This window comes from Theropithecus gelada, chromosome 19 (genome assembly GCF_003255815.1).
Source record: "Theropithecus gelada isolate Dixy chromosome 19, Tgel_1.0, whole genome shotgun sequence".
In the NCBI taxonomy this organism is placed as follows: domain Eukaryota; kingdom Metazoa; phylum Chordata; class Mammalia; order Primates; family Cercopithecidae; genus Theropithecus; species Theropithecus gelada.
The window spans coordinates 44,308,763-44,446,426 of NC_037687.1; the positions used below are offsets into that span (position 1 = coordinate 44,308,763).

Genomic DNA, 137,664 nt, shown 5'->3' on the forward strand with positions numbered 1-137,664 from the left:
AGGCACGGTGGCTCATGCCTGTAATCCCAGCACTTTGAGAGGCCGAGGCGGGTGGATCACTTGAGACCAGGAGTTCGAGACCAGCCTGGCCAACATGGTGAAACCCCATCTCTACTAAAAATACAGAAATTAGCCGGGCATGGTGGCGGGTGCCTGTAATTCCAGCTGCTCGGGAGGCTGAGACACAAGAATCGCTTGAATCCAAGAGACAGAGGTTGCAGTGAGCAACCAAAAAAACAATTCTATCTATCAGTCATCTATCATTTATCATTTATGTATCCATCTATTTGTCTAACATCTATTATCTATTTTTTTTTTTTTTTTGAGACAGTCTCACTCTGTCACCTAGGCTGGAGTGCAGTGGCACAATCTTGGCTCACTGCAACTTCCATCTCCCAGGTTCAAGTGATTCTCCTGCCTCGGCCTCCCAAGTAGCTGGGATTACAGGTGCGCACCACCATGCTCAGCTAATTTTTGTATTTTTAGTAGAGACAGGGTTTCACCGTGTTGGCCAGGCTGGTCTCAAACTCCTGACATCAGGTGATCCATCCGCCTCGGCCTTCCAGAGTGCTAGGATTACAAATGTGAGCCATGGTGCCTGGCCCAGTCCTCCTTCTAATGAACACCAAACAAATAAAAAGGAGACACAGTGTCGGGTTGGAGTAAGAGGTGTAGATACAGTGGGGTAAAGGAACAGAACACAGTAGGATGCAGTATTACAGAGTGGACTCTCTGAAGAGGTGACATTTGAGCTGAGACCTGAAGGAGGTGAGAAAGCCAGTGCAGACATCTAAGGAAGGGGGCCCAGGCAGAAGGAGCTGTAAGTGCTAAGGTCCTGAAGCAGGAATGACCTTGGTCTGTGCAAAGTGCAGCAGTGAGGCCAGTGCCCCTGGAAACCTAGTAGCGATGGAGGCAGGACAGGTGACCAGGGCCAGATCTTGCAGGAAGGAGTGCAGAGTTTATTCTGAGTGGGAAGGGAAGGCTTTGGAGGGTTGTAAGCAGAGGGGGTGACACAAGCTGTCTAACACGGCTCAGAGCTGACGGGTGCCCAGTGAGCGGGCAGATTCACTGCAAAGACAGTGTGCGGCCCCACACCACCTCCTCTTTGGAGGTTTCTTCTAGCAGGCTGGGGATGACCAGCCATGTGGGTGCGGGGAGGAGCTCCGGCTGCCCAGCAGCTTTGAGTTTCCCAGGTGACCTGCCCCAGCGGAGAAGGACATTGCCAGCGCAGTTATCTTATCAGGTGCACTCTCACCTGCTCCTGGAGACATGCCCACCCCTTAACATACCAAGGTCCCCACCATTCCACTGGCCCAGCCCCTCACTGCTACCCATGGAGGTCCCTACCTGAGGGATGAGGAGGGAGTCCCCAGGCTTCCTGGCATCTGTCACCAAACACCAAGCTCAAGTCAAGACCCTCGGACACATCCTTTCCCCATGTTGCACCTTGGTTTCCCCATCTGGGGTAGGGACAGGGAATGCTTGAGAGCTGTAAAGCCTCTAGCTGGATATGTGAGTCCCTCTGAGCCTCAGTTTCCCCCTCTGCACAACAGGAATGATAGTGCCGCCTGCACAGGGGTTTTTTGCAAAGACCCGTGAGGTCACACGTGCAGAACATGGCATGTGTACGGTGCTGCTGTGGTGAAGTTCGGGTTTTTCCATTGATGGTGCCATACAAGAGCCAGGCTCTGGGGTCAGGCCTGGGCTGGAACCCTGTCCCTATTTCTTAGATGTTGAAATCTTCTGCAAAGTCCCTGGTGGGGGCTAAGAAGAGAACATCGCTTTACAGGGCTGCTATTAGATGCTAAGGAAACCATTCGAGTGACACACAGAGCATACCCAGCCCACAGTGAATAGTCTGAGTTCAGTAAACGTTCAGCCACCATAGAGAGTGTTGTAAGCACCGCAGGGTGTGGTGGCTTCTGCCTGTAATTCCAGCACTTTGGGAGGCTAAGGCGGGTGGTTCATCTGAGGTCAGGAGTTTGAGACCAGCCTGGCCAACATGGTGAAACCTTGTCTCTACTAAAAGTACAAAAATTAGCCAGGTGTGGTGGTGCGTGCCTGTAATCCCAGCTACTCAGGAGGCTGAGGCAGGAGAATCGCTCGAACCCAGGAGGCAGAGGTTGCAGTGAGCCGAGATTGCGCCATTGCACTCCAGCCTGGGTGACAGAGCGAGACTCAATCTCAAAAAAAAAAAAAGAAGTGTGGGAGTACCCTCCTCTTCCATGCTTCTTCAGGCATGTGCTATTTAGACTGAAAGAGGACACTCTGCAGCCAGCCGATCTGGTTCTCACTCCATTATATCCTAGCCTGTGACGGAGCCATATGAGAGTGACTCAACCCCTCCATGCCTCAGTTTCCCCATCTGTAAGGGGTCTTGTCGCCTCAAAGGGTTATTGGAAGGTTAAATAAGTTAGCACACGGAAGCCCTCAGCACAATGCCCATAGGAGCAAACCTTGTGTTTGCTCTTCTTGTTGCTGAGGTTGTTCCCAGGGGCTCCCTGATCTCAGGGCAGGTTGACATGGGGGGATCTGGGCAGGGGGAGCAGCCCAGGAGGGAATGCCTGAGGCACCCAGGCCTAGAGGTCACCCCAAGGAGCCCTGTAATCAGCTGTGGTCGGGCGGTTCTGCTCCACCCCCCCGCCCTCCCCGGGTATATCAGGACTGGTCCGGGCCCAGGCTCTGTCGGGTGGGAGCACAGGCACCAGGCACCATGGGGAAGGCCGTGAGTGGGGCCCAGGGGTCCGGGGTGTGGTGGGGACAGGGGTTGCAGTGGAATCTGAGGCCTCCCTCCCTCCATGCCATCCATCCCCAGGAGAACTACGAGCTCTACTCGGTGGAGCTGGGTCCTGGCCCTGGCGGGGACATGGCTGCCAAGATGAGCAAGAAGAAGAAGGCGGGCGGCGGGGGTGGCAAGAGGAAGGAGAAGCTGGAGAACATGAAGAAGGAGATGGAGATTGTGAGCTCTGGCTGGGGAGGGGCGGGAGCTGGAGGGTGGGCTGGTAATCAGGCAAGTGGGTGGGGAGGGGGCCAGGAGAGCCCAGAACAAGCATCCTGCCCCACCCCACCACACAGAATGACCACCAGCTGTCAGTGGCGGAGCTGGAACAGAAATACCAGACCAGTGCCACCAAGGTGAGCTGGAGACTGGGAGGGTACAGAGAGGGGAGGGGGAGAGAGGGAGGGAGAGGGAGATGGAAGGAGGGAGATGGAGAGAGAGAGAGAGAGAGGGAGATGGAAAGAGGGAGAGAGGGAAAGGGAGAGATGAAGAGACGAAGATATGGAGAGATGGAGAGAGGGAGCGGGGAGAGGGAGAGGGAAAGAGAGAGATGGAGAGAGGGAGGGAGAGAGGGAGAGGGAGAGAGAGGGAGAGGCAAAGGGAGAGATGGAGAGAGGAAGATATGGAGAGAGGGAGAGAGGGAAGGAGGGAGGGAGGGAAGGAAGGAGGGAAGGAGATGGAGAGGGGAGAAAGAGGGAGAGAGGGAGAGAAGGAAAGAGACAGGGAGGGAGATGGAGAGAGGGAGAGAGAGGGAGAGGGAGAGAAGGGAGAAAGCATTAGAGAGAAAGGGTTAGACACAGAGATGGAGAGAGGAATAGATGAAAAGAGATAGCAACACAGAAAAGGCAGAGACAAATACGGAGAGAGCAGCAGGAGAGAGACACACAGAAAGGTGAGTGAGGAGAGACAGACAAAGGGAGAGATGAAGGAGGGAGGGAGAGACGGGGTGGGGGCAGGAATCAAGAGACAAAGAGATGAGAAGGAGCAGGACAGACCGAGCTGGGGAAGTGAAACCGAGGCAGGGGGCTTCCTTCAGGGTGTGCATGTGGAGGAAAGTCCCCAGCACTGCCTCGCCCTACCCCTCTGTCCCAGGGCCTGTCTGCGAGCCTGGCTGCCGAGCTGCTGCTGCGGGACGGGCCCAACGCGCTGCGGCCACCACGGGGCACCCCAGAGTATGTCAAGTTCGCAAGGCAGCTGGCTGGGGGCCTGCAGTGCCTCATGTGGGTGGCTGCCGCCATCTGCCTCATCGCCTTTGCCATCCAGGCCAGTGAGGGGGACCTCACCACCGACGACAATGTGAGTCATGTTGCGGGGGCAGGCTCGGGACATGGGGACCTGGGAATGCAGTACACTGAGAATGGGACTTGGGACAAGAGGGGCAGAGGAGGATGGGGATAGAGGAACACGAAAGGCAGTCTCAAGACAGGGGTCACGGCAGGTGGAGGACATTGGGATATGGATGGGGCAGACCTAAGGACACAGGGACACTGGGGTGAATCTCGGGTATGGGGACATAGGTGGGGGCATAAAGAGTATGGCAATGCAATACGTAAGAGATGGGACTTGGAGGCCGGGCGCATGGTTCACGCCTGTAATCCCAGCACTTTGGGAGGCTGAGGCAGGCAGATCACCTGAGGTCAGGAGTTTGAGACCAGCCTGGCCAACATGGCAAAACCCCGTCTCTACTAAAATTACAAAAATTAGTCGGGCATGGTGGAGGGCACCTGTAATCCCAGTTACTCGGGAGGCTGAGGCAGGATAATCATTTTTTTTTTTTTTTGAGACGGAGTCTTGCTCTGTCACCCAGGCTGGAGTACAGTGACCGGATCTCAGCTGACTGCAAGCTCCGCCTCCTGGGTTCCCACCATTCTCCTGCTTCAGCCTCCCGAGTAGCTGGGACTACAGGCGCCCACCACCTCACTCGGCTACTTTTTTGTATTTTTTAGTAGAGACGGGGTTTCACCGTGTTAGCCAGGATGGTCTCGATCTCCTGACCTCGTGATCCGCCCGTCTCGGCCTCCCAAAGTGCTGGGATTACAGGCTAGAGCCACCACTCCCGGCCTTGGAGAATCATTTGAACCCGGGAGGTGGAGGTTGCAGTGAGCCGAGACCGTGCCACTGCCACTCCAGCCTGGGTGACAGAGTGAGACTACATCTTAAAAAAAAAAAAACAGAGATGGGACTTGGAAGCAGAGGACATGCAGTGCAGACACAGGACAGACTGGGGCATGCAGAACAGGAGACCCTGGGACTCAGACATGGGACACCATGGCAGGGATACAAGCCTCAGGACACAGCACATGGAGAAACACAAAACATGAGACATAGAAGCACAGAGACAGAGAGAAAATGGAGGTGCAAGGCAAGGGACATTGGACATATGGCAGAGATCAGGGCAAGGGACATGGGGACTCAGGGACATGTGACATTGGACAGAGGCTCGAAAAGTCATGGCTGTGGGACACAGGATGGGCACTTGGAGATACGCAGACATGGGAGACACGGGACACAGTGACTGGGGAGCTGGAACACGGGGGCCATGGCCACGGAGGACACAAACCATGACATACAAGGTCTGCAGCACATGCAGGGATGGGGATGTGAGGATGCAGGGACAAGGGGGCCCAGAGGACACAAAGGTGGCAGCAGATTATGGAAAACCCAGGATGTGAAACTGGAGACACGGGGAATACAGGCCATGGGGACAGGAGGAGACATGGGACAGTGGACATGGGGAATGCAAGGCTTGGGGACACAGGAGAAGGGAATGTGTCAGACCAAGGCACACAGCGATATGGGGCACAAGTCACAGATATGGGGACACGGAAGATTGAGGATTCAGGGCCAGAGGATATGAAATATACACAGGAACCCAAGACACTGAGAAGACAGGGCAGGCCGAGTGTGGGGTATGAGGGACGTAGGAAGGGGGCTAAAGGCTACAGGGAATGGTGCATGAGCTTCCTAGTAGGCGGGGAAAAGCATGGGGAAAACCAAGAACACCAGAGCCCCAGGGAGCAGGCGGGTGGCCTCAGGTAGGCAGCTTCCAGCCCCTCTGAATAACCCCAGCCCTGTCCCTGTCCCCAGCTGTACCTGGCAATCGCTCTCATTGCTGTGGTTGTCGTCACCGGCTGCTTTGGCTACTACCAGGAATTCAAGAGCACCAATATCATCGCCAGCTTTAAGAACCTTGTGCCACAGGTGGGTTCCCCAGCACCCAGCCACTCCAGATCCCAGAGACTCCAGACTGCTCGGGTAGCCTCCTCCCATCAGGCTCAACCTGCCCCTCATCCGTGGCTTCCATCTTTCCCCATGGGTCCCAGTTCTCTCCATCCTCTACCTCCCCATGTGCAGCAGCTCCCACCCCCTCAAAGTCCACCTCAACTTTGGCATCCCTGCCCCACAGCAAGCCACTGTCATCCGCGATGGAGACAAGTTCCAGATCAACGCTGACCAGCTGGTGGTGGGCGACCTGGTGGAGATGAAAGGCGGGGACAGAGTGCCCGCCGACATCCGCATCCTGGCGGCCCAGGGCTGCAAGGTGGACAACTCCTCACTGACGGGGGAGTCCGAGCCGCAGACCCGCTCACCCGAGTGCACGCACGAGAGCCCCTTGGAGACCCGCAACATCGCCTTCTTCTCCACCATGTGCCTTGAGGGTCTGTCTATTGGGCCTGCCTGCCCAGTAACTGCTGCCTCCACCGGTCCCTCTCCTGCTACCTTCTAGGACAGGGGGCTTCTGCCTCCCTGTCTTTCCCCCGCATGACTGCCACCTCCCCGGGGCACACTGCTTCTCTGTCTCCCACTGTCGCTCCCTTCTCCCCAGGTCACATCCTCCACTGGTGGTGACTGACTGTCCGTCAGCTCACACGGCAGTGCACACCCCACTGCTGCCCCCTATGCCTGAGTCACTCCTTGGCCCCCCTGCAGGCACCGCGCAGGGCCTGGTGGTGAACACAGGCGACCGCACCATCATTGGGCGTATCGCGTCGCTCGCGTCGGGGGTGGAAAACGAGAAGACGCCCATCGCTATCGAGATCGAGCATTTTGTGGACATCATTGCGGGCCTGGCCATTCTCTTCGGTGCTACGTTTTTTATCGTGGCCATGTGCATTGGCTACACCTTCCTGCGGGCCATGGTCTTCTTCATGGCCATCGTGGTGGCCTATGTGCCTGAGGGGCTGCTGGCCACTGTCACAGTGAGTGCGGGCAGGTGGGAATGCAGGGAGCTGAGGGGCCTACCCAACCATCTGTTCTTTCCTCCACACTTCCCCCATCACCTCCCTGCCTGTCCATCTGTTCACTCAGCTCCCATCCACTCTCCCACCTTCCCATCATCCACTCATTCAGCAAGTGCATCCTGATGCAAGCCTGCCACACATGGAGGGTACAGAGACGATGAGGCCAGGTCCTTAACTGGAAGAGGCTGAGGTCCTGTGCAGGCAGCCAGCATGTCACAGGACCTTCCACAGTCAGCACCCAGCCCCAGACCAGCCCCCGGGAAGGGGCGGGGAAGGTTCTTCTTCTCATTTTGATTGTGTGAAGAGAATTTTCAGAACCTCAGCTGGGACAGCTCAGAGAGGGGCCTGGCTACTGTATCTGGGCAGACTGGGGAAGGAGTCCCAAACAAAGCACAGGCTCAACAAAAGCTGGGGCCAAGAAACAAACACCTGGTTTTTGCAGAAGCACGTTGCACACGCAATCCCGCGGCTGGGGTAAAGCCTTCTAGGTTCTGTGAGGTGGGGAAGAGGACTGGAAGCAAGGGTGGATCCCCAGCCTGCGGTGCTCACCCCTTCCCCAGGTCTGCCTGTCCCTGACAGCCAAGCGCCTGGCCAGTAAGAACTGCGTGGTCAAGAACCTGGAGGCGGTGGAGACATTGGGCTCCACCTCAGTGATCTGCTCAGACAAGACAGGGACTCTCACTCAGAACCGCATGACTGTGTCCCATCTGTGGTTTGACAACCACATCCACACAGCTGACACCACAGAAGACCAGTCAGGTGTGGGGCAGGGAGGGCACAGGCGCCAGGGCAGGATCTGGTGGATGGTGGAGACCTGAAGGGGGCTAGGGAGGTAGTGAGGGCTTTGTACGAAGGCAGGGCGGCTCGGCTCCAGGTCTCAAAGGAGACTCGCTACTGGGTCTAGAGGGAAGGGTCATCCTGGGGTTGGGTCCCTCAGGGTTGGGTGGAACCCAATCCCACCCAGGTCTGGGGAGGGGGCCCGCGACATGAGCCTAGGAGGAGGGGGCTCTGTTCTGGTCCGGGAGAGCCGCCATGCGGGACCCAGCCTGGACGCCTGGTCTGCAGGGCAGACGTTTGACCAGTCCTCGGAGACGTGGCGGGCGCTGTGCCGGGTGCTCACCCTGTGCAACCGCGCTGCCTTCAAGTCCGGCCAGGATGCAGTGCCCGTGCCCAAGGTGAGAGCCAGGGGGCCTCCAGGGAATCCCGGGAGGCAAGTGTAGCCGGCTTCGCCCCTGACACCGGTGCCCGCTTCCAGCGCATCGTGATCGGAGACGCGTCGGAGACGGCGCTGCTCAAGTTCTCGGAGCTGACGCTGGGCAACGCCATGGGCTACCGCGACCGCTTCCCAAAAGTCTGCGAGATCCCCTTCAACTCCACCAACAAGTTCCAGGTGCGCAGCCGGCCCCGCCCACGGCCTGGTCGCGCATCTCGGGCCCCGCCCCAGGCCACACCCACATCAGGCGGGCCACGCGGGGCTTCGCTCCCAGTTTCCTCTCTCCGCAGCCAAACCCCACCCCATCTCCCGCTCTGCCTATGGCCCCGCCCACCAGAGGCAAGGTCCCTCTCACCACCCAGCCCCGCCCACAGCTTCTCCTCGGCTGGACTCTCCATGAGGAGCACCTCGCTCTCTAAATCCCGCCCCCAGCCCGCAACTCCGCACCCTAATTCTGTTCATTCCCTGCGCCCAGGACCCCAAATATGCGCCTAGCCCCCTCTTAAAGCTCACCTTCTACCAAGGACCTCTCTACACAAGGCCCCCATCTTTCACCTTTACCCTTCCCCGCAGCTCTCAGACCCCGCACCAAGCTCTCGGCCCCGCCCCTCTCCTCAGCCCCGCCCTGTTCCTCCGCCCATATCCCCGCCCCTCCCCGCCCACAGCTGTCCATCCATACGCTGGAGGACCCGCGGGACCCGCGACACTTGCTGGTGATGAAGGGCGCCCCCGAGCGCGTGCTGGAGCGCTGCAGCTCCATCCTTATCAAGGGCCAGGAACTGCCGCTGGACGAGCAGTGGCGCGAGGCCTTCCAGACCGCCTACCTCAGCCTGGGAGGCCTGGGCGAACGCGTGCTCGGTGAGATCCCTGGGCAGGGGAGGAGACTGTAGGTGGGAGGAGGAGCTAGCACAGACCCTGCCCACCCCGCCAGGCCGAGCCCTGACCGTCTGCATCCCTGGCTGCTGGCTGATCTGTCCCAGTCCACAGCCTCACCCTTGACTTTCCTTGTACCAGTCCTGACCCCTGTCTGTCCTCACTTTCTACCTTGACCCCAGTCCTCACCTGGACTTTTCATCCTTATCCTGACCTCTGATCTCTCCCAATTTTTGTCCTGACGCCTTAAACTTCCCTGCCTCTACCCTAGAAAACAGATCTGTGGTCCAGTTCTGGGCCTTTTACTTGCTGTGTGACCTCTGGCAAGAAATGTCCCCTCTCTGAGCCTCAGTTTCCTCATCTGTAAGATGAGAATGGGCCTCAAGGGTGGTTGTGAGGGTAGATTCAGATAATGTGAGTGAAGGGGTTAGCACAGGGTCAGGCATTCATAGATGTTTGGTGCAAGGGGCCTGGTTATTTTACTCATTTCCTGGCCCTGCTAAGGAAGGGTCTGCCCAGGGCTCCTCCCTGACTTCCCTGTTTCCGGCCAGGCTTTTGCCAGCTCTACCTGAATGAGAAGGACTACCCGCCCGGCTATGCCTTCGATGTGGAGGACATGAACTTTCCATCTAGCGGCCTCTGCTTTGCGGGACTTGTATCCATGATTGACCCACCCCGGGCCACCGTCCCTGATGCTGTGCTCAAGTGTCGCACGGCAGGCATCCGGGTATGCCACTGTGGGGAGGAACAAATGGGGTGAGGACAGAAGATGGCAGCAGGATTTGGGTTGAAGAACCCCATGACAAACCTACCTGAAACTGGCTTGAGCAAAAATGCACTGGTTTATGATACTGAAAAATTCTGGGGAATTAAGCTTCAAGTATAGCTGGATCCAGGAGCTCAGGGTCATTAGGAATTTTCCTTTCTCCATGTCTCAGCTCTGCTCTTCACTCTGCTGGCTTTATTTGCAAGCACTCCCTCCACTTGGGGACACACACACCCCTGCTCAAGCAGCTCGAACTTAACTCCCACCTGTTTAGCCACCCCATAAAAAGAGAGTGCCTCTTTTTCAGTAGCACCAGATGGGGTCACTCATTCATCCCTGAGCCAGTCACTGTGGCTGGGGGATGGAAGACCTTGATTGGCCAGATCTGGGCTTTCTTGCCCAGTCTTAGCCAGGGACTTCACTGCAACCGATGGTCTAGGGGAGAGGAGTGGTTCCCCAAACACAAAACAAGGGTGGGAAACCCAAGGCCAGGCAGGCAGTGCCCAAGCCCTTCCTATGTCTCTAAGGCCCTGTTAGATCAGGGCCTTGTTACCTTTCTAAGCTCGTTCCTTAGCCCTCTTTGCTTGTTCACTCCTCTGCGGTTATGCTGTCCTCCCTGCTGTCCTCCGACAGTTTGGGCCTGTCCTCACCTCAGGGCCTTTGCACCTGCTGTTCCCTCTCCCGGGAGCACTCTTCCCCCAGCTTTCCATGTGGCCAACTCTCTCGCCTCTTACAGGTCTCTGCTCAGATGTCACCTTCTCAATAAGCCCTTCCCTGGGTACACTTAAAATCGAGTCACCATTTTCTCCACCAAGCTTAATATGTTTTTCCCACCTTGTAACATACTATATAATTCATTTTCTGTCACCCGCACTAGAATGTCAGCTCCTCAAGGACGGGGATTTTTGTCTCTTTTGTCTCTGCTATATCCCAGACATGTAGCAGGTGGTCACGCTTGGTCAAGTAAATGAACACGTGTATCAGCAGATGTCTCCCAGGGAGGACGGGGGATTGGGCTGATCTGAAGGGGTCAGGGATCCGCTGGTTCCACCTACAGGTGATCATGGTGACGGGTGACCACCCTATCACCGCCAAGGCCATTGCAGCCAGTGTGGGCATCATCTCGGAAGGCAGTGAGACGGTGGAGGACATCGCTGCCCGCCTCCGTGTGCCCGTGGACCAGGTTAATCGCAAGTAAGCCCCCCCCCAGACCTCTCGGGGTTCTCCCCACATCTGGCACAGACTAAGGGCCCAGTGAGGTCTTCCCATCTCCTCCCTAGGGACGCCCGTGCCTGTGTGATCAATGGCATGCAGCTGAAGGACATGGACCCATCGGAGCTGGTCGAAGCCCTGCGCACCCACCCCGAGATGGTGTTTGCGCGCACCAGCCCCCAGCAGAAGCTGGTGATCGTGGAGAGCTGCCAGCGGCTGGTGAGCCCTGCTGATGAGGGCGGGCAGGCGGGCAGAGGGGCGGGGCTGGTCCTGGGCCGGCCTCTCACTGACCACCCGCCCACCCGCCTGCACCCGCTGCCTGCAGGGTGCGATTGTGGCCGTCACAGGGGATGGTGTGAATGACTCCCCAGCTCTGAAGAAGGCAGACATCGGAGTAGCCATGGGCATCGCTGGCTCGGATGCTGCCAAAAATGCAGCTGACATGATCCTGCTGGATGACAACTTCGCCTCCATTGTGACAGGCGTGGAGCAGGGTCCGGGCCAGGCCAGGGAGGGGGTAGGCGGTGTGGGCACAGGAGGGAGAGGGCTGTGAGGAGGCTGAGGTGCCTGCCCGACCCCACAGGTCGACTGATCTTTGACAACCTGAAGAAGTCTATTGCCTACACGTTGACCAAGAACATCCCGGAGCTGACGCCCTACCTCATCTACATCACCGTCAGCGTGCCCCTGCCCCTCGGGTGCATCACCATCCTCTTCATCGAACTCTGCACTGACATTGTGAGTCCATAGCCCAGGGTACCCATCCACAGGGTGCCCAGAGACACTTGCCCACAGATGGACAGGAGGGACAGAGACCACCACAGACACTCTTGGGCACAGAGTGACAGACAAGACCTGTGTGTGCAATGACAGCCAGTGCAGGACACACGGGTGGCAGGCAGGTGGACAGACCTAAATGGACAGACCTACAGCCATGCATACACAGGCGGACATTCAGGTAGGCCCGGGCCGACATGCACACACGGGGACTCAGATACAGATACGCAGACAGAGATGGAAACAGAACAGGTATCTAGCCTAACCTGATCACAGACACGTGCCCCTAAACAGACATGGACAAATAAATGCCCTCAGATAGACCCCATGGCAGACAGACGGAAAAGAGCCACAGATACAGTCATGAATGCAGACAGAGGTATGGCTGGGTTGACAGGTATTTATTTGGTAACATTTACATAGTGCTTTTTCTGGGCCAGACACACAATCATTTCCTTAATATTGTACTCCTAACCACGCTATGAGATGAGTTTTGTTACTATCACCCCTACTTTACTGATGAGCTCATCGAGGCATAGACAAGTAGAGTGGCTTGTCCTAGGTCACTGGGCAAATAAGTGGCCTGGCTGTGCCTTGAGTCCGGGCAGTCACAGGTCCCACGGCCTGTGATCGCGGTCAGTATGCTCTGCTGCCACTCTAGGCACAAGCAGATAAGGGGGCACAGTGACACTAAGAGACTGAAGATACACAGAGATAGGGAGTAACGTAGAAACGCACAAAAGCAGAGACAGTCACAAGAGAATTACACCGGAGACAGGGACGGAGAAACAGAGTGAGGAACAGAAAAAGAGAGAGAGGGAGACAGAGGGAGAAGATAAAAGCAGATGTTCTTATGAAGATGGACACCAGGATGCCAACACCCAGGGGTCAGTGGGGCCCAGGCTGTCCAGGCTGGTATGGCTGTGCCATCCCTGCAGGTCCTGCCTGCTAACCTCAGTCCTGTTCCTGCCCACAAGTGGGGGAAGGGGGACCCGGAGTGGAGGGCACAGGGGCCCAGCCAAACCCTCAGTCCTAGTTCCTTCCACTCCTGGCCAGTTCCCATCTGTGTCCCTGGCGTATGAAAAAGCCGAGAGTGACATCATGCACCTGCGTCCACGCAACCCAAAGCGCGACAGATTGGTCAACGAGCCTCTGGCTGCCTACTCCTACTTCCAGATTGGTGGGTGCCCATGGGCCAGGGAGCCTGGAGGTGGGGGGCTCTGCGCTGGGCTGCTCGCCTGCCCCAGGCTCTGCCTTGGGCTCTGGCTGGTTCTGGACCTCGGTGTCTGCATTTGGTCCTGGGTCTCCATTGTCCTCCATGTCTCTGTCTGTGACGATCTCTCTGGTTCCACTGTGTCCCTGCTCTGTCTCTGACCTTGCTCTCCATGACCCTGTCATTGCCTATTTCTGTCTTTTTGGGTCCTGGATGTGTCTTTTTCTGTCTGTCCCTGCTTCTGTCTCTCTCTGCCTCTGTGTCTCTTTCTGTTTCTGCGTCCCTGTCTCTGTGTCCTTGACCTTCTTTGTGTATCTGTGTCCCTGTCTCTTCATGTCCTTGTCTCTCTTCCTGTGTCTGTGTGTCCTTGACCTTTGTGTATCTGTGTCCCTGTCTCTCCATGTCCCTCTCTTCCCATGTCCCTGTCTCTGTGTCCATCTCTGTCTCCCTGTGTCCCCTTGCCTCTCTCCAGGTGCCATTCAGTCCTTTGCTGGCTTCACTGACTACTTCACGGCCATGGCCCAGGAGGGCTGGTTCCCACTGCTGTGCGTGGGGCTGCGGGCGCAGTGGGAGGACCACCACCTACAAGATCTGCAGGACAGCTACGGCCAGGAGTGGGTGAGCCTCGCCCCATCCCTCCCATCCCTGGGCTCCCTCCTTCCCAGGGCCACTTGCCTTATGTGCAGCCCACTTGTTCCTCCACATGTGACTGAGTTCAGCCACAGTATCCTGGACACCCAGACTCCCTGCCAGTTCTGGGGGCCAGGACCTTTCCCACCATCTCCAGCTGCAAACTCCTGCTTCTGATGATGGCAACTGCAGATGGGTGTCTCTGCCCTGACACTAATGCATCATCTCAGATGTGGAACCAGGCCTCTAGTCTGCTATTTTCCCTACAGCATCACTTCACAGGGTATTTGCACATGTGGCCCATTTTAATGAAGGTGTGGAGCACAGTGAGGCTAGATTTGGCCAGCAGATGTGTTTAGTTCAGCTGTAGAGTTCCATACAGATGAGGATATTTCCCTTAAACATTTTCTGTCATGGTTAAGATAGACATTGAAGCCAGACCGCTTGGACTCATGGTCTGGTACTGCTCCTCACAAGCTGTGTAACCCTGGGCAGGTTGCTTTGCCTCGCTGTGCCTGTTTTTTCACCTGCAAAGTGGAGAGAATACCAAAGTCTACCTCAGTGGTTTTCAGTTTGTTCCCAGACCAGCAGCATCAGCATCACCTGGGAACCTGTTTGAAACGCAAATTCTCAGGCTCTATCCCAGCCCTCTGGGAGCCCTTGCGGGGATTCTCATGCATGTTCAAGTTCCAGCACCACTGATCTACCTCCTAGGGTTACCCAGAGGATTAAATGAGCTAATGCACGTGCAACACTGGAGCAGTCGGGGATCCCCACAGTTAGCTGGTATTAGAAGGAGCTGTGTTGCCAGGCATGGTGGCGCATGCTTGTAATTCCAGCTACTTGGGAGGCTAAGGCAGGAGAATCTCCTGAACCTGGGATTTGGAGGTTGCAGTGAGCTAAGATCGCACCAGTGCACTCCAGCCTGGGTGATACAGCGAGACTCCATCTCAGGAAAAAAAAAAAAAAAAAAAAAAGAAGTAGCTGTGTTGAAGAAATGGGCTGCATAGTGGCTGCCCCCTTTAAATGGGGCACGTGCCCTCTGTTCCCCAAAGGCCTGCGGTGCCTGCCTCACCTATGTTTGCCATCCGCCTGGCCCCTGGAGTCACTGGACTTTGCAGATCCCATCTGAGGATTTCAATTCCCCTTTCCCAGGCCCTTTCTTTTGGGTGCCTCCCCACTTCCACTATGAAAGCAGTCGGCCCAGCCTACTGTTTTCCCGGGCACTGTCATCTAAGCTCTGCTAGGCTGAGGTTTCTGGGCCCCAGTCTGGGGTCCTGCATACCTGACAGACTCTGCCTCTCGCCTTCCCCCCACCTCCCACCCTCTGATGCAAGGCAGAGAGAGCATTTAGGGGTTCACGGCCCTGGGACCCTATGCCCGGTGGGCTGCAGAGGCTCTCCGCCGGGACTCAGGCTGGACTCAGGCTGTTTCCGTTTGCCCCTGGCCTGCAGACATTCGGGCAGCGCCTGTACCAGCAGTACACCTGCTATACCGTGTTCTTCATCAGCATCGAGGTGTGCCAGATCGCCGATGTCCTCATCCGCAAGACGCGCCGCCTCTCTGCCTTCCAGCAAGGCTTCTTCAGGTGTCCCTGGCGGGCCCCATTCCTGCCCTCCAACCCCTGGTCCCAACTCCCATCAGATCCTGACTGTGGTTTAGAACAGCCGGCAAATGCTAGCGGGTGCCGGTGCCAGACGCTGACATGCCAAAAAACTTTTCTAACTGATCAACAGCTCCTCCCAATGGCCCCCTCATTTCACTAAAGGGGTGGTGCTGAGAGGCCCTGGCCACTCCAGTATTCAGTGTGTAGAACACCTCCCTGCTGCTGCTGACATCTGACCTACTTTGACCCACAGTATCCTGATTGGCATCACGTCCCCAATTCCTAATGGCCTGTCCTATCCTGCCCATCCCCAGGAATAAGATCCTGGTGATCGCCATCGTGTTCCAGGTCTGCATCGGCTGCTTCCTGTGCTACTGCCCCGGCATGCCCAACATCTTCAACTTCATGCCCATTCGGTGAGAGGCTGTGAGGGGCCAGGAGAGGGAGGGGGCTGTGGGGCACAGGCCTGGGATGGCCTTCACCTTGCCATGTGCCTTCAGGTTCCAGTGGTGGCTGGTCCCCCTGCCCTATGGCATCCTCATCTTCGTCTATGATGAGATCCGGAAGCTTGGAGTTCGCTGTTGCCCAGGGAGTGAGTGTGGAGACTGAGGGCCTGGGGGCGGGTGACTGAAACGTTTTCGAGCAGCTGCACCCACCTCTGATCCTCAACACTTGGCCTCCAAGCCCTTGACCCTCCATAGCAACCAGCACCAACCTCCGACCTCTCAGCCCCTGGCCCTGCCTAAGTGGCACCCCCAGCACTGAGTCTCCTTTCTCCCTCTCTCTCCCAGGCTGGTGGGACCAGGAACTCTACTATTAGAGGGACGGCTGCCTTCAAGCATCCCTGCAACTGCCACAGCAGGTGGGGGCAGGGCTCGTGGGAGCCTCTGGACAGCCACCAAGTCATCTGAGCAACCAAGAGTCCCAGCCCCACCAGTATCTGCTTCTGCAGCCCATGGCACCCCACATTTGGAGGGACCTGCCCACTCCCCTCCCCCATCCCCAAGTTTGCACCTCCCGGAGCAGCAGCACCTGGGCAGTCCTCTGAGCTGGCCTTGGGAAAGCCCCCACCTGCGGTGGCGGTGGGGCTCTGACAGGGAGTACAGCTGGCCGCTCCTGCAGGGTGTTTCTGTCCTCAGGACTCCAGTCCAGGCAGGAGGGCTGCCCGGGGGCCCTTCGTTAAAGACATGATTGTGTCCTGGGCGATGGTAATAAAACCAGCTCACGCTGACTGTGCTGTATCCGGTGCCAGGCACTGTCCTCAGCGTCTCTCATTAGTACTTGTGATCTTCCACAGTCCTACACATGGGGGCTGTTTATTCAGGGCTATACCTTCAGTGCCTAGGACACAGCCTGGCACACAGTAGGTGCTCAATAAACCTGCCTTGGGGGAAATGATTCCTATTTCTTTGCCCAGGGTCATGGCATCTAAAGGCAAGCTGGGCCGTGACCACAGGCACCCCCCATCACCTCTGGGCTTTCTCTGTTCTTAGCACCCTTCTCCCTCCTGGGGGCTCCCATACACAAGGGGGCCCAAGTCATTTCCACATCAAGCATCCCCCACCCCCCACCAGTGTCTCCTCTCTGAGTCTACCTGCTTACTCCTCTGTCCCAGAAATGGCCAGTTCCTGAACAACTCCTGGAGGTCCCCTCCTCACACCCCTCACCTGAAAGGTTAACCCCATCCCCCCACCTCCCACCTCTGCTGCTCCTTTCCCAGCCCCTCTGTTCACTTCTCTTCCTCTTTCTTATGTAGCTTTCTCTGGCTAGGTCCTGGGCTTCTCCTTCCTTGTGACCACAGCCCCCCAGACCCGCGTGGCTTCAGTTGTTTCTGCCGTGAGGTCCACATCTGTCCCCAGCTTCCCCCAGTGTCGGAGGTGACCTACACTGGCCTCTTCATCATCCTCCATACCCCCCATACCTGTACCCATGCACTGACCCAATCTGATAGTCCCACTGTCTCATCAGTGTGGTCCCTTCTCCCTTGGAAACGTAGTAAACCCTCGGGCTTACAGGCCCCAAACTCCAGTTATCCTGGAACTCTTTACTCCTCCCTTACCTGTTACCACCCCACGGCGCCCCCTGCCGGTAAATAAATACACACAGCCCACTGATCACCAACACCTCCGCTTGGCTTCCAGTCACTACCCTAACCCCACCAGCCCCGCTCTCGTCCAGCCCTGGCCTCCTGGCCTCAGCCTTCCCACTCCAGACAACAGCCATGCAGAGCTTCCTAAAGCCAAATCTGACCCTGTCCTTCCTCTGCCTAGAGCTCTCCATGGTTCCCAAAGCCTTCTGTGATCTGACCCCTGCCAGCTTCTGTAGTCTCACAAGCCTCCTTGAACTCATTCCAAGCAGTTATGTTCCCTTAGGAAAAACAGGCCTCCTCTCTGACCTCAAGACCATTACCTCTGCCTTGCCCCAGTCACTCATTCTTTAGGTCTCAGCTCACATGTCCTCTGCTCAGGGGAGCCCGCACTGCTTCCACGGCAGGCCAGGCGGCTCCTCTGGATCCCCACAACCCGGTGTTTTCCCATCATAACCCTGATCACCTGCAGCCTGGCTCCCCACAGTCCAACCGCCCAGGCTTCACCGTCTTCTGCCAACTCAGCCCTAACCACTCCAGTCTCTCTCCCTGAACCCCATGTAAGCTGGGATTATTCCAGCTGGTAATTTCTGCAACCTACACTTATCTCAATGTATGTGAAGAGCTATGTGGGGCATGGAAGTGTGGGAGAAAGTGACCTTGTCACAAGTCCACCCAGATAGACTGCCCCATCTACTTCGTTTCCACATCAAAGTCAAAGCGATCAATCACTCCCAGCTCCCAAGAGACCCGTGGACCCTGTCTTTACTCCAAACAATGAGAAAGAGTGGGCCTAGATGGCGGCTGCCCTGTCTGAGGGCAAATGCTCCCTCCGGAAACACTGAGACAGTCATAGCGAGCTTTCCTAGGCCTAACCTTAAAAAAAAAATCATGGGCCGGGCACGGTGGCTCATGCCTATAACCCCAGCACTTTGGGAGGCCGAGGCGGACAGATCACAAGGTCAGGAGATCGAGACCATCCTGGCTAACACGGTGAAACCCCGTCTCTACTAAAAAATACGCCTAGCCAGGCGAGGTAGCGGGCGCCGGTAGTCCTAGCTACTCGGGAGGCTGAGGCAGGAGAATGGTGTGAACCCGGGAGGCTGAGCTTGCAGTGAGCCGAGATCGCGCCACTGCACTCTAGCCCTGGCAACAGAGCAAGACTCCGTCTCAAAAAAAAAAAAAAAAAAAAAGAAAAAGAAAAAGAAAAAAATCATATGGAACCTCAACAGCCTGGAGGAAGAGGAGGGGCAACTGCCCTAACCTACTCCCTGGGGCACCCCACTGGGAACATCAGGGCTGGGGAACATCTTCCTGAGTGGGGAAGGTGTGCATCAAAGTGGAGCTTAAGGCCGGGCGCGGTGGCTCAAGCCTGTAATCCCAGCACTTTGGGAGGCCGAGACGGGCGAATCACAAGGTCAGGAGATCGAGACCATCCTGGCTAACCCGGTGAAACCCCGTCTCTACTAAAAAGTACAAAAAACCAGCCGGGCGAGGTGGCGGGCGCCTGTAGTCCCAGCTACTCGGGAGGCTGAGGCAGGAGAATGGCGTAAACCCGGGAGGCGGAGCTTGTAGTGAGCTGAGATCTGGCCACTGCACTCCAACCTGGGCAACAGAGCGAGACTCCGTCTCAAAAAAAAAAAAAAAAAAAAAAAAAAAAAAAAAAAAAAAAAAAAAAACAAAGTGGAGCTTAAACATGACATTCAAAACTTCTGACACATCCCCGTCAGAGAGAGGCGGGGAGCTGGCTTCAGTGGACCAAGGAAGGCTGAGGATGGAGGGGGGCATCCAGGACAATGTCAAAGCTGGGGGCCCCACTGCTTTGCTCCTTGGCTGCAGCTGCCTCTCCACTCCACCCTGAGAAGGCTCAGGCTGGGATCTGATCTGAGGGCCATAGAACTGAGGAGCTCACAGTCACAACTCTTCCCCCAGCCTCATGCTGACCCCATGGCTTGAACGATGTTAAGAATCTGGCTGGGCAAATTATTCTAGGGAGCAGTTTCAGAAGAGCTGGTTTTGCTGGTTGGATAAAACCAAAGGGCGAGCAATTGGACTGTCCGCTGTGTAACAAGGGGTTGCAAGTGGTTGCAAACGGGAGGATGACCCGGTTAGATAGGTTTCAGATAGATCCCCTGGCTGCCATACAGAGGATGGATTGGAGGGGGACACTGGGGCCAGGAGCCTCAGAGGTAACCAGCCCAGGAAGGACCTGTGTGGGGAGGCCCAGGTTGAGGCTGTGAGGAGAGGAAGAGCCCCCAAGGGCCTTCTCTTGGATTCTAGCTCCCCTCTATCACCTGTTCCCTGAGGGCCCTGGCCTCTGCCATTGCTCAAAGATCATCCAAACATTGTCTACTCCTGACAAACTAGGAGCCTGAGGAACAGGACATGGGACAAGCCAGTGACTGGCTAGCTTCCAGCTTGTCTACCTGGCTCCTGAGCCAGAACCAGGGCCTCTGGGACCCAGGTGGGCACGGTATTGGGAGACAGTTCCCAAGAGAGAGAGAAATGGAGGCAGCAGCAACTTTTCAAATACTGTTTACTTCACTAAAACCTGAAGCGAGGCAGGGAAAGGGTACATCAGTATCTGAGACACCAAGCCTAGGAGTGCACATTGACAACGGCGACGTACAGGGCCAAGGTGCTGAGGGCCAGCAGCCCCGTTACCACTGCTCGGGCCAGTAGGGCTGTCCAGCTGCCCAGTGAGCAGAGGTGGACGAAGGTCCTGCAGGAAAATGTCACCATGAGGGAGGGAGACTAGATAACCCACCCCACTTTGGACCCAGCCCTAAACCCCACCCCGCTCACTCCATAACGAAGGCCTTGTAGACACTGAGGAACATCAGTAGGAGGACAGCCGGCCGGAAGGTGTGGTACAGATCATAGCGTGTTATCATCCAGACCTGAGCAGATGCGACGATGTAATGGACCTGGAGGGAGGCGGAAAGTCGGGGCCAGGCCTCGATAGGAGTATGGCCGCCAGCAGAAATGTGTGTGTGGGAGAGCAGGACTGCCTACCAGACTGATGTTGGAGTCTATGCTCATCTGGATGTACTTCCAGTCAAACTCAATGCCCCGGGCTCCGACCCATAGGGGAATGCAGCTGAGGAAGGCAAAGGATGGGATTCTCCAGTACCCAGACACCTTCAGTACCAGGCTGTGAGCCCCTGCCCTCCAGCACCCCCGTGGAACCCAGGTGTCCCTTCTCAGGTGTCTGGGTTCCAGGCTGCTGCACGCACCGGGACATAATAAGCTCGGCGGTGGCCCAGCCCAGGGCAGCAACCATGATCTTGTACTCCCCCTTGCCGGCATTCCGGGACATGACAAGGTTTAGACCTATCAGGTCTGCCACATCCACGCTGGCCTTCATGAACTCCTGCGGGTCAGGTTGAGGCTTAAGTAAGCACAGGGGACAGGGAGCCCCACTCCTGCACGCCCTGCCCTTCCCTGGCCCCTCTCACCCCAATGAAGTCATAGATGCCGCCTTCCCAGGTGGGAAAAAAAGTGGCCAAGAACAGCATCTAAGAAGAGAAAGCAGAAAGAGGTCACTTCAAGGTGAGGGGATCAAGATAAACCACGTGTGATTTGTGGGAAGTTCGTGGGTATGAGGAGGGCAGGACAGGTTCTGGGGACCCATCTGGAAGAGGAACCACCAGATGGTGGCAAGATTACAGGAATGGGGGAGATAGAGGATAGGTCCCCGGGTCCCCGAGGGGGCTGGAAGTTGGAGTTCTGGGTGATCATAGGGCATCTGAGTCAGGTTTGAAGGTGCTGCTCCTTGGGCAGTGTTAACAGCATGTAGAGAATCAGTGATCACTCTTAATCGCACCAAAAAAAAACCACCTCTTAGCCAACCACACTACTGACGTTTTCTTAGTTTTACTAAGTGCGACGCAAAAGTTGCTTTTAGGCCTCTTCTCAGGTCGTGCCCTCTTTAAAGTCTATCCTTTCTAGGTATCCTGACGCCTCCCTACGCTGAGTCCCGAGGGCGGTCCCACCGTGGCGGGGGATACGCAACGGGGGCGGGTCCCTGGGTCTGCAGAGCCTGGGGGCCAGAACACGTGGATTCCGGCGGCCCTTACCTTGCAGAGTTGGACAAAGAGGTAGGTGACTCCAGCCTGGACGCATTTCCAGAAGGCGTTGTACTCGGACCTGGAGAAGCGGGAGGTGAGGCTCGGCCCGGGCCCCGCGCCCTCTCCGCCCCGCGCCCTTCCCGTACTCACAGGCCGCTGCACTTGTAGGTGATGAAGTAGGGGAAGTAGGCGAGAGCGAAGCAGTTCCCGAAGTGAAACAGGGTCATGACGCCGGCCGCCCGGTCCCGCCCGCGCGGGGATCGCGAGGCGGCGTCTCAGGCAGCGGGTCTCCGGCTCCGCCGGTACTTTCGCCACGGCCAGGGCCTGGCGCCCACCTGACTGGCGGGGGCCCGCGCGCGACCTTCTGGGATCGGTAGTCTCGGCGCGGGGCGTCGCGCCCAGTGACGTCAGAGCGCCCGTGGCCAGGCCCGGTTGCCAGCGCTCCCGGCCCAGCGCTGTGGGGAGTGACCTCCGGCCATGCGGGACCTCTCCCGCTGCCATCGCTGTCCCCGTCTCCCGAAGTGGAACCCGGCTTGACGTCAAGCGCGACCCCTCGCCTGTGGGCGCAGGCGATCGAGTAAGGGTGGGGCGGGCCTCAAACCCGGATCAGAACCCGCCGTGACCGGCGCAGAAATACGGGACGCAGCTGTGAGCACTGTTTTTTATTTCACCATGGACCCAGCGGCGTGGGGCGTCCGCCCGGGGTGCCCTTCCTCCCCCGGGCAGCCAGATGCAGGAACGGGAGGCACATGTACCGGCCCTGGCCCCTGGGAAGGAAAGAAGGGACCTTTCCGTTTCACTTGTCTCGGCTGAACATGTAGCGGAGGAGGTCGACCACCCGGTGACTGTAGCCATATTCGTTGTCGTACCTGTGGAGGAGGGATTGGCAGGCTCAAGGGGGTTCCTTCCGACCACCCCTTAGTTCCCCTACAAGTCTCCAGCTCCTTTCCCCTTACCATGAAATGAGCTTCACGAAATTGTCATTGAGCGCAATGCCGGCCTTAGCATCGAAGATGGACGAGTGGCTATCACCGACGAAGTCCGTAGAGACGACCTGGGCGTCAGAATTTCAAAGATAAGTGTGTCCGGCAAAGCAAGGACCTCCAGGAGCTGACAGTGCTCTTAGCTCTATCGCCCATCCATGCATTCATCTATTTTTGATGTAGCCCTACTGTGTTCAGTCTCTGGGACAGGGACCAAGGCACTCTACTGGGGTCTGACAAAGGGCACAGGTCACAAACACCCTCATGCTGTACCAGTACATCCCTTTCCTAGGAATAATGCAAGCATTTGAAATGGGCCAGTATGGAGGGCCTCTCTGAGGGGTGGCCATGAGCCTGGGTCTAGATGACTAGGAAGATCTCACTGGCTCTGGCCCTCAACACAGTGTCTGAGGTGGAAGGAGCTGCAGGAACGGAGAACCTGAGGGTTTTAGCCCTAGTGTCAGGAAAGGCCACAGGAGTGTTTTCACTCCTGAAAATGGGTGATGCAGTGTGATTCCATTAAAACAAAAGATCCTGGCGACTGTGGGAAAGTGGACCTGCAGGAGTTAATGCAGGGAGACAGCACCAAGGTAGACGTACGGGGTCCACCATGACCATGGCATCCACTCCTCACAGAGAAGGCACCTGGCCATGGCCTGGCCCTGAACAAGTATTGAAAAAAATGAGAACTGTTGTCTTTTGTTCACTAAGCATGTATTGGTCACCTGCTGTCTGCCAGGTTGGAGCCAGAAAAGTGAAAACACAGCCCCTAAATCACTGTTTTCTTGGAATGCACACACCATTGGGGTCAACAGTGACTGACAAGAAATTTCAGGTGAGGAATAGGGCCACAGAAAGAACATCTTTTGAGGGGGTGCCTTGCTGAAGAGGGAGGTTGAAGTAGAGACTTGGAGGAAGTAAGGACAGACTGTGGTCATCTGGGGGGGGCAAGCATTCCAGACCAAAGGAACAGCAAGTGCAAAGGCCCTGAGGCAGGGAGATCTCCCTTCCCGCCCTGCAGTTTCTGTCTTGACACATTGAGAGCAGCTCCCTGGCAAGTGGAAATCATGTCCCTCCCCAGAGGGCTCCTCCCAGGGTCTCCTCTCCTCAGCCCCTACCTCATCCTCGGTGTAGGCAAGGATGCCAGCCATGGGCCCCTTGGCTGCTGCTTTTATAGCCTCCTTGATGGCTGAGTAGGGGGCAGGCTGGGCGAGACGGCAGGTCAGGTCCACAACAGACACATCCGGGGTTGGTACCCGGAATGCCATCCCTGTCAGCTTCCTGGAGAATCCCCCATGAAGAACAGGAGTCGGAACTTAGGGACGTTGCCCTCCAATCCCCCTTGCCCTGTGGCCGGGCCAGGCTCCTGCTTTCCCCTTAAGGACTGAGGGCCAGTCCAGTCCTCCCGGGGTATGCCCCCACCCTGGTTGCAGCTTCTTGTCCTCATACCCTTTGAGCTCTGGGATGACTTTGGTCACGGCTTTCGCAGCCCCAGTGGAGGCTGGGATGATGTTCTGGTGGGCACCCCGCCCATCTCTCCAGGCCTTCTTTGATGGCCCATCCACTGTCTTCTGGGTGGCCGTGTAGGAATGGACCGTGGTCTTGGGGAAGAGAAGGACCAAGATGAGGCCTTCATGGTCCTAAGCTCCCATACCTCTTTTTTTCCAGGACTAGGGTAGTGGCCTAGGTGTGGAGGCTGGTGGGGCCACCACCACAGACCACAGGAGGGGACGTGTGCAGGCCAGGGTCCAGCCTTGACTGAGGGTTGTACAGTGTTTTAAAAGACTTCCGCACTGGTGGGCCTCTCCTCCCGAAACCAATCTCTCCCTCTTAACTCCATATAGTAAGCAAGGCCTGGGAAGAAAAGGTTGGGGTTTCCCTGCCATCCTGCCCCAGCCCCTCATCGTCAACTCACCATCAACCCTTCCACGATCCCAAATCGCTCGTGGATGACCTTGGCAAGGGGGGCCAAGCAGTTGGTGGTGCAGGACGCGTTGCTGCAACAGCCAAGGTGTGCACGGGCACTGTGAGGTGAGTTGCAGAGCCACCCCTCCACCCTTACCCCTCTTGGGGTATGCATGCAGACTTGGTTTTGTGAAACGTCAGGATGAGGGTGAGAGGGATCTGTGCAGACGCCGTCAGACTGAAGGAGGCACCAAGATGCAGCTGGGGAGGCTCCCCAAGCTTCTCCTCCAGAAGTCATGCGTGTTTAGCAGATAGTTTCGGGAAGGAGAAGTAGAAGCCGAGTGACCAGGAATCCAGTGGAGCTGAGAGTGGGGAGGATGAGTCTACCCTCCCTTCCACACATTGCAGGATGTCGCTGCCCCCCTTACCTCACAATGTTCATGGAGCCAGGGTTATAGTTGTTTTCATTCACACCCATGACGAACGTTGGTGCGTCCGGCGAGGGCGCGGAGATGACCACACGTTGAGCACCTGCTGAGATGTGGTTCTGGGGAGGAAGCGCGGGTGTCAGGTGCTTCTGGTGCCATCATCCCCCCAGCTGGCCCTGGACACCTCTCCCCGGCTTACCGAAGCTGCCTCTATGGAGAGGTACACGCCTGTGGACTCCACCACGTAGGGGCTCCCGACATCCCTCCAGGGGATCTGTTTGGGCTCCTTGCTGTGGGATAGTGGCAGGGCTGAGTCAGTCTCCCCTGCTTGAGCCCCACCTTCATAGTCCACGGCCTTCACCATTTGAAAGGTTGAGCAGATGCCGGCCACCTGCAACTACCTGCGTCCCCCACCGACATACCTACTTGCTCCAGATGAGCTCCACCCCGCTGGCCTGGCTTTTCACCACTGCCCCACTTCGGACCAGCTTCCCTTTGTTGATTGCACCACCTCTGCTATGCCTGGGTACAGGCGGTGACCTCCCCAACTCAGCCCTCAACCTCCTCAGAGGCGCCAACCCTGACTGCTGGCAGCCAGCTCAGACCCTTTCTCCGTATGCTGCCCGGGATGTGGACTCTGTGACTGTGAGGCCTGCCCGGCTGCTTTCTGGTCCCCAACCCCGACAACCTCGCCACGAACCCTCCTAGATCCTCAGTTCCTGCAATAGGAAGCTGGCTGCCAAGGGCCAGGAGAGTCCCTGAAAACAGACACTGCATTAAAGAGAAAGCTCCTGGAGGACGCCTGAAGCCTGAGGCAGCCTTGGGGCAGCAGTGGCTCATGGTTTACATTAGAAAGGTAAGTGGGGGGAGGTTTCTGGTTTCCTGTTTTATAAATTTACGTTTTTACTTGGTATTTTGACAAACGTTTGTATTTGAAACACATTAAACATATAGTATTGCCGTTATCTACTTGGCTTTAGCAAACAAGCATTAAGTGAATAAACTGTATTCCACTTTCTTCCTTCCCAGGTTTATCGCGAGTAACCGAGCGCTTTCCTTCTGTGATTCTCGGTCGTGTGGGTCTGTTTCTTTTGCCCTTGAGCCTGCTCCCCTCAATGGGGGGTTCAATCAATGTTTGTGGGGTTTGTTTGTTTGTTTTGAGACAGGGTCTTCTTCTGTCGCCCAGGCTGGAGTGCAGTGGTGCAATCAGAGCTCACTGCTGCCTTGATCTTCCTGGCTCAAGCCATCCTCCTGCCTTGGCCTCCCGAGCAGCTTGGGACTACAGGCGCACACCACCATGCCCAGCTAAATTTTAATTTTTTTTGTAGAGATGGGCTCTCACTTTTGTTTCCCAGGGTGCTTTAGAACCCCTGGGCTCAAGTGATCCTTGGCCTCCCACAGTGCTGGGATTACAAGTGTAAGCCACCGTGCCTGGCCTCATGGGTTTTCTTTATTTGTTTGTTTTGTTTTGTTTCGTTTTGTTTTTGAGACAGAGTCTCACTCTGTCACCCAGGCTGGAGTGCAGTGGCACGATCTTGGCTCACTACAGCCTCCACCTTCCAGGTTCAAGCAATTCTCCTGCCTCCGCCTCCTGAGTAGCTGGGGTTACAGGCACCTGCCACCACACCTGGCTAGTTTTTTGTTGTTTTTTGTATTTTTAATGGTCACGGGTTTTGCTGTGTTTGCCAGGCTGGTCTCAAACTCCTGACCTGAAGTGATCCGCCCACCTCAGCCTCCCAAAATGCTGGGATGACAGGCATGAGCCGCTGCACCTGGCCTCATGTTTTTTTTTTTTTTTAAGTCAGCCATTTTATACGTGTTTACTGAACACCTGTCCGGTGCCCATATTCTAAGTGCCTTACCTGTATTAAACTCACGTAACCTTCACAACCCAATGAGGAAGTGCTACCACTGTCATTTTTTGCATTTTTTTACCGCTGTCGGGGCGGAGGGGAGGGGAGTGAGAGGGAGAGCCTGCTGGAGTGCAGGTGGCTGGCCCCAGCTCAGGTCTGCACTCCTGTTTCCACTGCCTGAATGAATGGATGAATCGGCCGCCAGGCAAGGCCCCAGGCAAGGCCATAGTACATGGTTATCCTCTTCCTGTCTCCTGCTCTGTCAGTCTGCCTTCCATCATCTGGCCCAACTAGCTCTTCTCAGCTACCCCCCTTTCCTGCCTTCCAAATTAGGGACACTTCTGATTCCTCTGCAGCAATTGCTGACTTGGCCTGAGGCAAGGAATGTGCCCCAGAAGACCCCAGGCCCTCCCCAAGGCTGCCATGGGCCCCAGCCTCCTGCCCACTGGCTGTTTTGAGGATTCCATTTGTTTATTCAAAGGAAGTTCTGAATGTCTACCAGGGCCTGTACCTGCTAATGCCAGAGCAACTGTGGTGGCACCAGTTGACAGAGCCCTCCCTGCAAGGCCATGGCCTTGTGGGAAGTGCCTGTTTAAGTGTCCACAAACATGTGTTCACTCCACTCGTGCTCCCAGCTACCGCTGTGGTGGGTTCCCCATCACATCGGGGAACTGAGGCTCAGGCGAGTTTGGTCCCTTGCCCAAGGTCACCCAGCCAGCTAGCGGCAGCGCAGGGCAGAGTGCAGGCACACAGCTTGGCTTGTGCAGCCCAACAGTGCAGGGGTGGAGAGGGGGCTGGAGGGGTGGGGAACCGCATTGCATTGCATGAGTGACCAGAGAAGGCACCACCCGGGTTGGGGCCGTGGATGGAGGGGGCAGCTAGGTGGGGAAGGGGGATGACTCCAAGTGGCAGGAATGGTGGTGGCCACGTTGGAGTCTGCGTGATAACTACGGTGCTGGAGTTGTTTCTGCTGTCTTGATTTCAAACTTGGATTAAGCAGCTTTCTTCCGTTTTCACTGACTCTCCAGTCTCTGCCCCCGACCCGCAAACTTCCTGCACCCATCCCTGCTTCTTTATCACTCACCCTACCCCCAGTAACTACAAGCAGAAGGGCTGAGATTAGATCTGTGGGGAGGGGCGCTGGGAAGGCTGCAGACCCTGCCTGGGCCCAGACAGGGTTCACTAGTGTGCCTGTGTGTATGTGCATGTGTGCGTGCCTGTAGGTGTGTGTGTGTAAAAGCCCCAGGCAGCCACAGAGCCAGGTGTGGCTAATAGTTTACATTAGAAAGGTGAATGTCAGCCAAAAATAAAATTCTAAGCTCCCCCAACTAACCGAATGCAGCCCTTCTCTCGGCCCAGGGCATTCTAGAGTAAACCTGAAACACTGGTTCAGGCCATGATGGGAATGGATGTTCGGATGTTCGCACAAGCCTCATTATACCTTCTTCCCTTTAGAATTCAGGCACAGTTGACCAACAGTGGTCAGTGGGAGCTGAATAGGTGTGGGGTTGAAGGAGAATCAAGAGTTGAGTTCTGGACATATTGATATGCCCACGAGAAAACATACCAATGTGTGTTAAAGCAAAATGTGATGGCTCGTGCCTGTAATCCCAGCACTCTGGGAGGCCAAGGTGGGAGGATTGCTTGGGGCCAGGAGTTTGAGACTAGCCTGGGCCAAATGGCAAGACCTCGTCTCTACAGAAAATTTGCCAGGTATGGTGGCTTGTGTCAGCTACTCAGGAGGCCGAGGTGGGAAGATCACTTGAGCCCGGGAGGTCAAGGCTGCGGTGAGCTATGATTACACCACTGCATTCCATACTGGGCAAGAGAGTGATACCTCGTCCCTAAAAAAAATAAAAATAAAAAGCATTCTTGAGTACAGTGAAACATCTTTTTAGATTAGTGCTTCTTAACCATTTTAGGGGTGAAGGACCTATCTGAGACTTCCCCTCTTCAAATTAGTACCTAGAGGCATGCACATGCAATTTTGGGGGTGGTTTCAGAGCCCCATGTGAGAGGCTGGAATCCCATTTTAGCCACCTCCACCTCCCCTGTCTCACTATGTCACAGCCGTGCATCAGACAGATGCTCTCCTTACCACTGGTAGACAGAGATCTCATGGTTGTCCACGACCAGCTGTCCGTTCCTGAATTCCACACTTCCCTTGTATCGGCCGTGGGTGGAGTCATACTTAAACATGTACACCTGTGGGCGATGGAATGGCTCCCAGTCTTGGGGTGGCAAGGCGAGGATCCCTAGAGAGTCCCCTCTTTGGTGAAGGCCTCACATTGCAGCTGAGAGCCTTCCATATGGCTTCCCTGAGCCCCCTTCCCACCCTAGTCCCACCCTGCTGCTCCTGCCCCCTGCCAGCTACTGACCATGTATTCCGGGTCAATGAATGGATCATTCACAGCTACCACCTTAACACCCTTCTCCATGCAGGCGCGCAGGACCAGGCGACCGATGCGTCCAAATCTGGCGGAGGACAGACAGAGGAAGGGATGGGAGAGGGGGTAATGGAGAGGAGGCTGGTCGGGAATCCTTAATCCAGGGGAAGAAAGCAACCACCTCTGTGCCAGCCATGGTCATCTCTTGCTAAGATGACCTCACCAGCCCCTTCACTGCTTTTTCAGCTCCCTCTCCCAATCCATTCCCTAACCCCTATTTTTTTTTTTTTTTGGGGGGGGGACGGAGTTTAGCTCTTTTGCCCAGGCTGGAGTGCAGTGGTGCTACCTGGGCTTATTGCAACCTCTGCCTCCTGGGTTCAAGTGATTCTCCTACCTCAGCCTCCCAAATAGCTGGGACTACAGGCACATACCACCACACCTGGCTAATTTTTATATTTTTTATAGAGACGGGATTTCGCCATGTTGGCCAGGCTGGTCTCGAACTCCTGACCTAAAGTTGATAGACCCGCCTTAGCCTCCCAAAGTACTGGGATTACAGGCCTGAGCTACCGTGCCTGGCTCCTAACCCCTATTCTTAACCTTGTAGCTGGATGGATCTTTTATTTTTTCATTAAACAATTAAAAATATTTTTTTTTTGTAGAAACAGGGTCTCGCTATGTTGCCCACACTGGCCTCAAACACCTGGTCTCAAACTCCTGGTCTCAAAGGATTCTCCTGCCTTGGCCTTCCAAAGTGCTGGGTTTACAGGTGTGAGCCTGGATGGATCTTTTAAAGCTTCAAGACAGATTACGTCTCTTGGCATGAAAACATCCACGACTGTCCATTAGTAAAACAAGATCCACATTCCTCACTGTGGTGTAGCAGCTGCCCTGCTGGGCTTCCCACCGGCCTCCCTCCTTTTTCCTTTGCTTGGTGGACACCAGCCACTGTGACTTCCTGGCTGTCCCTGAACGCACGGAACTTGCCTATGCCCCAGAATCATTGCTTGTCCCGCTGCGTGGAAGACTCCTTCCCTGGCAAGGTGCCCTGAGAGCTGGCTGCGCCTCATCACTCTGATCCAACTCCAATGACACCTTCTCCCTGAGGCCTTCCCTGATCACTGGCAAAGGCTGCCCTCTCCAGCCTTACTTTTCCACTGGGTTCTGCGCTGTTCCCAGCACACTCTACTGAACAATGTCGTTTCTTTATTTGATTACTGTCTTCCCCACCAGAATGTGGGCTGGGCGTGGGGCCCTGTCTGCCTTACTCTGGGCTATTTCTCCAGGGTTGTCGGAATGAAAGCATTGATGGGGGGCAATGTGGAGGTGCCTCCAGTTAGCAGCCAGAGGAAGGGCTGGGCTCTAAGGCTTCAGACTGATCAGGGGCTGGAGTAGACTCACCCATTGATGCCCACAGTCAGCTCCCGGGGCGCAGGCCCCATCTTAGGAGGAGGAGTAGCAGGGCGAGGAGGCGGCGATGGTGGCGGCGGCGGCTTTATTTCCTCCCTGACTGGTATAGGCTCTGGTTGTGGCTGGGGCTCTATTTCAACCTTGGGCTCAGGTGGAGGCGGTGGTCTGGTCACTATGCGGGGAAAGGGAGGGAAAATGGGTTGCGCGACCACCAAAGTGAAAGAGAACAAACTGTCTTCGCTGCCCAGAATCTGTTGCTGGTTCCTGGCCCCTAGTGACCAACTATTTAGCCCAGTGTTTCCCAAACCCACTTTCTCTACAGAATAAACTTGTTTAAAATATCAACCCCAAGGGCTCTTTCCTGAGATTCTAATTCACTGGGTATGTACTTTCATTTTCTTTTTTTTTTTTTTCCTGAGACGGAGTGTTGCTCTGTCACCCAGGCTGGAGTGCAGTGGCCTGATCTCGGCTCACTGCAACCTCCGCCTCCTGGCTTCAGGCGATTCTCCTGCCTCAGCCTCCCGAGTAGCTGGGATTATAGGCACCTGCCATGGCGCCTGGCTAATTTTTGTATTTTTAGTAGAGGTGGCGTTTCACCATGTTGGCCAGGCTGGTCTCGAACTCCTGACCTTAGGTGATCCACCCACCTCGGCCTCCCAACGTGCTAGGATTACAGGTGTGAACCACCGCACCCGGCCTGGGTATGTACTTTCAACATAGATCGCTTGGGGTGACATTCTGTGTGCCTCAGTTTCCTCCTCTGTAAGGTAAGATAATAGTACTTTTCTTAGACGGTTGTTGTGAGGATTAAATGAGGTAATACATGGAGTGCTTATGACCAAGCCCAGGAAACGTTTGACATGCATTAGTATTTTGGAGATTGTTCCCCGAACTTGTCCAATAATTGATTTAGCCCAGTGGTCCCCAAACTGTTCCAATGATAGGAATCATCAGAGTGGCCAGGCGTGGTGGCTCACGCCTGTAATCCTGGCACTTTGGGAGGCCAAGGTGGGTGGATCACTTGAGGTCAGGAGTTCAAGACCAGCCTGACCAACGTGGAGAAACCCATTCTCTACTAAAAATACTGTAATCCCAGCTCCTAGCGGGGCTGAGGCAAGAGAATCTCTTGAACCTGGGAGGCAGAGGTTGCAGTGAGCCGAGATTGTGCCACTGCACACTAGCCTGGGCGACAGAGTGAGACTCTGTCTCAAAAAAAAAAAAAAAAAAATATCACCTGAGGAGGGCTCTTCCTAGAAAAATTGGACTCCGTAGGTCTGTATGGAGGCCCAGAAATCCTGTTTTTAATAAGCACTCCAGGCCAGGAGCAGTGGCTCACACCTGTAATCCCAGCACTTTGGGAGGCCGAGGTGGGTGGATCACCTGAGATCAGGAGTTCGAGACCAGCCTGAACAACATGGAGAAACCCTGTCTCTTCTAAAAATACAAAAAAAATTAGCCAGGTGTGGTGGCACATGCCTGTAATCCCAGCTACTCAGGAGGCTGAGGCAGGAGAATCGCTTGAACCCGGGAGTAGGAGGTTGCGGTGAGCCGAGATTGCACCATTGCACTCCATCCTGGGCAACAAGAGTGAAACTCTGTCTCACACACACAAATAAATAAATAAAATAAGCACTCCAGGCATTTCTTATCCCCAGGCAAGCTTAGAGAGTGCCGTGTATCATACTCTGTGAAGCCCATGGAAGCTCGCATTGGCTCCCACCTCTCCACATACACTCCCACTCCCAGACTGCACTTACAAACACCTGCGCCTGGAGGTAGCAGCCACCTGAGCTACAGAGGAGGGCTTGAGAAGAGGGGAGAAGTGGAGACTCAGGGGTCCTGGTGGCAGAGAGTTTCAAGCTGGTAAGTCAAGCCTGGCTCAGTCCACACAGACCTGCTCCTCTGTGGACTTGAGCAAGTTAATGAACCTCTCGGGGCTGATCCTCCACGTTGGGGCTGCTGTGAGGGCTCAGTGAGATCTCGAGGCCCACACATAGGAGCTGATTTTAATAGAGGAGGGAAGTCTGATCCTACGCAGATTCACGAGGAAAGGGAGACAGCAGAGGGTAAAGAGGGGCTGGAAGGGGATAGTGCGAGTCCAAGTTTTTGGCACCACATCAATGGCATCTGGGAGGTGGTGGGGCTGGGAGCTGGGGGCCAGCTGGCCTGTCTGTCTCCCTGACCTCTCCCTGCTGCCACAGACCTTGTGGCCTGAGGCTGGACTATGGGTGTTTCCAGTGGCTGTCCAAGTTCATGAAGGTGTTAGTGTTTATCGGTGACCTTGAGGATGTGAGAATCCCTGGGGGTTGTTTCTGCTATCAGAGGAAGGGGATTTGTACATCCGGTTCAGGGTGGGAAACTGAGCCCAATGGGTGATGTTTCTGAAGAAAACTCAGATGCTCCTCCTCTCTCAGCACCCCCAGCCTTGCACTTTCTTCCCCTCCACTGTAGGGGTGGGGTCCCTGGGTTGGAGAAAAGCCTGGGGGCTAGCTGGGTGCTGTGCGGAGCTCCTCACTGCTGTCCTCCCACTGAATCCTGAGAGGCATGCGCTAGAAACCCACTTTACAGAGGGGAAAATAAAGCCCGAGGCCACGGAGCAGTGATGCGCAGGGCAGGGGTTCAAGTCTCATGGCTGTTATGGCTGTTAAGCCTGTCTGCTCCTATGTCTTCCAGGGTCTCCTGGACCCAAGCCCTGCCCCCATCCCGGCCACACCTACCCCTGCGGCCCCCGCCCGTGGGAAGTGAGGGAACAGTGTGGGAATGGGGGCAGCCCACCCGGAAGACCTGGTTCCTCCGGCTAGAATGAGTGAGTGTATGTGGGTGTGCGAGCGCCGCCCTAGTTGAGAGACTGAGGAAGTAGTTTGCCCTCTCTTAACCTCTGTTGTCCGCTCTGCAAACTGCGGGCACACACTGGCCTTCTCAAGTGGTGGTGAGGCTTCCCTGAGCTCTCGCCTGCGAAGTGGTCAGTACGTCCCCGGCAAGGTTGCAAGTGTCCTTGTTTTGTGCATCACAGGGAGGGCAAAGCCCACCTCACGCAAAGCACCATGAACATCACTTTTACGTGGAAGCCCAGCACCCCTGGGTTCTCCATAAGCCCCTCCTAAGCCCTCCCACTTTCCGCCACTTTCAGGCTGCAGCCTCCGATGCGCGCTGGTTTCTGCTCTTTCCACCGCCTGATAGCGGCGCAAAGCCCACCCAGCCCTGCGGGCGGTGGCCCGGTCTCCCCGCCATCGCGGTAGACCCCAGTCTGCCAGCACACTGGCGGGTGTGGAGGGAGGGAGGGCAGACGATCCCCCTTGTCCCTAGATGGTGCACACGCCAGGAAGGGCGGTTGGGATGCGGCACAGGTGTGAGGGTGCAGATGCTCCCCATTACCCTTTCCACCCCTCCCCCGCGCCCTCCGCTGCTTCCCTCACCCGGGCACGGCTGTCGCAGCAACTGGACAACAGTGACATTAGTGAGGACGATGTCTCGCTTCGACATGGTCTCTTATAAGGTTATCATTGGCCTGGCTGCCCCGGGACCTGCCGCGATGTTACTGAGGTGCGTGCGGAGCGCCAGGGCTGGTGGGTCCGGGGCTTCTTGCCGTGATGTCACAGTGCCCAGTGATGTCACAGTACCCAGTGACGTCACAGTATCCAGTGACGCCACCCAGGAGGCGGTGCCCAAGCCAGAGGCCTGAGACCACCGCGTCTCATCTCCGTAGAGGCATGGGATATCAGCATGGAATCCCACTTTTTCAAATTCTCATTTGTTTATTTATTTTGAGACAGGGTGTCACTCTGTCTCCTAGGCGGAGTGTAGTGGTGCAATCATGGCTCACTGCAGCCTTGAACTCCTGGGCTCAAGCGATCCTCCCACCTCGGCCTCCTGAGTATGTGCAGCCTTCACGGCAGGCTATTTTTATTTTTTATTTTTTTGTAGAGAGAGAGTCTCACTCTTTTGCTCAGGCTGGTCTAGAACAATTGGGCTCAAGCGATCCTCCCACCTCAGCCTTCCAAAATGCTAGGATTGCAGGAGTGAGCCACCACACCCAGCCTGGAATTCCACCTTTTACACCGTCCTGAAAGCCTTTTCCTCCTCTGTCTCCTGAAGTACACAGGCTCCATACTGTTCCTTGGCTTCTTCCCCCGGGGTGACTCTAGCTGCCTCCATATGCCTGGAAAACCCACCCAGGGCTTCCCTTGGCTGCCTCTTGGTTTCCCACCCTTTAAGAGAGGCTTTCTAGACTCCCCATCTAAGTTCCCTCCTTTCTCTGTCACTGTCAGCCGTCACCCTCTTCCCCCCAATCTCTGCCCATCTTCCAGGAAGCCTTGTCTGACTTCTCCATTCTGGGTTATGTTCCAATGTGCAAAATTTCTCTAGGGCTACACTGTCTATGTTTTTATTTTCCTTAGAACACATGTCTCTCTAAAAATTGTTTTCTTGCCAACTGTCTTTGCCCACTAGACTGTAAGCTCTGAGAGACCAGGGATGTCATCTCTGTCACTTCTATATCCCCTTGACAAGAGAAGTGTTTGGCACTTAAAAGGTGTTTGTGAGCTGGGCACAGTGGCTCATGCCTGTAATCTCAACACTTTGGGAGGCCGAGGTGGGAGCATCACTTGAGCCCATGAGTTTGAGACCAACATGGGCAACGTGGCGAAACCCTGTATCTACAAAAAATAAAAAAATTAGCCAGGTGTGTTGGTGCACACCTGTCGCCCCAGTTATTAGGGAGACTGAGGTGGGAGGATCACTTGAGCCTGGGAGGTCAAGGCTGCAGTGGGCTGTGATTGTGTCACTGCACTCCAGCCAGGCGACAGAGCAAGACCCTGTCTGAAAATCAGAAAAAGGCATTAGCCCAATAAACTATGCCTGCATGAATACATGTCAATTCCTGAGGTTTCATCTGGTCGCTCATCTTTTCTTTTCTTTTCTTTTTTTGAGACAGAGTTTCTCTCTTGTTGCCTGGGCTGAAGTGCAATGATGTGATATTGGCTCAGCACAACCGCTGCCTCCTGGATCCAAGTGATTCTCCCGCCTCGGCCTCCTCAGTAGCTGGGACTACAGGCATGCGCCACTACACCTGGCTAATTTTTTTTTTTTTTTTTTTTTTTGTATTTTTAGTAGAGATAGGGTTTCACCATGTTGGCCAGGCTGATCTCAAACTCCTGACCTCAGGCGATCCATCTGCCTGGGCCTCCCAAAGTGCTGGGATTACAGGCGTGAGCCACTTTGCCCGGCCCTGATTGCCAATCTTATCACACTCTTCACGTCACATCTTCTCGCAGCACCCATTCTTTTCCTTGCAGCTTTTCATGTCGTTTGTCATGATCTATTGATTGGTTTGTTTGTTCAATGTCTCCCCCTTGGGCTCTAAACCCCTCACAGGGCTCGTGTTCTTGTTTGTTCACAACTGTGCCTCCAGCACTTAGAACAACACAAAGCAGGTTTTCAATAAACATCTGACAAACAACAAGTGGACAAACAGCTCCCTCCCCTGCAGCCCCGGGGTAGGGGTTTGCTTGCACCTCAGTGACTCACAGGCAGGCACCCTCACCTGCACAGCAGGTTGACACGCAGCTGTGACCAAGATTCAGGGGGAGTCGGGGTTTGCGCCAGGAAGGAGTCACCATCCTAGAGAGGGATGGATGCAAGAAGGGGCAGAATGATATAACCTCTTCCTTCCGCCAACATCCATGGGAAATTCATTTGCCAAGCACCTGCCATGGGACTGGGGCAGGCGGAGGTTCTCCTTCTTTGATAGCCTGGGAGAAGAAAGTAAACTGGGTGTACAGGTGAGGAGGTTTTAATGAACTGAGACCAAAACACAGATGATTAATTAAACAAAGGGGGCTACATTTTGGTGTACAATCAAGGAGGTGAAAAATATAACATCGACAAAACCAGGATTAAAAAAGGGCTGATTTTGGCTGGGTGCAGTGGCTCACGCTTGTAATCCCAGCACTTTGGGAGGCCAAGGCAGGTGGATCACCTGAGGTCAGGAGTTTGAGACCACCCTGGCCAACATGGTGAAACTCCATCTCTACTAAAAATACAAAAATTACCCAGGTGTGGTGGCGTGTACCTGTAATCCCAGCTACTCAGGAGGCTGAGGCAGGAGAATCACTTGAACCTGGGAGGCAGAGGTTGCAGTGAGCTGAGATCACGCCGCTGCACTCCAGCCTGGGGGATAGAGCGAGACTGTGCCTCCAAAAAAACAAAAAGAAGATGGAACACAGTTCAAAGTGGGAGAAATGCCACCTCTTGATCTCCGGGTGGATTAGGATTCTGACACTCATCACCCACTCTTCTCTGCCCAGCCACCTCCTGGTGTAGGAAACTCCATCATTTCGGCCCTGGACCAGGGCAGAAAAACCACACCTGAGTTTGCCCAGGAAGTTGACTTTTTCCCTGGAGTGTGAAACCGGGAAACAGATTTGATGAACTCAAGCTTGGAGAGGTGGCACACTTAGTCACCCTCTATAGGCAGAGCCCAGAGAAGGCAGAAGCTTCTGGGTATCTGTCCTGAGATGCCTGTCTTTGGGTGGAGTCAAGTGTCCAGGAGCTGGAGAGGAACCCTGGGTCCTCTGAGGGGAGTGGGCCTTAGCACTCTTGTTTGAGCAAAGCCTGAAAACACGTGCAGATGCTCGCCACACCTGGGCACCCACACACATAGCTCTGCCACCTCCAGCTGCTCACACCCTGCACATTCCTTCCTGCCTGGCCTTCCCACCAGCAATCCCACCTCCACCCCTCTCTCAGTCTCTCCCCTTGGCACCAAAACCCAAATATCTTTCACCCTTGCACCCACTGTAGCCACCCACTGGCTCTTGTTCTGGTCTTAGCCTCCTCCAAACCGGCTCCTAGATCCATCTGCTGCCCCAAGCCTGCCCACCACCAGCTGCCCTTCCTTCTAATGCCCTTTTCATGCCCAAGGTCAGACTCTCAGCTGTTTCCCCTCCAACCTGAGCCAAAATGTCAACGCTTGGAGCTTCAGGTTGGGGCTTAGGAGGGCCCATGCGGAGAGGGCAGGAAGGATGAGCGCCTGGCCCCAGCCCAGGTTCTGTCTCACAGGCTCCTGCTGCCCCGGGTCTTCGGCCCCTCCCCGTGGCTGCCTCGACCGGCTTTTCAGGAGACACTGCGTCCTGTTCCAGCTCATGGCAATCAGCCCCCTGCCCTTGCCCAAGGGCTGGGAGGCAGGCGGTCTGGGTTCTGTGACAGGAATGGGATCCCGCCTCCAAAATCCGCAACACTCCCCAAGAGACCCTATGCTGTCCTGGCGACCCAGGCGCCCTTCCCTCCAGCACCCTGTGAAACCCAGACTTGGGCTTGGAGTCTCTTCCTTTGGCTTCCTTGAATCTATCCATTTGTCCAGTCAATAAATATTTACTGAACCCCAGGCAGTGTTCAAGAAGCTATGAATACAGCAGTGACCAACATGACCAATTTACATTCCTAGTAGGTGAGACAAGCAATAAAAAATAAAGATAATTTCAGATTTTTTTTTTTTTTTTTTTTTTTTTTTTGCTGTGAAAACAAAAGGGTGATACTACAGAGTATAATTAATGTCATGTTATGGTCAGGGGAGGTTTTCTTTCAAAGTTGGCGTTTAAGTCAAGTACGGATGAGGAGGAGCCAGCCATGTAAAGATCTGGGTTCTGCATTCCAGGCAGAGAGAGGAGCATGTGCAAAGGCCCTGCAGCAAGAATGAGCTTGGTGTGTTTGTGGAACAGGGAGAAGGCCTGTGTGGCTGGAATGGAATGAGTGAAGGGCAGGGGCCGGCCCACAAGAATGAGGTCTGATGACTCCCTCAAACCCCCTAGGGTTCTTCCCTCTCCAGACGGTGCCTCCCATCATTGTAGCCCCTCACTGCTGGGGGAGCTGGAGGCTTAGATGCCTGAGAGGAGTGAGGTGTTGAGGAATCTCCTGCATCCCAGGGACGGAGAGTGGTGGAAGGTGGGTTTGAGAGAGAGGAGTCCTGGACAGTGGGTGAGGAATGAAAAGAAGAGGTGGTTGGAAGGGCAGACACCCATCTCTGGGGTGGAGGGCAAGAAGCAAAGATGCCAGAGTTCTTCTCCATCCATGACTCACCCTCTCTTCCTCCTCCTCTCCATTGCTCAACTCCAAATCTCCCTGGGAAACACCTCCTTGACTGAGGACCAAGTCAGTGCCTCACAGGGGTAATTGAGTCATGAGGGGTGGAGAAGAGGGCTAGAGGGAGAGAGAATAAATAGCAGTGTGGCTTCCCAGGCTCCTCTCTGCATCCTCCCCGACCTTCCCAGCAATATGCATCTTGCACATCTGGTCAGCTCCTGCTCCCTCCTTCTGCTACTGGGGGCCCTGCCTGGATGGGCGGCCAGCGATGACCCCATTGAGAAGGTCATTGAAGGGATCAACCGAGGGCTGAGCAATGCAGAGAGAGAGGTGGGCAAGGCCCTGGATGGCATCAACAGTGGAATCACGCACGCTGGAAGGGAAGTGGAGAAGGTTTTCAACGGACTTAGCAACATGGGGAGCCACACCGGCAAGGAGTTGGACAAAGGCGTCCAGGGGCTCAACCACGGAATGGACAAGGTAGCCCATGAGATCAACCATGGTATTGGACAAGCAGGAAAGGAAGCAGAGAAGTTTGGCCATGGGGTCAACAACGCTGCTGGACAGGTTGGGAAGGAGGCAGACAAACTGATCCACCATGGGGTCCATCACGGGGCCAACCAGGCGGGAAGTGAGGCAGGGAGGTTTGGCCAGGGGGCCCACCATGCTGCGGGGCAGGCTGGAAATGAGGCTGGGAGGTTTGGCCAGGGTATCCACCATGCTGCCGGGCAGGCAGGAAATGAGGCAGGGAGGTTTGGCCAGGGGGCCCACCATGGTCTCAGTGAGGGCTGGAAGGAAACAGAGAAGTTTGGCCAGGGGATCCACCATACTGCTGGTCAGGTTGGGAAGGAGGCAGAGAAGTTTGGCCAGGGGATCCACCATGCTGCTGGTCAGGTTGGGAAGGAGGCAGAGAAGTTTGGCCAGGGGGCCCACCATGCTGCTGGTCAGGTTGGGAAGGAGGCAGAGAAGGTTGGCCAGGGGGTCCACCATGCTGCGGGGCAGGCCGGAAATGAGGCAGGGAGGTTTGGCCAGGGGGCCCACCACGCTGTGGGGCAGGCCGGAAATGAGGCAGGGAGGTTTGGCCAGGGTATCCACCATGCTGCAGGGCAGGCGGGAAATGAGGCAGGGAGGTTTGGCCAGGGAGTCCATCATGGTCTCAGTGAGGGCTGGAAGGAGACAGAGAAGTTTGGCCAGGGAATCCACCATACTGCTGGTCAGGTTGGGAAGGAGGCAGAGAAGTTAGGCCAGGGGGTCCACCATGCTGCCAGTCAGTTTGGGAAGGAAACAGAGAAGCTCGGCCATGGGATCCACCATGGGGTTAATGAGGCCTGGAAGGAAGCAGAGAAGTTTGGCCAGGGAGTCCACCATGCTGCCTCGCAGGTGGGGAAGGAGGGAGACGGAGCGGTCCAAGGCCTCCATCATGGCATTAGTCAGGCTGGAAGGGAGGCGGGGCAGTTTGGCCACGACATTCACTATGCAGCAGGGCAGGCTGGGAAAGAGGGAGACATAGCAGTCCACGGTGTCCAACCCGGGGTCCATGAGGCGGGGAAGGAGGCTGGGCAATTTGGCCAGGGAGTTCACCACACCCTTGAACAGGCCGGAAAGGAAGCAGACAAAGCGGTCCAAGGGTTCCACACTGGGGTCCACCAGGCTGGGAAGGAAGCAGAGAAACTTGGCCAAGGGGTCAACCATGCTGCTGACCAGGCTGGAAAGGAAGCAGACAAAGCGGTCCAAGGGTTCCACACCGGGGTTCATGAGGCTGGGAAGGAGGCAGAGCAGTTTGGCCAGGGAGTTCACCATACCCTTGAACAGGCCGGAAAAGAAGCAGACAAAGCGGTCCAAGGGTTCCACACTGGGGTCCACCAGGCTGGGAAGGAAGCAGAGAAACTTGGTCAAGGGGTCAACCATGCTGCTGACCAGGCTGGAAAGGAAGTGGAGAAGCTTGGCCAAGGTGCCCACCATGCTGCTGGCCAGGCCGGGAAGGAGCTGCAGAATGCTCATAATGGGGTCAACCAAGCCAGCAAGGAGGCCAACCAGCTGCTGAATGTAGGTGAACAGGGATGGGGAAATGGGGGACATGGGGGTTGGGGGAGGGAAAGGTTAAACCCCTGGGACATTTGGGGGGCTCCATGTAGTCTTCGTTTGGTGAAAGAAGCTTGGGCAGCTGTATCACTGTGCTTCTCCCCTTTCCCCATCTCCCTTACAAAGGAGCTGGTGGTAGCTGGTCAGATAGGGTGAGCCACCTTATCTGCAAAGCATGTATCAGACAGGGTGGTGGGCACTCCTGGTTAGGGGGGCCTCAAGTGGGGACCGTGAAGCCCCTCCTGGGGAATGGGAAACAGTTCCTGAGATCAAGATCAAGTATAGGCACTCACTGCAAAGGCATTGAGTGTTGAGAAAACCTGGTGAGGAGAGTGAGCATGAGGAACAGCTTTTGCAGATGAGCCTTGGCCTGTGCAATCTTCGTAACTACCCTCTGATGTGGTCAAGATGAGGCTGCTGGCGCCCTGATTCTCAGATAAGGAAACAAAGGCTCAGAGAAGTTAAGGGACATGCCAAGGTCCTGTGGCTAGTGCCCAGCTTTGGCGGAGGGCAGGCCAGCGTTTTCTCCCCTTACACTGCCCAGCCAGGAGAGTTTTTCTGGAAGGTTTCTCTCACCCATTTATGTAGAGGGAACAGAAGCCGAGTTCAGTGGTTCATGCCTGTAATCCCAGCACTTTGGGAGGCCGAGACAGGCGGATTGCTTGAGGTCAGGAGTTCAAGAGCAAGCCTGGCCAACAAGGTGAAACCCCGTCTCTACTAAAAATACAAAAATTAGCCGGGTGTGGTGGCAGGCGCCTCTAATCCCAGCTACTCAGGAGGCTGAGGCAGGAGAATCCCTTGAACCCGGGAAGCGGAGGTTGCAGTGAGCCAAGATCGTGCCATTGCACCCCAGCCTGGGCAACAGAGTGAGACTCTGTCTCAAAAAATAATAATAATAAAATATGTAGAGGGAACAGAGATTGGAGGCAGGCAAATAGCGCCACTCACAACAGAACAGACACCAAGAAGGGAGCGTGGGGAGCAGGAGAGGGTGGACTCCTGTGCGCCCTCACTTTCCAGGCTCCATGAGGGGTCCTGGGATCTGCAAGATGTGACTGGCTCCGAACTCAAAGCCCAGAGCCACATCTGCCGCCAGACAGAGCCAGGGTGGGGAGGAACGGTGCAGTAGAGGAGTGGGTGCGGCAGGTTGCAGGGTGCCGCGAGCAGAGGTGCACTGTGGGAGTTGGGGCTTGCAACAGCAACTGGGGTTGGGGGTGCTGCTGGGGTGCATGACTGAGTGTCTGGGGCTGGGTTAAGGACGAGGATCAGTGGAGTTAGGGATGCAGCTAGACAGGGCATAGAAGGGTAGATTTGAGGGCAGGGCTGAGGTGAAACTAGGTCCTGCTAATGGCATGGGTCCTCTACCTTCCCTTTCCGCCAGCCCCTCCTCCGTGACTGAGGGCACTTCGTTAAGGAAATGAAAAGGGGCTTTGGGGAGGAAAAGGTAGCAGGAGGCAGAATGCCCACGGGAGCACGGGCTTTGGGGTTTCTTCTGGATAGTGAGGAGGCAGTGGGTTAAGCTGTGCCTCCCACTCCAGCCCCAGTCACCCTGGAGGGGACCAGGTCACTGGGGAAAGGGAACTGGGAGACCCCCAGGATTAAGGGTTTGTAACAAGAGTCTGGGCTTTGTCCACAGGGCAACCATCAAAGCGGATCTTCCGGCCATCAAGGAGGGGCCACAACCACGCCGTTAGCCTCTGGGGTAAGTGCGGACTCCAGGGTAGGGGAGAGAAGGCCCCTGGGAGTTCCCTAGCGTGGCTGTGGGTCGGACGCTGGAAACTGACCTTCTTGTCCTTGGATTGCAGGCCTCGGTCAACACGCCTTTCATCAACCTTCCCGCTCTGTGGAGGGTGAGTGTCACACGGTGTCTCCTTTCTGCTCTGCGTCCTGATAGACACTCTCACCCTGATCCCTTCCCAGTGTCTGTTGGACCCTCCAACCTGATACCCAGTCCTGGGCTTCCCTCTCTCCACCCGCTCCCTCCCCTTTGCACCCTGCCCTCATCTTTTGGGTGCTTTTCATTTCCACCAAGGCAAACACAAGCTGGCAGAGAAGACCTCCAGGGCCCTGGTGCCCCTGGGAGCCAGGGAGGGGGGAGGGGCTGCTGACTGTTCTCATTCCCTCTCTCTCCCTGTCCTCATTCCTGACTGGCTTCCCTCCTGTCCCCACCCTGCTGCAAATGCCTTTGCTTCATGCTGGGAGGGGGAGCCTGTGGCTTTGTCCTCTCCCTGGTGCAAGGTCACCCCAGTGTAGAGGCTCCTGTGGAATCCTTGTTCCCACTTGGGGCTCAAAGTAACCTCCTGACTCTCTTTCTTTATTTTAATTTATTGAGACAGAGTCTCACTCTATCTCCCAGGCTGGAGTGCAGTGGCGCAATCTCAGCTCGCTGCAACCGTCACCTCCTGGGTTCAAGTGATTCTCCTATCTCAGCCTCCTGAGTAGCTGGGATTAACAGATGTGCGCCAACATGCCCAGCTAATTTTTGTATTTTTAGTAGAGATGGGGGTTTCACCATATTGGCCAGGCTGGTCTCGAACTCCTGATCTCAAGTGATCCCCCCTTCCTCGGCCTCACAAAGTGCTGGGATTACAGGCATAAGCCACTGTGCCCAGGCTTTTTTTGCATTTATTATATCTGCTGCCTGAGACCGGGTGCAGGCCAGGGTGAGGGTGTGTCACGGAGGAGGAAGGCCCACCCTTGTGTATCCTGGGCTATGGGGGCTGCAGAGCATCCTCTGAGGCTAAACACACGAGGCTTGCTTGTTCCTGCAGAGGCCCCAGCCCCTCTGGCTGCGGGAGCTGGCTTCCTCATGTTCTTAAGTTTAGATGCTGTCTTCCTGAAGCTGTTCCTCAGAACCTAACTCCGGGGCCAGAGCAGCCAGTGCCTCTTGCGCTTCTCCTGAGGGGTGGGGCTGAGGTCTCAGGCCCTCGTCATGACTGTGGACCCAGCATTCACCCTGCTGTCCTTCTCTCTTCCAGAGCGTCGCCAACATCATGCCCTAAACGGGCACCTGCCCTTGCTGGGAGACTAATGTTGCCGTTGTCACGTCAGCTGACATGACCTGGAGGGGCTGGGGGTGGGGGACAGGTTTCTGGAGTCCCTGAAGGGGGTTGTACTGGGATTTGTGAATAAACTCGATACACTATGCTGTCTCATCGTGGTCCCCTGGGCTCCCTAAGGAGGGATGGACCGGGAGGCGGGAGGGGCTTGTCTTGTCTTGTTACTTTGCTGAAGGAGTCGGGGTGTCTGATGCACAGCGTGGGTTGAGCTGGAGATTTCAGGCTGATCAGCCATAAAAGGGCAGGTAATGGGGGCAAACTACACTTTACTGGGGCGCAAAGTTCGTGCTGGCTAATGGCAGGAGGACTCGTGCAGGGAAAAGCACTGCCGGCCACTGGTGGGGACAGACACACCGGGAGAGAATGGTCTGGGTCCAGGAGGTAGCATCCTCAGTCAAGGGGGTGGGGTGCCAAAAGAATAACAACAATAACTTGTATTTATTGTGCAGTTAAGACATGCCAGGCTGCCTGCCAGGCGCATTACCTGCATGACATCATTGACTCCTCCCAACCACCCAGTTAGGTGAAAGGGACTGTTATTGCCCCATTTTATAGAGAAGCACGTGGGGGCTTGCACACATTAAGAAACATGACCAAGTTTACGCAGTCAGTGAGTGGAGGGAGACAGACAGTGAAGAGCTACAAAGGATATTCTGGAAAAACAGAGGTCTTTGCCCTTTGGCAGCAGCGGAGAGGGGGAATCGGTGAACAGGAAAAGTGAGACATGGGATGGGCCCGGGGATCCTCTCAGGGGAAGGAAGGGGAAGGATGGAAGGCTCAGGTGGAAGACATGTTGGTGACAGGAGCCACCTGAGTGGGGGCACAGAAGGCCCCATTTTCAGATCTGTGCACCATTCAAAGCCCAGAGGAACAACGATTACAATTACTGAGTATAGAGCACTTGCTAGACTCAAGGTACCGGGTACAGAGTTGTTCAGATTCTCTCTCTTTTTTTTTTTTTTTTTTGAGACAGAGTCTTGCTCTTTCGTCCAGGCTGGAGTGCAGAGATGCGATCATGGCTCACTGCAGCCTCGACCTCCTGGGCTCAAGCAATCCTCCCACCTCAGCCTCCTGAGTAGCTGGAACTACTACAGGCACGCACCACCACATTCAGCTAATTAAATTTTTTTTTTTTTTTTTTTAGAGATGGGGTCTCACTAGTCTCACTATATTGTCCAGGCTGTTCTCAAACTCCTAGGCTCAAGGGAGTCTCCCGCCTCAGCCTCTTAAGTAGCTGGAACTATAGGCACGCACCACCACACTTGGCTAATTAAAAATTATTTTTTTGGCCAGGTGCAGTGGCTCACGCCTGTAATCCCAGTACTTTGGGAGGCCAAGGCTGGCGGATCACGAGGTCAAGAGTTCGAGACTAGCCTGACCAACATGGTGAAATCCTGTCTCTACTAAAAACACACACACACACACAAAATTAGCTGGGTGTGGTGGTGGGTGCCTGTAATCCCAGCTACTCAGGAGGTTGAGGCAGGAGAATCACTTGAACCTGGAAAGTGGAGGTTGCAGTGAGCTGAGATTGTACCTCTGCACTCCAGCCTGAACGACAAGGCGAGACTCCGTCGCAAAAACAACAACAACAACAAAAAAAACAGGGCCTCACTATATTGCCCAGGCTGTTCTCAAACTCCTGGGCTCAGGGGATTCTCCCGCCTTGGCCTCCCGAAGTGGTGGGATTACAGGCAAGGCCACGTCGTCTGGCCCGTTCATGTTCTTTAAATCTCCCACAACCCAAAGGCAGAAGCCCTCTTCTCGTCAACACTGTATGGATGAGGACGCTGCAGCTCAGTGGGACAAGGGCACCCACAGAGAAAACAGCAGGCCTGGGTCTGGCTCCGTCTATCGCCAGCACCTGACTTCTCATGGTTCCCCGTGAAGTCTCTGTAACACTCCCAGGCACTAGCCTGGGCGCTGGGAGACTTGCGTTCCAACCAGGAGCAAGATGCCTGAAGGCAGCGTATTTCCCGGAGGCAGGGATTCCACAACTGTTGCTTCCAGCTCCAAAATTCCGTCAGTGGGGGACTGGAACTAAGAGACAGTGTTCTTGCCCTTAGGGAATTCACAGCTTTCCTCGGAGGCAAGGCCTATAAACAGAATGTGAATGCAAACACACAAAGCCACGCATCAATAAGAGCTCAATGACTGGCAAGGGGAGGGGCCTACATTTGTGCAAAAAACGTGAGGTTCCTCACTTTATAGTCACTGCGTTTTCCCTTATTCTGTGGAATACCATAATTTCGTTACATATGCTCCTTCCCTCCCCCTGTGATATTTTATTTTGAAAACATTTCAAACATCATGAAAAGATGAGTTTTATAGTGAACACCAACATTCTCACCACTTAGATTTTACCATACTTGCTTGATCACACATCTGTCCATTTAGCCCCATATTAGACATTTTTGATGCATTTCAAAGTAAACTGTAAACATTATGTTTGCTGCATTTTGTCTTCTTTATTTTTTGAGACAGAGTCTTGGTCTGTTGTTCAGGCTGGAGTTCAGTAGCAGGGTCACGGCTAACTGCAGCCTCAATCTCCTGGGCTCAAGGAATCCTCCCACTTCAGCCTCTCAAGTAGCTGGGACTACAAGCACACACCACCATGCCTGGCTAATTTTTAAATTTTTTTTTGTAGAGATGGGGGCCTCATTATGTTGCCCAGGCTGGTCCTGAACTCCTGAGCTCAAGCAATCCTTCCGCCTCAGCCTCCCAAAGTGCTGGGAATACAGGTTTGAGCCACGGCACCCACCTGCTTGCTGCACTGATGTAAATAGAACCTTCCATTCATGTCACATACTGAGTGAGGGTCTGCTCTGTGCTGGACTTCGTTTCACAGGTATTGGGGGAGGCTCTACTTAAAGGAATCCTACAGTGGCAGCTTTTGAAAAGGCAAAGTTCAAGGGACTCTTTCTTTTGTGAAATGAAAGCTTTCATTGACTTTATTTATTTTTATTTAAAAAACATATACATACATATATGTATACACATATATATATATATATATATATTTTTTTTTTTGGAGACAGGGTCTCACTCTGTCATCCAGGCTGGATTGCAGTGGGTAATATCAGCTCACTGCAACCTCTGCCTCCCGGGCTCAAGCAATTCTCCTGCCTCAGCCTCCTTTACAGGTGCGCAGGCTGGTCTCGAACTCCTGACTTCAGGTGATCCGCCCGCCTCGGCCTCCCAAAGTGTTGGGATTACAGGTGTGAACCACCGTGCCTGGCCATCGTCCGGCTGATTGACTATTTTTCAGGCACATTTTCTTGCTGGGTTTGCTTGGATGGGGGTCCTGAAAATACCAAAGAGATACAAGATAATTGATAGACACTGAGTCAGTCCTGGGAGGCCTCTGAAAAAGCAGAGCTTTGAGTCTGTTTTGAGGGTAAAAGAGGCTGGGCTCTCTCCTGTCTGAAGGTCTTGCATGCTGCTCCCTCTGCTAGCAACACTTTCCATGCCCCTCGGCCCCCCATACTGGCTCTTCCCGACCCTATGCATCTCAGCTACCTTGACCGCTCAACCTGAGCTACGGCCACCCTGTCACTCTCTCTCATATCCCTGATCTTGTTTTTCCTGTTGGTTACGACAATCTGTAATCATATTACAAATATCCTATCCATTTTCCCCCAGACGAAGAGGTTCAAGCAGTGATGTCAAGGCCAGGCGTCAATGTCTGCCAAAAGCAGAAGGGAAGCCACTGGCTTGAGCAGGTTGGGAAGGGCCATGGAATGAATGTGAGCAAGACACAGGCTGCTTTGCCTGAGACGGGTGGAGCCAGGCTAGGGAGAAACACGGAGAGGAAGGGCCGGTTTCTGAAGATGTTGAAGAACAGGGAGAGGAGTTTGGGTGTGGCTCTCACTGGGCATCTTTTATAGGGTCTGTGCTAAGCACTCACAGGCATGATTCATTTCATCCCCACAACCACCTAGGAGGCAAGTACCATGATCATCGCCCTCACAGATGTTGAAGAAGAGGTGCACAGAAGGGAGCGTGTTGCCTGAGGCCACCCAGCTAGTAAGTGGTGAAGGCCAGGTTCCTGTTCAAGGGCACTTCCCTGCTGGACATCTCTAGCAGTGAAGTGGCCTGCTGCCCTTGCGACTCCCAGGAACGGGGAGGGGGCTACATCCAAATGAATGTTGTCTTGTTTGTTTGTTTTTTTGACAGAATCTTGTTCTGTTGCCCAGGCTAGAGTGCAGTGACACGATCTTGGCTCACTGCAACCTCCAAATCCCGGGTTCAGGAGATTCTCCTGCCTCAGCCTCCCAAGTAGCTGGGATTACAGGCGCACACCACGCCTGGCTAATTTTTGTATTTGTAGTAGCGATGGGGTTTCACCATGTTGGCCAGGCTGGTCTCGAACTCCTGACCTTAGGTGATCTGCCCGCCTTGGCCTCCCAAAGTGCTGGGATTACAGGTGTGAGCCACCCTGTTCTGGTGCCAAATGAGTGTTCTTTAAAAGTAAGTTTCTGTATCTGGCACTTTTTTTTTTAAAATTGAGGCAGGGTCTCGCCCTGTCATCCAGGCTGGAGTGCAGTGGCGTAATCATGGCTCACTGCAACCTCTGCTTCCAGGGTTCAAGCGATCCACGTGCCTCAGCTTCTCAAGTGGCTGGGACTACAGGCACATGTCACTACACCCTGGTAATTTTTGTATTTTTTGTAGAGACGGGGTCTCACCATGTTGCCCAGCGTGGTTGGGAACTCTTGGGCTCAAGCAATCTTCCCTCCTTGGCCTCCCAAGGTTCTGGGATTACAGGCGTGAGCCATGTATCTGGCATTTCAGGATGTGTGCATGTGTGTGTCTCAAGATTAAACAACTGCCAAGAAAGCATTCCAGCCACAGCAATGTGATCAGCACTGCCGAGAAATATATTGAGTGCTTCTGAGTGGCAGACACTTCTCTAAGCAATTTACTTGTATTGCTTCACTCAATTCTCACATTCATCCCTCTTTACAGATGAGAAAATTGTTGCACAGATGGGTTAAGATCATGGTTAGTAAGCGGTGGAGCTAGGGTTTGAATGTAGGCTCTGGGATAGGCCCCGTGGAAGAGGTGAGACTGTAGGTGCCAGTTTGAGACCTGGCATCCCACAGAAGGGAGCAGAGACATCACCCACCCCCAAGGCCTTATCTTCCCACTAGACTGAGTCCAGCCTCCAATTTCTCTCCTCCCTGGTCTCTGTACTCCACAACCCCCAACCATCTGTTCCCTAGGTGAACGCTGTTAGCACCCATGGCAGCCCAGAACCCTTGGCTGGTTCCACCTCATTCAGAGTAAAAATAAAAGTCAAAGTTGGCCAGGTGTGGTGGCTCACACCTGTAATCCCAGCACTTCGGGAGGCCTAGGTGGGTGGATCACTTGAGATCAGGAGTTTGAGACCAGCCTAGACAACATGGCGAAACCCCGTCTCTACTAAAAATACACAACTTAGCCAGGCATCGTGGCAGGCGCCTATAATCCCAGCTACTTGGGAGGCTGAGGCAGAAGAATCGCTTGTACCCAGGAGGTGGATGTTGTGGTGAGCTGAGATTGTGCCATTGACCTTCAGCCTGAGCGACAAAAAAGAAAAAAGAAAAAAGAAAAAAGAAAAAAGTCAGTCTTCGTAATAGTCCCCAAGACCCCAGGATCTTTCCCTCTTTGACTTTAGCTTCTCCCATCCCAACACTGCTCCAGCCACAATGGTCCTCAAATACAGTAGGCAGGCTCCTGCCCCCAGGCCTTTGCATGGCTGTTCCCGCTGCTTGGAATCCACTAGCCCCAGCTAATCCCCACGGCTCACTCTTCCACTCCCTGCAGGGCTCAGCTCACAGGTCACATCTCAAAGAGCCTTTCCCGAGTGCCCTATTTAAAACATCTCTCTGTCACCTATTGCCCAACTTCTCTCACCGTGAATGTAAACTCTGCAAGGAGAATGCTTTTTTTGAGACAAGGTCTCACTCTGTCACCCAGGCTGGAGTGCAGAGGTGCGATCATAGCAGCCTCAACCTCTAGAGCTCAAGCGATCCTCTCACCTCAGCCTCTGGAGTAGCTAGAACTATAGGCGTGTACCACCACACCCAACTACTTTTTCAAAAACATTTTTTAGAGATGGGGTCTCTCTGTGTTGCCCAGGCTGGTCTCGAACTTTTGACCTCAAGTCATCCACCTGCCTCGGCCTCCCAAAGTGCTGGGATTGCAGGCATGAGCTGGGATTACGAGGTGTCACTTAGCTGGAGAATGGTTTCTAGGCTGTATCCCCAGTGTCCGGAATAGGCGTGTCACGGAGCAGGTAGTCATAAATATTTGCTGAATGAATGATGTGGTGAATTAACGAGAAGAGCTGAGACCAGAGGGCCTTGGACATGACTTAGGCATGTCAGATTTGTGGGTGCCATCACGCGTAAGAACACGGGTGGCATGGTGATGGAAGAGAGAGAGCTGTTTGGAGTCAGACTGAACCGGCTCAAGTTTTTGTTGTTGTTTTGAGACAGAGTTTCGCTCTGTTGCCCAGGCTGGAGTGTAATGGTGCAGTCTTGGCTCACTGCAACCTCCACTTCCCAGGTTCAAGCAATTTTCTTGCCTCAGCCTCCCGAGCAGCTGGGATTATAGGTGCCTGTCACCACACTCGGTTAATTTTTGTATTTTTAGTAGAGACGGGGTTTTCACCATGTTGGCCAGGCTGGTCTTGAACTCCTGACCTCAGATGATCCACCTGCCTCAGCCTCCCAAAGTGCCTGGCTCAAGTTTTGACAACTCTATTTTACCACAGTCTTTTCACATATGATTTTGTGTGTGATGCTGAGCCACTTGGGCCTCAGTTACCTCATCTGTATAATGGAAATAATATTAATCTCTTGTGGTCATACTGAGGATTCAATGAGATCATGTATCTGAAAGCACCTAATATTTTATTTGGTTCACACTAGGTATTTAATAAGGATGCCCTAGGGCTGACCTGCGATGGCTCCTCAGGTCCGGCGACGTCTGAGGGCAATTTTTTCCTAGCAGTAGAACACGGGCCTGTTGGTGGCGTGGGAGAATTGAGGTGATCCGTGGACACAGCTTTGAATAACTGAATCATACAGGGAGAAACTTACTTTCTTCTCAATTTTCTTTTAAGCTCTCTGACTGTGTTAAAGAGAAAGACTTCATTTATGTTTATTTTTTGAAAAAATTTATTATTAGTGTTATTCTCCTGAGGCCTGGACCTACCTTTGAGAAAGACCCCGTGTCCAGTTGTGCTGGTGAGTCAGAACACCTCTTTCATCCTTGCTAATCTTCCTTCTTAACAAACAGGGCACGTGGCCGGGCGCGATGGCTCACGCCTGTAATCCCAGCACTCTGGGACTCTGAGGTGGGCGGATCACTTGAGGTCAGGAGTTCGCCACCAGTTTGTCCAACATGGTCAAACCCCATCTCTACTAAAAATACAAAAATTAATTGGGCATGGTGGTGTGCACCTGTAATCCCAGCTACTTGGGAGGCTGAGGAAGGAGAATTGCTTGAACCTGGGAGGTGGAGGTTGCAGTGAGCCGAGATCGCGCCACTGCACTCCAGCCTGGGCAACAGAGGGAGACTCCATGTCAAAACAAAACAAATAAACCAACAAAAAACAAAGAGTGCAGGAGCTGCAGCAGGTATAATGTAATACCACTGTTTACTCATGCCTGTCATCCCAGCACTTTGGGAGGCTGAGGCAGGAGGATCTTATGAGCCCAGGGGTTCAAGATCAGCCTGGGCAACACAACAAGATCTCATCTCCACAAAAATAAAAATTAAAAAATTAGCTGGAGGCCAGGCGTGGACTCCACTGCACTCCAGCCTGGGTGACAGAGGGAGACTCCATCTCAAAACAAAACAAATAAACCAACAAAAAACAAAGAGTGCAGGAGCTGCAGCAAGTATGATGTAATACCACTGTTTACTCATGCCTGTCATCCCAACACTTTGGGAGGCCGAGGCGGGCAGATCACGAGGTCAGGAGTTCAAGACCAGCCTGGCCAACATGGTGAAATGCTGTCTGTACTAAAAATACAAAAATTAGCCTGGCATGGTGGCGGGCGCCTGTAATCCCAGCTACTTGGGAGGCTGAGGCAGGAGAATCGCTTGAACTTGGGAGGCAGAGGTTGCAGTGAGCCAAGATTGTGCCATTGCACTCCAGCCTGGGCAACAGAGTAAGACTCTGTCTCAAAAAGAAAAAAAAGAAAATTAGCTGGGCGTGGTGGTGTGCATCTGTAGTCCCAGCTACTTGGGAGGGTGAGACGGAGGATCGCTTGAGCCCAGTAGGTCCATGCTGCAGTGAGCTACGAGTGTGCTACTGTACTCTAGCCTGGGCAAGACCCTGTCTCTAAAAAAAAAAGAACTATCTCCTAGAGTTGTATAATTCTTAAACTGCTTGTGCTTAGTCCAATGCTGGGTACATAGAGAAGCGCTGATAAGCTGGAGCTGTAATTATTATTATTGTTGTTATTATTACCACCATTATTATTATCATCATTAGAGTAAGAGATGGAATAACAGGGAAGTAGGAGCTGAGGAGGACAGATGGGGATTGTGTTTACAAGGTAAGAAGTGTTGGATGTTACAAGCTGGGGTGCGGATATTGGGGTGGAGAGAGGAGGGAGAGACTGACTGAGAGACATTGAGAAAGGCTGATGGAAACTGGCCCCTCCTAACTGAGTGATGAACCCCAGTGATACGAGACAGTGGGAGAACCTGTGGCCCCTGGGAATAGAGAAGCAGCCACATTTGCTGGGCAGAGGTGAGGCGGGGGGAGGCTCCCAGGTTCTGTATCACGAGCTGGGACTGGGGAGAGGGCTGTGGCACTCATGGATGACTTCTGACCTTGTGTTACCCTCTCCTCGCTTCCCACTGCTGCCCTGGCCCCTGGCCTGGGGGATGGGTGGGGTGAGCTGGCCCAGTCCCGCCCCTCATAGGTGCTCATACTCACACGTGCCCCTCCAGGGCTGTGTAAACAGGATGGGCGCCTGGGTCAGCGGCTCCCTCCCTTGGCCTTCCCTCCCACTCGTTCCCCGGGGGTGGCTGGCGCGCCCGGCCGTCCTGCTCCGCGCCCAGCTTTCTCAGCCGGGAGCAGCCCGAACGCTGAGACACCCTGCTGACCACTCAAAGGGCGACAGCCACCTCCCTCCCCAACACTGAGGGTCCCCCCGGGGGCTCTCCCCAGAACGTCAGAAGCTGACACGCAGCCAGTCTCTCTCTCGGGCTGGAAGGTGTGGAGGAACAACAGGGCAGTCACCTGTAGGTGGCAATGCGGGAGGGGAGAGGGAGAGGAGAGGCTGAGGTGCTGAAACCAAAAAAGGCCGACGATGGGCTATGCCTGTCACTCTGGAGCCCCTGAGCCAGGCTGGCTGAGCCTGGGTGGGTCCTGTCCCCTGGGGCTTCCTTGTCCTTACTCCCCTGGTGGGGTCCTGCCAGTAACTCCTCTTTTCTAAGTCTGCCCCCACCCCACCGCCTCCAGGAGCCACCGACAACCTGTGTCCTTGAATGCCCCTGCCCCCACCCAGCGCCCCAATGCCTGGGGTTGGGAAATGGGAGCGCTTTTGCATCACCTCATCCATTTCTCCCTCCCTCCCTGATGCAGTTCACTCTCTGTTTCGACAGAGACTCTCAGACTCACAATTACCGCTCATTACCCTATCGGTGGCTGGGCCCTGAGTCACTGAGGGGAGGGACCTCAGGTTGCCCAGCCCTGTCACCTTCTCCCAACCTAGTATAAGGAGTAGTGACAGGGAAGTGGACTCTGGGAAGGCCGGGAAGTTGAGGACAGGAGACAGAAGGCTGCAGACCCAGAGGGAGGGAGGACAGGGAGTCGGAAGGAGGAGGACAGAGGAGGGCACACAGACGCAGAGCAAGGGCGGCAAGAAGGAGACCCTGGTGGGAGGAAGACACTCTGGAGAGAGAGGGGGCTGGGCAGAGATGAAGTTCCAGGGGTCCCTGGCCTGCCTCCTGCTGGCCCTCTGCCTGGGCAGTGGGGAGGCTGGCCCCCTGCAGAGTGGAGGGGAAAGCGCTGGGACAAATACTGGGGAGGCCCTTGGCCAAGGGACCAGAGAAGCAGTCGGCACTGGAGTCAGGCAGGTTCCAGGCCTTGGCACAGCAGATGCTTTGGGCAACAGGGTCGGGGAAGCAGCCCATGCTTGGGGAAACCCTGGGCATGAGATTGGCAGACAGGTGGAGGATGTCATTCAACATGGAGCAGATGCTGTCCACGGCTCCTGGCAGGGGGCACCCGGTCACAACGGTGCTTGGGTGAGTGGCTGTGGGGCCAGGTGTGGAAATGGGAGGCTGTAGGCTTCTGGGTTGAGATTCTTGGGAAACGGTTGAAAGGATGGATGGATCTCTTACTCGCAGCCTTCTGGGGCAGCTTTCTTCTATGTTCCGCCCCCCTCCTATAACACCCTGGAGTCCCTCTGCCTGTCCCTCTCCCGGTCTCTCTACAATTTGCTCTGGCTCTTCTCTGTCAGGGTCAGAGATGGTCCCACTAAGTGCCGGTTTGTTATTCTTGCAGGAAACTTCTGGAGGCCATGGCACCTTTGGCTCCCAAGGTGGTCTTGGAGGCCAGGGCCAGGGCAATCCTGGAGGTCTGGGGACTCCGTGGAGCCAGGGATACCCTGGAAACTCAGCAGGCAGCTTTGGAACCAACCCTCAGGGAGCCCCCTGGGGTCAAGGAGGCAATGGAGGGCCACCAAACTTTGGGACCAACACTCAGGTAAAGTCACCCTCCAGACCTGCTACCTGCCACCTCCCTCCCTCCAAGCCCACACACTCCACGTGCCTCTCTGGTCCCTCTGGATCCTACACTCAGTCTCACCTTCTCTGCAGGGAGCTGTGGCCCAGCCTGGCTATGGTTCAGTGAGAAGCGGCAACCAGAATGAAGGGGTAAGAGGAAGGGGCCGCGAACGAACGAAGAAGCCACTGGGTGCAGGCTACGGAGAGCTGGGGAAAGAGAAAGAGGAAAGCAAGATGCGGGAGTGGAGGGATTGGGGTGAGAGGAAGAGATGGGGCTGGGCGAGGAGTCTCACGCCTGTAATCCCAGCACTTCAGGAGGCCGAGGCAAGTGGGTCACCTGAGGTCAGGAGTTCAAGACCAGCCTGGCCAACATGGTGAAACCCTGTCTCCACTAAAAATACAAAAATCAGCTGGGCGTGTGGCGTGCGCCTGTAATCCCAGCCACTTGGGAGGCTGAGGCAGGAGAATCACTTGAACCTGGGAGATGGAGGTTGCAGTGAGCCACGATCGCATCCCAGCACGCGAGGCAGGGAAAAAGAGCGTGTCCCGGCAAAAAAAAAAAAAAAAAAAAAAAAGGGAGGAAGAGACGGGCTTGGGTCTGGGCCCGGGGAGGAGGCAGATGGGAAGGGGAGGTGGGAGAAACATGTTAAGAGAAAGGAAGCCAAGCCCTAAAGAACGGGAGAGGCCTGGCCTGTGTCCATGCCCGAGGCCGACATCTCCAAACTCACTGTCCCCTTCCCTCCGCAGTGCACTAACCCCCCACCATCTGGCTCAGGCGGAGGCTCAAGCAACTCTGGGGTGAGTGGAGAGGGGCAACCCGGGAGTTTTGCACCAGGAGGAAATGGAAAAGTTCTGCTCCCCTTAGACTGGGCACCATGGAATTTGGCCTGGGTGGAGAGGGAGAGAGGTGGGGCCTGTTTTGGTGCTCTGTCTTTAATCCTGGCCCTGCTCCCTTCCTGCCCCTCAGGGAGGCAGTGGCTCACAGTCGGGCAGCAGTGGCAGTGGCAGCAACAGTGACAACAACAGCGGCAGCAGCAGTGGCAACAGCGGTGGCAACGGTGGTGGCAGCAGTGGCAGCAGTGGCAATAGCGGCAGCAGCAACAGCAACAATGGTGGCAGCAGCAACAGCAACAATGGTGGCAGCAGCAACAATGGTGGCAGTAGAGGTGACAGTGGCAGTAGAGGTGACAGCGGCAGTGAGTCCTCCTGGGTGAGTTTGGCACCTCTGTGGAAGACTGAGATGGGGTAAGGCCCTAGTGGTCGCTGCCAGGAGAGGGCTCCAAGTTTCTCTGAAAGCTGCCGCTGCCCCAGGATGGGCAGTCTCCCTGGCAGTCGTCACTCAGGGGTTCCCTCAGCCTCCTGTTCCCCACCCATGCTGTGCCCCTGACACGCGCACTATCATTTCTGCCAGAGCCACCCCACAGCTTCTGACTCTGTATCCCTATTTTCCACTCTGTGATGGTGGGGACGTTATCCCGCCTGTCTAAGCCCTTGCAGTCAAGTCCACTTGGCAAGTCTCAGGAGATCCTGGGGTGGTGGAGAAGAGAGGGGGACATGGGAGAATATGACACTTGTCTGGGAAGCTTCCAGGAGAATGGGGGCAGGACTGTGATCCGGGAGACCCACGGACGCTGACAGAGCGACGGTGCAGACGACATTCACACACGGGGCCCCTGCATGAGTGTGAGGGCAGGAAGGGGCGTTGTGACCCCGCAGCTGCCACCCCAAGGCCCCGGGCCTCACTGACTCCAGAGCCGGCAGTCCCTCCAGCCTCCTGGCCAATGGCCTGTCCAACCCCTTGGCTGATGGCGTCTCCCATCCCGTGTCTTGGAGTCGAGCTGGAGAGGGAGCCACATCTGACTTCCTCGGGGGTCTGGGAAAGGTGTCAGACAGGAGGAAGTGCGTGAACACAAGACGCCAAATAACCTGAGCTGCTCTCATGCCCCGCTCCCCGTACAATCCTCTTCTCCCCCATCTAGGGCAGTTCTGGGAATGGTGACCAAGGCAGCTCCAGCAGCTCCCAGGTGAGGGCTCTCGGGTCCCTTCCACTTGCTGCCCCCTGGTGGCAGGATCGCGGCTGCTGCGCGGCCGGGCTCCAGGGGTTTCCACCCCTGGCCTGCGGTGGGCGGCAGCTTAGGTTCCCCAAATCATTGCATAGTTCCGAATACCCTCGGCCACACCTGGCTTTCTCCATGCTCAGAATAACTTTCTGCAGCGACCAACAGGCTAAAGACGGGGAAGGTGTGGAGGCTGGAAAGAGGACTGGAATCTGATTGGGGTTCCAACAAATCTGCAACACCGCTGGGAACGACTGGGTCCCCTTTAGGTCCTTTAGGACAGCGTTTGAAATCTTGCTTTCCCCTGCAGGGATCCGGTACCGGCTCCTCCTCCGGCAACCACGGTGGGAGCGGCGGAGGAAACGGACGTAAACCTGGGGTGAGTGACTGGCGTGAATCTCCCACCTACCGCGGGAAGAAAAAGGAGAGCAGCTGATGTCACTTGCAGGATCGAGGAGCCAAGGCTCCGCGGAGATGGGGCTGGATGGCCGCGGAGTGGAGCGGAAGAGGCTCGCCCCAGGGTTAAAATGCTCCCATTTGGGGGCTGGGACTGGTTTGGGAGGGGACTGAGAGAAAGCCTCCACTTTCTTCCCCCGGCAGTGTGAAAATCCAGGGAATGAAGCCCGCGGGACCGGGGGATCTGGGATTCAGGTGAGAGCCAAAGTCTCTTGGGGACTGCAGTTTCTGCCCAGGACTGCGCCCGCTCCTCCTAACTCAACTCCGCTCAGCCCCCTCCTGCCTTGTCTGCGGGGAACTATTTCAGCAGAAGAAACCAAAATGCACTCCTAAAAATGCTAACAATTTCCAAAGTACTAATTAATTGCAAATCTTGCTGTGATATACCTCACCTTATACCACAGATGGGGCTGGGAGAAATCCCATGTAAACCGATCCTGGCACAATTGTCTTAAATGTCCTCTATCCAGCCAGGGAACAGACTGTGGTGAACTCTGGGGGATTCAGAGTGTTTTGGAAAGAACATTCCCCCCAGTTATGTTGGAAATGTGGGCTTTATGTCAGCAACCGTGGTGCTGAGAGTTAGTGTTACTGAAATCTTGTGAAAGTGCGGGTTGCTCTAACAGGGCTGAGTAGGGCTGAGCTCCGCGTTGCTAACAAGCTCCTGGGTGAGGCTGGTGGGAAAGGACCCACCTGGCCAGGAGTAAGGCCAGACCGGAGGTGCTGGGGCTGAGTAGAGACAGCTCTTTTTAGATCATCTATGAGGGATACTAACCTTTTATGGGAACAAACTGGATTTTAAAAAACTTTCTCCCCATTTGTAACCCTTTTTCTAGTTTTTTTTTTTTCTTTTTCCTTTTTGAGACGGAGTCTCACTCTGTTGCCCAGGCTGGAGTGCAGTGGTGCGATCTCGGCTCACTGGAACCTCCACCTCCGGGGTTCAAAAGATTCTCTTGCCTCAGCCTCCCGAGTAGCTGGGATTACAAGTGCCTGCCACCACCCCTGGCTAATTTTTTTTTTTTTTTTGTATTTTTAGTAGAGACGGGGCTTCACCATGTTGGCCAGGCTGGTCTCAAACTCCTGACCTCAGGTGATCTGTCCGCCTCTGCCTCTCAAAGTGCTGGGATTACAGGTATGAGCCACTGCACCCGGCCTTTTCTAGTTTAATATACCACAGTTTTAAGTATATAAGTAGTCAAAAAGCAGCCGTCTTTTCCTCTATGGTTTTTGCTCTTGGTGTACTGCTTTAAGGTTTTTATTTTCTTCTAGCACTATGCATAGTCCTGTAATTTCATTTTTTCAGTTTAACTGGGATGCATCTGGACTTTGTTTTCCCGTATGCTGTCTAGTCCCACCCCTCCATCTAACCAGACTTATCCTACACTTTGTATCCGAGCTGTGTGCTCCTTTATGAGGGGGAAAACTGGTTAAAAACAGAGAGGAGGAAACTGATGAGCTAGAACTAAAATTTTCCTCCAAAATGCTTCACTGATATTCCCAGTCCCATGTATTCAAACACTTCAGCCACTGATTTAAAATGCCTCTTGTAAATACCTTAGTATTTTGGGGAGCTTCTGGGAATTCTGTCAGACAAGGACCATACTGCTTTATTTATGGTAGCTTTAGAGTATGTTACTATCTTCCTCTTATCTTCACTTACCATTTATCTTTTCCAGTGTTTTCTTACCTATTCTTAGACTTTTGTCCTTCCAAAAAAAAAAGTCAGTGTTTGAACCAGTTCCAAAAGACAGTGCCATTAGGATTGTTAGAGGAATCATTAAATCAATACATTAATTTTTGGAGGTGGCCTCAGGATCTTAAACAGGGGTCTGTGTTTCTTTGTCTCATCCTGCAGGACTTCAGAGGAGAGGGAGTTTCCAGCAACACGAGGGTAAGAGGATGGCAGACCTGGGGACAGAGACTGTACCAGTAGTAAGTGGGATAGAGGTAGGTTCTCCAGGAGCAATACTGGCAGACAGGTGGTCCCACATCCCTGCCAGGTCTACATGAGAGCTCTGGGAACGAGGAAGTACTGATGGGTCTGGAATTCACCACCTTTCACAGCAGATAAAGCAGGACTCCAGAGGAGCCCACCTCTCCCTTAAGAGGGGACCAGCCAATCTACTCTACGCCGCCTCAGCCGCTACTGGCTCTCCAGCTAGCATCCCCTTTTCTTACTAATGCCGATCAGCCCAGACAGGGTCCTTCAGTTTGAATCAATTTAGTGCAACAGCCTGGCTCACTCCAGCTCCCAAGCCAGGGGAGAATTCAGATGTCTTGCTGGCAAAGCCCTCCCTGATGGATTTTGGGTGGCTTGCAGAAATGAACATAAACAGAGATGGCAATGTTATCTCTGGACATTGTAAGTGAGCAGCCACCCAACCGGCAGGAGCTCGAAATGAGATCGCAGGGCAGATGGAGCTTCCCTGAGACAAGGACCTCTTTCTTGGGGCTCTGGGAAGTCCTCTGTCATGCTCATGTCTCAGTCCCCCGATTCAGGAACCCCTCGCTGACACCCTGCTTCTCTGCCCTCTCGTCCCCCTGCCCGCCTGCCTCCCTATCAATTCCTCTCCATTTTCTGTCTCCCTAGGAAGTAAGCAAAGAGGGCAATCACCTCCTTGGAGGCTCTGGAGACAATGATCCGGTGAGCTTAGGGGCAGGCAGGGTTGGCTTTAGGAGAACAGATGGTGAAGCATGTTAAGATCCTGGGAAAAGAAACAAAAATGTCAGTTTCTTCTTGCAAGCTGCTCTAAATCTGTGTCCAGTAACCATCAGGAGACCAAAACAGGGGTCTTGGATCCCCATCTCCCTCTTTGGTTCATTCCTTCCTTCCTTCCTTTTGATTTGGATCAGAGCCATGTTACTTTTGTAACGGGAAAAAACAGATAAAAGTAACAGAAGAATGGTCAAGGGGATTTCCATACTTAGGGAGGCAGTGTTGAGAAGGAGAAAGTCACTGAGCTTTGAGGTAGAAGATGGGGTTTCAAAAGCCAGCTCTGACCAGGCATCAGCATAACTGTAATCCCAGCGCTTTGGGAGGCTGAGGTGTGGGGATCATTTGAGCCCAGGAGTTCCAGCCTGAGCAACATAGCAAGACCCTGTCTCTACTTTACAAAAAGAAAATAATAGGCCGGGCACAGTGGCTCACACCTGTAATCCCAGCCGAGGATTTGAGAGGCCGAGGCGGGTGGATCACCTGAGGTCAGAAGTTCGAAAACAGCCTGGCCAACATAGTGAAATCCCATCTCTACTAAAAATATGAAATTAGCCGGGCATGGTGGCGCATGCCTGTAATCCCAGCTACTTGGGAGGCTGAGGCATGAGAATTGCTTGAACCTGGGAGGTGGAGGTTGCAGTGAGCCGAGATTGTGCCATTGCACTCCAGCCTGGGCAACAAGAGCAAAACTCCATCTCAAACAAACAAAAACAAAAAAAGAAAGGAAAATAATAATTTTTTTTTTTTTTTTTTTGAGACCGAGTCTCGCTCTGTGGCCCAGGCTGGAGTGCAGTAGCCAGATCTCGGCTCACTGCAAGCTCCGCCTCCTGGGTTCACGCCATTCTCCTGCCTCAGCCTCCTGGGTAGCTGGGACTACAGGCGCCCGCCACCACGCCTGGCTAATTTTTTTTTTTTTTTGTATTTTTAGTAGAGACGGGGTTTCACTGTGTTAGCCAGGATGGTCTCGATCTCCTGACCTCGTGATCCGCCCATCTCGGCCTCCCAAAGTGCTGGGATTGCAGGCGTGAGCCACCGCGCCCGGCCCCCCAAAAATTTAAGATATATGTTAAAAACACCACCAGCTCTATCATGTCATCTGTGTATCTTCAGGCAGGTCAGCTAACCTCTTCTAGCCTGAGCTTCCTCCGGTAAAATGAGGACAGTGAAGCCTGACTCACACAGCCTTCAGTTACTGTACAGCTTTCTGTGTCACCACCAGACCACGGTGTTGTGGAGTCCAGACTCTGGAGGCAGATGCTGCATAATGCACGGTCCTTGGCGTGCCGTGGGACTGCGTGCCAACTAATCTCATTACTTGGGGTGTTTTGGGGACAGAAAAGGGTGAAGGCAAGAGTCTGAATATTGAGATTCAGGGGACTGAGTGGGGTTCCATGGGAGCAAGCCATTCTAAGAAGGCCTTCCTAGGTGAACTTTTAGGTGCTGTGTAAGGGAGAGAAGGCGGCTTTACAGAGAGGAGGACAGGAAGCCTGGACCGAGGTGGGGATGAAGCAATCTGGGGCAGGTTGACAGGTGGCAGGCATGATAGGACGCATAAGCCTTGGACATCGGTCCCCCTTTTCCCCACCCAGGGGCAAGGGTCCAACTGGGGCAGCAGAGGAGGTGACGCTGTTGGTGGAGTCAATACTGTGGTGAGTGGAGGCGACACTCCACCTTGGGCTGGGACCATGGTGTCACGCAATCCTCGCCTCCCCTCCTGCCACTCACATCTCCCGCCTCTGGCTCACAAAGTGGGTTCTTTGTCTCATCCCATTTCTCCTTGATTCCATAGAACTCTGAGACATCTCCTGGGATGTTTAACTTTGACACTTTCTGGAAGGTGAGTTCTGCGAGATGGCCCTGTTCACTTGCATTTGGAAAACCCCTGCCCTTGGCCCTACAGGCTGGGGTCCTCTTTCTAAACCAACAGTCAGCAGTGGCCCTTGACCTCTCTCAGCCTATTACCTTATGACTCAATTTGGCCATTCTTTTTGTTTCCTCCGCAGAATTTTAAATCCAAGCTGGGTTTCATTAACTGGGATGCCATAAGCAAGGTAAGGGCTGGAAGGCCGTGTGATCCCAATCTTCATCAGAGAGGGGTATAGGGAAGAAAGGTAAACCTCCGCTCGGTGAGCTGGGGAAACATTGACGCTGGCTACTAAGGAAGCATTTAGGCCAGTGCTAAAAACAAAAACTAAACACACTGTGGGTGGAGGAGGGAGGACAGAGGAGGCCTGAAAAGAGGGGGAGAATCCAGAGCAGTTGGGATTGAGGATGAGCGGAGGGAATGGGCTTCTTTGCTGCTTCAACACATAGACCCGAGCAGGTCCCGAACCTCAGTTTCCCCTTTGAGATGGGGAAGATTAAGGGGAGAGTAGGTTGACTCCTAGAGGGTACACAGAATGAGGAGTAAGGCGGAGCTAAGACGCCCCGAGAGGATGGACACCCAGAGAAAGGAACCAGCAGTGGCCGACAGCCTCAATGGTGACAGGCATTAGTCTCTCCCACACAAACAAAAACACAGCTGGGGTGCAGAACCCCTCCCTCCTTCCTCCTTGCCCACACTTCCCTCCTGCAGGGGAACCCCTGGCCAGGCTGCTTTGATACCTGAGTAGCAGAGGCACCTCTAGAGGAGAGGGAGCTGGACTGGAAGGGAGGGGAGGAAGGACAGACAGACTACCCATACAGACACAGCCCCGGCAGAAACTGCGACTGCTGATGAGAGGATGGGTTTTTGAGCCACTATTTTTTTTTTAAAGAATATGAATTAGTTTAAACATGGAGAGACTTCACATAATGATTTGGATTTTGGGTTTCTTTCAAAAACTTTGGCAACACTGGGTTCCATTTCCACGGGATGGGGTTAGGCGAGAGCTGAGAAACAGCTGCTGCTTGGCCCAGGTAGGGTGTGTTGGGAATAGGTGGGAGGGTCACTCTCTAGTGGCCAGACTGTCCCTACCTGTCACAGGCATTTTAGCCACCCAACTGATCCCTGTGAGCAGTGGAGTTTCTGGCCTTTAATGTAAAAGAAAGAAGACTGGGCTCAGGAAAATTGAAGTCTGACGTTTTAGGAAGAAGGTTGAGGAGACAGGAGAGTGCAGATGTTCCCACCCAGCTACAGTGGATTCATGTTCTCTGTTTCTTTCTCTTTTATTTATTTATTTATTTATTTATTTATTTATTTATTTATTTATTTTTTTGTGAGACCAAGTCTCGCTTTGTCACCCAGGTTGGAGCGCAGTGGTTTGATCTCTGCTCACTGCAACCTCTGCCTCCCGGGTTCAAGCGATTCTCCTGCCTCAGCCTCTCTAGTAGCTGGGTTTACAGGTGCCTACCACCACGCCTGGGTAATTTTTGTAGTTTTAGTAGAGATGGGGTTTCACTATGTTGGCCAGGCTGGTCTCGAACTCCTGACCTCCAGTGATCTGCCCGCCTTGGCCTCCCAAAGTGTTGGGATTACAGGCGTGAGCCACTGCATCCGGCCTCTCTGTTTCATAGAGAACGGTTTCTGGTAGAAACAAGACTCTTTCCCGGGTCACAGGGAACTTAGGGTCTGATGGGGAGCCAGGGCACATACAGACACTTCCCAGAGAACCAGGACAGACACTGTGCCATTTTTGCCCATCTAGGGTGGCAGTCGATGGAGTGATGGCAGTGAGGCAGGGTTCATCTGGGCCAGCTCCTCAGGAGGCAGATCTCCTAGAAAGTGGGGCAGGGCAGAGATGGGCAGGGCAGAGGGTGGAGCCCCGCTCTCCACAGTGGGGCGAGGGAGCTGAGGACTTCAGCCAGAGTGAGGAGGGAGCAGAGGGGAACACAGGGTAATGTTTCTGACGAGGCAGGGGGTTCTCAAGCCCACGCCGGGATATCTGGGTTTGTTTGGATAGCGGGGCAAAAAGGTCCCTGTAGATTTCCGGAGCAGGGGTCTTTTATACCCTTGCATCGGCTCACGATGTCCCGGAATTCCTGTTCCTCAAGCTCTCTCTTTAGAACCTATTTCTGGCCAGACGCGGTGGCTCACGCCTATAATCCTAGCACTTTGGGAGGCCAAGGCTGGCGGATCACTTGAAGTCAGGAGTCTGAAACCAGCCTGGCCAATGTGGCCCATCTCTACTAAAAATACAAAAATTAGCCAGGTGTGGTGGTGTGCGCCTGTAGTCCCAGCTACTTGGGAGGCCGAGGCAGGAGAATTGCTTGAACCCAGGAGGCGGAGGTTGCAGTGAGCTGAGATTGTGCCATTGCACTCCAGCCTGGGTGACAGAGCGAGACTCCATTTCCAAAAAAAAAAAAAAAAAAGAACCTATTTCTTTGCCCAGGACCAGAGGAGCTCTCGCATCCCGTGACCTCCAGACAAGGAGCCACCAGATGGATGGGAGCCCCCTACTCCCTTCTTAAAACACCACTCTCTCATCACTAATCTCAGCCCTTGCCCTTGAAATAAACCTTAGCTGCCCTAAACTCCTGGTCTCTGCTCCTTTCTTACGTCTCCGCTGTTGTCCGGGGTGGTGTGGAAGGGGTGACTGCAGCCCACAGCTTTGGGAAATGGGATGGAGGAGGCCCGGCAGGTGGAAAGGGGATGCTCGGAGGCAGGTCCTAGTCTTGAGGTTTTGCTAGAATTAGGTTCTGCTGGAGGCTGGGGGACTTGGGATAGAGAACATTGTATGCTCTGGGACAGGGAGAGTTGATTAGTGCCTCTCTCCCTGTGTTTCCAAACATGGTTTTCTGGTGTCCCTAAAGACTCCCAGCTCCTTACGTTCCAAACCTTAGTCACAATGACGTTCTGAAGGCTGAGAAAGGGCAGTAGCAGGAGGAGGGGTGGGTGAGCGTGCCCAGGCTCTCTGCTAACCTGCTCACTGCCTTTCATCCACAGAACAAAGTCCCACCCCCCAGCACCCGAGCCCTCCTCTACTTCAGCCGACTCTGGGAGGTAGGAGAATTCTTGCTGTTTGAAGAATGGGGGCCTGGCCCTCCCGACTCCCCAAGCCTCCCTCAAGGCAGCCACCCTCTGCTCCCACCACCTGTCTCCAAACTCCCCCTCTTTTCATTTTTGAGATAGCTCATCCAAATCGTATCGCCCAAATCTTATCACCAATACCATCTCAAGTGCTGACACCCTCAATCTCCCACGTGCTTACCTTCCTCCAACCCCAAACCACACCCAAAAGCTCCTTCCTACCCGAGATCTGGAGACTACCCCAACTTGCTGCACAGACCACCCCCTGGGTTCTGCCTCCCCGGCCCACTCCGCCCTCCTTCTCCCCGCAGGATTTCAAACACAACACTCCTTTCCTCAACTGGAAAGCAATTATTGAGGTAAGGGGGGCAGGACTTCTCAGCTCTGGGACACGGGGTTCGGGGCCCTGGGCGAGCCGCTGACCCAGGTGTCTGTCCCAGTTTCTTCCCCTCCCTTCCCACTTTCCCAGGCTTTGTGCAATCCCAAGTGGGGGCGGGGTGAGAGGGAGAAGCTGTGAGTCACTGAGGAGCAGGGTGGGAGGACCTCCCTAGGATAAAAGCCAAGGCCAAGAGCTGGGGCTTCCACAAGCACACGAACATGAAGCTGGCCACTGCCTCTGCCCTGCTCCTGCTCCTGCTGGGCCTGGCCTGGACCCAGGGGAGCCACGGCGGGGTGGGTACCGCAGGGTGCGCAGGTGCGGGGAGACCGCGTTGTGGGGAAGAAGAGGCCTAGGCTGGGGCATGGGGAGGACAGCTGAGGGGGAATGGGAGGGTGGTATGCAGGGGTCAGGACCCTGTCTAGTGGAGGCAGCTGCTGAGGGTCTGAAGACCTGGGTCAGGGAGGATGGGCCGGACCTCTGGACCATGCCAAAGACCACACTGCAACTGTGCATGGCCAGTGGCCTTTGAGAAACGGGACCCGTGGGCCCTGAGGTAAGGGCTGCCTGCTCCCGCGTCTACATGTGCCAAGCACATGAGGCTGGACAGGTGGGGTCCTGCGAAGGGGGAGGTCGACTTCAGCTGAGTGCGGTCTTGCATGCGTGTGTGAACAGGGTGGCAGGTCGTCTGATGTTTCACGAAGAACCAGGATGCTGATCTCTAATTGTAACTAATTTAATTTTTAAGTGGACCAAGCAAAAAATATCTGGAGGCCCATGGTCAACCAGTTTGTGACCTCAGGGTTAGGGCTTGCAGTGGGGTTTAGGTTCAAGGTCAGGTATGGATAAGGCAGAGTTAATGCTGGAGTCAGGACTTCCCTGTCACTTTGTGTGTGTGTGTGTGTGTGTGTGTGTGTGTGGCGGGGCGGAGGGTCCAAGTGGAGAAGCTGTGATGGCTTTTCTTTTTTTTTTTTTTTTTTTTTTTTGAGACGGAGTCTCGCTCTGTCGCCCAGGCTAGAGTGCAGTGGCCGGATCTCAGCTCACTGCAAGCTCCGCCTCCCGGGTTTACGCCATTCTCCTGCCTCAGCCTCCCAAGTAGCTGGGATTACAGGCGCCCACCACCTCGCCCGGCTAGTTTTTTGTATTTTTTAGTAGAGACGGGGTTTCACCGGGTTAGCCAGGATGGTCTCGATCTCCTGACCTTGTGATCCGCCCGTCTCGGCCTCCCAAAGTGCTGGGATTACAGGCTTGAGCCACCGCGCCCGGCCTGTGATGGCTTTTCAACGCTTAGTTTCTCCTCCTGTGCTGGGGCTGGGGGTGTCCGGCGCATCTGCAGTGTCTTAAGTTGCTTTATCTGTTTTCTTGTATTTCTCTTTTTTTGCTTCCTGCAGCCCAGAGCTAACCTAAGCATGCAGCTTCTGCAGATAACAACCCCTCCTTCAAGCACCCTGTGGGGCATGGCATCGGTGTGCAGGGACTAAGGGCCTACGGGCATAGCAGCAGGACTTGGTACAGGCAGAAGGCGAACTGGGCTGCGGTGCCTGGGTCTGCCCCAGAGGAGCCTGCGTGGCTGCAACTCACTTGTTCTAGCTCAGTCTCAGGCTGGAGCTGCCAACTCTCCCAGGGCATGGGTGGGGAAGGAGTTGCCAAACCTGGTTCTCTCCCTGGCTCCCAACACTGAGTGTGGAAATCTGTCGTCTGTCTATCTGGGCCAACAGCTTCTCCAGGCTCACTGCCTTCTCTATAGGTAGCACGTGGAATGGGTGGGGTGAGGGAGAAACTGGGGCTCCGGAAGCCCGGCAAGGCCCGCACGACTGCAGAGGCAAAAACTGTGGCCCCTTCTTTCTTTCAGGGTGCGGACACGTCATCACTGCAGAAACGTGCAGGCGGCGCCGATCAGGTGAGTCTCTGTCCTCAGGTTCCCCTACAGGGCCCTTGGTCCCCCTTGGCCTTGCTCCCAGGTCTGGGCAATCTGAAATTCTCTTTGCCCCCACCCCCCACCCCATTCAATGGCGTTCTCAGCCGGGTGCAGGCTGGTAGGAGGTGGCAGCTGTAACTTCCAAGGTGAGACATCTACCACGGACCCACTGGGTTAGGTCCTGGAGCTTCTTTTCTTGGTCTCCTACCCTCATCTCCCAAGTAACACTTGAAGAGTTGGGAGAGGTCTCGAGGGCAGGGTGAGGAGGAGGAGAAGGTGGTGGCCATTTGGGCTAGGACAGTAAAGGCAGGTGAGGGTGTGGGCCCTGGCTGGCTGGAGGAGATTCTATAAAAGAAAACACGTGACACGAGGGGAGAAGGCAGGCGTTTTAAGAAAGGTTCGGTCCAGGCAGGAAGGTGGGATGTTTATTCCAGAGCAAAATGGCCTTCTTCCGTCTGTTCTAACCCCCACGCCCACTTCTTCCACAGAACTACAACTATAACCAGCATGCATATCCCACTGCCTATGGTGGGCAGTACTCAGTCAAGACCCCTGCAAAGGTGAGACCTGCAACCGCCCCGTCTTCCCACTGGGGGCTCTGCATGGGGGATGGGGAGAGAGGCTTTCACTGCCCGGGTCCTCTCGGTTGGTTGCCTTGCCTGAGGCTGGATCCTGCTCTCTTTGAGTCCAGGCCTCCCCACCCTTTTGCAAGGGAGACTCGGGTTCCCAGAGACAGTTTGGAACTGAAAGGCAGGAGGGTTCAATGCTCCTCACACCCATCCAGTCAGAAAAGGTTAAAAAGGAGCAGCAGCAACAGAGAAAACTGAGAACCAACACCCTCTCCAAGAAGAATATAGGCTCTAAAAACTCATGACACCGGCCGGGCGCAGTGCCTCACACCTGTAATCCCAGCACTTTGCGAGGCCCAGGCGGGCGGATCACGAGGTCAGGAGTTCAAGACCACCTGGCCAACATGGTGAAACCCCGTCTCTACTAAAAACACAAAAATTAGCCAGGCATGGTGGCGGGCGCCTGTAGTCCCAGCTATTTGGGAGGCTGAGGCAGGAGAATTGCTTGAATACAGGAGGTGGAGGTTGCAGTGAGCTGAGATTGCGCCACTGCACTGCAGCCTGAGCAACAGAGCAAGACTCCGTCTAGAAAAAAAAAAAATCACGACACCTGCAAAACACACGAGCAGCTCTTCCTCACAGGTTCCCTCTCTGTGGACGTTTTTGGGGGAAGATGGAATGGAGGGCGAGGAAAACAGACTCGCGCTTAGGGGCCAGCCAGGGAGTGGATGGTTGGTGGGAAAATGGATGCTTTATTCCACAAAGGAAATGAAAGGAAAAAATACGTGAAAATATGGTTTCATTCTGTTGCAATGAAGGCAATCTCGTAACATCAGTAAATGAATATGCTAAGTGCAAATTCAGCTGACAAAGCGCCAGCAGGCTGGGTATTTCCATCTCTCATGACAATAAAGTCCTCGCCTTGGGGAGTGGACCTTCCACTGAGAGAAACTACAGGCCGGTGAGAGGAGGGACATGCAGCTTCTACTGCCTGTGGCTTCCACTCTGCCGGGTTATCTGTGGCCAATGTCGACCCACCTGGCAGGCCGAAGGGAGGCCTATCCTCTTTTGAACCCCTTGGCCAGTACGTGCCCAGGAATCATGTTCAATATCATCTTGGATCAAGTACACTTAGGATAATAAATGTGCTGTGAAACCAACTCCACAGTCTGAATGTCCACAGTCAGACTGGAGAACCTTGGTGATAGCCCTGGTGTGAGCCTGCCCTTGCCGCTGGGTCCTTCGTGAGCCCGGAGGCCATGGCAGGGTACAGGGAGGCCATGAGCCGCACATCACTTTCCTTTGATCTTTTCGCAGGGGGGAGTCTCGCCTTCTTCCTCGGTGAGTATGGGGGCCTGATCTTCATCTGGCTGGAGAGAGAAGGGGCCTGAGGCCAGAGGGTGTGGAAGGGACCCTGTGGTGACCACTCAGACTTTCTCTTTTTCCGGCAGGCTTCCCGGGTGCAACCTGGCCTGCTGCAGTGGGTGAAGTTTTGGTAGGTGAGTATCAGAGTGGGCCGCACCAGGCCACATCCTGGGAGCGGATGCACAGTCACCCCAGGGCAGGGCCAGGATCTTGGTATATCCTCAGATCTCAGTGGGCAGCGACATGAAGTCAGGTATGCTCTGCGTGGACGCTCTAAAGGTGTTAAGGCAGAGGGGAGCTCATGGTGGGGTGTGGAGAAAGACCCATAATAAAATGATCTAGGGCCAGGTGCAGTGACTTATGCCTGTAACCTCTGTGCTTTGTGAGGCTGGGGTGGGAGGATCACTTGAGGCTGGGAGTTTGAGTCCAGACTGGGCAATATAGCAAGACCCCACCTCTAGAAAAGCAAAACAAAACAAACCATTCCAGCCTGGGAAACATGGCAAAACCCCGTCTCTATTAAAAATACAAAAAAGTAGACAGGTGAGATGGTGCATGACTGTAATCCCAGCTACTCTGGAGGCTGAGGTGGGAGAATCACCTGAGCTTGGGAGCTTGAGGCTGCAGTGAACTGCGATCACACCACTGCACTCCAGCCTGGGCAATCAGAACGAACAAACAAACAAATGAAATGAAAACAAACAAACAAACAAACAAACGGAAAGATTAGCCGGGCATGGTGGCACCTGCCTGTAGTCCCAGCTACTTGAAGGCTGAGGCAGAACGATCGCTTGAGCCCAGGAGTTCAAAACTGCAGTGAGCTATGATCACACCACTGCACTCTAGTCTGGGCAACAGAGGGAGAGCCTGTCTCTAAAAAAAGAAAGAAAGAAAGAGAGAGAGAGAGAGAGAGAGAAAGAAACAAAGAAAGAGATAAAGGAAGAAAGAAAATGACCTAGGACCATCAGAAAGCATCCTAAGGTGGGACCACACAGGCACAGCTCTGAGAAGAGAAGATGGTGTTCTAGATGGGGCACAGGGACGGGGATAGAGATGTTGCAGGGGAACTGTAGAGAAAAGAGCCTCCTGGTGGAAAGGTTCAGAGGCAGGACGCAGCGAGGCTGCAGGGGTGAGAGGTGATAGCTTAGCTCGGCAGAACCACAAACTTTGTTTTAGGTGAAACAAAAGTGAGGGGCACCACAGGTGAACAGGTTGGACAGCAAAAGAATGGTGGGCGCCCAGACGCTGGGTGAAAAGATGCCCCATTTCCGCAGGCTTAGGAATGGCCACATGCTACCATTTGATTTTCTTTCTTCTAGGCAATTTCTTCCAACCACCACCGAGGCCCCGAAAAACACTGGTAGTCAGGGAGCTCCTCCTCTTGGCTCCCAGCCTGTACCAGCCCTGGCCCGGCTGCTGCACCTCTGTTTCCTAGGCTGGGGACCCAGCTTGTGTCTCCTTATTTCCTCCCACTGCACTGTGGGGCCTCAGTGACCACCAGCCTCATCGGATACACCAGCATCTTTCTCTACCTGCTCCCTTTTGTGACCTGAGGTCACTGTGACAGTTCTCCGGGAAGGAGGAGCTTCCTACTTTTGAGTCTCTCTGTGGAAATAAAACATGAGTCTTGTTTCCCTATGACTTTCTCAAATTTTATTCTTTAATGCTATGTTGATGGCCTGGCTCAGGGAGGATGGAAGAGTGATTTAGGGGCAGCTAATCTGCCTGAAACTGGTATAAGGCACAGAGGCCGAGAGAGATGAGACCTGGGTTTTATTTCTGACAAGCAACCTGCATCGTGCATCAGTTTCCTCATCTGTAAAAAAAAAAAAAAAAAAAAAAATTCATTAACCAACCTATATCTGAATACCATTCTTTTTTTTTTAAGAGTGAGTCTCACTCTGTAGCCCAGGCTGGAGTGCAGTGGCATGATCTCGGCTCACTGCAACCTCCACCTCCTGGGTTCATGCAATTCTCCTGCTTCAGCCTCCTGGGTAGCTAGGATTACACGCATGCGCCACCACACCTGGCTAATTTTTGTATCTTTAGTACAGATGGGGTTTCACCATGTTAGCCAGGGTGTTCTCGAACTCCTGACCTCAGGTGATCCACCCGCCTCGGCTTCCCAAAGTTGCTGGGATTACAGGCGTAAGTCCCCATACCCGGCTTGAATACTGTTCTTTTTGCACTTGAAGCAGCCACAGGTGTTTTGGTGGCCTGAAAAAGCGACAATGGAACTATTCAAGTCGGGAGGCAGGGGGAAAGAGGTTGTTCAAAGCGGGAGGTCAGTCCCCGAAGGTTAGGGAGAGGGCAGGAAACAGGAGCAAGGTGCTGGTAGAGACTATGCTTCACCACCTGGACAGGCTGCCGTGGGGATGGGGGTGTGGCCAGGGAGAGGCGCTTAGGAAGTTAAGGGCACTGGATCTAACCCAGGGCCTTATCACAGGCACTGCCCTGTGTTTCCAGGATACAGAGGGAGGGAGGAGAACACTTCCACCCCATCACTGTACCAATGAAACAGGAGAGGCTGCGGCGCAGGCTGAGCCAGGCGTATTCCACGCTGAGGAGCCCTTGGGATGGGGCTGGGGGTCTGCAGTTGGAGCCCCTAAGCCCCACCAAGCTGGTCCAACACGTCCGGATTAAGGATCCCCCACCCCTTTGTCCCCCTGGCATCCCTGCAGGGGACAGGAAGTAAAAGATGGACAGGAGGCGCCCTGCCAGCCTAAGTGACTCCCTCCCAGGTTTGAGTTCCCTGAGGGCATGGCCCCCATCTGCCTAGGTCACTCTCCACCCACAGGACAGGCACAGGGATGTATACGTGAAAAAAACCCGGCCCAAAACTGACTTCAGGAAACCAAGCTGACCCAGTCCGCCTGCCTGGGAGAAGGCTCCGCCGCTCTTCCGTTCGGCCTCTCTTCTCTCCTGGGTCCTGAAATCCTGACGCTGGTTTGTACTTGTCCTCCGGGGTTCAACGCCGTAGGAGAGCCTTGCAGTACCTCCTGGAGGCCACAAGGGGGAGAGCGCGGGGCTGTCCCAAGGAGGAGGCTGCATCCTCGCTGCACAGGGAGCTTCCCGGAGCGTGGGTGGGGGTGGAAACCCGCGGGGAGCTGAGGTCTCCTCCGCCCAATCCCTGAGGCACTGGGAGACGCGGGGTGAGCACGGTTCTTGGCTCGTGGGGTGCTCGTGGCCCAAAGAGCTGAAAGCAGCTCTTGAAAGCTTAGAGTGACACCCGAGGCAGGCTAAGGTCCCCTGGCATAAGGGGCCCTCCAACTAAGGGTGGGTACCCCTTTCTCCTTTCAGGGCTCCTCCAGTGACCTCCTGAAGCCGCAGCTTCCATCTTATTCCTTAGATCCCATTCTTTCACAACGCCCGGAAGGAGCCCGTGCTCGGAACCTACCACCAGCTTCTCATTAGCCCTGGAATAAAATCCCTATTCCTCACCACGGCTCTATGCGATGGGCCTGGCCTCCCTCTCTAAGGTCCCTCTGGGCCTACTGGCACAGGCCATCAGGGAACAAGGGCGGCTGTTACCAAGGTCTTCAGAAAGCCAGAGCTTCATCTGCTTTTAGGACTAATTTCAAATTTCTCTCCCTGGGCCACCTTTTTAAATTTGTATTTTAATAGAGATGGGGTCTTGCCATGTTGCCCAGGCTTGTCTGGAATTCCTGGGCTCGAGTGATCCTCCTGCCTCAGCCTCCTAAAGTGCTGGGACTACAGGTGTGAGCCACTGCACCCGACCCTCAGGCCATCGACCAATGAAGCCCTGTCAGCATCATATGGCCCGGTTTTCTTCGCAGCACCTGTCCTTCTCTGAAGTAATCTTGTTTGTGTGTCTATTTTTTGTTGCATTATGATGTCTCCTTCGCTAGGATGTGGACTCCGTAGGGCAGGTCTTTTGACCATCTGCAGTCCCCAGCACCAAGAGTAAAATAAATATTTACAAATTAGCCAATGGAGAGAGGGATTGGAATTAAGTGGGACCAATCCGGGAAGACTTCCCGGGACCGGTTTAAGCACAGGGCACATAGGGTGGGTGGCAAAGGAAGAAACCGGACCTGCTGGTGGATGAGGCTGCTTTCTTGGGTGTGACAACACTGACGAAGGGAGGAAGGGATGGGACAGGGATGCCCTGAGTTCTGCCCCCTAATACTCCACACCCCAGCCCCGTTTCTCTCCCAGGATTCCTGGCTTTCCACCTAGTGTTCACTAAGGCCCCGAAAACCCAGTGTCTATCTCTTGGAATCCCCACTCCCTCCCTAGACCCGAGAGGCTGGCTGCCAGGCCCTAGGTGTGTCTCACAATGGGGCAATCGGGGCTGGGCCTCGCCTCCTACCCACACTCAAGTTCTGGCAGATTTGGGGTGGGGTGGGGGCAGGCCTGTGGGAAAACAGGGGTTTACTGGTATTCTCGGTGAGGGAGCTAGGAAGTCAAGCCGACCTGGAGATGTCATGTTGCAGAGCCAGTCTCTGCGGCTGCCTGACTCCATTAACCCTCCGTGATTCATCCAAAGCTGAGCTGCATATCGGGCAGATTTTCCTGCCCCCCATCACCTGAACTGCTGGGACCCTCTCCCAGGGAGAACCCCCTGCCCCTCTCTTCCCCCATCTGCCCAACCCAACTCAGGGACACAAACTACTGAGGCAGCGTAGATGGAGGAAGCGGGAGGAGTCTGGAGAGAGACACTGGCTTCTAAAGCTGGCACAGCAAAAGTCATGTCAGGATGGAACTAGCTGGGCGCGGTGGCTCACTCCTGCGATCCCAGCACTTTGGGAGGCCGAGGCGGGTGGATCACTTGAGGTTAGGAGTTTGAGATCATCCTGGTCAACATGGTGAAACCCCATCTCTGCTAAAAATACAAAAATTAACTGGCTGTGGTGGTGCATGCCTATCACCCCAGCTACTCGGGAGACTGACACAGGAAATCACTTAAACCTGGGAGGTGGAGGTTGCGGTGAGCCGAGATCATGCCACTGCACTCCAGACTGGGTGACAGAGCAAGACTCTGTCTCAAAAACAAACAAATAAACAAACAAAACCCCCAAAAATTACCCTCAGAAAATCTACCAGGAAGGTGCCAAGTGGAAACAAATCATGTCCAACACAGACAGCTTTTTTGTCCAGCATAGGAACAGAATTTCTTTGGTTGAGCACACAAAGTAGTTGGCCTGTGTTTAGAGGCACGATACAAAAAGTACCTATTTTTAAACACCAGAATGTTGAACACTAGAGCCAGAACCAGAACCGTATCTGTAAACACATACTTGGTGTGGCAAGATGATTATACTACTGGAGGCATCTGGAAACTGAGGCAATCGCAGGTTCATTCGGGGGCTGATGCCACTAACCTTAGTTCTTCGTTTTCATTTTGTCAAGAGCATGCAGTTTGATTCATTTAAATGAATGCATCTATGCTTGGGGCTGCCATGTCTGATGGTGTGGGCTATGCATCACAAAGGACACTGTAAAGGGGACCTGCGGGGGTTTGATACAGTCTGCCCCCCACTCTCAGGGCATAGGTCTAATTCACACAGGGTGTTACATGGGCTGTAACATAGCCTGTCCAGCATAGAGAGGAGCGATACAGGTTCAGGCTCTGGAAGCCCAGCGTTCTAATGCTGGTCCTGTCACATTCTGGCTATGTGACCTGGGGTGAGTTATTTAACCTCTATATGCTGTGGTTCCCCCGCCTATAGAATGTGAGTAATTATAGTACCCACCTGTGTCAGAATCACTGGGACATTTCAATGAGATCACGTATTTGGAGCACTTAGTACAAGGTCTGCCACAGAGTAAGCCTCAGTAACTCAGCTAACATTCTTATCAGTACCATGAGGTGGAGAGGAAAATATAGGAAGGGCAATTTATTGTCAAAGGACAATCACAGACTAGACTCTAGAGCCAAACAGAAGATGGCGTTGGATTGTTTGATGCTCTAGATCATCTAGGCCAAAACTGGCGCTGGGTCCCCCCACCCATCTGTCAAATCATAGCTGATTACACATCAGTTCTCTTTTGTCTGATTCTTCACTCCTGGAGTTGACCCTATGCGGATGGAACGGTGGCTAATGAGCTTTTTCAGTCACTGTTCATTAATTAGTAAGATTCATTACACAGAACTTGTGTCCTCCAGAAAACCTTTTGGGAGGTGCTCCACCCACCTCAGTCATTCTCTAACTCGTCCCTTCCAGGAGCACCAACTCTGTGACATCTACTACTGCATGGCCATCTGGGCTAAGGGAGTGTTCTCCAAGCAGTGTTCCCTCAGGTAGCTCTGCAAAGGGGAAGCTGCCGTTATAAAATCAGAGGAGGCTGAAGAGGGGCAGGATGTCTGGGACTGGGGTGTGGGGGCAGCGTGAGGACGGAGCCGAGGTGCCCAGCTGCTGGGGTTCGTAAAGATTATTCATGGACACCGTCCAGCCCTCCCACCCAGGGCCGCCGCCACGGTGCATTGCATCAGGTTGGGTTGATAAGGTCTTGCTTTGCCCTGGCAGCGCCGGTCCATGTCCCAGCCCCTCCCTGTTACAGCAGGAGCCGGTTTGGCCACCTGAACTTCACTGTGGAGAAGGCTGCTTGACTAGGACGTTGTGTCACAGTGAGGTGATCCAACTTCCAAACCGGGGGTGGGGCGAGGTGGGTTAGGACAATGACATGGAGTGGGCACTCCAAGTTCAGGGTACCTGGATCCCATCTCCAACTGGGCACCCTAAGACCTGGTTTTTGTTTCCCTGTTCCTTGTCGTCTTAACTCAAGACAGTCATTTCTCTGAAGACCCAAGAGAAAAAGATGGGCAGTTGGAAAATGGAAAGGTTCAGCCCCATGGAAGAAAAATGTACACTGTGAAGAAAAATGTACACTGTGGCAGAAGGATGCTTGAATACTAAGTCTAACATATCCGGTCTGACTAATGCTGACTCCACCTGGGTTCTGTGTGAGCCATGGTACTAGGGGGATGTAAAGCTGATCAAGATACAGCTCCTGACCTCAAGGAACTTGATATTCTGAAAGGGAAACAAGGCAAGAACATGACTTACTTAGATACAATGCCAGAGACATACAAACGAATGAATATGGGAATTCTGTGAAAGGAAAGGTGTGGAGAGAGGGACTGGGCACGGCAGGAAAAATCTGCGAAGCTTCATCCAAGAAGAGTGCTGGGTTCTGAGAACTGGAGATGAGAGAAGGCCATGTTAGGAATAAGGGACAGCATGGCTAGATTCTTGAAAGAGGAAAAAAGAAGGATACAGTTGGTAAGGAGTCCAGTTTGGTCAGAATGTGAGGTATGTACAAAGGGAGTAATGGAAGAAGTTATAAAGGTGGGTTGAGTTCAGAGCATAGACCGCCTTCACTGCCAAGCTAAAGAGTTTACATAGATTTTGGTAGGGTGAAAAAACGGCCTGAATTAGTGTGGAGCGCGGGCTGATACCTGTAATCCCAGCACTTTGGGAGGTCAAGGCAGGCGGACCACTTGAGTCCAGGAGTTTGAGGCCAGCTTGGGCAACATGGCGAGACATCTTCATCTCTACAAGAAAATTTAAAAAAAGCTCCAACATCTCTACAAGAAAATAAAAAAATTAGCTGGGTGAGGTTATGCGTGCCTCTAGTCCCAGCTACTAGGGAGGCTGAAGTGGAAGGATTGCTTGAGCCTGGGAGGTCAAGGCTGCAGTGAGCCATGATCACCTCACTCTACTCCAGTCTGGGCAACGAGTGAGAGCCTGTCTTAAAAAAAAAAGGGGGGAAAAAAAAGCCTGAATTCTAAGAGAGGAATAGGGATATAAGGAAAAGAGACAAAGACAAAAGGAGAGGTTGCTTGGGTACCACTGCCAATCCCTCGGAGGGACAGGTCCAACCTGTCTCTGTCCCAGCCCCATCTGCATGAAGAGACCCATTGCAGTCTCACCTTCCACGTGCCTGGGGCAGAATGCGAATTGAGAAATCCAAGGCAAATGAGGAACAGTCCATGCCTCCCCCTCCCAGAGCCCCGGGGGTGGGCGACAGGCTCTGAGGATGAGTCAGTGGGGTGGGGACCCCATTTCTGTGCTCATCTGCCTCCTTGGGAATATAAAGAGCAAGCACTGAGGCCCCGCCTCAGAGCACCCCAAACTTGATGCCATGAAGATCCCGGTCCTTCCTGCCGTGGTGCTCCTCTCCCTCCTGGTGCTCCATTCTGCCCAGGGAGCCACCCTGGGTGGTCCTGAGGTGAGCACGTCACCTGCATTTTTATTCTTATACATGTTACCCACCTACCCCTCCATCTCTCTACCTTCTGTCCATTCCTGGATAGGTGGCTCTTAGTTTTGGATTCTGATGGGGGCTGAAGAAGTTGGGGCTCTGTGGAAGGGAGGAGGGAACAGAGCATCCCTGGGGAGACATTTGGGACAGAGATGCTACTCTTTCTGGAAGGGATGGTGAAGTGTGTGGGGGAGGCTCGTGTACTGAACCCTGGGAGGAGACAGGACTGAGTGGGTCGTCTGGGTTCAGACGATCTCCACCGTGGGCCCTCAGAGTGTTCACCCATTCTGTTCCAGCGCACACATGCCTGGGGATGTGCAGGGGAAGAGGGGGAACTGGAGAACGGCAATGTGAGACAGAGCAGCTCCAAACCCAGGCCTGCGTCCACATGGACAGCAGGTGGAGAGGGTGGAGCAAAGCGAAAAACTAGCTAATGCTGCCTGCAGCTGACTTAACTCTAGGAGGAGTGGGGCTGGGGTGTTCTGGGACACCCCTGCTTAGCCTCTCTTTGCTTTATTTGTGCCCTTGTGAGCGGTGCCCTGGTGACAGGTGGCTCCTCACTGTCTCTGGAGCGCAGACCACGGTGAGAATCTTTACCATCCGGTCCTCAGCCAGAGAGGAATCCTGATGCCTGCTCTGGATTTAAAAGTCTAAGACAGGGGCACAGGCTCAGCGGCTGACGACCGAGCCAGTGATGTCACTGAGCCGGGGGACTGTCGGGGCCTCAGGTGAAGGGGGGCTGACTTCCCCAGTCTGAAAGTGCAGCTTTCACACTACCTGACACCATGCAGTGGGAAGACGTGCCTAGAATTTTAAAATTTTTAGGGGAAACTAGAAATCGGGATGAATTTATGAATTCTTACTAATTCAAAATGTCCAATTCAAACCAAAAAACAAATGAGCCAAATTTTTATGAGATCTGAGCATCTGGATCCAGCCTGCGGGTTCCGTGTTTGGCTGTGTCCAGGGGAGGACACGATGGGGCACACTGAGGCCTGGGGTGGGGTCCCCATGGAGGGGGGTAACGGAGCCTCCAACAGTGGTGGCAATAAAGCCACAAAGCAAAGCAACCTCGATCAGTGAGAGGCAGGCGGTTCACCTCAGCAGCTGGGCTCCCACCTGCACGCGAATCTTTCCCACCCAGCTATATGGACTGAGCATGGGTGTCTCCAGAACAGCCCACCTCTTAGAATTAAGTTAATTGCAGGACAGCACTAGCTAGTTTTTCCCGAGCGAATGCTCGGCTCCAGGCTTTCTGCCTGCTGCCCATCATGACACCGCTTACATGTACCATTCTCCAATTCCCCCTCCTCACCCTGCACATCCACCAACCATGTACGCAACTGGAATGGAGACCATGGTGGAGAACAGGCTGCGTTCTTTCGGGGACTGGCCTGTGGATGAAGGCAGAGCTGGCAGGCAGGGATGTGGGTGAGGGCCCTGGCGTCACGTGACCACCTGCCTCCTTTTCTCCCTCTCCCTTTCTAGGAAGAAAGCACCATTGAGAATTATGCGTCACGACCCGAGGTAAGCCGTCTGTTTTCCCCAGCCCTCCAGCCGTGAGTCTGTCCTTTCTCTCTTTGTGCTTCTTAGCAACTTTCCTAACACCCTGCTTTTCCGCCTAGGCCTTTAACACCCCGTTCCTGAACATCGACAAGTTGCGATCTGTGAGTATGCTTCTCTGGTGCTGCCCCCGTGAATACCTTCATTACAGAGGGGATAAACGCCTTGGTAGAAAGCTTGCAAAGCTGCCACGGTTCCTTCACCTTCTCCAGAGGGCTGGGGGCTAAGCTCTGGCCTCCCCTGGAGCTGACCTGCTTCTGCTGTCCCTCTTCCTCCACAGGCTTTTAAGGCTGATGAGTTCCTGAACTGGCATGCCCTCTTTGAGGTGAGTGCTCGGGCGCCCCTTGCCCTCCTTGGTTGTCTGCAGTCATCTCAGGGTAGTGGCAGCACATTTTGGCTTTAAATGTACGGGTTGGTTCCTGAGCTCTGGGAGGGAGTGACTGCCCTGCCTGGATGCTGCCCAATGGGCTGTCAACCGAAGAAAGCTTCCCCCGGCGTCTGTCCTGGCCACCCGTGTTTTCCTAAGATGGTGGTGGAGGAGCAGAGCCCCAAAGACAATTGCAGAAGAGGAAGAGCCTAATCGGTCAAGATTTTATTTGAATCCCCTCATCCTCTATGGAAAAACTGGGGCCCACCCACACTTAGAAGGCAGTCAGTGACAGAGCTGGGGTCCGCGTCTCCTGACTGCACTCACTTCACACGTGGCCTCATGCGAATGCCTTCAGCTCCCTCGGCCTCAGCTTCCTCTGTGATGTGGGGATGACAATCCACCACAAAAGGTTGCTGTAAAAACCCACTGAAATCATGCTTGTACAGCAGCCCGTGCAAGGCAGACACAGAATAAGGCCTCAGGAAATATTAGCTCTTGATAAAGTAATGACAAAATAATAACATTATTGTTACTATGGTTACTGTGGGAGTTCATTAAGGGAATGCTTACTGATCCATGCCCGGCTGACCCGCAACACAGCACTCTCTTTCTCTTTCTTTTTCTTTCTTTTAGTCTATCAAAAGGAAACTTCCTTTCCTCAACTGGGATGCCTTTCCTAAGGTAAGAGGTGTGGGCATTAGGAGGATATTGGGGGTAAGGGAAGAAGCAGAGGATATGGGAGAGAGAGTGGGGACAGGGAAAGGAGGATCAACCTTCTCACCAAACTGAAGGGAGATCTTAACTACTACATATAGACGAGAACGGGAACTCACATCGAGGCAGAAATTCCTTTCCATCCGTGCCATCCTATACTGGGCACCCAGGGGTTTCCCCATCTAACCCTGACCCCTCTCCCTCCAGCTGAAAGGACTGAGGAGCGCAACTCCTGATGCCCAGTGACCATGACCTCCACTGGGAGAGGGGGCGAGCGTGAGCGCTGATTCTCAACCTACCATAACCCTTTCCTGGCTCAGGAACTCCAATAAAATGTTTTCCATCCAACAGCTCCTGTATCTGTGTCTCTGTCCTCCTACTGGGCTTTACAAAGGAGTTAAGATGGGATGGCCCCAAGGCTGGTAGGTAGAAATCTTGACTTCCAAGAGGAGAGTAAGTAGGGAGACAGGAGGAAATAGAAAGGACACACCAAGATGGCAAGAGACCTCCTTGTGTCTTAGCTCCTTAGTGTTGACTGGGATCCTTGAGGAGCATGAAGCTATGGCTTGCTTAGTAAGATGCTCAAGAAATTTCTAAACCAAAAAGTAACTGAGACAGGTCTCATTCTCTTGAGGGGGAGCTCCTGGACCCAGAAAACTGTCCTGTTGGTTTGAGCAATAAAGACAGCTCAAACTAGTGCCAAGCACTCATAGATTTGTCAGAGGTCAGGGTCACCTCCACTCAGAGGCCATTCGTTGGTTGCCAGTTTGTAACCCAAAAAGTATCTGAAACAGGTCTCAATCACTTTAGAAGTTTATTTTGTCAAGATTAAGGACAATTCCCGGGAGAAAAAAATACAGAATCAGAGGAACAGTCTGTGGTCTGTGCCTTTCTCCAAAGATGATTTTGAGAGCTTCAGTATTTAAAGGGGAAAAGCAGGGAAAGAGGGAGGGTATGGTCACATTACTGGATCCACATGTTATAAGAGAAAAGGAGCAGGTAGGGGAATAGTCCATTATATATTTGTCTCATGCTCAGTAAATCCAGCACTTTACATAAGATGTGGTGAACATAGAGTAGCTATCTGTTGAGGTAGTTAACTTTTCACCTGTAGCTATCTGTTTAGGAACAAAAGGAAAGGCAGCTTCTGGCATGTCTCAGCTTTCAGCTGATCTTTTTGCCTTTCGATAGAGTGAATTGGGGTCCCAACTTTTTATTTTCCTTTCACAGATCAAACCTACTCCCTGAACTGTTGGCATTCTCCCCCTACCTACCTTCTGAAAATCTGATTCCCTTTGTAGTGGCGATTTTGTATAACAGAGCTATCTGAAATCCAAGGTTCAGGACCCAGCTTAAATCACATGAGCCCATCTGAAATCCTTTTTTGGAATTAGGTAGGCTCTAAATAAAGAAAACTAGCAGTGTGACCCCGAGTTTCTTTCTAAGCCTCTGTTTCTTTATCCGTGAAGTGAGTATGGGAATAAATAAGAATGATAACCACCATGTGGCGTTGTCATGAAGGTCAAATTAGATAAGTATGTAAAGCCCCTTGCACACGGCCAAGCATATAGTAGATAATGTATTGCTACTCCCCCAGTTTCAACCAGAGAGCTGCCACAATGATCCAGATTCACTCATTCACTCACCCATCCATCCATCCACCCATTCATCCATCCATCCACCCATCCATCCACCCATCCATCCATCCATCCATCCATCCATCCATCCATCCATCCACTCATCCACTCACCCACTCCCCCATCTGCCCATCCATCCACCCATCCACTCATCCACCTATTCATTCACCCACCCACCCACCCCCCCACTCACCCATCCATCCATCCATCCATCCATCCATCCATCCATCCACTCACCCACTCCCCCATCTGCCCATCCATCCATCCACCCATCCACTCATCCACCTATTCATTCACCCACCCATCCATCCATCCATCCATCCATCCATCCATCCATCCATCCATCCACTGCAAAGATCTTGAAACATGAAATGGATTTAGTTTTATTTCCTGTAGATGTATTTTTCTATGACCCAATTTGTGTACTTAAAATACTAAACTAGTTGGAATTATTTCTGGTTTCTCTTGAAAATTGGGAAAATTAGAGAACAGTGGACCTGTGACTGACTTAAAGCCAAGTAGCAGCTGCCCTCTTTACATAGGACATGGCTTCCAGGGAAGTTTCTACTTGGCAAGCTTCACTTGTTTACATTGCCTTTGGCCTTTATAAGCAACTGAGTTTGTAAACCATAAACTGCAGTTTAATTGAGGAAGTGCACTACAAGGGAAATTAAACTTGGTTCCTACTTTCAAGGTGCTTACAGACCAGGTGAATAAGACATGTAAATGTTCCTGGCCGGGCACGGTGGCTCACACTTGTAATCCCAGCACTTTGGGAGGCTGAGCTGGGTGTATCACTTGAGGTCAGGAGTTCGAGACCAGCCTGGGCAATATGGCGAAACCCCGTCTCTACTAAAAACACAAAATTAGGTGGGCGGATCACATGAGGTCAGGAGTTCGATACCAGCCTGGCCAACATGATGAAACCCCATCTCTACTAAAAATACAAAAATGAGCTGGGTGTGGTGCTGTATGTCTGTAATCCCAGCTACTCAGGAGGCTGAGGCACAAGAATTGCTTGAACCCGGGAGGCGGAGGTTGCCGTGAGCCAAAATTGTGCCACTATACTCCAGCCTGGATGACAGAGCAAGACTCTGTCAAAAAAAAAAAAAAAAATGTTGCTTATGCTCTTCCTTCCAATACACACAAAGGAGAGGAAAGCTATAAATGGGATGACCAACAGAGAGGAAAACTATGGACACTGGTGAAATGCCACAATCAAATGAAATACTTAGTGAAGATTGGCCGGGCGCGGTGGCTCAAGCCTGTAATCCCAGCACTTTGGGAGGCCGAGACGGGCGGATCACAAGGTCAGGAAATCGAGACCATCCTGGTTAACATGGTGAAACCCCGTCTCTACTAAAAAATACAAAAAAACTATCTGGGCGAGGTGGCGGGTGCCTGTAGTCCCAGCTACTCGGGAGGCTGAGGCAGGAGAATGGCGTGAACCCAGGAGGCGGAACTTGCAGTGAGCCGAGATCTGGCCACTGCACTCCAGCCTAGGCGACAGAGTGAGACTCTGTCTAAAAAAAAAAAAAAAAAAGAAATACTTAGTGAAGATTGTGCACTCACAAACCAGGTGATAGGAAAGGGAGTACAGGAAGAAGAGGGGAGGTGCTTAGGGGACACCCATCGAGTGACTAGGTTTTAGGGGAGGAGTAAAGCATCCCCAGGGAACTAGGAGTCATACACAAGTTAAGAGTATCTCTGAGATAAGACAGTAGTTCTCAAAGTGTGGTCCCCAGGCTGGCAGCACTAGGATCCCCTGGGAACTGAAAAGAAATGCAAATTCTTGGGCCCCACTCCAGATCTAGTAAATGCGAAACCAGGGGTGGGGCCCAGCAATCTGTGTTTTAACAAGCTCTCTAAGCAAGTCTGATTCACTAAAGCCTGAGAACCACTTCAAAAAGGAAAGTCACAGGACTTAAGATTAACCCAGAATCAGGATAGTAGTTGCCCCTTAGACGGAGAGATCCCATGTGATAGGAGAGTGGCACACAGGAGATAAGGGGGGTGAAAGAAGTCACCTCTACATCATGTTTCATTTCTTCTTTAAATACATACACCTTATACACACTTATGTGTGTTGTATTCCACAATAACGATAACATATGATTAAAGCCAGAGAACACTAGACCAATTTGCAAGTGCTGACAGAATGCAGAGTCAAGAAACAATTGGAGAGAGACTGCAATCTGAACCAAAAAGAAAAAGACAAAGTGAAGTGTAGACAAGCTGTGCACGTGAGTGATGGATGTATGCTAGATCATGTGAAATTGACAAAATGCACAAACATGGGTCAGGCCATTCAGAGGATTCAAAGAATGGCAGACACAGCACCTGTGCTCCCCGAGGATGACCTGTGCAGGATGAGGAAGAAGCCAGGGAGTAGTCACTCTTTATTTTATACTCTAGAAAAACAATAACAACAAATACATTTTTTTTCCTTTTTTTTGAGATGGAGTCTCACTCTGTTGCTCAGGTTGGAGTGCAGTGGTGCAGTCTCGGCTCACTGCAACCTCTGCTTCCCAGGTTCAAACGATTCTCCTGCCTCAGCCTCCTGAGAAGATGGGATTACATCTTCTACACGGGTGCCTGCCACCATGTCTGGCTAATTTTTGTATTTTTAGTAGAGATGGGGTTTTGCCACGTGGGCCAGGCTGGTCTTGAACTCCTGACCTCAGGTGATCCACCTGCATTGGCCTCCCAAAGTGCAGGGATTACAGGTGTGAACCACCATGCCTGGCCAACAAATGCATCTTGTATGGACACTATACCACCTGTTCAACAGGACCTAGAGATACACACTGAGCTATGAAACAATCTCCAAGATAGAGTAAAATGAAAAAAGAAAGTGGCAGATCATTATGCTGCCACGTGGTTAAAATAAAGATATGGTACAAATATATGCTATTATCTGCATATTATCTGCTATTATCTGGAATAAAACTTGAGAAGTAACAGTGATCACTTCTGGAGAGTTAGATACTTTCGCTGTGTACCCCTTTGGATTTTATGAACAAAAATGCTTTACCATGTGAAAATTACATATTTAAAAGAATAAATTAAAAATCAAAACTCTCTAGTAAAGCAAACAAACACCAAAAAACGCTTTGCATTGTAAAGTGGTAGGGCCTAGTCCATGCACTGACCCAGAGTAGGTGCCTCTTAACTGAGTGAATGAAACTGATTTCTGACATTTACCACACCCTTTTGCTACTCAGAGTGTGGTCCCCAAGCCAGCGGCATCAGCATCACTTGGTGCTTGCTTGCTAGAAATACAGAAGCTCTGCTCACTCAGAGCTAATGAATCAGAATTTTAACAAGACCCCTGCCCCAGGATGATTGACATGTGGAATAATGTTTGAGAAGCACGGCCTTAGGCATGATGTTGAGTGCTATGCAGAAGGCCTTCAAGGAGTTATGATTCAGTTGATGCTTACGACAAAGGAAGCACACAGGGAGAAGGCACTAGATACCTTAGAACGATATGTTTAAATCTGACAGAAGGGAGGAGATAGTTTTGCACCAGGGTAAGAAAACTAGGGAAAGTAACTTTGAGTCTGGCATTCATAAATGAAGTTAAAAAAAAAAAAAAAAGTCCCTGTCACTCAGCCAGGACATAAAGGGACTAAAAACCAAAGCCAAACTAACTGATTACCTTGGAAGGCTGCTGGGAATCAACTCATTTTAAAAACTGGTAAATAAAGGAAATGAATAAAAGATTCATCCTCACTTTCCTCTATGAACTATACTTCAGGGTAAACAGTTTCTCTCTCTCTCTCTTTTTTTTTTTTTTTTTTTGAGACAGGGTCTTGCTCTTTTACCCCGGCTGGAATGCAGTGGCATAATCTTGGCTGGAGGTAGCCTTCACCTCCCTGGCTCGAGAGATCCTCCTGCCTCAGCCTCCTGAGTAGTTGGAACTACAGGCACAAGCCACCACACCTGGTAAATTTTTTAATTTTTTGTAGGGTGGGTGTCTTGCTATGTTGCCCAGGGTGGTCTTGAACTCCTGACTTCAAGTGATCCTCTGTCCTTGGCTTTCCAAAGTGTTGAAATTACAGGCATGAGCCACCATGCCCGGCTGGCAAAATTTTTCTTTATACAAGAATTTGAAGCTAATAAATGCAAAAGAAATAATAGAATGTTTTCATTTTTCAAAATTTAATTAAATAACGAATGTAGGCTAGCATCTGTAGGGAAGGAAAAAAACATTTTTTTATACTGTCTTAGGTTCAGTGGCTGTGGCAGGCTAATTAAATTAACAAAAGAGTCCACACACAGTGACTCACGCCTGTAATCCCAGCACTTTGGGAGGCCGAGGAGGTGGATCGCCTGAGGTCAGGAGTTCGAGACCAGCCAGACCAACATGATGAAACCCCATCTCTACTAAAAATACAAAAATTAGCTGGGCATCATGGCGCATGCCTGTGTAGTCCCAGCTACTCAGGAGGCTGAGACAGGAGAATCGCTTGAACCTGGGAGGCAGAGGTAGCAGTGAGCCGAGATCGCACAACTGTACTCCAGCCTGGGTGACAGAGTGAGACTCCATCTTAAAAAAAAAAAGCTAACAAACAAAAGATAGATTAGCAGGAGAAAAGGCTTATTATGCATGCATCCAGGAGCTTCACAGAAAAGAAGTGGAAACCTAAAGAAGTGGCCAGGCTTGAGGCTCATATACTGTTTTAACAAAGGGTGATAGATTGTGGAAAAGTAAGCTGGGCATGGTGGCTCATGCCTGTAATCCCAGCACTTTGGGAGGCTGAGGAAAGTGGATCATTTGAGGTCAGGAGTTTGAGATCAGCCTAACCAACATGGTGAAACCCCATCTCTACTAAAAATACAAAAGAATTAGCCGGGCATGGTGGTGCACACCTGTAATCCCAATTACCCAGGAGCTGAGGCACAAAAATCCCTTGAACCCAGGAGGCGGAGGCTGCAGTGAGTCCAGATCACACCACTGTACTCCAGTATGGGCAACAGAGTGAGACTCTGTCTTAAAAAAAAAAATGTGGAAAAATGACAAAACAATAAAAAAGGGATTTGGACATCCAGGGGAGGTAAATTGTTGGAAGGTAAGTAAAGTATACAGGGGAAATTAATGGAAGATAAAGGTTATTTAGCAAGATTTGCTTATGCAGATTCAAGTCTCCAGTGTTGAGTTATCTCCTCTACTTGATGGGAAATGTATGCCCTGCTTTAGGCAGACAGGGGGACGACAGAGAGTTCCTCTTCTGTCTGCCGCTTCTTAATTGTCTTCAGCTCAAAATAATCCTTATGCGAAAGCAGCATACTTTGGAGTGGCACGTGCTAATCCCCTTCACATTAATGACTGAAAAACCCGGCAGGTGAAATGCTGATGGGGAACTTTATGGTGGTGGATCAGGCTCACAACCCATGAACCCATGGATCTATCCAACACCCAGAGAGAGGAGACAAGCTTCTGTGGACCTGATGCAACAGAAAGCACAGGGCCCCACATAGGACGCATTCTTGCCAAAACTCAACTCCAAACCTGATTAAAACTCTAGACTCTAGATCTAACTACCAGTTTGCAGGGGGATGAAAAGGCACAGAGGAACACAGTAAAGGATTCTACAGGAAAGACATTAATAACTCCCCCCACCCTTGGCATTTCCTATGAGAAATTCTAGAAACTGATAACCCAGTTTCTTCAACAAAAACACTGTAGAAAAGTCAGGCGCGGTGGCTCACGCCTGTATTCCCAGCACTTTAGGAGGCTGAGGTGGGCTGATCACTTGAGGTCAGGAGTTCGAGACCAGCCTGACCAACACGGGGAAACCCTGTCTCTACTAAAAATACAAAATTAACTAGGCATGTTCCTGTAATTCCAGCTACTGGGGAGGCTGCTGAGGCAGGAGAATTGCTTGAACCCGGGAGGTGGAGGTTGCAGTGAGCCGAGATTGCGCCATTGCACTCCACCCTGGGCGACAAGAGCGAAACATCATCCAAAAAAAAAAAAAAAACCACCACCACCACCAACAAAAAACACCACTGTAGAAAAAAAGAGAAAGGGGGAAAAAGATAAAAATTGACGGGGCCGGGCATGGTGGCTCACGCCTGTATTCCTAGCACTTTGGGAGGCTGAGGGGGGTGGATCACCTGAGGTCAGGAGTTCAAGACCAGCTTGGCCTACATGGTGCAGCCCTGCCTCTACTAAAAATACAAAAATTAGTTGGCTTGGGGGCGCATGCCTGTTATTCCCAGCTATTTGGGAGGATGAGGCAGGAGAATGTCTTGAACCCAGGAGGCGGAGGTTGCAGTGAGCCAAGATTGTGCCACTGCATGCCAGCCTGGGTGACAGAATGAGACTCTGTCTCAAAAAAAAAAAGTTCATTGAAGAGACACATCACTTAAATGCAACATATGAATCTTGTCTATATCCTAATTTGAACAAACCAACTGGGAGAGAAAAAGATTTAGGAGACGATGAAGGAAACTTGAACACGGACATATTGGTAATAAGAAATTATCATCTTTGGTTTGGGCATGGCGGCTCACGCCTGTAATCTCAGCACTTTGATTTGGGAGGCCGAGGTGGGTGGATTGCTTGAGTCCAGGAGTTCAAGACCAGCCTGAGCAACATAGTGAGATTCCGTCTCTAAAAAATAATTTAAAAAAGAAACAATCAAAAAATAAATAAAAATAAATTATATTTTTAGATGTGAAAATGTTATTGTAGTTATGTTAAAAAAGAGTCTTTACCTTACAGATACATAATGATGAATTTATGTTTGAAGTAATAAACTCTTTAGGATTTGCTTCAAAATACTCCAATGGGGGGAACAGGTTGGGGTACACAGGAAATAAGTTCGGTAATTACCTAATAAAAAAAGAGGTTCATTATATTAGCTTTTCATATGTGCATATTTTGAAATATTCTACAGTAACAGTTTCTTAAAATATTCAAAAAATTTCAAGAGTATGCTTTTAGAGGAGGGAGGGGGGAAGAGGGCCCTCCAGTGGGCAGAGCATGAAGAACTGGTAGTGTGGGATTCTGGACTGGGAACGCTGTCATTCAGCCTGGCTATCCTGTAGGCGTGGAGGCCTGGAAATGCAGGTTAGGTCAGATGATGGGGGGCTGAAAATTTTCCACTCAATCCTGTGGTCAGTAAAGACAGTCCCGAAGGTGGTAACAACCACAGCCACAATTCAATAGCAGCCATTCTTATTTGGTTCTTAACACGCGCCAGGCTTTATGCCAAGTGCTTTGCATATATTATCTAAGTTGATGCGCAAAACAAACCTATTAGGTTGGCATCATTATCCCCATCTTACAAACAAAGAAATTGAATCTCAGAGAGATAAGCACAGTCATGCTCTGTATAATGACGTTTCGGTCAACAACAGACCGCATAAACAACAGTGGTCTCAAAAGATTATATCATATTTGTACTGTACCTTTTCTATGTTTAGAAACACAAATGCTTATTGTGTTACAGTTGCCTGCAGCATTCAGACCAGTGACATGCTGGGCAGGTTTGTAGCCTGGGAGCCATAAGCTATACCGCACAACCTAGGTGTGGAATAGGCGATGCTGTATAGGTTTGTGTAAGCGCATTCTGCGGTTCTTCATTTCTCAAAATGTATCTCCATCATTAAGTGATCCATGACTGTAATCTGTTCAAGCTCACACAGTCAGGACCTGGCAGAGCCAGGATTGAACCCGTACCTACTTTACCCCTGCTTTAACTGGTGTAATTTGGCCTTCGCTTGCTTTATAACCTATGGTTTCATTTAAGATTTTGCTTGGGAAAAAAAATGCTTCCATTCCTTAAAAAACGTTTGGAAACCACTGCTAAGGATCCACTGTAGGCATTTAAGGTAGTACAACTTAGTGGTTAGAATATGAGTTATAAAATCAGTCAGACCTGATTTCAAATTCTGTTCCTACCGCTTTACTAGCTATGTGTCCTCTGGGTGGCCACTCTGTCAGGGCCAGAGTTTCATCATTTGTAAAGTGGGAATAATAGCAATACTTCACAGGGGTTAAGAAAACCTCAGTAAATGGTAGCCTAGCTTTTTTCATGTTAATAAAAGGTAGCTGTTATTATTAGGCTATAAAACTCCACTTAGATAATGACTCGATAGAGTCATACTTACAGAAATAATATTTGCAACTGTATTCACTTGCTCTCTTCGGACAGATGAGGAAACTGAGGCCCATAAAGATGAAGTGACTTTCCCAAGAGCACCCAGAGAAGAAATAGCAGAGCCAGGCTTTCAACTCAGGTTCTGTTAGACTTCAGAGCCCTAGAATTTTTAGCTATTTTAGTTTCTTGTGTTGGCTGGGTGCGGTGGTTCACATCTGTAATCCTAGTGCTTCGGGAGGCCAAGGCAGGTGGATCATTTGAGGCCAAGATTTCAAGACCAGCCTCAGCAAGATACTGAGACCCCTGTTTCTCCAAAAAAATCATTAAAAAATTAGCCAGGCATGGTGGTGCATGCTTGTAGCCCCAGCTAGTTGGGAGGCTGAGGTGAAAGGATCACTTAGCCCAAGGAGTTCAAGGCTACAGAGAGCTATGATGGCAACACTGCACTCCAGCCTGAACCAGACCTTGGCTTACAAAACAAACAAACAAACAAACAAACAAAACAAACACAGGGGGCAAAGGGGGCCGGGCATGGTGGCTCATGCCTGTAATCCCAGCACTTTGGGAGGCTGAGGCGGGTGGATCACAAGCTCAGGTGTTTGAGACCAGCCTGGCCAACATAGTGAAACCCTGTGTCTACTAAAAATACAAAAAATTAGCTGGGCGTGGTGGCAGGAGCCTGTAATCCCAGCTACTCAGGAGGCTGAGGCAGGAGAATCGCTTGAACCCAGGAGGTAGAAGTTGTAGTGAGCCAAGATCATGCCACTGCACTCCAGCCTGGGCGACAGAAACAGACTCCGTCTCAAAAAAAAAAAAAAAAAAAAAGTTCCCAGGTATTGAGCGCCTACAGTGTGTATGATACTTACGGTCTCATTTAACTCTTACGACTTTATGAAGGAGCCATCGTTATCATGCGCACTTTACAGAAAGGAAAATAAAGCGCAAAGGGGCAAAGCATGGTTGGGTTTAACTTTCTGTCACTGAAGTTTCTCATCAGATTCCCGAATGCCAAAACCAAGATAGCTGTAGAGTCATGGATGGTACACCCCAGCAACGACCACCCTAGGGATACACTAGAGAGAAATTCTTGCATATATATGCAAAGAGGCAGGTGTAAGGATTTTCACAGAAGCAGTGCCTGGAATAGCTCCAAGCTGGAAACCACGAATAAAAGAGTGGATGTCTAGGTTGGGCACAGTGGTTCATGTCTGTAATCCCAGCACTTTGGGAGCCCGAGATGGGCGGATCGCTTGAACCCAGGAGTTCAAGACCAGCCTGGGCAACATGGTGAAACACTGTCCCTATTAAAAATGCAAAAATTAGCTGGGCATGGTGGCAGGCGTCTGTAATCTCAGCTACTTGGGAGGCTGAGGCAGGAGAATCACTGGAACCTGGTGGAGGTTGCAGTGAGTTGAGAGCCGAGATCATGCAATTGAACTCCAGCCTGGGTGACAGAACAAGACTGCCTCAAAAAAAAAAAAAAAAAAAATGGATGTGTAAAATAGGGTGGACCACCTGGTGGAAAGGTAGCTGTCCAGGAATAAAATAAGAGTGCAGGCTGGGCACAGGGGCTCACGCCTGTAATCCTAGCACTTTGGGAGGCTGAGGTGGGCAGATCAAGAAGTCAGGAGTTCAAGACTAGCCTGACCAACATGGTAAAACCCCGTCTTTACTAAAAATACAAACATTAGCCAGGCATGGTGGTGTGTGCCTGTAATCCCAGCTACTCTGGAGGCTAATGCAGGAGAATCACTTGAATCCGGGAGGCAGAGGTTGCAGTGAGCTGAGATTGCACCACTGGACTCCAGCCTGGGTGACAGAGCAAGACTCTGTCTCAAAAAAAAAAAAAAAAAAAAAAAAAAAAGCTGAGGAATGTGTACACAGGAGTTTCTTAATATGGTTTCTTGTATCTTTATGTGTATTTGAAATACTTCATAACATAATATTTTATTTTAGACACTGGGTCTTACACTGTCATTCAGGCTGGAGTGCAGTGACACAAACATAGTTCACTGTAGCTTCAACCTCCGGGGCTCAAGCAATCCTCCTGCCTCACCCTTCTGTGTAGCTGGGACTTCAAGTGCATGCCACCATGCCTGGCTAATTTTTAAACTTTTTTGTAGAGATGGGGGTCTCACTATGTTGTCCACATTGGTCCTGAACTCCTCAGCTCAACTCATCCTCCTGCCTCAGTCTTCCAAAGTGCTGGGATTACAGGAGTGAGCTACCATGCCCAGCCTAACATAATATTTTAAGGCAACCACAATAAAGACACCTTAACTTCAAACTGTCCAAAGCCATTTAGCTGTGAGGGACAAGGCTGAGAATTCTGGTGGCTGACGGGGTACTCTTCATGTTACCTCCTAAACACAGTCCCTCCTGAGAGCCTGATTTACTTGATTACAAACCTCAACAATGGTGGCACTGTGGAGGCGGCCCGAGAACTTCAACAGGGTGAAATGGCCTCAGATGCTCCTGAGAAATGAACACAGCACCCCGCCCTTGATGACTATCATCCCATTAAGATCTCCCACTACATTTTCTGACACCCAACAGACCAACCGACCACAACATTCCTGGGTCCTCCTCCCCTAAATCAGTGACAACCCAAACAAACAAAAATCCCCAGGCCTCTCCCATGGAAAGATGCCTCATTACCCTCGCCTGCACCTGAGTCTCCTTCGCAGGCTGGTGACCTGAGGTAATGCTCCTTAGCGCCCCCTACAACAAATGACCACTTTTGTACTTACCCTCCTACTGAGCCTCTATCACCCATGGGATACACAGTCCCTTCCCAGAGTCCCCGAAAGCCCTTTTTATGTTAAATCAGTTCATGCTCTCTCTCTACTCTCTACACTCTACCCTTCCATGATTTCCCATTCCTTCATAATAAAACCCCAAAGATTTTACTATGGGCCTCATCTCCTACCTCCCCCTCCCATCTTGATCACTTTGCTCCAGCCCTCCGCACCCCATTCCAGCCTCCTTGAGGGCTCTTCAAAAGGCCACGCTCCCTCTGCCTGCATGACTCATTCCCTTCTTCCCTTGCTCCCTCACTTCATCTAGGTCTCTGTGGCAATGACACCTCCTCCAAGAGGCCTTGCCAGTCTGATTATCCAACCTAATCTTGCTTTATTTGTTGTTCTAGCCAGAAACCCTCGCACATTATGAAAAACCTCACTCCCCAAACAGAGCATCCCCCATCACTCATTCCCAATGTAGCATCGGAGACGTAGCCTGGATGTTCCTCCAGCACTGCTGATCTGATGAGAACATCCCTCAGGACATCCAATTATCACAGATTTCATCTTGCGGCTTATTCTCAGGGTCATCCTGCTTACTAATTCCTAACAGAACATCTGGGGCTCCTCACGAGTAGGGGCAGAAACTAGGAAGACTTTCAATTTTCACCCCTGAAGTTATCTCGAAATGAGATTTTTCAGAGAGTCACAGAGGTAGGCTAACTGGATTGGGACCACGAAGTCTCATTCGCTGTACAACTTAAAAACTGTCTCTCATCGGCCAGGTGCAGTGGCTCCCACCTGTAATCCCAGCACTTTGGGAGGCCGAGGTGGGCGGATCACCTGAGGTCAGGAGTTCGAGACCAGCCTGGCCAACATGACAAATCCCCGTCTCTACTAAAAACACAAAAATTAGCTGGGCATGGGGGCACATGCCTGGAGCTACTCGGGAGGCTGAGACAGGAGAATTGCTTGAATCTAAAAGGCAGAGATTGCAGTGAGCCAAGATCGTGCCACTACACTCCAGCATGGGCAGCAGAGCAAGACGCCATCTCAAAAAAAAAAAAAAAAAAAAATTGTGTCTCATTAACAGGTCACCTCGTTATTTCTTATAAATTCAATCATCTGCACAACTGTATTGCCCTGAGTATATTTTTGTATAATTCACTTATTCAATGTAAACATTTACAACACGGCACAATTTTTGAAACAATTTTTGCTTTGGCATCTGTTCATTTCTCAGCATTTCATTCTCAGTATTCAGTTTCTCAATGAAGCCTCCCAAGACCTTACTGGACTTCCAAGAAGCCTTGTCCAGATGCCTTCCCGAGAAGACCCTGCCTAGGAATAAAATTTCCTCTCCTTGAGGCCCAAATTCACAGTTCTTACTATTTGTGGATAAGTCAACTTTCAGTTCCAACTTGATTTCCGATTCAATGGTTCAAAATCTGCGTCCATCACTCTTCTCATCACTCACCTCAGCCCAAACTTCCGCTTCCCTTCTGTCCTCGTGCACTTCCAGTCGCGGCTAATGTGCGCATGCGTCCTGGTTTTGGATGCCCTTTTTTTTTTTTTTGAGATGGAGTTTCGATTTTGTTGCCCAGGCTGGAGTGCAACGGTGCAATCTCAGCTCCCGGGTTCAAGCAATTCTCCTGCCTCAGCCTCCCGAGTAGCTGGGATTACAGGCATGGGCCACCACGCCCCGCTAATTTTGTATTTTTAGTAGAGACAAGGTTTCTCCGTGTTGGTCAGGCTGGTCTCGAACTCCTGACCTCAAGTGATCCACTTGCCTCAGCCTCCTAAAGTGTTGGGATTACAGGCATGAGCCACCGCTCCCGGCCTGGACGCTCTCTTTTTACCATCTACTTCCTGCTAAGACCTCCCTGAGGTGCCTCAGCCCCTGGGAGGCATTCCTGGCCTTTTGTCACACCTGTTTTGTTTGAGCCACTGCACTGATAGGCACCTTGAGGCCTCTCAGGAGGACAGCCCTCCCTTCCCTGTGTGCAGGCCCTGAAGGGCGCATCACATGGAGACAGGTACAGAAAAGGAGGGAAAGCCAAGACGCAGTGTCTGGGGCATGGAGGCTGGGTCTTTAAGTGTAAGCCCTTGAGTCCCCAAACAGCAACGCAGCTGCTGAGCTTCTCAGAACCCAGAGCATGAGCTCTAGAGTAGGAGCTCATGCGCACACATACACACCCCAATCCATCCGTCTGTCATCTATTCATATCTATATTAACCAATTACATGTTGGGATGATAATCCTCTGAACATGTTGGTTTAAATAAAATATATTAATTTCGTCTGTTTCTTTTTACTTCTTTTAATTTGATTATTAGACAATTAAAGATTTTTTTTTTTTTTTTTTTTTTTTGAGACGGAGTCTGGCTCTGTCGCCCAGCCTGGAGTGCAGTGGCCGGATCTCAGCTCACTGCAAGCTCCGCCTCCCGGGTTTACGCCATTCTCCTGCCTCAGCCTCCCGAGTAGCTGGGACTACAGGCGCCCGCCACCTCGCCCGGCTAGTTTTTTTGTATTTTTTAGTAGAGACGGGGTTTCACCGTGTTAGCCAGGATGGTCTCGATCTCCTGACCTCGTGATCCGCCCGTCTCGGCCTCCCAAAGTGCTGGGATTACAGGCTTGAGCCACCGCGCCCGGCGACAATTAAAGATTGTTAAATGGCACCTGGAGCTACTCAGGAGGCTGAGGCAGGAGAATCTCTTGCATCCAAGAGGCTTGGATTTTTTAAAAAATAGTTTACATTATATTTCTTTCTTTTAATTTTTTAAAGCTATTTTGAATTTTAAATTTTTTTGAGACAGAGTTTCGCTCTTGTCACCCAGGCTGGAGTGCAATAGTGCAATCTCGGCTCACTGCAACCTCCGCCTCCTGAGTTCAAGCCATTGTCCTGTCCCAGCCTCCTGAGTAGCTGGGATTACAGGTGCTCGCCACCATGCCCAGCTAATGTCTGTATGTTTAGTAAAGATGGGGTTTCACCATGTTGGTCAGGCTGGTCTCAAACTCCTGACTTCAGGTGATCCACCTGCCTTGGCCTCCCAGATTGCTGGGATTAGAGGCATGAGCCACCACCCCTGGCCCCTTTTAATTTTTGTAGAAACAGGGTTTTGCTATGTTGTCCAGGCTGATCTCGAACTGGTGACCTCAAGAGTCTTTCTTGCGTCAGCCTCCTAAATTGCTGGGATTACAGGCATGAGTCACTGTGCCTGGCCTTGGCTTACATTGTATATCTATTGGACAATGTTGGGGTTGATAAAAGGATTCATTGCAAAGCTCCTAATCCAGTGACTGGCTCATAATAGATATCTGATGGATTCTCTGAACATATTTTTACAGATTGCTTCCCTGTGAAAAGGTTTCTGCCCCATGGGGCTCAGCCTTAACTTGGGAGACACACAACAGTTGAGTGAACAGGCAAAGGCACTTTCAGATCATGATAAATAAGTGTCGTGAAGGGAATAAAACAGCAGGAATTGGCAGCATTTAATTAAGGTGACCGAGAGGGCCCCTCTCAGCTGGCGGCCTTTGAACTGAGCCCTGAATGGCTGACAAAAGGAGGCTCTGGATGGCTTGGGCAGGGGTTCAGGGCCGTGGGAACAACTTCTGCAAAAGCTCTAAGGCAACGATGAGACTTCTACGATTGAGGTAGGGAGAAGAGGTCTTGTGCTTGGGAAAAGCGTAGGAGGAAATGCACCTGCAGAAGTCAAGGTGTGGTGAGTGGCAGGTCACAGGGGCCTTGTAGGCCATGGTCACTGGTATTTGAAGTGTGACAGGAAACTTTTGCAGCTGTCTCCACCCAGTTCTCGGTAGACTTAAGCCCTCAGACTCTAAGGCATCCATTGCATGTAATGAATTAAGTTACCTCCTACTGTAGTAATGGTATTAGCTAGTAGCATCCTTGCGAAAATCAAGAAAACAATGACTCAAACCTTTCTCTGTGGGGCTTAATTATCTCCCAAAACCCTAAGAAAGGTTGCAGGAGAGATATTTAGCAAACGAGTTGAAAAAGCTCACTCTGACTGCAATGTGGATGGGGTGGGGGCAATAGGCAGGAATGGAGGGAGGGAGTTCAGTAGGAAGTCCTTCAAACTGGCCTGGAAGAGAGATGGCGGCGGCTTCCACGGGGCCTGCAGTAGTCAGACAGTGAGAAGTGAACATGTATTTTGAAAACTGAAGCCAACTAGAAGAACCAATGGATTAGATATGGAGGAAAAAGAAAGAGGAGTCAAGGATGGCTACTGAGATTTTGGTCTGATGCTGGATGGATGCCGGTGGTTTGGGTTCTAGTCTCAATTCTGCTGGATGACCTTGGTTAAACAAGTGACTTCTCTCTGCTGATGCTCAGTTTCTTCATCTGTAAAATGGGGGTTGCCATGGAGATGTGATGAGATTATACATGAAATGCACAGGGCTGGCACATAGTAAGCACGTAAACTGCTGTTATTATCATTGTCGTCATTCCTGTGCTGCTAACATACTGGTGTGGCTACACGCATGGGCTCAGGAACCAGTCAGGCCTAAGTTGAGTTCCTAAGTTGTTATGTGACCTTAGGGAGGTCACTTCACATTCCTGAGCCTCAGGGTCCTCCTCTGTGAAGGGAGTTAATGAAAATACCCGCCCTCCAGACCCAGTTGTGAGGATTCAGTGACATCTTGGATGTGAAGTGCTTAGCCCTCAGTGTGGCTCACTGTAGTTGCTCAGTTAACAGGGCCTAAATGCTAGAGTAATTTAAGTTTTGTTCTCTGTGTATGTTTGGTGAGCAGTGTTGATGAAAAGAGTCAAACTCTGTAAAATATTTTGAAGAGATTTATTATGAGTGACTGTGGCCCGTGACACAGCCCCCAGGGGGTCCTGAGAACATTTGCCCAAGGTGGCCAGGGTGCAGCTTGGTTTTATAATTTTAGGTAGGCATGAAACATCAATCAAATACATTTTTTTTTCTTTTGAGACGGAGTCTCGCTCTGTCCCCCAGGAGTGCAGTGGTGCGCTCTCGGCTCACTGCAAGCTCCACCTCCCAGGTTCACGTCATTCTCCTACCCCAGCCTCCTGAGTAGCTAGGACTACAGGTGCCCGCCGCCATGCCTGGCTAATTTTTTTTTTTTTTTGTATTTTTAGTAGAAATGGGGTTTCACCGTGTTAGCCAGGATGGTCTCAGTCTCCTGACCTCGTGATCCGCCTACCTCAGCCTCCCAAAGTGCTGGGATTACAGGCGTGAGTCACCATGCCCGGCCTCAAATACATTTAAGAAATAAATTGGTTTGGTCCAGAAAGATGGGACAATTCAAAGTGGGGCGGGGCTTCCAGGCTATAGGTAAATTTAAACATTTGCTGGTTGACAATTGGTCGAGTTTGTCTAAAGACCTGGGGTTGATAGAAAGGAAATGTTCAGGTTAAAAGATTGTAGAGACCAAGGTTCTTTTGAAGTCTTCAGTGGCTGCCCTTAGAGACAATAGATGATAAATATTTCCTAATCAGATATTTAAAAGGTGCTAGACTCTTAGCTAATCTCTTCAGGACTGGGAGGACCTGGAAGAAAAAGATCTAGTTATGTTAATAGAGATTCTTTACAGATGCAAATTTCCTCCACAAAGGACAGCTTTGCAGGGCCATTTCAAAATATGATTTTGGGATAAAATATTTTGACCTTCTTCTTTGTCAAGTAATGTTATGCCAGGGTAAGACTGGAAAGTAAGTCACCATATATAGGGTTAAATAAAACCCATCTGATGAGAATTTATGGTTTTTAGGGCATGATTCCCTGGGTCCCTTAGATAGGAATTTGGGCAGGATAAAAAATCAGAGCTTAGTCCTCAGCAGAATCAACTTAAAACAAGCCTTTATATGTTTATTATGAAATAATATGCTCACGGGAAAAATGTAAACAGTACAGAATTATGTAAAGTAGAAAATGAGGCCGGGTGCAGTGGCTTATGCCGTAATCCCAGCATTTTGGGAGGCTGAGTCGAAACAATTACCTGAGGTCAAGAGTTCCAGGCTGCAGTAAGGTGACCGTGCCACTGCACTCCAGACTGTTTTTTAGTGACAGTCTCACTCTGTCACTAAAAACCAAATTTGTTAATGAAAACAAAAGAAAAAAGAAAATTGACCTAACCTCCCCTCCTCCCAATTTCCTAAGTAACCATTGTTGACTGTTGAATAGCCTTTGAGAATTTCACATACATGTGTACACATCCATGCTTTCCTAGCAGAGGCTGAGAATTCAGACTCTGGAGTCATACAGATCCAGGTTCTAGTCCTGCCCTGCCACTTATTTGCTGTGAGATATAGGACACGTTATTCCACAATCACTCTAAGTCTCAGTTACTTGTTTTTTGGGAGACAGGGTCTCACTCTGTTGCCCAGGCTGGAGTGCAGTGACTCAATCTCAACTTGCTGTAATCTCCATCCTCCCACTTTAGCCTTCTGAGTAGCTGGGACCACAGGTACAAGCCACCATGCCTGGCTAATCTTTTGTATATTTTATAGAGATGGGGTTTCACCATGTTGCCCAAGCTGGTCTTGAACTCCTGGGCTCGAGCGATCCTCCCAAAGTGTTGGGATTACAGGCGTGAGCCATGCACCTGGTCAATTTCCCTTTTTGTAAAAAGAAAAGTCATGGCAATACCTATGTCGCTGTGCTTTGGTAAGAATTCATTGAACGGTGCATGCAGAGAGTTTAGCTGTGTGCTTACGTGTACGAAGGTCTCAAAAACACTCAGCTGCTATTATTGTATATAAATAGTAATGCACCACATAACCACATTCTGGTCATTGACAGACTGCGTATACGTACGATGGGGGTCCCATATGATTAGAATGGAGCTGAAAAATTCCTATCACCTAGTGACGTTGTAGCTGCTGTAACATCATAGCACAATGCATTACCTTTTCTATGCTGAGATACACAAATACTGTTGGGCTCCAGTTGCCTGCGATATTCAGTATAGTACCATGGTTTGTAGCATAGGAGCAATAGGCCAAACCATTATAGCCTAGGTGTGCAGTAGGCCATCCCATCTAGGTGTGTGCAAGTACACTCTATGATGTTTGCATAACGACAAAATTGCCTGTATTTCTCAGAACATATCCCCATTATTGACACTTAACTATACTGATTTTAACATTATAGACAGTACTGTTTTCTTTATTCTCTTTTGCAACTGCTATTGTAGCTTCATAAGATGTCTCAGACCTCTTTCCGTACCAAGACTCATCTTGAAGGCCGGGCACAGTGGCTCATGCCTATAATCCCAGCACTTTGGGAAGCAGAGGAGGGTGGATCACTTGAGCTCAGGAGTTTGAGACCAGCCTGGCCAACATGGTGAAACCCCGTCTCTACTAAAAATACAAAAATTAGCTGGGTGTGGTGGCGGGCACCTGTAATCCCAGTTACTTGGGGGGCTGAGGCAGGAGAATCTCTTGAACCTGGGAGGCGGAGGTTGCAGTGAGCCGAGATTGTACCACTGCACTCTAGCCTGGGCGACAGAGCAAGACTTTGTCTCAAAAAAAAAAAAAAAAAAGACTCATCTTGATTTGATGCAGGGTTAAAAGACCCCCTCCCCCTTGCCAACTTCCTCATCCCTAAGTTTCTGCTTCTGGGCGATTTCCAGTGTCTGGGTGTGGATCACAGAGGCACAGCAGCCTGTGTGGTGCTTGGACCTGCCAGGGTTTGCAGGAGGGTGGTAGCCTTATCTATCCAGGAGGTGGCAGGCAGAATCTGAGGAGGATGGCAGGTAGCACAATGAGAAAGTGTGGGGTGCTTTACAGTCTTTATCTCTGTGACCTATACCCTTGGGACCTGGTGTGACTTTTGAGTCACATCATGCTTCCCGAAGGGGCCATGTATCCTACCTTCACTTTTCCCTGGGGATCTTAGGGCAGAGTTCAGGCTATCCAGAAACTAAGTTAGCAGATCCCAAAAGCGGATGTTACGGTTTTACAGAACCTATTGTCTAGAATTTCTTTTTTTTTTTTTTTTTGGTGAGACAGAGTGTCACTCTGTCACCCAGGTTGGAGTGCAGTGGCACAATCTTGACTCACTGCAACCTCTGCCTCCCAGACTCAAGTGATCCTCCCACTTTAGCCTCCCAAGTAGCTGGGACCACAGGCTTGCCACCACACCTGGCTAATATTTTGTATTTTTTGGTAGAGATGGGGTTTTGTCGAACTTCTGAACTCAGGCGATTCTCCCGCTTCCCAAAGTGCTGGGATTACAGGCATGAGCCATCCCGCCCGGTCTGTCTAGAATATTTTTTAACTGGCTTTGTGATTATATTCTAGGATATTTTTCATTTTTTAAAAAAAGGGAGTCTATGGTTATGGTAAATGGTTAATTTCATCCCACCTCTCTCCCCACTGTGTATATGCCCCCTCTCCTTCCTTCTCCATCCAGCTCTTCTCTAAGGTGCTACTGATCTGAGAGTTCCACTTTTCTTCTTTTTTTCTGCTTCTGTAACATCACAAAACTCAGATGTCTTCTTTGCTCCAAGGCCCTTAGATGACTTACCCTTGTCTGTACCCGTTTCCCTCTTTATGAAGGAGCTAGTCCTGGATTCTTGGGGACGAAGTCCTTGAGAGATGACAAGCCTTAACAGTCCCGTCTGCAGAGGAGGTGATGGAAAGGCCCACATAAATGACAGTGGACATGGGTGACAGGTCAGGAGCAGGGATGGTGATTTCTTTGGTCCAGGATAGTTCCTGTCAGGGATCATTGCTATATTAGGACCAATAATAATTCTTTTACCATCTGGCCCATGGGCTGACGTCAGGATCAAATGAGATAAGATTTCTGAAACCATTTTTACCAGGTGAAGCACTTTATAACCTGTCTGATATCATTAATTAGCAAAATTACCCATACCCCACCCATGCTGTGGTAGGAAGGACATTACCTGGAAAGTTGGGAGTCCTGAGTCTGCTACCACCTTGCTGATGGTGAGCAGTACATTTCTTTTGCTAGCAAATTGGTTCATTCATTTGTTTAACACTGACTCTGTGTCAACCATGGTTCTGAATGCTGGGGATGCATAGGTGTACAAAATGGAGCCTGGCGTGGTGGCTCATGCTTGTAATCCCAGCACTTTGGGAGCCAAGGCAGGCGAGTCACCTGAGGTCAGGAGTTCAAGAGCAGCCTGACCAACATGGCAAAACCCCGTCTCTACTAAAAATACAAAAATTAGCTGGGTGTGGTGTCAGGCCCCTGTAATCCCAGCTATTCAGGAAGCTGAGGCAGGAGAATTGCTTGAACCCAGGAGGCATAGGTTGCAGTGAGCCGAGATCACGCCATTGCACTCCAGCCTGGGTGGAAGAGTGAAACTCTGTCTCAAAAATAGAAAAAAAGAAACAAAAACATAAGTAAAATAACCAAAGTAGATGAGTTATCCTGGAACTTCTATTCAAGAGGGGAAGACAGACAATACGCAGGAAATCAAACAATAATAATAAACAGGAAATACTTGGAGCTAATAACGGTGGGTCGAATCCATGAGCCTCCTTTGGCTGCCTCCTGAAATCACACTGTAATGACGGTAATGAGATCTTTTAGAAAGGAGTCCCCGTAAGTGCAGGGAGAACATAAGAGGATACAATACCACCGAAATGTCAACTGGACAGCGGATGAATGAGTGGCAACTGGTGACTGACTGAGCAGACCTGTGAAAGTTGGATCATAAGCCAACAGTGGGAAAAACCAAGATTCAGTGACGTTTCTACTGTAGAATCCACATAAAGCTCATGAACTGGTGGCGACAGGTTCCTCTGGAAATGAGACAAAGGACAAGCTAACATAAGGAAAATAGGCTGAAAGTCTTATTATTCTTAGAGACAGCATCTTGCTTTGTTGCCCAGGCTGGAGTGCAGTGGTGTGATCATAGCTCACTGCAGCCTTGAACTCCTGGGCTAAGTGATCCTCCTGCCTCAGCCTCTCGAGTAGCTAGGACTGCCAAGTAGGCAGGGACCACCATGCCACCATGCCAGGGTATTTAAAAAAAATTTTTTTTTTTGGCCAGGCACGGTGGCTCATGCCTGTAATTCCAGCATTTTGAGAGGCCGAGGCAGGCGGATCATCTGAGGTTAGGAGTTGGAGACCAGCCTGACCAACATGGAGAAACTCTGTCTCTACTAAAAATACAAAATTAGCTGGGCATGGTGGCACATGCCTATAATCCCAGCTACTTGGGAGGCTAAGGCAGGAGAATCGTTTGAACCCGGGAGGTGGAGGTTGCGGTGAGCCGAGATTGCGCCATTGCACTCCATCCCGGGCAACAAGAGCAAAACTCCATCTCAAAAAAAAAAGTTTTTTTTTTTTTTGGATACAGGGTCTCACTATGTTGCCCAGGCTAGTATGGAACTCCTGGGCTCAAGCAATCTTCCAGCTTGGCCTCCTAAAGTGCTGAGATTACAGATTACTAGGTGGCAGACACCTGTAGTTCCAGCTACTCGGGAGGCTTAGGCAGGGAGAATTGCTTGAACCTGGGAGGCGGAGGTTGCAGTGAGCCGAGATCGCACCACTGCACTCCAGCCTGGGCGACAGAGCGAGACTCTGTCTCAAAAAAAAAAAAAGGAAAAAAGGAAAAAAGGAACTGTCATTTACTGTAGAACTCCAATGTGAATAACGTGGATGTAGTCATGATCATGCAAACACTGAATATTTTCTAACATAGTGACAATGGGAGTAGATCGGGAAGACAGGGTGGAAAGGGTGTTGCACGTATTGGGAAAAGAATAAGAGCATAATCTTCATCCGCCACAGGATAATTTAACAGATAAAACCTGATATTGAGAAATGAAGAAATACAGTAAAATATGCGAGTCCCTTAAAGGCATGGAGGGATAAATATTTTGCTGACAAGAGGTAGCAGCAGCTGCCTCCAGGAAGCGGTAAGTGACCGTGGTGGAGAGAGAGGGGAAGGAAGCTGCTTTTCACAGCCAACCATTTGATGCATTAAGGGGTGTGCAAGTCTAACGGATAAAAATAACAAGTAGACAAAAATAGATGCTATCAGCTAGCGATACACTCAGCGAAGTCAGCAACTCGGGATTATGTGAATGTGTCCAGAGGGACGCGGCTTAGGAGTGGTGGAGGGGGAAGTACTTTGAGGAAATGAAATTTGAGTCACAGGCGGCCTGAAAGAGGGGAAATTCAGCTGGATGAGTACCTGGGGAACGAGAGCTCCATGAAAAGGGAACCACAAGGAGAAGGAGCTTAGTGAGCTGCCGGTAACAAAAAAGGAAGAGTGAAGGGAGCTGGAGGAGGGCTTGGAGGAAGGGAGTAGGGATGAGCTGGGTTGGGTGAGAGCCAAGTGTCAGATGCTTCAGGGCCCTTGCTGACCTTGGGGAAGGCATGGGATTTTACTCTGAGGATCATGAGAAGCATCTGGAGGCCTTCGAGCAGAAGAATGGAATTACATTTTTAAAAGATTTCCATGGTTAAACATGTATTTGGCATCTCTAGTGCTAGACACTTTTCTAAGTGCTTTGGAGGTACAATATGAAGTTCGTTTCATCTTCGTAATAACAGGATGATGTAGGTGCTGTTAGCCCTATTTTTTCTTCTTTTATTTCTTACTTCTATATTTTCTTACTTATATATATTTTTTGAGTCAGGGTCTCACTCAGGCTGGAGTACAGTGACTCACTCCACCTTCCACCTCCTGGGTTCAAGCAGTCCTCCCTCCTCAGCCTCCCAGGTAGCTGAGACCACAAGTGTGTGCCACCATGCCTGGCTAATTTATTTTATTTAATAATTTCATTTTTTTCTTTTTCTTTTTAAAAATTAACTACTTTATTTATTTATTTATTTATTTATTTATTTAGAGATGGGGTCTTACTCTATTACCCAGGGTGGTCTCAAATGTCTGGTCCCAAGTGATCCTCCTACCTCAGCCTCCCAGAGTGTTAGGATTATAGGTGTGAGCCACTGCACCTGGCTTTTTTTTTTTTTTTTAAATCTTGTGAGAGGCCAGGCTCAGTGGCTCAAGCCTGTAATCTCAGCACTTTGGGAGGCTGAGGGGGGCGGATCACTTGAGGTCAGGAGTTCAAGACCAGCCTGACCATCATGGTGAAAGCCCATCTCTACTAAAAATACAAAAATTAGCCGGGTGTGGTGGCGCATGCCTGTAATCCCAGTTACTCGGGAGGCCGGAGCACAAGAATTGCTTGAACCAGGGAGACACAGGTTGCAGTGAGCTGAGATGATGCCACTCTACTCCAGCCTGGGCGACAGAGCGAGACTCTGTCTCAAAAAAAAACACAAAACATTGTGAGAAAATGAAAGCACAGCAAAGTTGAGTTACACAGTGCTAGGACAGGATTTGCACCGGCAGTTTTGGAAACTCCTCCAGTGGCTCTGGAGTGCTGCCAGGGTTGAGAAGTGGACCCAGGCTGGAGGCCTGCTCGCATCCCCTGAGCTCTACGCTTCTGTCCTCACACCTTCATTTCTGTTGCAGGCCAGTGGACCCGGGACAGCATAGGATGGCTCTTGGTGACTCCTTGGCCTCCCATCACTTTCTTGGAGCCCAGGCCCCTTCTTCTCCCCGGCCACGACTCCTCCTAGAAGCTCGGTTTCTTGCTGGTCTCTACTCTGCTCTCAGCACCAGGCATCTTACCCCACCCCCGAAGCCTTTCCTTTCTGAGAACCTTGATGGAGGTCAGTCTCCATCGCTCTCCCCAACTTTCTATACCAAACAACTGCACACTGCATGAGTCACGATTGCTGCCCTCTTTTCTCTTCCTCAGTGAAGTAACAGATTGAGAGAGAGTGTGCCTGTGGTTTTGAGAGGGAGTTGGGAATCGTGGAGGAGGGGCCAGAACACCATCTCACTGAGGACTTGTGTGTGTCACTTTGCATTGCTGAGCCTCAGCTTTTCGTTTTTCTTGTTGTTAAGTAGGGAGAGGATATCTGTTGTGCTTTTTTTTTTTTTTTTTTTTTTGAGATGGCATTTCTCTCTGCTGACAGGTTGGAGTGCAGTGGTACAATCTCGTCTCACTGCAACCTCCGCCCCCCGGGTTCAAGCGATTCTCCTGCCTCAGCCTCCTGAGTAGCTGGGATTATAGGTGCGTGCCACCACGCCTGGTTAATTTTTTTTGTATTTTTAGTAGAGATGGGGTTTTAGCATGTTGGTCAGGCTGATCTCAAACTACTGATCTTGTGATCCGACCGCCTCAGCCTCCCAAAGTGCTGGGATTACAGGCATGAGCCACTGCGCCTGGCCTGTTGTGCTTCTTAAAAGCCTTTGAGTCTCCCTGGGATCTGACACTTGCTGGCTCTTCAGCTGTCACTAAGCTGCAACCACCCTGGCCTTTCTTTTTCCTGGCACAAATTCAGCCTGTTCAGGCCTTGCACAGGCCTGGAGCCCTTTGCTTGGGACATTATTCCCCCAGTTCTTGGCATGCAAGATTTCTCCTTGCCATTCTAGTCCCAGCTCAGATATCACCTTTGCATGGCCTTCTCAAGCTGTATGTTCAAAAGTAACCACCTACTCCCTTCCTGGGAGTCATGCTCTACCCCAGCTTGGTTCTACTGTCTTCACAGCACGTAGCACCAGTGCAAAGAATCTTGCTTATGGGCCTTGCTCTCCCTGCCTGCCCAGGAATGGGAGCTGCTCGAGGGTGGGAATCTTATCCTTCTTGTTCACGGCTGTATCCTTAGCACCTAGAACAGGGCCTGACACATGGTAGGCCTCCATAGATGTTGGTGAATGAAGGCTATGCCGCGGAAACTCAAATGGTGTAACGTTTGCCATGGCCCTTTAGAAATTCTCGACTGCAGCCCACATCGGTGGGCTTTTTATTTAAAATATCTAGATTTGGGAGCTGCGTGTTTACTTTCCTAACTCTGTTTTCTCGAGGCTGGTCGTAGCTCAGACTGACAGATGGCAGAGGACAGTGTCTGGGGAGAGGGAACCGGGGTTAGCGTGTAGCTTGGACAGCCCCTCCTTGGGTAAGCTGCTGGTGGCCAGCTGGCTGTGGCCAGCGTTTGCAGAGTCGACTCCCCTCCCACATTGCTTGACCTCACATCTACTTTCCCAGACCTTTGAAACTTTGCCAAGTGGGTTACTGGATGACCGCTTCTGAGGGCTTAGAGATCTTTGGCCCAATTTTCTGATTGGATGTGCAATTTGTAGATGAGAAATGTCCTCATTTCCTGTGACTGGAGAAAAATAATGAAAAGGAAAAAACAGAAAAAGTGGGGCAAAAGCATTTACCCACAGGAGGCAGGGCAAGGTGAAAAGAAGGACTAGCAGAGACCCAGGGCCGAGAGGCAGGACGTTTAAGGGAGTGAGGCTGGAATCATGGCTGTGTGTTTCCTCCAGACCCTCTCCACCGCCCCCGCCACTCCTTTTCCATCCATAGTATTCACCACCAAGCCACACTGCACTTGAGTTCTGGTTGTGTGGGCTGATGAGAAGTTCTGAGGAAGGGGCCCAGGAGCATCTTTTCCAGAAAGGGGAAGTGAAATAATGCCAGGTTCCCTTTTCCTGTTGGTCAGAGCCCCAGGTTGGGCCAGGCCAGCTCCCTCCACCCCTGTTTCCTGGTAGTGGCACTAGGCTGCTGTCTGTGTTATTCATTAACTAGGCACTAATATTTCTGTTTACCCATCTGTCATCCTGCTTTGGGGCAGGGGATTCAGAGGAGCTGTGCAATCATACAGCCACCCGGATGCTTTGGAGCAGGCCCAGCCAGCCACATTTAACTAGTGTTTACTGTGTCGGAAGCACTGTGCAAGAGGCTTGCATGAAGCGTTGGTAGGGAAGGAGAAAGTTTTCTCAAGGAGGATGTGATCTGGCTGCCATTTGAGCATATGTGCTGTGCATGCAGGGATATGTCTGAGCTCATTACAGCATAATAAGAGCCCATTATTAGCATATGTTGCCAAACCCACGTTCAAGATCTTTATTGGTAGCAATGATCCCTGGTAGGAGTGTATATGCCACAGAAATTGGCAAATGCAATAGATCAGGGCTTCCTATCTTCCTATCTATCTATTATCTATCTATCTGTCTGTCTGTCTGTCTATCTATCTATCTATCGATTTATCTATCTATCTGTCTATCTATCTATCTATCATCTATCTATCTGTCTATCTATCTATCTGTCTGTCTGTCTGTCTATCATCTGTCTATCTATCTATCTATCTATCATCTATCTATCGATTTATCTATCTATCTGTCTATCTATCTATCTATCTATCTATTATCTGTCTACTATCTACCTGTGTATATCTATCTATCTATCTATCTATCTATCTATCTATCTATCTATCTATCTATCTATCTGCCTGTCTGTGTGTCTGTCTGTGTGTCTATCTATCTATCTATCTATTATCTGTCTACTGTCTACCTGTGTATATCTATCTATCTATCTATCTGTCTGTGTGTCTGTCTATCTATCTATCTATCTATCTATCTATCTATCTATCTATTATCTGTCTACTATCTACCTGTGTATATCTATCTATCTGTCTGTCTATCTATCTATCTATCTATCTATCTATCTAATCTATTATCTGTCTACTATCTACCTGTGTATATCTATCTATCTATCTAATCTATTATCTGTCTACTACCTACCTGTGTATATCTACCTATCTATCTATCTATCTATCTATCTAATCTAATCTACTATCTGTCTACTACCTACCTGTGTATATCTATCTATCTATCTATCTATCTATCTATCTATCTATCTAATCTATTATCTGTCTACTACCTACCTGTGTATATCTATCTATCTATCTATCTATCTATCTATCTATCTATCTAATCTATTATCTGTCTACCTACCTACGTATCTGTCTATCTAATCTGTCTTGGTTCTGTTTTTCTGGAGAACCCTGACCAATATCCCTACTGATTCTGAAGCCCTGGGGGGCTGAGGACAGTCATCTATGGTTCAGCAAATGCTTCAGGTGATTCCAATATTTGCTTACATTTGAAACCGCTGTTCTAGCCCTGCACTGGCCTTCTCTCTGGCCTTGAGGGATGCTAAGGTTTTCTCTCTCGTCAGAGCCTTTGCATCAGCAATTTCTGTTCCCAGAATGTTCCTGTGGGCCTTTGTATGTCAACTCCCTTTCATTGTTCAGGGCTCAGCTGAACACCAGTAACTTGGGAGATTCAACTTCTGAATGAAGAAGCAGGCCGATGCGTCAGGTAGCTTATTTCCAGGTGATGCAGCAGCTGCTGGCTCAGAGACCACACGTAGAGAACCTCTGGGTTGGAACACTGTGAATGCGGACAGAGTGAAAGAAGGTGAGGTTGAGGAGTTGAGCAGGGGCTTCTAGGTCACGGAAAGGAATTGGTATTCTAAGCGCCTCTAGAAGCCATTTGAGGATTTGAAGCAAGAGAGTGGAGTAATCTGATTTCCATTTTAAGAAGTTCACTCAGGGAGCTGTGCCTACCTGAAGGGAACTGAAGGGAAATGTTTGTTAGGATCAAGGAGACCATGTGCATGAGAGTTAAGAAACCATAGACTACTAGGCAAACACGCAGGGTTTTCATCGGGATAGCAGCTCCCTGAAAAGACGGTGCAAAGTATTTTAGGTCACAGAAAGGAGTTTGAATGAGCTTCTGAGAGCTTCTGGAAGCCAGGTGAAGGTTTGAAGCAAGAGAGTAGAATGATCTTCTAAACCTCCTCAACCTCCGCTTATAGTTTCTCCCATGACCTTGTTTCAGTTCCTTTGTAACTAGTTTCCATTTGTCACACTCTGAAATAACCTTGCTCATCTATTTGTTTACCTGTTCTTTAACTATTTTCCCCTACGAGAATGGAAGCCCAACAGGGAAGATACTTGTCTCTTGTACATTCTGTATCCCCAGATCCTAGAAAAGTATCTGGCCTGGAGTTGGTAATCAATACATATTTGTTGAACAGATGATCGACTGATTTCCCACTGAAGAAATGGGCTGCTATGTCAGGTAACTTGATGGAGGTCAAACGCTTGTAAGTTAGCAGCTACAGCTTCACTTTGAAAGTCTTAGACCAGGTCCAGTGATTGATCTTCTTATAACCCCATGAAAACAAAATGACTTCTTTTTTTTTTTTTTTTAGACGGAGTCTCGCTCTGTTGCTCAGGCTGGAGTGCAGTGCTGCAATCTCGGCTCACTGCAAGCTCCCCCTCCCGGGTTCACGTAATTCTCCTGCTTCAGCATCCTGAGTAGCTGGGATTATAGGTGTGCACCACCACACCTGGCTAATTTTTGTATTTTTAGTAAAGATGGGATTTCACTACGTTGGTCAGGGTGGTCTCGAACTCCTGACCCCGTGATTGGCACGCCTCAGCCTCCCAAAGTGCTGGGATTACAGGCGTGAGCCACCGTGCTCAGCAAAATGCCTTCATTTTGTACTTTCCTGGTTAGTAAGAGAAGTTGTGCCCCTAGAGAACCTGAGTATCACCATGTTGGCCAGGCTTGTCTCGAATTTCTGACCTCATACTATCCACCCGCCTCGGCCTCCCAAAGTACTGGGATCACAGGCATGAGCCACTGCTAAAAATACAAAAATTAGCCGGGCGTGGTGGTGCACGCCTGTAGTCCCAGCTACTCAGGAGGCCAAGGCAGGAGAATTATTTGAACCTGGGAGGTGGAGGTTGCAGTGAGCCGAGATCATGCCATTGCACTACGGGCTGGGTGACAGAGCAAGACTCCATCTCAAAAAAAAAAAAGAACTTGAGAATCATAGAGTTGGAAGATGTTTGGCATTAAACTGATTCAACCCTCATATGTGTGAGTTTCCTCAGTGTCCTAGGATAGATGTTTGCTACCTTCCTGAACATTCCTGGAAATTGAGGAGTGACTTCTTTGCTGAGATAGTCAGTACCATTGAAATGGCCATAACTATTTGAAATGTATCTCTGTGCCTCTTCCACCTGTGGTCTTTGTTCTTTCCTGTGTGGCTACATAGAATGTATCTTCTAGTGGCCGGGCGCAGTGGCTCAAGCCTGTAATCCCAGTACTTTGGGCGGCCAAGACGGGCGGATCACAAGGTCAGGAGATCGAGACCATCCTGGCTAACACGGTGAAACCCCGTCTCTACTAAAAAAATACAAAAAAACTAGCCGGGCGTGGTGGCGGGCGCCTGTAGTCCCAGCTACTCGGGAGGCTGAGGCAGGAGAATGGCGTAAACCCGGGAGGCGGAGCTTGCAGTGAGCTGAGATCTGGCCACTGCACTCCAGCCTGGGCGACAGAACGAGACTCTGTCTCAAAAATTAAAATAATAATAATAATAATAATAATAAAATGTATCTTCTAGCTAGGGATGGTGGTGGACACCTGTAATCCCAGCTACTTGGGAGGCTGAGGCAGGAGAATCGCTTGAACCTGGGAAGTGGAGCTTGCAGTGAGCTGAGATCGTGCCACTGCACTCCAGCCTGGGTGACAGAGTGAAACTCCATCTCAAAAAAAACAAAAACAAAAACAAAAAAACCCAGGAGAATGTGTTGCTCAGTTCTGAACCTGCTGCTGAGTAGACCTAAGTGGAATGAGGGTTACTGAGATAGGAGGCGGAACTCGACCCCAGGGGTGGTGTTCGCACATTGGACTAAATTGAGGACTAGCTAAAACAGGGAAAAGGTGAAGCAGCTTTTCATAAAGCATGCCCACCAGAGTGTCATATTTACTGTGGCTATGGCAACACCTAGGAGTTACCACCCCTTTCCATGGCAATGACCTGGCAACCCAAAAGTGACTACCCTTTCCCTAGAAATTTCTGGGTTAACTGCCCCTTAATATGTGTGCAATTAAAAGTAGGCAAAAATATGACTGCACAACTGCCCTGAGCTGCTACTCTTTGCCTATGGGGTAGCCCTGCTCTGCAGGAGCAGTCACGGAGCTGCAACAGGACTGGAGCTGTAACAGGACTGCTTCAACAAAGCTGTTTTCATTCACCATCGGCTCGCCCTGAATTCTTTCCTGGGCAAAACCAAGAACCCTCATGGGCCAAGCCCCACTTAACACACCTGCCCTGCCTCAGTATCATCAACTTGTCTAGACATGATTTATTTTCTTTTTATTTTTGAGGCAGAGTTTCGCTCTTGTCACCCAGGCTAGACTGCAATAGTGCTATCTCGGCTCACTGCAACCTCCGCCTCCCAGGTTCAAGCAATTCTTTTGCCTCAGCCTCCCAAATAGCTGGGACTACAGGCGCCCGCCACCACGCCCAGCTAATTTTTTGTATTTTTAGTAGAGATGGGGTTTCACCGTGTTGGCCAGGCTGGTCTCAAACTCCTGACCTCATGATCCGCCTGTCTTGGCCTCCCACAGTGCTGGGATTACAGGCGTGAGTCACCGTGCCTGGCCGACATGATTTCTTTTCATGTCATCCAATCAAATTAGCTTTTGTGGCAGCTGTAATATGTCACAGACTCATAGTGCACGTCCAGTCAGCTGAGAATCCCAGATTTTTTCTCATGTTATTACTGCCACGCTATCCGTAGTTGACTATCCACTATGTTATTTCTTTTTTTTTTTTTGAGACAGAGTCTCTCTCTGTTGCCCAGGCTGGAGTGCAGTGGCACGTTCTCAGCTTACTGCAACCTCTGCCTTCCAGGTTCAAGCAATTCCCGTGCCTCAACCTCCCGAGTAGCTGGGATTACAGGTGCCTGCCAACATGCCTGGCTAATTTTTTTATATTTTTAGTAGAGATGGGATTTCGCCATGTTGGCCAGGCTGGTCTCGAACTCCTCACCTCAAGTGATCTGCCCATCTCGGCCTCCCAAAGTGCTGGGATTACAGGCATGAGCCACTATGCCCGGCATTATTTCCATTATTTTTAATGTTTACTTATTATATTTCTAATAAGTGAGGGTACATCTGTGTACGTGGATTTATATCTTAGAACTACTTAATACTCTATGATTTCTCAGCAATTTTATTCATGGAGTCTTATTTTAATCCACAGGATAATCTTGGGAGATATCTAGTATCCTAATCACTATGATTTAGAAATAGAGGCTGGAGGCAGTGGCTTGCTCCAGGCCATCCATTTAGTAAGTGGAATGGACACTGAATTCAGGGTTCTTATGGCACCTGTCCAGTCTTCTTTTGAAGGAGGAAAATAGAAAATGAGCTTTCAGGTTCAGTGGGACTGATAAGGAAATGTTTTCTGGAGAAAGTGAATATTTAGTGGATTTTTGTAAGTGAGGAAGAAGCAAGCACCAGAAGATGGGGGAGGGTTGGGCGCGGTGGCTCACACCTGTAATCCCAACACTTTGGGAGGCCAAGGCAGGAGAATCACTTGAGGCCAGGAGTTCAAGACCAGCTTGGGAAACACCCATCTCTACATAAAATAGAATAAAATAATTAGCTGAGTGTGGTGGTTGCACCTGTAGTCCCATCTACTCAGAAAGCTGAGGCAGGAGGGTGACTTAAGCCCAGGAGTTCGAGGCTGCAGTGAGCCATGATTGTGCCACTGCACTCCAGCCTGGGCAACAGAGTGAGACCCCAACTCTAAAAACCAGCCAACCAACCAACCAACAAACAAAAAACAGGTAGAAGAATGTGGGATTGAGGTGAGGGGGGATGAATAAGCAGGCAAGGTGTTTGAAGAACAAGTTCTTGGACAGATTGGGCTTCTGAGATGAGACAGATTCACGACCCCAGCTGGCCACCTGGGGTGCTTTTCTGAAAAACTCACTTGCTGGGGCCCCACCTGCAAAGACTCTGTCAGTAGTTTGGAGGTGGCTCTCTGTATTATTTTCACATCTCCACCTGTAATTCTGATGTACAGCCTGGGTTGCAAACTACTAGGTTAGGGGCTGGAGGTCATTTAACTAGAGAGAATGGTCTAGGAGTCCTTATTGTGGAAAAATGAGCTAGGCAGGTAGAATTGGAAGGGGAGAGAGGGGACAAAGCAAGGAAAAGAATGGTACAATACGAGTTCTTTGGAGGAAGCACTTTTTTTTGTTTTTGTTTTTGTTTTTTTTTGGAGACGGAGTCTTGCTCTGTCGCCCAGGCTGGAGTGCAGCGGCACGATCTTGGCTCACTGCAACCTCCACCTCCCGGGTTCAAGCGATTCTCCTGCCTCAGCCTCCTGAGTAGCTGGGATCACAGGCACGTGCCACCATGCCCGGCTAATTTTTTTTTTTGCCTTTTTAGTAGAGACAGGGTTTCACCATGTTAGCCAGGCTGGTCTGGAACTCCTGACCTCAGGTGATCCGCCCGCCTCGGCCTCCCAAAGTGCTGGGATTACAGGCATGAGCCACCGTTCCCGGCCAGAAGCATCTTTTTAAATAAAATTTTTAAAATTGAGAAACACGGTCTCACTGTGTTGCCCAGGTGGGTCTCCAACTCTCAGGCTCAAGCGATCCTCCCACCTCAGCCTCCCAAAGTGCTGGGATTACAGACATGAGCCCCTGCACCTGGCCAAGGAAACATTTTGATGGAAAGCTCTGCAGGTTTCTGAGCAGGAGGGTAACATGTTTTAAGTCCCTGTGGCAGACACATGACTGTGAGTCGGAATCACCCCGCATCCTTTCTAAAGCCGGACTCTCTATTCATCCCTCGAAACAGGATTCTGTCAGTGCCCTCACTTCCCTTGCCCACACCACCTCTTTATCTTAAGCTGTTTCTGTAGTTTCAGATGCATCACTTTTCCCCTTTGCTGCTGAATCGGGTTATCTCTCCCATTTTTGCTCTCCCTGTGCTTGCAGCAGTGTTACAAAAATTGTGGACATTCACTTCAGAGTTTTATCATCTTTATTTTCAATTTGCTAGACCAGGTTGCTTTCCCCTGTATGAGGGAGTGCTAATCTCTGATTGCTGGGTACCAAGCCACATCCTGGCCTGTGTGGGGTACTATGGAGGAAGGAGATAAGACCCAGACCTCTGGCAGCTCCCAGTTTAGCAGGGGAGACAAGATAACACGTGAAAACAAACAGAGCACATTGAAAAGGCCACAGGTCAAACCGATGCAGGGAAACCGCTATCATTAAAGATCTAAGCCCTGAGGCCTCCCTGCTCATCTCCAGGCTCAGAACCTTTCTGAGTCTTCTTTGACCTCATTTAGTCTTTCTCTTCCATCTCTTTCCTGTTGGTTTATCTCCAGCATCAACCGCTAGAGCAGTGTCTAGGTGTTGCTTTGAAGCTTGTATCAAGATTTCTCTAGGACTCTCTGCTTCAGCCTGGCCATCCCCAACTACCAACCACATCACAAGGACTGGACTTGTATTAGCTACGCTGCTTCTCCAGCCCGATGGTGCTTCTTCTTTTTTTTTTTTTTTTTTAGATGGAGTCTCGCTCTGTTGCCAGGCTGGAGTGCAGTGGTGCGATCTCAGCTCACTGCAACCTTCGACTCCCAGGTTCAAGCAATTCTCCTGCCTCAGCCTCCTGATTAGCTGGGATTATACGCACGTGCCACCATGCCCAGCTGAGTTATTTGTATTTTTAGTAGAGACAGGGTTTTCCCATGTTGGCTAGGATGGTCTCGGTCTCCTGACCTCAAGTGATCCACCCACCTCAGCCTCCCAAAGTTCTGGGATTACAGGCATGAGCCACCGCGCATGGCCGGTAGCTTCTATACCTAACTAACTACTTCTTCCTGCATCTCTGAGTTATGCTCCTTTGAGTAGGAAAAATCAGTCAGGAAGGGATACCAAGCTGGTGAAAGGCATTTTTTCAAAGTCCCAGTCCTGGGCTGGGTCTGAGGATTTCTGAATCCGGATGGGAGCCTTCCTGCTCCGCCTCTCCCAGGCTTCCCAGCGCCTGTGTAACCCTGGCCATCTCCGAAGGTCCAGGGAAACTGCTACTCCGTAGTGAAGTCCGAACTTGGCATCCCCTCTCCCTGACTCACACCCCTGTCCTCATTTGTCCCCTCTGCTGTGTCTTTGCCTCTGCGTCCCAACATGGAGGAGCCCTGATTCCTTAGCACCTGCAGCCCTCTCCCAAATGCCCTGCGCACCACCGAAGAAGAGAAATAGAAGAGCAAGGGGTCCAGACTGGCGTTGAGTGAACTGAACACCACCGCTATCGACCGCCACCAGGGGCTTTTTCTCTGGTGATACCCCACCAGGTGGGACACGTTGTAAGGTCCGAAGCACACCAGGAAATTGAGCAGCGTCACCACAGCCAGCCCCACGGCTCGGCGCCGTTTCTGGGCCCCCACATGGGGCTGGGAGAGCATGATCCACACAAAACGCCAGTAGCAGAAGATGGTGACCGCCATGGGGATGAAGAAGAGCACCAGGCACAGCTCCAGCCGCACGGGCAGCACCACGTCCAGCTGGTGATCGGTGAAGTTCTCGTAGCAGGTAATTTCATTGCCACTTCTGGCCTGCTCAGTCGTGTTCAAATACTGAACAATGATCACAATGGTGCAGTGACCAAAGGACATACCCCAGGCCACCAGAGCTGCAATCACTCCATACAGAGGCCGGCGGGAGAGCTTGTACTGCACGGGGAAAGCCACGCCCAGGTAGCGCTCAATGCTGATGCCCGCCAGCAGCCACGTGCTGCAGTAGATGCTGCTGTAGAAGCCGAAACTCGTGAGGGCACAGACGATCTCGGGCAGGTACCAGCGGAAGTTCGATGCGGCCTCGATGATCTTGAAGGGCAGCAGCAGCAGCAGGAGGAGGTCCGCCAGCGTCAGGCTGAGCAGGAGGATGTGCACGGGTGCAGGCTGGGGCTGGCGGACCCGCCCCACAAAGGCCCGCAGGGCTAGGAGGTTGGCAGGGAGGCCAGTGAGGAAGATGATGATGTAAGCCATGAGGATCAAGGAGCTCTTCCAGTCTGGCGGCATCCTGGAGGGGAACAAAAAAGGGCGGGGTCAGGGGGTCTCACTCACAGCCTGTGCAGCCAGTTCTTGTTCAGGATGCAGACATCCTCCCCGGCACCGTCCCCTTCCCAGGACAGTGCTTTCTGATGCCACCACGGCTTGCTCACACCACCTGCTCAAACTACCCAGAGCAATTATTGACTTTGCCTTGGGCGGGATATTAAGCAGTAGTGATGATGTTTGCCATCATGTGTCTCTGGGGGAGACCAACCCGTGGCTTCCCAAGGGAATTCCCCCTCCATTTTCCCTAGCCTTTCTCCTCCTATCCTCACAGATACAGGAAGTTACTGTTATCAGTTTCTAACTTTACTCAAGTCCCTGTCTCAGACAGAGACCTGCAGGAGAGAAAGGCATCAGTGTGGGGAGAGAGCTGTAAGACGTGTGTCAGGATAACGAGGCTGTGGGGCCCCAGGCGCTGATGCCCAGTGCCAGCTCTCCACAGGACCCAGGTGCCCAGCCACCAGCCCAGCTTCCTACCTCCCTTCCTCTGTTTTGCAGGGCACAGATTCTTCCCCACCTTGTCCTCCTCTGTCCAACACCAAACTGGGACTCTAGAAAAGGGGAAGCGGGAGCCGGGCGCAGTGGCTCACACCTGTAATCCCAGCACTTTGGGAGGCCGAGGTGGGCAGATCACCTGAGGTCAGGAGTTTGAGACCAGCCTGGCTAACGTGGTGAACCCCATCTCTACTAAAAATACACACGCAAAAAAAATATTAGCTGGGCAAGGTGGTGGGCACCTGTAATCCCAGCTAATTGGTAGGCTGAGGCAGGAACCTGCTTGAACCTGGGAAGCGGAGGTTGCAGTGAGTCAAGATCGTGCCATTGCACTCCATCCTGGGCAGTAAAAGCAAAACTCCATCAAAACAAAACAAAACAAAACCAAAAAAATGGAAAAGGGGAAGCTGAGAGGCTTAGAGGAGGGTGGAGGGGAGGAAGGATGAACCAGCACTAGCCTTAGGAGGAAGGCTTATCCCCAGAAGACCTTAGGGAAATATTCAGAAAAGCCCACAGGCTTCACTGGCCCTTGAGCCTGACATTCTGACCATAAATAGAACTCGTCTTCTTCACAGGGTAACTCAGTTTCCACTTGGGGTGTCACCCTTGCTGGCCCCCAGCCCTGGTCCTGTCCCTCCATCCTCTCTCCAGCCTTGATTTCCTGGCTGTTTCCTTGCTCCTCACACTAGCTCCTGTCTCTGGATATGAGCCTTCCATTTGGTTCTGACATCCTTCCTCCAGTCCCCTAGAACCTTCCCCTCAAATCTGATCCTGGCCTCTCTTCCCAGAGCACAAGTACTACACTAGCTGCCTTGCCTTGTGTTGTTCCGGATAGATGGCTTCTTGGGATTGGTTCTGAAGGGAGGTCTGCAAGCTTCCGGGAGAGAGGAACAGAGCTTTAGCCCCTGCTTCTGTCCATGCTATGCAGGAAAAAATGGTGAGGAACCTGGTTGGTAGGAAGCATTTATACCAGCACCAGCCACGTGACCAGAGAAAGGAAGGTCAGTCTTTAAGCAATATTTCCTCTCAAACCCAAAGGAAAAGCCCAGCATCTTTATTCTCTCGAGAGAATCTTCACTCTTGACTTCCAAATGCAGATTTTTCTGTCCTTAATTCCTGATTAAAATAAAAATTGCCAGGAATTTTTCTTTTTTTACTTCTCAAGTCAGATTATTTTCTCTTCTCAGGCAGTTTCTTCTGTCATTCTGCTCATTCTCAGAAATGAGCTTTCCCTTTTGAGGGTGAGTCTTGCTCTCTCTTAGGCTGGAGTGCAGTGGTGCCATCTCAGCTCACTGCAACATCCGCCTCCTGTGTTCAAGCGATTCTCCTGCCTCAGCTTCCCTGGGATTACAGCCACCTGCCACTACGTCCAGCCAATTTCTGTATTTTTAGTAGAGACGGGGTTTCACCATGTTGGTTGGTCTTGAACTCCTGACCTCAAGTGATCCGCCTGTCATGGCCTCCCAAAGTGCTGGGATTACAGGCGTGAGCCACTGCACCCGGCCCTCCTTCCTTTTCTTCTTCAATTTTTTTTACTTTCTCTATGGTCTCCTGCCCTCTGCCCCCAACACATTTCTTTTGCCCGTCCTGGCCTGCATCTCGTTATGGTAGAAATGGTGTGGGAGTTACAGTTATGCAGATAGATATGGGCTCAAATCCAGGTCCCTTCATTACAACCTTGGGGCAGATCAGTTTCCTGAACTCTAGTTTCTTATAGTCAAGTGAGCATGTGAATTCTGACATCCGAGGACCTCTGCGAGCATTCAGTGAGGTTGTGTATGTAAAGCACTTACTAGATGCCCGTTAGTGTTGCCTCGTCCCAAGCCTGTAACACAGCTTCATAGAGAGTGAGCCGCTTGGTGCAGCCTCCAGAGGCTCAGGGCATGGACGTGCCATCTCTCTTGGGAAAGTGTCAGGAATTCAGGAGGCCCGAGTTCACGTGCCTGTGTGGCTTTTCGTCAGGGAGTGGCACTCAGGCTCCATTCCTTTCCCTGATAAAGTCTCACTGTTTCCCCCTCTCTGACCTCGGTAGCCCCAGGTTAGAAGCTCCTGAAGGTCTCTTTGAAAAGCACACCTGAGGAAGCAAGGATCGTCGGAACGTGTTTTCCTCTTGACCTAGAGAAGTCGAGGGAAGAAGTTTCTGTTCTGCCATCTGTGGCCTGATTCCTGCTCACAGAATCCCCATTCTTTCCCTAGGACATACCTATTTCCTATCGTTTGCCATTCATTCATTCAGTCAGTCAGTCAGTCAGTCATTTATTCTTTTTGTGGTCTATAAGGGTCCAGATATTTTGATATTTATCTTTTCTTTCTCGTCCACTCTACTCTCCTCTGAAGGTGTTCTAGTTCTTTATTTCCTTCCCCCCAGCACACGTCACTTCTCAGATCAACAGGAGAACTAAGAGAGACCGTTCTCTGTTATTGCCACCAAATTTATTTGTGTCATTTCGCTTTTATGATTTTCTATAAACATGCGTGAGGATCTGGATTTAATTGCGGAATCCAGGAAACTCATTGGAAAACAAGTGTTGAGGAGTGGGACTGCCTCTCTGTCTCTGCCCGTCCTTCTCCCCCCCACCTCCTGCCTTTCGCCGTCACTATCCTGTGTCCCCCTGTGGAAGATGCCCCAGCGAAACCCCCTCTCCGTGTTCACAGCAGTTATGAAGGGAGCATCACCAAGGAAGCTTTCAGTCTCACAGTTCACGATGTCCACCTACGTCACAGGAAAAGGAAATCCAACCTCTCAGACAGAGTTCAAGGGGGCAAACTTTCACAAGAACAATATCCTTCACAGTTCCTTCCAAGTGCAGTTTTCTCTCGCCATCTTTACAATGCGGCTTGCCATCACAGGAAGTTGGATCCATTGTTTAAAGTTCTATGTAATCACTTCCTCCACATTCTTATTTCTCACTCGCCCCTCAGTCCACCCTAATCCGTGTTCTGTGCCTATTTTCCATGGGATCGTCTCTTCCTAATGTTAGCAGTGACCTCCATGTTTCCAAATTCAGTGGACTTATTTTTTTCTTATTTTATTAGCATTCAACACAATATCCACGCCCTTCTGGAAACATCCTCTTTTCACGAATTCTGATATGTTATGCTGCTGGCTTCCTTCTCTTTCCTTTGGTCACTTCTCGTACCTCTTTGCTAGCTCACCATTCCCCTACTCATCCCTGAAATGGTGACTTCCTTCAAGCTTGGTTCCGGGTTCTTTCCTGTTCTCACCTGTGCTCTCCTGCTAGTCGACTGCGTCTGTTTCCGTAGTTCCAGTTACCACCTTCATGACACCCCTGGTTTGAATCTCCGTCCTAGGTTTCTATGAGCTTCACATGTACACGCCCAACTGCCTAGTTGACACTGCCATTTGGGTGTTTCACAGGCATCCCAAGTCAAATGTGTCCAGACCTGGCCTTAGATCTTCCCTAACAAATTTGGCCTTCATCCACCCTTCCGTGTCTTAGGGCATTTCTGAGAATCTCGCTCTGTTGCCCAGGCTGGAGTACAGTGGTGCATGATCTCGGCTCACTGTCACCTCTGCCTCCCGGGTTCAAGCAGTTCTCATGCCTCAGCCTCCCGGGTAGCTGGGATTACAGGCATGCACCACCACACCCGGCTAATTTTTGTATTTTTAGTAGAGACAGGATTTCACCATATTGGTCAGGCTGGTCTCGAACTCCTGACCTCAAGTGATTGGCCCACCTCGGCCTCCCAAAGTTCTGTGATTACAGGCGTGAGCCACTGAGCCTGGCCTAGAGTCAGTCTTAAAGTGAATCTCGATACTATCTTCTTCCTTATCCCTAGAATGCAGTCTGATGTACTCCCTAAATGCTTATGGATTCCAAATATGAATCCATCCATCCGTCTCCATCTCCATCATCCCATCTCAGTGCCATCATCCCTACCAGGATTTTAGCAGGGCCCTGACTCACTTCCTCTCATCCATCAGCTTCCCGGGCAGTCAGTTCTCCATTCTGTGTTAGTGGAATGGTTTTAAAAATGTCAATCCAATTATACCACCTTCTTGTCCTTTCAGAGACTTCTCACTGCTTTTAGGAGAAATATCAACGTCCTTAACAAGGCCTGCCTGGCATGGCCCTTGCCAGCTTCCACTCACATCACTCTTCTCCCTCTTTGCTGTCTGGGCAGGGCCATTTTCCACTTCTGTGAATGTGTCATGTTTTCCATCTGCCACGGGGAGCTTCAACCAGCCCCTGCCTGGTACGTCTTTCTTTCTTTTACCCATTCCAACGTTCCCAGTTAATTTGTAGCTTTCTTTCAGATAACCACTTACTTCCTTAAGAAAGCCCTGCCTGGCTGGGCACAGTGGCTCACGCCTGTAATCCCAGCACTTTGGGAGGCTGAGGCAGGTGGATTACCTGAGGTCAGGAGTTCGAGACCAGTTTGGCCAACATGACGAAATTCCGTCTCTACTAAAAATACGAAAATTAGCCAGGCATAGTGGTGCACGCCTGTAATCCCAGCTAGTCAGGAGGTTGAGGCCGGAGAATCACTTGAACCCAGGAGGCGGAGGTTGCAGTGAGCCGAGATTGCGCCACTGCATTCCAGCCTGGGAGATAGAGCAAGACACTGTCTCAAACAAACAAACAAACAAACAAACAAACAAACAAAAAAGGCCCTGACCTCCTAGATTGTGATTCCCCTCTTACAGGTTCTTATAGCATCTTTTCTATTGCTGAGTAGTATTCTGTTTTAAGGATATTTCACATTTTATTCATCCATTAATCTGTTGATGGATATTTGGTTGGTTTGGGTTTTGTTTTTTTTTTTAAAGTTTTTGGCTAGTATGAATACAGCTGTTAAGAACATTGTTATTTAGGTCTGTGTGTGGAAATGTTTTCAGTGCTGTTGGGCAAATACCTGGCAGTGTATTGGCCAGGTGATATGGTAAACCTTTTATTAACTTTTTAAGAAACGACCAGTTTTCCAAAGTAGCTGTGCCATGTTGCATTCCCACCAGGAGCCTATGAGCATTTCAGTTGCTCCACATCCTTGCCAACACTTGACATTTGCTAGTTTTTAATTGTAGGCATTTTAATAAGTATGCCATGGTATCTTGTTGTGGTCCTTTTTTTTTTTTTTTTTTTTTTGGAGACAGAGTCTTGATCTGTCACCCAGACTGGAGTGCAGTGGTACCATCTCCACTCACTGCAACCTTCACCTCCCGGGTTCAAGCCATTTTCATGCCTCAGCCTTCTGAGTAGCTGGAATTACAGACACGTGCCACCACGCCTGGCTAATTTTTGTATTTTTAATAGAGATGGGGGTTTGCCATGTTGGCCAGGCTGGTCTTGAACTCCTGACCTCAGGTGATCTGCCTGCCTCGGCTGCCCAAAGTGCTCAGATTACAGGCGTGAAACATCGTACTTGGCCTTTGTTGTGGTCTTAATTTGTATTTGCTTGATGATTATTGGTGTTAAGCATTTTTTCAAGTACTTATGAGTCATTTGCATACCTTCTTTTGTGAAAAAGAAGTGGGCCTGCTTAAATATGTTGCTCATTTAAAAGATTTTAGGCTGGGCATGGTGGCTCACACCTGTAATCCTAGCACTTTGGTAGGCTGAAGTGGGCCGATTGCTTGAGGTCAGGAGTTTCAGACCAGCCTGGCCGACATAGTGAAACCTCATCTCTACTAAAAATACAAAATTTAGCTGGGCATGGTGGTGTGCACCTGTAAGCCCAGCTACTAGGGAAGCTGAGGCAGGAGAATCGCTTGAACCCGGGAGGCAGAGGTTGCAGTGAGTCAAGATCGCACCAGTGCACTCCAGCCTGGGTGACAGACTGAAACTCTGTCTCAAAAAAAAAAAAAAAAAAAAAAAAAATTGGATTGTTTTTCATATAGTTGAGTTCTGAGAGTTCTTTAGTATATTCTGGGTACTAGTCATTTGTCAGATGTATATATTACAAATATTTTCTGCCATTCTGTGACTTTTCTCTTCTTCTTTTAATTTTTTTTTTTTTTTTTTTTTAAGACAGAGTTTCACTTTGCTGCCCAGGCTGGAGTGCAGTGGCTTGATCACAGCTCATTGCAGCCTTGACCTCCCAGGCTCAGGTGATCCTTCCGCCTCAGCCCTCCAAGTAGCTGGGACTGCAGGCACCTGCCACCATGCCTGACTAGTTATTGTATTTTTTGTTGAGATGTGGTTTTGCCATTTTGCCCAAGCTGGCCTCGACCTCCTGAGCTCAAGCAGTCTGCCCACCTCGGCCTCCCAAAGTGCTGGGATAACAGGCATGAGCCACTGTGCCTGGACTTCATTTTCTTAATTGTCTCTTGAAAAGCAAAAAAGTTTTACATTTTGATAAGGTCTAATTTATCTAGTTTTTCTTCTATGGTTTGCGCTTTTATGTCCTAAGAAGCTTTTACCTCCTTATCCAATTATTCCAGATTTTCCTCTCCCTGTTGAATTACCTTGGCACCTGTACTGAAAACCCATTGGTTGTATATGTGTGGCACTATTTCTGAACTCTCTATTCTTCTCTAGTGAACTCTGTGTCTTGCCTTTCATCATTTGCACACAGTCTTTTTAAATTCTATTTATTTTTATTATTTTTTAAAATTTTTATTTTTAGACGGAGTCTTGCTCTGTCTCCCAGGCTACAGTGCAGTGGCGCGATCTCGGCTCACTGAACCCTTCTCCTCCCGGGTTCAAGCAATTCTTCTGTCTCAGCCTCCTGGGTAGCTGGGATTACAGGCATTCACCACCATGCCCGGCTACTTTTTGTATTTGTAGTAGAGACAGGGTTTTGCCATGTTGGCCAGGCGAGTCTCGAACTCCTGACCTCAAGTCATCCATGTGCCTTGGCCTCCTGAAGTGCTGGGATTACAGGCATGAGCCACTGTGCTCAGCCTGCACACAGTCTTGATTACTATAGTTTCATAGTAAGTCTTGAAATAGGGTAAATCCTCCAACTTCCTTCTTTTCTAAATTTGCTGTGGCTATTCTGGGTCATTTGCATGTTCATATAAATATTACAATCAATTTCTACAGAAAAGCCTGCTAGAATTTTGACTGGGCTCACACTGAATCCATAGATCAATTTGGGACCATCAACACTAGACATCTCTCTCCATTTATTTAGGTCTTTAATTCCTCTCAGCAATGCTTTCTAGTTGTCAGCATAGAAGTTTCACGTGGTTCTAAATATTTTGGAGGCCGCTGTAAATTTAATTTTTTTAGAGTTTATTTTCTCATTGTTTGTTGCTCTCATAGCATCTTCTACTCTTCCTTCCTATGTCCCACGTCTCAGTTTATTATAATGTGTTCATTAGCATGAGGATTTGCATTAAGATGGATGTGAAGTCTACATCCCCTTATGAGACTGTTCACAAAGGCAGGGAACACAGCTGCTTTGCTCACCATTGCATCCCCAGGCAGGGCCTGGCGTGGAGCCTGGTACGTGTTAGGCCCTTAGTAACAATTTCCTGGATGAGAGTGGAGGATAGATGGACGAGAACGGCTTCAGAATGGAGGTAAGTCCGTTTCAAAAGCTCAGGGGACACTTGTCCTCAGATGCCTCATTTATCTTTTCCTGGGACCTGTTAAGATATCCTGGATGTGTAATCACTTGAGAACTGTCTTGTGGTTTAACGGACTTGCAGCAAAAGTCGCAGGGACTTTTTCCTCGTGGTCAGCACTGACGATCCAGGCTATATACCTTTCTTTTTTTTTCTTTTTTTTTTTTTTTTGAGATGGAGTCTTGCTCTGTCATCCAGGCTGGAATGCAATGGCACGATCTTGGCTCATTGCAACCTGGGTTCTCTCTGCCTCCTGCGTTCAATTGATTCTCCTGTCTCAGCCTCCTGACTAGCTGGGACTACAGGTGCCTGTCACCACGCCTGGCTAATTTTTGTATTTTTAGTAGAGACAGGGTTTCACCATGTTGGCCAGGCTGGTCTTGAACTCCTGACCTCAGGTAAACCGCCTGCCTCGGCCTCTCAAAGTGCTGGGATTACAGGCGTCAGCCACTGCACCTGGACCCATTTGCATTTTTCGACCATGATATTTCCAATGCTTGGTACAGATCCTGGCACATTCTAGGAGGTGGATATATATTTGTTGAATGAATGAATGAAACAATTGCCAGCCTCCCAAATGCTAGGATTACAAGTGTGAGCCACTGTACCCAGCCTTAAGACTCCATTTTTGAGCAGTGGGAAGTCATTTAGGGGCATACGAGGGGAATGATGTGATGTGATGTATGATTCTAGAAGATCAAGCCTGATACTGTGTGAAGAATGGTCCCTAGAACAGAACTGGAAGCAGAGGGTGTTGCAGTCACCAGGGGTTGAGGGATTGAGGATGGCATGGATTAGGGAGAATGTGCACCCGGGGCAGAGAAGATCACTTGGGATTTGAGATATGTAACTTTGTTTTATTATTATTATTTTTAAATGTTTTTATTATTTTTATTTTTGGTAGAGATGGGGTCTTGTTATGTTGCCCAGGCTGGTCTCAAATTCCTGGCCTCAAGCCATCCTCTCACCTCAGCTTCCCAAAGTTCTGGGATTACAGGCGTGAACCACCATGTCTGGGCTGATTATTATAATTTTTAGAGATGGGGGGGTCTCGCTCTGTCACTCAGGCTGGAGTGCAGTGGTGTGATCATAGCTCACTCCAGCCTTGACCTCCTGGGCTCAAGCAGTCCTCCCACCTCGGTCTCCCAAGTAGCTGAGACTACAGGCTTGGCCACCACACTCAGCTAATTTTTTGTAGAGACAGAGTCTTGCTGTGTTTCTCAGGCTGGTCTCAAACACCTGGCCTCAAGCGATCCTCTTGCTTTGGCCTCCCAAACTGTTGGGATTACAGGTGTGATCACTGTACCCAGCATGCGATATGAAATAAATGACAATTAATAAGGAAGTACAGGATGCCAGAGAGAAATGGAACTCTCCTAGGGGCGAAGAGGGAAGGTGAGTCTAGACCAGCACGTGGTGATGGACTTTGAGACGTCATGGCTCCTGTGCCCGTGCAGTTCACCCGACTTCATTTGTGTATCACCCTTTTTGTGCCCTGCAGAGGCCTCACCAGAGGAGCTCACCCACTGTGAAGGTAAGAGTTTATGCCCAACCCCCTCAGTGCATCTTCTTTTTTAGTTGTCACTTATGCAGCCTCCCCTGTCACTTGTCATAGGGTCCTTCACTTCCGTAGTCCCTACATAGCCCATCGCCTGGCTGGTTCATTGCTGAAGAAGAAAATTAAAAGGAGCGTCTTGAGGCTAGCTTCTTGGGAGAACTCTGCAGACTCTGTCTCTGTGGCCTCTGTGGTTGTTCCCACCCACTGCCGGTAGCCATACCCCAACCTCTGTCTGCAGAGACCTTTCCTTCCTCCACTCTCTGTCCACCTGAGTCCTTTTTATCAGACTTCACCCCTGTCAAATCATACCAGCTGTGATGGCCAAATGATGGTCCCCGCAAAAGAGACCCATGTCCTAATCCCTGGAACCCGTGAAGACTACTTTTCATGGGCAAAAAGGACTTTGCAGTTGGGATTAAGAAGCTTGAGATGGGGAGGTCATTTTGGACTATCTGAGATGGCCCTAAACATAATCACAAAAAGAAGGAGGCAGAGCCGGGCACGTTGGCCCACACCTGTGTTCCCAGCACTTTCAGAGGCCAAGGCAGGCAGACCACTTAAGGCCAGGAGTTCGAGACCAGCCTGGCCAATATGGCAAAACCCCGTCTCGCCTCTACTAAAAATCCAAAAACTTAGCCTGCCATGGAGGTGTGCATCTGTAATCCCAGCCATTCCGGAGGCTGAGGCAGGAGAATCACTTGAACATGGGAGGTGGAGGCTGCAGTGAGCGGAGATCGTACTGCAGCACTCCAGCCTGGGCAGCACAGTGATACTCCATCTCAAAAAAAAAAAAAAAAAAAAGAAGAAGAAGAATCTTTAGATGGGGAGATCATCTTGGACTATCTGAGATGGCCCTAAATGTAATCACGAAAAGAAGGAGGTAGAGGGAGAAATCAGGCAGAAAGGGAGAAGATGCTGTGATCACGGAGGACCGCAGTGATGCGGCTGCAAGCCAGCGCCCACCAGAAGCTGGAAGAGGCAAAGGATGGATTTTCTCAAGAGCCTCCAGAGAAATGGGATCCTGCTGATACCTGTGTTCCATCCCAGCAGGATCCGGCTGGAGTCACCCCGAAAAGCTGTGGCAAGGGAGTTTCTGCCAAGGAGTTCCCCAAACCATCCCAACATGGGGCCAGAGGGGTTCCCAAAGAAAGAAGCACCAAACGCCAGGGTGATTAGTGCAAAGCATTTCGGAGGGGAATTTGCAGAGTGGGCTTCAGCATCCTGGACACTGAGAGAAAAGGGAGGGGGCAGGGAAGGGGTTTGCATGAGGGTTTAAGGAATTTGGCCCAGGGCCAGGGCTGGTTTCTTTCAGTGTCTTGGGCAACAACCTAAAGACCTTTATCAGTGCCTGGGAATGTTCAAACTCTGGCTTGGGTTCAAGTCTGCAGAGAAAACACGCAGCTGGCTGTGTCGCAGGTTGGTCAAGGCACTCTGCTTCTTGGTCAGGATGGAGAAAAAAGGAGGGAAAGTTAGGAGACCCTGCACCTTGATTTCAGCCCCGTGACACTGGTTTTGGATTTCTGGTCTTCAGTACTGTGAGAGAAAAAATTGCTGTTATGTTAAGCCACCAAGTTTGCGGCAATTCATTACAACAGACAGAGGACATAGCAGACATAGCAGCCAACATTTATTGTATTGTATCACATTGTGTATCCAGTGCCACGCAAAGAGCTTTGCAAAGATGAACTCACGTAAACCTTAAAACATCCTAGGAAGTTACACACTCATCCCCTTTAATGGACGAGGAAGCTGAAGTATGTAGAGATAATAAGTGATTTGCCTGGAGTCATGTATCTGGTGGATGGAGGAACTGAACTCTGAACTAAGAAGTCCATGGCCGGCCGGGCGCGGTGGCTCAAGCCTGTAATCCCAGCACTTTGGGAGGCCGAGGCGGGTGGATCACGAGGTCAGGAGATCGAGACCATCCTGGCTAACATGGTGAAACCCCGTCTCTACTAAAAATACAAAAAACTAGCCGGGCGTGGTGGCGGGCGCCTGTAGTCCCAGCTACTCGGAGGCTGAGGCAGGAGAATGGCGTGAACCTGGGAGGCGGAGCTTGCAGTGAGCCGAGATCGCGCCACTGCACTCCAGCCTGGGTGACACAGCGCGAGACTCCGTCTCAAAAAAAAAAAAAAAAAAAAAAAAAAAAAGAAGTCCATGGCCTTTTTTTATTTTTTATTTTTTTAGACAGGGTCTCGCTCTCTTGCCCAGGCTGGAGTGCCGGGGCACAATCATGGCTTACTGAAACCTCTGCCTCCCACGCTCAAGTGATTCCCCCGCCTCAGCCTCTGGAGTAGCTGGAATTACAGGTGCATACCACCACGCCTGGCTAACTTTGTTTTGTTTTGTTTTTCTTTTTTTTTTTAAAGACAGGGTCTCACTGTGTCACCCAGGCTGGAGTACAGTGGCACCATCTCGGCTCACTGAAACCTCCAACTTCAGAAATCTTCCCACCTCAGCCTCCCGAGTAGCTGGGATTACAGGCGTGCGCCACCACGCCTGACTAATGTTTGTATTTTTTGTAGAGACAGGGTTTCACCATGTGCCCAGGCTGGTCTTGAACTTCTGGACTCAAGTGATCTGCACACCTCGGCCTTCCAGAGTGTGGGGATTACAGGCGCGAGCCCCTGTACCCGGCTGGAGTCCATGGTCTTTACCACCACACTACACTTGCCACTGTACTGTGAGGGCCCGGGTTAGACCCTACTTCCTTGGCAGCCCCTGGAAGTCCTGTGCATCCAACAGAGGAGGACATTGGGGACAGGTCAGGGTGTGAGATGGTGTCACTTGCTTCCTGCAGGGTGGGTCTGTGTGGTCACCAGGCTTCTTGCCAGTGGCCTTCACTCTTTCCCTGAAACCATGAAGGAATAACCTTCAACCCCAGACCCCCAAGACCCAGGCAACTCCCAGCCTTCCACATGTCCTTGTTCCTGCCATAGGCCCAGATCCCAGATGCTGCGATCTGTCGTCAGTCCCCACTCCCTGTCTGTAAACATTCTGGATACACAGGAAGTAGAGGGAAGATTCTATTTACTGTTTCTGTCCACCGTTTACCAAGTTGTTTAGCTTTCATGGTTTCCATGAATGTTTACAAGACTCTGGATTTGGCCGGGCGCGGTGGCTCAAGCCTGTAATCCCAGCACTTTGGGAGGCCTAGACGGGCGGATCACAAGGTCAGGAGATCGAGACCATCCTGGCTAACCCGGTGAAACCCCGTCTCTACTAAAAAATACAAAAAACTAGCCGGGCGAGGTGGCGGGCGCCTGTAGTCCCAGCTACTCTGGAGGCTGAGGCAGGAGAATGGCGTGAACCCGGGAGGCGGAGCTTGCAGTGAGCTGAGATCCGGCCACTGCACTCCAGCCTGGGCGACAGAGCGAGACTCCGTCTCAAAAAAAAAGACTCTGGATTTGATTGTGAAACAGAATGAAGAACTTGGGAGAAGGAATGTTTATTTCAGGAATCCTGGAGAGGTTGCCTGACATTTTCCTCCTTCCCCGAGACCCCTTCTCCATCTGCTGTCCAAGCAGAGGTGACCACTGGACTAGGCACGGGGCTAAAAAGCCCTCCCACTGCCGCTTCGAGGCCAGACCATTGGGTAGTTTGCATGGGTTCACACCACCCTTGGTAAAGGCCAGAAGGCCGCTGGTCGTTTCCTTGGGCTGCCTTTCAGTGCTGACCCTGAGCAAGGGAGGAGAGGCAGCGGAGTGTCTGGAGGCAGAAACTTGCAGTCAGGTACTGGCTGATCCTGCAAAAGGCACACCAGATGGGGGGCAAAACTGGTTGCTCTGTGTTCCTCTCCCCAGTCCGACCTTGTCTCTGTTTTCCTCCATTACCTGCTTCTGCCACATACATGACTCATCTTCCCCTCAGAGTTGTGGTATCGCTGGAGTCACCAGGGTTTCTGTCTACTTTGCAGAATCTTAAGAAACTTAAGTTAGACCGCGGATTTTCAGGAAGTGCCGGGAGGATATCAGAAACTCCCGGGTGTCGCAGCAGGGGAGATGGCAGCACATTTGAAAATGCTTGGAAATTTCCCGAGAGAGAGAGAGAAAAGCCCTGGTTTTCTTAATGCAAACCAGAAAGTAAAGTTTCTGTTTATCAGAAGTGGGAGGTGGTTAAAAATAGATTGAGAAACAGTGATGCAGTGGACGTAACACTGTCAGACCCGCTCTCAGGAAAGTTGACGTGAACCGAGATCCTCTTCATGTTGAGCCATCTTCCCTGAGCCCTCTCCACTGCCAGGAGACTTCAGATTCCACAGGAAGCAATGAAGGCTGCTATCAGGAGAAGGTGGGAGGGGAGCATGTAGTCTTAATTTTGGGAGTGTCTTGGGGATCCCTTCCCCCACTTTTTTTTTCCTTGAGCCCTTGCTACACGATGATATGAAGCCACAGTGAATTAGCATCCAGAAGCCCCCTTCTGTCTCTAGAAGTCTTTGCCATTTATGAAGATAAAAGCCTTATATCTCATTTGAGGACTGTCAGATGTGCCCAGATAACAGAGACTTAAACACGTAGAGATTTATTTTTCTCATGGGACATGAAGGAATTAGGGAGCCCACGTCCAGGGCTGCTGCTCAGGATCCCTCATCCGTCCACATCCTGGGGTCCTCTGGCTGTCTCTCACTATCCCCAGATCTTGGCTTTCGCTTCATGGTCATAAGAAGCATCTACATTCTGAGCAGAAAAATGGGGCAGGGAGGACAGAGAGCAAAAGATGTATGAGAGAGGGATCGATCCCTTTTTCAAGCAGGAAAATGACAGCTTTTCTAGGTGCAGTGGCTCACGCCTGTAATTCCAGCACTTTGAGAGGCCGAGGCAAGAGGATTGCTTGAGGCCAGGGGTTCAAGACCTGCCTGGGCAACAGAGTGAGACCCCCGCATTTCCACACATACACACACAAAAAATCTAGCTGGGTGTGGTGGTGCACTCCTGTAGTCCCAACCACTTGGGAGGCTGAGGTGGGAGGATCGCTTGAGCCTGGGAATGGGAGGCTGCAGTGAGCTGTGATGGCACCACTGCACTCCAACCTGGGCGACAGAGCGAGACCTTGTCTCTAAAAAAGGAAAAAAAGAAAATGATAGCTCTTCTGGAAGCCCTACCCAGCAGACGTCTACTTATTTCCGACTGACTGGCATTGTATCTCGTGGCAACTCCTAACTGCAAGACAGTTTGGGCAAATGAGTATTAATTGGGTATTTCCCTAACCTAACAAAATTGGGATTCTGTTGGTAAGGAAAAAGGGGAGAATTCCAAAATTATACAGATCTTGAATAGCAAATATGGGGAGCAAAACCAATTCTGAGCCTAAAATATCTGTGGTAACCATAGGAAGATGTGGGATTTTAGAGGGGGGTTTTATCAATTGTTGGTATTAACAGGTAACATACATACAAAAAGGTGAGCTCATCTTAGGGATACAGCTTGATGCATGTTGACATATCTGTACAAATCTGTATGACCACCCAGGTTGAGATGGAGGCCGTTTTCAGTACCCTAGAGGCCCTTTTGTTCCCTCTCAGTCAGCAAACCTTCCACCACCAAGATAACCACTTTTCCAACTTCTACCTCTTTTTTTCTTTTCTTTTCTTGTGAGACAGAGTCTCTGTCGAGTGAGTGCTCATATGAGCACTCCCAGGCTGGAGTGCAGTGATGCAATCTTGGCTCACTACAACCTCTGCCTCCTGGGTTCAAGTGATTCTTCTGCCTCAGACTCACGAGTAGCTGGGGTTACAGGCGCATGCCAACAAGCCCAGCTAATTTTTATATTTTTAGTAGAGACAGGGTTTCACCATGTTGGACAGGCTGCTCTCGAACTCCTGACCTCAAGTGATCCGCCCACCTCGGCCACCCAAAGTGCTGGGATTACAGGCATGAGCCACCATGCCCAGCCTTGTTTCTGTTTTCTTTAACACAAGAACTGTTTATCTTCCAGTGTAAAAACACAGTCAACCATAGCACTGTGGGATAGCAGCCAGGAGGCCGGCTGTATCCCGCTGCAGCAGCCACTGCACAGGGAGGGTGGAGGGACAGCCACCCTGTTGCGTAGCTCTGTGTGGACCAGCTGTGTCCTTCAGTGTAGGTCCAGTCAAGAGCCGTGGGCCACAGAGGACGCTGGTGCAGAAGCAGAGGGCAGACTAGGCAGAGGCAAGGCTTTCCTGTGCCCTGAGCTATCAGAGATGGGCCAGAGCCTTCAGCTTCCTCGATAGGGCAGAAGTAACCATGCTAGCTCCATTCAGCAAAGGACGTGGACAGAACTGCCGGGCTTGCCTGAGAGGAGGAGAAATGTGGAATTGAGTGAGGCTCTCTGAGAAGGTTCTGCTGGAGTTGAGAAAAATTAGGGTGAGGCACCTCCCTGATTTTATGTCCCATTTCCTGGGTCCAGCCTCCTGAACAGCTACCATTTGCTTCTTTGAAACATCTATCAGTACCTCCTTTTCCAGCCCTTAATGGAACAGTGAGTGAGGTTCCCTGACTGGGGTGGAGTCTGCTTGTGAGTTTCCCCATCCCATGTCTCTCTGACTCCTGCTCCAACTCCTCACCTCGCCACTTCCTCTCCCAGCTGCCTCAGACTCCCCATACCACCCTCCCTGGACAGGAAGTGTTCTTACAGGAGTTTGAAGCTTCAGGAGTGCCCTCCGGCCACGTGAACACCAGGCGCTAACAAACTTCTGCAAGTTACACCAACGCCAACTCCTGTCTTACTCTCGCAGAGGCCTCCTGGGCTCTTCAGAGAAGGGTGAACTTGGTTGGTGGGAAGAGAGGGGTTTGGTGGCTCTTAGTAAAATTGCTTCCCACAGTGACCTTTGGCAAGTTAGCATAATAACCTGTGCAGAGAGAGGGTCTCCTGTCCTGAGGTCACAGCCCAGATCTCCAGTCCAGCTCTGCCGCCTCTGAATGGTTTGTGGGTCACACACGCCGACAGCGTCGCTAAGGGCTGGCATCAGCCTGCTTGAGTCACAGAAACTGAGTGGACAAGGGTGAGTTCCCCAGCACAGAGGGAGGCCTTCTCCGTCAGGACCGTCTGTGCATGTGCTGTGCAGTCTCCAGTCTGCACTGCGAGGTTAGTGCTTCTTCCTCCCTCTAGAAAGTGTAATGAGGGCCAGTTGTGGTGGCTCACGCCTGTAATCCTAGCACTTTGCGAGGCCGAGGCTGGCGGACTGCCTGAACTCAGGAGTTCAAGACTGCCCTGGGCAACGTGGTGAAACTCTATCTCTACTAAAATACAAAAAAAAAAAAAAAAAATGTAGCTGACTGTGGTGGCGGGCACCTGTAATCCCAACTATTTGGGAGGCCGAAGCAGGAAAATCGCTTGAATCCGGGCGGCAAAGGTTGCAGTGAGGCGAGATCGCGCCATTGCACTCTAGCCTGGGGCAACAGAGCCAGACTCTAGCTCAAAGAAAGCGAGCGTCACAGAATACTCATAACTGACAGTGATGTTCTAACAGCTTACCTTGTATCCTCTCATTTCTTTGTTTACTTAAACTTCCAAAGCCGAGTTTTTTCAGTATTACCAGGAACCGTGGACTTACATTTCTTGCCTCTTGGTGTGTTGCCATATCCCAGCAGTGTGTCTCAATGTGCTTTTGAGAACTGCTTCAAGAGGGGACCAGATGCGCAGAGACAAGCTTCCAGCCTGGCCAGGGACGGACCCTCTGGGGGGGATGCTCCTCTGGCTGGGCACCAGTAGAAGCACCTGCCTCCATCCACACCCAGACACCATTCCCTTTTCTTCACTGCTGCTTCCCATCAGATGGTCCCCAGGAATGGCACCCTCCCACCTGGTCTCACAGGAGTCCCCGTGCTTCTCAGGTGTGTGTGCTACATCCCTCTTCTATGGACACACAGTGGTCAGGATGCCTGCACAGGGAAGGGCACCACAGTCCACCCCGGGAAAGGTCTTCAGGCTTTCAGTAAAGAACCTGTAAGCACCTCGACTGCTCTTCTCCCCTAGGGCAGAGAACTTTCTTACCCTAGGGGTCCTTTGTCAGAGAGAGGGAGAGCATCCGTGAGCTCTTTCAGAGGCAGCCGAGCCCTCTGCCTCTCCCCAAATCCCTGCTCCTATGAGTCGAATTGATCTCTCCTAGAAATCTAAGTCCTGACTTCCTCCAGGCCTTTTTACATCCGTCTGCGTAGCCCACCCTTTCTTCTTTGGAGGGACCCCTCAGGTAACTTCCATCTGCTCCTCAGTGTGTCTTACCCCTTCCTTCTGTTCTTTCTTTACCTCCCTCCCTCTCCACCTCCACACTGGACTATAGCAAGTTCCTGTTCATTTTTTAGCATGGTCCAGTCAAAGCAGGTTAATCTCTCGGTCTTGGCCAGCAGAGGACATTTCACAGAAATATTCTCTAAGTCCAGGGCCAGCCCAGGAAAAATGCCCCAAGTCCAGGCAGCCTCCCAGAGTCTGCTGCCTTCTGAAGAATCCGGCTCAGCTCTTGCCCCCACACATCTTCTCCTTTCCAGTGCTCTGTGTCTGGTTCCCGCACCGTCTCCTCTCCTGTCCCCGGTGTCTTCTGTCTGAATTTCGTGGGCCCAGGACAGCCCCAGCCTTCTCAAAGGCACCAGCATGTCTCTTGGATTAGGCAGCTGAGTGCGAGGTGACAACCAGATCATGCATTTTCATCTCTCCATGGATGGATGGGGATAACATCACAAGACAGGTATGGTGGCTGGGTATGTTGGTTCATGCCTGTGATCCCAGCACTTTGGGAGACCAAGGCAGGTGGATTACTTGAGCTCAGAAGTTCAAGACCAGCCTGGGCAACATGGTGACACCCCATCTCTACAAAAAAATACACAAATTAGCCAGGTGTGGTAGTGTGTGCCTTTAGTTCCAGCTACTCAGGAAGCTGAGGTCAGAGGATCACTTGAGCCCAGGAGATTGAAGCTGCAGTGAGTCTAGATTGTGCCACTGCACTCCAGCCTGCAGGACAGAGTGAGACTCTGTGCTTTTTTTTTTTTTTCAAAGGCAGACATGGTTCTTGCCTTCTTGGAATTGACACTGTAGTTGTGGGGAGGGGTGAGACACTAGTACAGTCTCTACGGGAATATAGGAGGTAATGTGTGGCATCCTTTCAGAAGAAAATAGAATTGGATGATAGAATAGAGTAACCTGTGCTGGGGGCAGCAGGTAAGTGTCCCTGAAGGGGTGACATTTGAGCCGAGGCCTGAAGGTGCTCTCCATGGAAGAGCCGGGGGAGGAGCACTCAGGGCAGACAGGACAGTTTGTGCAAAGACCCTGAGGCGATACGAAGCTTGGTGTGATGGAGAAACCGAAAGGAGGCCAGTGTGGCTGCCGGGGGGAGTGAGCGTGAGAGAAGTGATGGGAAACTAGGTCAGAGACGTGACAGCGGAGGGTGGAGGGAAAGCACATCGTGCGGGGCCTTGTTGTCCAAGGTAAGGATTTGGATTTTATTCCCAAAGTCTTAGGAAACTCTTGAAGGGTATAAGGCAGAGGAGTAAGTGATCTGATGTATGGGCTTCATTTCTTTTATTATTTTTTATTTTCTTTCTTTATTTTTGTATGATGTGTGGGTTTTAAGGATTCCTCTGGCTGCCTGTTTGTGTGCGAGTGTCTTGCCCTACTGTCTGTCAAAACTTTCATCTTTCCCTGCCATTAGGGAAGGCCTCGTGATTCAGCAGCTGCTCATTTCTCTATCTCTCTCTCTCTCTCTCTCTCTCTCTCTTTCTCTCTCTGTCTCTCTCCTGGCTTCACTGTCCTCCTGTAGTTGAATCCAAAGCTCATACCACTGTCTGCACAACAGCCAATAAATCAAGAGACAAGATATTGGTGGAAGGAAAATGACATTATTTCAGAGAGCCAGCAGACTGAGGAGATAGCAGACTAGTGTCCTGAGAACCATCTTCAGTAATAGAATTGTAGGTTCCTTTTACATTAGGGATGGGGGAGGAAGGTGGGGCTTAAGATCAAGAGGTGACCGATGATCGCAGACATCTGGGTGGCAGTGAGTGTCCGAGGTGGGGCATTGTGCAACTTCTTTGTCCTTGCTGAGGTCATAACGCTCCTATAAATCTTTAACATGAAATAGCTGCTAGTGTGTACCCTCCTTATCTCCTCGGGGGTGAGTGTTGGGAAGGGACTATTGTCACCCTCACTTTAAAGTTAAACTGTAAACTAAATTCTCCCCATGATTAGCTTAGCGGATGTGCAGGAATGACAAAGGCCATTAGCTTGTGAGGTTAGAAGCAGGATGGGGTCAGCTACGTCAGATTCCACTGTTACACTCCACGCAGACCCACTTTCTAGATGAGGAGGGGGAGCATAAGGGTCCTTTGCATCTCTTGACTGTCCTCACATCATCTGCTTTTATTTTCTGTAAATGTTTATGATGTCCTGGATTTGAGTGAATACCACAAGCTTCCTGGCAAGGAGATGTTGATAAGAATGAGTGTGGCTTCCCCCTCGAATTCTGTCTCACCCAGCCTCCTGCCCACTCTTGACTAGATCAAAGGGACCACAGGCTCTGAGGATGATGGAGGAATCTCCACTTGGGGAAGAAGTCAAGCCACATGTGGTCTCATGATCCTGGCGATCCTTAGACCCCTGCAGCGTCCTCCTCTCCACCCTGGTCACCTAGGGGGCATTCCTACCCTGCCCCTTTCCAGGTGTTCAGCCTGGGTAGGCGGGAGGAGGAGGAGGCGTTTCAGGTGTGGGAGTATGAACCTGGAGCAAGGCTTCGTTCCTCCTGCTTTCTGCCAGCTGGCCTCACCTTCCGCCTTTTACAACCCTCCCGTCTGATCTGGCATGAGGAATGTCAGGCTTCCATGATGCACCCCGCCCCTGTCCCGAGCACATCTTTCCTGGGGTTAATGGGCGATCTTGCTGAAGACAGACTCTCCTGTGGCCTGCGGAGTATTCAGAAGCCTTTACGTTGGCCAGTGTTTGTCCCCAGCCCTGCTGAGCCACCCCATCTAGTATCTCTGAAGATGCCGGAGTGCGGTGACACAATCACAGCTCACTTCAGCCTCGACCACAGAGTCAGACTCTGTCTCAAAAAATCCTGTATGTATGTATGTATGTATGTATGTGCCTGGTACAAAGCAAGTACTTAGAATTGCTGGCTGTTACTATTATTAATATTTGATTTTTGTTTAGGGTAAGGCTAAATTATATGTGAGAAAAATAAGTCAATCAAAAAAGCTGAAAAACAAAAAACAAAAAACAGTGGCTCTGCCGGGTGTGGTGGCTCACGCCTGTAATCCCAGCACTTTGGGAGGCTGAGGTGGCTGGATCACCTGAGGTCAGGAGTTTGAGACCAGCCTGGCCAACATGACGAAATCCTGTCTCCACAAAAAATTACAAAAAATTAGCCAGGCGTGGTGGCGGGCACTCCACCTCAAAAAAAAAAAAAAAAAAAAAAAAAGCAAGTTTGCTCTATTGAGTTGGGATGTCCATCTTCTCCTGCCCTCAGACATCAGTTCTCAGGCCTTCAGATTTGGACTGAATTACACCACCAGCTCTCCTGGTTCCCCAACTTGCAGACAGATGGTACTTCTCAGCCTCCATAATCACATGAACCAATTCCCACAATAAACCTCCCTCTCTCTCAGAATCAGTGAGGTAACACATGTGAAAACACTTTGCAAAACGGCAGAATACTCCTGTATTGTAAATTGTGTGAGAAACAAACTCTGCCAGGTGCCGTGGCTCACACCTGCAATCCCAGTACTTTGGGAGGCCAAGGCGGGTGGATCACCTGAGGTCAGCAGTTCGAGACCAGCCTGACTAACGTAGTGAAACCTGTCTCTACTGAAAAGACAAAACTTAGCTAGGTGTGATTACAGGCGGGTGCCTGTAATCCCAATTAGTCGGGAGGTTGAGGCAGGAGAATTGCTTGAACCCAGTAGGTGGATATTGTAGTGAGCTAAGATCATGCCACTGCACTGCAGCCTCGGTGGTAGGGTGGGAGTGGGTGGTTAAAGAAGCCCTGACTGATAGGGGCCTGGCAGCTAGATGAAAGGGAGAAAAAAAAAAGAAAAAGAAAAAGAAAAAAGAAACAAACTCACTCGTCCAAACCAAAGAAAGGACTTAGGGACGGGAGAACAGCAGAAGCGAGACCTTAATGGCTGTCTTGCAAGATGGGGTGTTTGGTGTGCAGGCACACCTGGAACGATTTCAA

General features: G+C 51.3%; 7 protein-coding genes and 1 long non-coding RNA gene across 20 annotated transcripts; 5 read left to right on the forward strand and 3 right to left on the reverse strand.

Annotated features, from left to right (window-relative positions):
- The first annotated feature begins 2,690 nt into the window (after positions 1-2,690).
- Positions 2,691-16,551, forward strand: ATP4A (ATPase H+/K+ transporting subunit alpha). Its single transcript, XM_025368444.1, has 22 exons — positions 2,691-2,725; positions 2,816-2,959; positions 3,076-3,135; positions 3,872-4,075; positions 5,867-5,980; positions 6,186-6,438; positions 6,710-6,978; positions 7,581-7,779; positions 8,086-8,195; positions 8,276-8,410; positions 8,899-9,091; positions 9,658-9,833; positions 10,930-11,066; positions 11,153-11,303; positions 11,410-11,578; positions 11,668-11,822; positions 12,918-13,041; positions 13,547-13,692; positions 15,159-15,292; positions 15,625-15,726; positions 15,811-15,902; positions 16,102-16,551. The coding sequence occupies exons 1-22, from the start codon at positions 2,714-2,716 to the stop codon at positions 16,128-16,130; spliced, it is 3,108 nt and encodes a 1,035-aa protein (XP_025224229.1). The 5' UTR covers positions 2,691-2,713; the 3' UTR covers positions 16,131-16,551.
- Positions 16,552-19,914: 3,363 nt separating this feature from the next.
- Positions 19,915-23,872, reverse strand: TMEM147 (transmembrane protein 147). 3 transcript variants are annotated; one of them, XM_025368448.1, is made up of 7 exons: positions 21,617-21,833; positions 21,476-21,545; positions 20,855-20,914; positions 20,633-20,769; positions 20,412-20,496; positions 20,202-20,323; positions 19,916-20,118 (listed from the first exon to the last, which is right to left on the reverse strand). In XM_025368448.1, exons 1-7 carry the CDS (start codon positions 21,691-21,693, stop codon positions 19,995-19,997), a joined length of 675 nt encoding a protein of 224 aa, XP_025224233.1. In that variant the 5' UTR covers positions 21,694-21,833; the 3' UTR covers positions 19,916-19,994. The 3 variants fall into 3 exon arrangements, with proteins under 3 accessions (XP_025224232.1, XP_025224234.1, XP_025224233.1); XM_025368447.1 differs by having other exon boundaries at positions 19,915-20,118; positions 21,476-23,872; XM_025368449.1 differs by lacking the exons at positions 20,412-20,496; positions 20,633-20,769 and having other exon boundaries at positions 19,915-20,118.
- On the forward strand, positions 21,407-26,675 carry LOC112613170. Its single transcript, XR_003116926.1, has 4 exons — positions 21,407-21,496; positions 24,118-24,480; positions 25,315-25,638; positions 25,812-26,675. It is a non-coding gene; the product is annotated as an uncharacterized LOC112613170 (long non-coding RNA).
- Positions 22,116-34,134, reverse strand: GAPDHS (glyceraldehyde-3-phosphate dehydrogenase, spermatogenic). The gene is made up of 11 exons (XM_025368446.1): positions 33,849-34,134; positions 30,424-30,604; positions 29,014-29,110; positions 28,734-28,840; positions 24,982-25,072; positions 24,783-24,901; positions 24,365-24,446; positions 23,899-24,050; positions 23,568-23,730; positions 22,423-22,520; positions 22,116-22,335 (listed from the first exon to the last, which is right to left on the reverse strand). Exons 1-11 carry the CDS (start codon positions 33,913-33,915, stop codon positions 22,263-22,265), a joined length of 1,230 nt encoding a protein of 409 aa, XP_025224231.1. The 5' UTR covers positions 33,916-34,134; the 3' UTR covers positions 22,116-22,262.
- A 4,505-nt stretch (positions 34,135-38,639) lies between these two features.
- On the forward strand, positions 38,640-43,738 carry SBSN (suprabasin). Of its 3 annotated transcripts, XM_025367893.1 has the most exons (6): positions 38,680-39,700; positions 39,755-40,107; positions 40,324-40,557; positions 42,230-42,295; positions 42,399-42,443; positions 43,572-43,738. In XM_025367893.1, the coding sequence occupies exons 1-6, from the start codon at positions 38,704-38,706 to the stop codon at positions 43,593-43,595; spliced, it is 1,719 nt and encodes a 572-aa protein (XP_025223678.1). In that variant the 5' UTR covers positions 38,680-38,703; the 3' UTR covers positions 43,596-43,738. The 3 variants fall into 3 exon arrangements, with proteins under 3 accessions (XP_025223679.1, XP_025223680.1, XP_025223678.1); XM_025367894.1 differs by lacking the exon at positions 39,755-40,107 and having other exon boundaries at positions 38,640-39,078; XM_025367895.1 differs by lacking the exons at positions 39,755-40,107; positions 40,324-40,557 and having other exon boundaries at positions 38,640-39,078.
- Positions 43,739-53,411: 9,673 nt separating this feature from the next.
- On the forward strand, positions 53,412-70,432 carry DMKN (dermokine). 8 transcript variants are annotated; one of them, XM_025366833.1, is made up of 18 exons: positions 53,412-53,909; positions 54,169-54,369; positions 54,483-54,539; positions 55,137-55,187; positions 56,757-56,825; positions 57,047-57,097; positions 58,758-58,793; positions 59,493-59,546; positions 61,208-61,267; positions 61,408-61,455; positions 61,622-61,669; positions 64,483-64,539; positions 64,878-64,925; positions 66,795-66,842; positions 67,349-67,420; positions 68,747-68,770; positions 68,881-68,928; positions 70,114-70,432. In XM_025366833.1, the coding sequence occupies exons 1-17, from the start codon at positions 53,580-53,582 to the stop codon at positions 68,926-68,928; spliced, it is 1,302 nt and encodes a 433-aa protein (XP_025222618.1). In that variant the 5' UTR covers positions 53,412-53,579; the 3' UTR covers positions 70,114-70,432. The 8 variants fall into 8 exon arrangements, with proteins under 8 accessions (XP_025222618.1, XP_025222619.1, XP_025222620.1 ...); XM_025366834.1 differs by lacking the exons at positions 64,483-64,539; positions 64,878-64,925; positions 66,795-66,842; ... (2 more) ...; positions 68,881-68,928; positions 70,114-70,432 and adding exons at positions 55,357-55,599; positions 63,929-64,066; XM_025366835.1 differs by lacking the exons at positions 59,493-59,546; positions 61,208-61,267; positions 64,483-64,539; ... (4 more) ...; positions 68,881-68,928; positions 70,114-70,432 and adding exons at positions 55,357-55,599; positions 63,929-64,066.
- Positions 70,433-76,814: 6,382 nt separating this feature from the next.
- KRTDAP (keratinocyte differentiation associated protein) lies at positions 76,815-80,020 on the forward strand. Of its 2 annotated transcripts, XM_025368856.1 has the most exons (6): positions 76,815-76,990; positions 78,512-78,550; positions 78,649-78,690; positions 78,867-78,911; positions 79,590-79,637; positions 79,878-80,020. In XM_025368856.1, the coding sequence occupies exons 1-6, from the start codon at positions 76,904-76,906 to the stop codon at positions 79,914-79,916; spliced, it is 300 nt and encodes a 99-aa protein (XP_025224641.1). In that variant the 5' UTR covers positions 76,815-76,903; the 3' UTR covers positions 79,917-80,020. The 2 variants fall into 2 exon arrangements, with proteins under 2 accessions (XP_025224641.1, XP_025224642.1); XM_025368857.1 differs by lacking the exon at positions 78,649-78,690.
- Positions 80,021-113,846: 33,826 nt separating this feature from the next.
- On the reverse strand, positions 113,847-116,011 carry FFAR2 (free fatty acid receptor 2). The gene has a single exon (XM_025368580.1). It carries the CDS (start codon positions 115,900-115,902, stop codon positions 114,910-114,912), a length of 993 nt encoding a protein of 330 aa, XP_025224365.1. The 5' UTR covers positions 115,903-116,011; the 3' UTR covers positions 113,847-114,909.
- Between the last annotated feature and the right edge of the window lie 21,653 nt (positions 116,012-137,664).

What these genes read in the sequence shown, in the direction of transcription:
- SBSN (XM_025367893.1), top strand. Translation starts at nt 38,704, where the DNA reads ATGCATCTTGCACATCTGGTCAGCTCCTGCTCCCTCCTTCTGCTACTG. An exon ending in GAAGGAGACAGAGAAGTTTG is followed by an intron (nt 39,701 to 39,754) that starts GCCAGGGAATCC and finishes CAGAGAAGTTAG; the next exon opens with GCCAGGGGGTCCACCATGCT. An exon ending in TTCACCACACCCTTGAACAG is followed by an intron (nt 40,108 to 40,323) that starts GCCGGAAAGGAA and finishes ACCCTTGAACAG; the next exon opens with GCCGGAAAAGAAGCAGACAA.
- DMKN (XM_025366833.1), top strand. Translation starts at nt 53,580, where the DNA reads ATGAAGTTCCAGGGGTCCCTGGCCTGCCTCCTGCTGGCCCTCTGCCTG. An exon ending in GAAACGGACGTAAACCTGGG is followed by an intron (nt 56,826 to 57,046) that starts GTGAGTGACTGG and finishes TTCCCCCGGCAG; the next exon opens with TGTGAAAATCCAGGGAATGA. An exon ending in GTGCAGGCGGCGCCGATCAG is followed by an intron (nt 66,843 to 67,348) that starts GTGAGTCTCTGT and finishes CTTCTTCCACAG; the next exon opens with AACTACAACTATAACCAGCA.
- FFAR2 (XM_025368580.1), bottom strand. Translation starts at nt 115,902, where the DNA reads ATGCCGCCAGACTGGAAGAGCTCCTTGATCCTCATGGCTTACATCATC.
- ATP4A (XM_025368444.1), top strand. An exon ending in GGCTGCTGGCCACTGTCACA is followed by an intron (nt 6,979 to 7,580) that starts GTGAGTGCGGGC and finishes CCCCTTCCCCAG; the next exon opens with GTCTGCCTGTCCCTGACAGC. An exon ending in ATGCAGTGCCCGTGCCCAAG is followed by an intron (nt 8,196 to 8,275) that starts GTGAGAGCCAGG and finishes GCCCGCTTCCAG; the next exon opens with CGCATCGTGATCGGAGACGC.
- KRTDAP (XM_025368856.1), top strand. Translation starts at nt 76,904, where the DNA reads ATGAAGATCCCGGTCCTTCCTGCCGTGGTGCTCCTCTCCCTCCTGGTG. An exon ending in CCACCCTGGGTGGTCCTGAG is followed by an intron (nt 76,991 to 78,511) that starts GTGAGCACGTCA and finishes CTCCCTTTCTAG; the next exon opens with GAAGAAAGCACCATTGAGAA. An exon ending in ATTATGCGTCACGACCCGAG is followed by an intron (nt 78,551 to 78,648) that starts GTAAGCCGTCTG and finishes TTTTCCGCCTAG; the next exon opens with GCCTTTAACACCCCGTTCCT.
- TMEM147 (XM_025368447.1), bottom strand. Translation starts at nt 21,967, where the DNA reads ATGGCAGCGGGAGAGGTCCCGCATGGCCGGAGGTCACTCCCCACAGCG. An exon ending in TAGACTCCAACATCAGTCTG is followed by an intron (nt 20,324 to 20,411) that starts GTAGGCAGTCCT and finishes GCCTCCCTCCAG; the next exon opens with GTCCATTACATCGTCGCATC. An exon ending in TACAAGGCCTTCGTTATGGA is followed by an intron (nt 20,119 to 20,201) that starts GTGAGCGGGGTG and finishes ATTTTCCTGCAG; the next exon opens with GACCTTCGTCCACCTCTGCT.
- GAPDHS (XM_025368446.1), bottom strand. Translation starts at nt 33,915, where the DNA reads ATGTCGAAGCGAGACATCGTCCTCACTAATGTCACTGTTGTCCAGTTG. An exon ending in GTCATCCCAGAGCTCAAAGG is followed by an intron (nt 23,731 to 23,898) that starts GTATGAGGACAA and finishes GGGATTCTCCAG; the next exon opens with GAAGCTGACAGGGATGGCAT. An exon ending in TTGCCTACACCGAGGATGAG is followed by an intron (nt 22,521 to 23,567) that starts GTAGGGGCTGAG and finishes TCTGACGCCCAG; the next exon opens with GTCGTCTCTACGGACTTCGT.